Below are 118,237 nucleotides of genomic sequence, written 5' to 3'. Positions count from 1 at the left end.
TATCCACAATATACTGTCACCAACTTTCATTCATGTGTGATTTACTTTCGCGATCCAAGTAAATTCTAAAGTTTATATCTACAAACATCTACATCATCTATATTGATTAATTTAATTTAATTGTTAAATTCGCGAATGTTAATCTTTGCAAACTTGTTGGTTTACAGTACACAATAGGAAGCAAGTTGATGTACCAGGTGATGAAGAACAGAAGGCATCTGAAAATTATAAGATAACTTTATTATGGTTATTATGATAAAGCTCTGATTGGAATGTATGTAAATGGGACTAAATAAGATTGGTGTCAAATCACGTCCTTCACAAGGCCACAGCTAACAATCAACATATATCATAAACACAATTTCTCTTGGACCTACATCATACCCAACATCTTTCTAGTCAACAGTGATGTTCAATTCTCTTTTGAGAGCAACGATTGTTCAGACTTTACCAGATCCATGAGACAAGCTCATCTGCTCCATATTTCAAGATATTATCCAAAACCTGATTTGAAGCTTTTACAACTTGATGTGAAACAATTCCAATCAATCATATTGCAAATTCTCGATAAAACTGACAGAAAGTTGAAGGTTTCTTTATGTTGGGTTTGACGTAAGCCAACAGTAGATCACTCCTGAAAGGTCCCATAATACCAAGTTGCTGTCCGTAGATGCATAAAAATGGTATATGCAATAGCTAACCTAAGGCACTAACATTATCAACAGGATAGTGGTATTAGTGGAACCAAACACAGGGAACCAAAATATATCCAGATTCCACAAGAACTACAGCATTTTCTTCATATGAATACAATTGGTGTTGTAAGTCTTCCATGTTTACTTTTGCATAGAGAATTTTGAATTAGGAGTTCACAAAGCCTCTGTCAGTCTTTCCAATTTCTGGATATATTTTCATTCCCGCCTAAATCTTAACAAGATCATACAGTAATTTCTCTTCTTATTTCTAAAGATCTTACAAATTATTTCTTTCAGTGATTTTCTAACCAATCATAAAATGGGGACTGAGTCCCCTACAAATGGCACAAAGATATTTATAGATTTACTGCAAAGGGTCAAATCAAACTTAATTAACATAGGCACAATCACCTGTTACCAAAACAAATTTTCACATTTTTTTATCGACGATAAAAAACGGCAAAACTTATTGCCTTGCACTCAACGGGTGCACAAAATATCACAGAGCACAAGTGTTGCCATAGCCCCCATGTGGGTTCGTAAGTATTAAAAGGGAGAAAGTAAACTCCTGAGAGAAATAAATATAAACTTGTATAACAGTACATAGATAGCTGCTACATTGACCCAATATTTTTGCAGTAAACAGTTTAAAAAATATAGGCAATAACAAGAGTGCAGTATTAAATATTGTGTAAATGAAACAAAAACACCAATAAGACTAGTTGTACACAATGAACAACAATGACAGAAACATGAATGTTTGTGCACTTTTCTGACAAAGTACTGGAATGTCGATATGGTAGGAAACACTCAAATGATATATTACTATTAACAACAATAGGTTTTTTTCCTGAAAACATCGCAAGGATATGTTTATAAATCAAAGCAAACATAAAATCAAATTCTGGATTAAAATGGAATGGATAAATCAAAACTAGCAAAATCTAAACTAAATCACAAAAATATTAAAATGCTATGATTAATAGTTTTTAGGTAGCTATCAGGAGAAAATCTAAGACAATGGTGGTGGTAGTGGGGGGAATAAACCTAAGGCTAAAGTGTAGTTGGAATCATCAAGCCTACCGTACATGTTGACCACAAATTCCCTCTTTTATCTTTTTTCCACAAGTAAATGACTATTTATAATTGTTCCTCTTTGTTTACAAAATAAATCTGCCATCAGTGGTAATTTAATAGTTTTTTGAACTAAACAAAGATTATATTTGTTAATAGTTATTCTTTTCTCCTGATACACCAGAACTATCAAAAACAATTGAGCTCATCAACACTATGAAATGAAAATCTACAAATCGGATATATATAGATATCAAACCAAATATAACATTAACTTTTAATAGTAGGATTTCTGATTAAAATGTCAATAATTAATAGGTTAATCTATACAGAATGCAAAAATAAACACAAGCTTATTAATGAAATTAAAAAAAAGCACTATAGATACTACCAATATAATTGTATTAAAATCAAGCTATACTTAAAACTAGATAAATAATCAAACCCACCACCAAATCATATCTATATATGGGAATTGTGCTGGTGACTTGTATTATATTTCAGCACTTGTATCCGATTCGACAGGTTTTTTTTTTACAGTTGAACCTATTCTGGGTGTACATAAATTACATCATTGTCCGACACACTAGGAAAAATATTCTGATAACTATTGATTTAAAACTGTTGATAAATGACTACTTGCCTACCAGATTTCCTCATTCATTCTTTACATGGCAAGAGATTTGCATTATAAAATCATCTGCAATTCTTTTCAACATTTATTTAAGCTTATCAAGCATGCAATTTCAACAGCATAATCATCAACTTTGTTACAAATAAGCAAACACTCCCGATTGAAATTGTTGTATGCAATTATATATTTTCAGTGATTTATTATTATCATTATTTCTAAAGATAAATTTTCTAAAATACTTTAACATGCAAATCTTATACTAAAATTTAAATAGACTAGTAAAACTTTGATTTTTTTATACATGCTCATCAATAATTAGTAACTACGAGCTAATTGAACAAAGTAAAAATCATTTATATGGTTAATTCTTCTACATTCTAAACGGTTCATATCAAAAGTCTACTTAACATTTCAAACTTCATTTTAACAATTTTGTACAGACTGCATTAGGCATTTTTATCATTTTACTAAATGATCACTATATAGACTTTCAACTTGCACTTTTTCATTTATTATTATTTGAACATTTTACTAAATGATCACTATATAGACTTTCAACTTGCACTTTTTCATTTATTATTATTTGAACGGAAAATGGCAAATGGCAACATTTATTATGCAGTTTTTAAGGGAAAAAAACATGTATATATTGACCAGAAAGTTCATGGCAAGAAATGTCATAAAAGTTGTTTTCATGAAGAGATAATTACTTCAGTATTAAAATACATGTATAAATTGATTTTGTTATTAAAACTTTGATTTAGAAGATAAATCATTATTAAAAAGAACTGTAAAACTTTACTTTTTCATAAAAATTTCAATAAGGAACAAGAACACTCTAAGTTATAGAAAGATACCTTCCAGAAATTGGAGTCTATTTTTGAATTTAAATATTCTAATATATGTAATTAAAACCTACCATCACTGATTTATCAAACAATCAAAACTTCAGTTTGTACTAGTACAAAATTTAACTATTGTTATGAAATGCAATTATCTATCAGAAAAAAACCCACTATAAAACCTTCTCTTATATAACAAGTTCAATAGTCTCACATATATTGTGATCAAACAATGAAACAGTAGTTTGAACAATGAACATTTCTGTTTTGGCACAGAAAAAAGTTTGTCAATCTGCAACGGTAATGATGAATGTTAACTTAAGATAACAACTGTAATTAACTTTTCTAAAATTACCATATTAATTTACGTTTCATGTGCTGAACAATTCCAGCTTCATATAGCATTTATGTGATATGACTTTTAATTATTTCTTCATTAAGAGTGTAAAACTGCTGTCTTAAAAAAGACCTAAAAACAACATTCAATCACTAAATAAATGTTCAAAAGAACAACTTTCTGCAGACACAGTTCGATTGCTTGCAAGCAAATTTGATTTTGCCTCAACAAGTAGTCAAACAAAACCAAAAATCTCTCTCACTTGTGTTTGTAAAAACAGTATATATAAAAAGAAAAATAAACTGTTGACTATTGAGCACCATTTGTCATGGAAATAAGCTATGCTCCATGTGTGAGTAGGATAGAGTGAAGAGCTATCAGACCTCAGCATATAACATAATGACAAATAATGGTAAGAACCTACAACTACCACAACCTGCCTCCAACACATCCACTCCCGACTAATTCTCATTCACCCCTTAAATTCCATAGTGGACTATTCCAGGCTTTGAACTAGAAGAATCTAAATGTCTTCAGGGGTTAATGGGTTAGTGATCGAGTTTCAATTTTTGAAAAAAATAACTTGTTCACCCCTGAAATTCTATACTGGACTATTCCAGGCTTTGAACTAGAAGAATCTAATCATCTTCAGGGGTGTATGGGTTAATCATTCCTCAGTTTTATGTTCAGCTAGAATTTGGTTTATTACTCAATGATATATGTACCTTTACATTTGCGTAAAATGTCTTGACAACTGAAATACTGCTGCATAAAAGGCACTTGATTAACATTTGCATGTTACAAAATTTTAATTTTCATTTGTAAAGTGGAAGTGTGGTAACAAATTTATGAATCTATGTTCTCAACTTTCTCGTTGTTAACTGAGTAAACTTAACTCGAATATGTCCGTCAGTGTATATAACAAACCCCAATATATATAGTATATATACATACATGTAAATAGTAACATCATATAACAGTTCAAAGTGAAAAATAAAAACACACATATATGAATATCACTGTTTCACATTCAATCACATGGCTGCATAGGGCGTGGCGGCTCCAAAGTCATAGGGAACTGCAAATAATCAAAGGAAAGAAAAATAGTCATAAGGAACTAAATAATCAAAAGAGAAATACATGTATAAATTAAGTTTTAATATTGTCTTCTAACCATTCATAAATAATCATGAAAAGAATGGGAAATAACAAATATTGATATAAAGAAAAAGTTTTGTATCACATGATTGTAAAATAAAGAAATTCGGTGTTAAATTGTTATGCTCTTAAAATTTATCAGAAATAGTGATCATATTTGTAACTTTAAAAGCTAATTAAGAATTGTAAAACAGTTTAAGATTACTAATTATAACGGATGTTAAAATCTGTTCTGTCAAATACATAGTGTTTCTGTACAGAATAAATTTACAAGCAGTTGTCCTCTAGAATGAGAATTACATCAATCACTGTTGTGAGTGCAAATTTTCAGTCTCTTGGTTATCCTAAGGCACCTGGTAATATCGGATGGAATAGCTAGCTCACCATCATCAGATGGTGGGCTGAAAATATAGGATGCACCTTTTGATTCTATGTGCCTTAGGATAGCCAAGAGGCCTAAAAATTGTGAAAAGACACAAGTCATATTGATATACTTTCAATATTTTGCCCATTCAAAATCTTCAAGTTGAGCTAACTAAATCATCAAAGATATTTCATATAGCAACAATTTAAAATTTTTAAAAGACTTCTTTAATAGATATTAATCCAAGAAGAAGTAATGAAATAAAGAAGAGATTAAATCTATGCAAAGAAAAATCAACAATTTCTATGCCTAACTAAAGCATTGAGTTGAGAGAAAAATCAAGATTCTGAGTCTTCTGAGTCAATGAATGAATATAGCAAATGAATGATTACAGAACAGAGTCAGTGACAACATTCCAGGTTTCAATACTTTACTTACATATAATAACAGTTATTGTTGGTACATGTTTTTGGTTGTTAATAGCGATATCAACTTTTTATTATTAATAAGTAATATTTGTAAAACTGGAATGTTCTGTAGTTCTGCTCTTGTGAAGATGAGAAGCAAATGAAAATTAAAATTAGTAAATCCTTGTGATTCAGTCTGAAGCATGGTTTTCTCCCCCCCCCCCCCCACCTCCCTTCCCCTCTTTTTTTCTGAGAGGAAGCAGCTGGATCGATTCAGCATGAAAATACATTTTAATAAAAGAATGCCATTTGAAAGTGAATTTCATCCCAATTTTATGGCCGAGTTCAGACTGAAAATTACGAGGAGGATCCAGTTCTGTACAAGCATGCAGTCTTACTCTGTGTTGGCAGTGGTGGAGGTGGCATCTTTCCGTGAGCTACCACGTATGAGGGTGGAGCACTGGTCACTACTGGCATGGAGGAGGCATAAGTGATAGCTGACGCACCGTTAGTCAGGGGATAAGAAGGTCCGATGGGTCGTCCCTGATACAGGTTGGGGACGAGATTGGCAACCTCAGAACCTGCATGGGAGGTGTGATAGAGAGCTAGTATAGCGGCACACACTGTTGTAGGTGGTATCAAACTTGTGCATGCTTTTAGGTAGTAGGTGTGTGTATGGAGGTAGTATAACCCCTAGCATTTGTTAAAAGTACTTTTACTCAAAAATTGTATCACTTCAAAATCAAAGTTTTCAAGAATTTGAAAGGCTAATGGATTTTAAGAAGAACAAGATAATAATGTCACTGTCAATATATTACCCTCATCAAGAAGAATACAAGAGACAGTACATCGAGTGGATCTGCTCAATTCTTTAATATCTTTATTATATGTAATGCCCCCCACCAGATGTCTACTGCTTCTCCTATCGACCATCAGACAGACATTTATTAAACTGATCTACAATCTAATATTATCATATAATAGTGATATCCTTTCTTTTTTTTCCTTCCTGGTTCAGATAATACCATAAATCTGTTATCAAATTGATCGAGCTTGCCAAGTTAAACACTGAAGTCATGATTTATTGCTTATCTTGACATGAAGAAGTTTTTCTCAAGAATTGATATAACTTCCTTTATTCAGTCTCACAGTTTGAAATGCTATCACCGACCTTTCAGCAAAAACATGCACAAACTTGAAAATTCATTTACAGAAATCTGTTAGCCTGTTTTTATGAAACAAAAATATTAGCAGTAGAATTAATACATAAGCAACTATATTAATTGCACTAAACCAAAGTTATCGGATTAGATTTGAAGAAGTTGAAATATTATAGATGCTTACAAAATCCGTAGGAAGATATTGGTAAATATTTAATTTTGCATCATTTCTTTTTCCATATTTTTAAACTGTTATTTTAGAACTAGAAATACACAAAGCTAAAGCTTGCATCACACCACACAAGATGAACTGGATGAATTATGAGATGAAGGATGACTTGATAATGACTTTACAGATCTATAAATAGCACTAAGATGAATACAGCACAATATCTCCAGTATCAACCTGTATCAGCTTAAATTTATCCAAACCATATTCGATCCAAGCGCCCAGGGCGGTTAAAAATGAAAAAGGAAGGGGCACTTAATAGGGTTAATCTTTCAGATAGTTGGCTAAAAATTGAGAAAGAGACACTTTAAATACTTTCAGTATGTATTTATGTCAATGTAAGTGAAATTCAGGCCTCAAAAATGAGGAGGGAATAGGGACAAGGGCGCTCATTGGGTCGAATACATGAATCATCATTAAGAAACATTTCCTCCTGTAGTTTTTTTTCTTTCACTCGCACTTTTTAACAAGCTATGCAAATTTAAACTGGAGATACCATGAAGTATTATTGCTATGGTTATACCTTCAATATTACGAACATCTCTTAATGCTTTTTAGGTATACACACACAAATATAAACTAGCCGCACTTTCTAAACATAAGTAATCTTGCCACACTTTAAGCAAAACCTTTTGGCAGAGGTTTAACCGATGCAAAGTTTACTTTTATCTGCTATCACACGTAGACTATATATATAGATAGTGAGGAGATTACAAATGAAGGGACCTTTCAGCACAGAGATCACTCCGGTCCAAGTCCAATCAGTATAGATAGAAACTAACCTTCAAAAGGCATCCCTAGCTGTGACATAACAAACTCGGCAGCAAAATTCTTTGCTTCTTCCACATTTCTGCAGAGTTTTGTTGGTTGAAAAGGAGTCGCACCAATAGCTGGAATGGTGACCTAAAATAACAAACACAAACAAGTTAGTCTAGACCTACAAGTTGATGAAACGCTTAACAGTGTAAGGAAGGAATCTGACAATACAGGGGTTTCGAGATCCCAAAAGGACATTGGTAAAGTACAATTTACCGTCGATTAGTCCCACCATCTGGTGACTGTGACGTCATCTGTTGATGTGAATTTTGTGATGTCATAATTAGCTGAAGGTGGGACTAACTTACGTTAAATTGTACTTTACCCACATCATTTTGGGATCTTAGTAATTTAATATTGTTCATTATGGAATGCTGTCAATGCACAATTTGCTGAATGAAATTCTTATTTGTTAAAGAGAAAAAAATCACTTTCGCAACTTTTACTAAGCAAACTGGATAATTAGTGTGAGCCCAGCCATCATATTGGCGATAGCCCCCTTTATTTAAACCTGTGTTTAGCAATTTTCTGCTGACAATGATCTCTGAATCCCCCTCCATCCCCATGTTCAACGATCTCCTCTGAATCCCCCTCCACATACATGTACGATGATCTCCTCTGAATCCCCCTCCACCCCCATGTACAACTATCTCCTCTGAATCCCCCTCCACCCCCATGTACAACTATCTCCTCTTAATCCCCCTCCACCCCCATGTTCAATTATCTCATCTGAATCCCCCTCCATCCCCATGTACAGCGATCTCATGTTCAACTGTCTATACAAACATTATGACTTTATCAAATACTGTACATGTATTTCTTTATATCTGTCATCAATGTCTGTTCTAGATTACAGCTTTTAACAGTTTCTAATATGGATGCTTCAAAGGGGATCCCTCCCTAAACATCACACTGTGAAAATGAAACTTATTGACCACTTTCTCTCAACATTGTCATTATGTACAGAAATTCGGTATCAGGATGAGTACAAGACAAAGCGTTATGAACTAGAAACAAGCTAATCCATGCAGCCACATGTAGGTGCATGCTGGTGAATACTGGGACTAGTGACCAGGTCTGTACAGATAACAAGCAATGTGTGGTAGGGTATCGACAGACAAGTACTGATATCAAGCCTCCACATTCCAGGTGTGTAAAACAGGTAAAAGGCAAGGTGTGTTGATCTTACAAGATAAGTGTCCTAGTTTCTCTACCCTTTAGTATGATATAGCAAAACACAGTACAGTAACCCAAATAATCAGGTGTCCAACAACTCAAGTATACACTTCAAAACAGATTTGTAGGCATTCCATTATCTTAAACTCTATTTTTGAGGTGGCTAGCGATATTTTTGGTATAAAAAGTAATTAAGGCCTTGAAACAGAGTCAATTTCACAAGTGGTTCAACCAAAGACATATACCTTCCTCTCTTTATAGATTTATAAATGATACATGGTGTTTACAAGATACTATCCAATATATAACATTTTTCTAATTGGCTAAATAACTACAATCTTAGCAAAATTATCAATTTATATAATGAAGGTAATTGGTACATTTTTACACAGAAACACTTACTATTAAAGAAATAGTAAATAATTTCAGGTATCTGTATATAATATCAAACTCATGATGAGGCCATTGGCTATAAAACAGATATGGTGATCCAAATTTTCACCAGATAACTTCCGAGTACACAGGAGTAAGTATATCTTGTTTCAAGGTTAAACTGCGGGGACAAGGTTTAACACAGCATCACACTGCTGACCTCAACTGATAACCTAATTCTTCCCCCGACAGGTAAGTCTTTCCCTGTCAGCTCTCTTCAGCTAATATGTAAATCCTCTTATCTCCAACAAGTCAGCAACTAATCTCTATCTGTGATAAAGATGCACCACTTCAAACACCATAGTCATGTACCCTTTTTATTTCTTACTCAAGTGCTAGTATTACTATCATGTCATATTGTCGATATCGACTACAAAATTCAAAGCTCAACAAAAGTCCTATAGGGCCTGTATTGCCCACATGAATATTGCAATGGTTTTGACAAAACGCTTAGCCCTTATTTTGAAGAATTGACTTATTTTCCCTATCAAAATGTTAGTTATAATCCAGTAGAAGCCAGATCACATTTGATGCAGCAATGGTTTCCCTTTATTCAACCTCTTTTCCATGCATTGGGCCATGTACCCTCCTGCCACAGACAGGATTTTGATTTAAAAGTGTTCAAACAAACAATAATAGCCTAGAAAATTTCATGTACAACTATATGTTAGTAGAGAAGTCACACATCTAAGGCGTATTAGCTATCCAAAATGAAAGTCTCTTTAAAGGTTCAAATCCATGTGCATTTATTTATTTATTCATTTATATATTTTTTAATTAAAATTTGATATTTCATACTTGAGATTTTCCACAGTATTGCCTCACTAAAGGACCAGCACCAAATCAACATACATGTTAACAAACTTTCAAAAATCAAAAAACATCTATAGTTTATAATAGAACTTATTATCTAAAGATGATTATCACACTGTAATTTAAAGCACTACTGCAAACAAGCTCAAACATTTTTGGTTGGTTTAACAGATACTGAACCTCTGGGCTCTCAATAAATCATTTACATTTTAGATATATAAGCACCTAACCTTATATAAAAACAGCTGCATGTCGGCGTTCATGGCAGAATGTAGCTGATATGTGGGAGTGCCCCATGCATTCTTCTGACAAATGTCCTCCAGCACCTGGAATAGTAACCATTTAACTATGCAAACCTTACGGCACAATGCTTCATTGGTGAAAAATCTGTAAAATTTAGTTAAAACATTTGGTTGTATCTTTTTTTTATCTTTTAGATTATTGGCATATATAAGCAAGGGCAATATGTTATGAAATGGTGCAAAACTTTAAAATATAGCTATTCAATATGCTTAAGAAATATAAAGTATTTGAACATATACAGTATATTTTACAGACATACATGTAGTTTTTATCAAAATTGTTAGAGATGGACTGATCAGTTCATTGTTATATTTAGTAATACATGTGACTGGGTGGAATGTGCTGATCAGTATATATGTATATTTGGCAGTGAGCTTGAGGTAGCAATATTATTCATTCCCTATTACTGCAAGGACACAGATATAAATAAACATATACCAGTCTCCCAAACACTTATTCAGCACACACATATTTGAGGTATGAAGGGAAAAGTGTCATTAAATGACCTTGTTGTGTAGTTGCTGATATGATACAGAGCAAATGCAACAACCAAATCAAATGTAAGACAAAGGTTCTACAATGAACAGATGTTATAAATACACAGTGTTGAAAATCACATGCTAAGAAGAATGTGCAATGCATAGAAAGTAGTACAAGAAATTCAATGTCCCAAAACCTCAACAAAAATACAAGTATAACAGACAAGCAATAACAAAACAATTTGGTTAGTTATCAATATCTTCCTATTTTGTTTGATTTCAACAAATTTTATTGACAAGATGTTATAGCCAAATTTCTTCCTATTTCATTGCATTTATATGTCATAAAATTGTTCTAAAACAGGACATTTTGTTAAATAAACAGGTAATAACAACAAATTTTGTGGCAAAACTACCACATGAAACATTAAAATAATCAGATCACTTTGCACCTTTCAACAGTGTAAATAGATACTACTAAATAGATGTCAAACACCCAGAGATTTATTTCCCATTCTAAAAGTAAAACTCATCATCAAAGACTAAATCAAAATTATTTGCTGATTTGTCTCTTAGATGTTATTTGTATATCTAAATCAAATAAGGTCACACCTTGTTAACTCATCATCTGAGTATTCAAATAACGTTTACAGTAAAATATTTAGACTTCAACTTTGATAATTAAAGTTCAAGTCAACAAGTATACTTAAAATATTTGGGTTGATATTTGTGCCATTGCCTCACTTGAGATTACAGAATAAATAAGAAATTACAGTACATAGTTTTGGCAGAAAACCTGAACCATAAATTAATAGTGTGGCTACTTCTAAAGTGCATACAGAGCTCTACAAGCAAATATTTCTGAAATATGATAATACCTGAACTGGTGTTTTGACAGTTTGAGGTTTAAGTGTGACAGGATTAGTAGGAGTCAGTTCCATGCCAGGCAAAATGTCGTAAAGACGTTCCTACGGATACGAGTGAAAAGTCAAGTCAATTGCAACAGAAAGGCTCCATGTTAGAAGTTCATCTACAAAAACTTCTATTTCATCTATGGAGTGTCAATGCAACTTAATGTTATAAAACTAACAACAAATTTCTGTTAGATAATTAAAGTTCATCAAAAAACGCATGCAAATTTTAAACAAAATCTAAGAAACAGAAAACCCAACATAAAACTTGTGCATTCAATCATCTTTGAACAACAATCATGTCCGAATTAAATTCAAATAGGAAATAATTCTAAAATAAGGTGTTTGGAAAGTATATGAATAATTTTATCATAAAAAGAGATAAATAACGTTTACTGCTTTTTCATATATCAAATCACAAATAAATTTTATTATAACTTCCAAAATGAGTTTTATTTTTTGAAGTCCTCTATATTTGTATATTGATATACTGTATTGTTCAAAGATGACACAATGCTAACTGACAGCAACAGAAATCAGGTGTTGTATAAACAAATGCTAAGGTGAACATGCAACAAACTCCTCACCTCTGTGGCATATCTCCTGTACGTTCCCCTGCCAATGAAGTTGTATCCCCCATGTGTACTGCCTCCTCGCATACCTGCTGATCCACGTCCACGACCCCGCAGAGCACCACGTATCCCCACAGCTGTGCGACCCTGGAACATCCCTCCTCTACAAGGAAACAAATCAAAGTTCACATGTTAATACTGTATTGTGTTTTCTCATGAATTATTTTTTATGAATTCCACAACTGCCATATATTATATAAGATATACCATGCAAATATACAGACTGGGACTTCAGAAATGACTCCAGAAGCATCTCCAGTAAATGGAGGATTTCCCCTGGTTCTAAAAATGAATGTGGAGTGTTTTCACTGGTTCTTACAATGACTGTTGAGTATTTTTATTGGTTCTAAGTTCTAACAATAACTGTGGAGTTTATGTGTGTCCAATTTGTCGTACCTTTGAGAAATATTGCTGTAACAACAATGAAAGATGGACAGGAATTTCCCAATTTTTCTTCAGAATTTACTTAATTGAACACTTTACAATTATGCTTACCTTCCTGAACCCATGGATCCAGAATAAGCTTGACCATACATTGCATTAGTTGAAGCAGCATCCCCAAAAACATTCAACTGTGCATACGCCTGCAAGGTAGAGCCAGCAGATACAAAATACATGAAAAAATCAATACACCATAAACTTATCTGTGATTTAAAGTAATCTTCAGTTGCATTTAACATGTTAAAATTTGGGGGGTAAACATGTTACACCCAGTTATAATACAGATAACATTGAATACACAATCTTTGTAAAACTTGAGACCTAACACAAAAGAATAATATCTCTTGATTAATGTCAGCTATACAAAATTTTCAGTAATTCTTATCATCTTATTCATCTGTTAATCTTAAACATTTCAAACAAAATAACTCTCAAAAAAATCCAACATCAAATAAATAAATTACATGGAACAAATTCAAATCAGGTCAAAACAAATCAAACCTACACAAGTGTTAGCATTTTTTGTTTACCAAGTGATTTATAATAATTTCTAGAGACATGAATAAACTACAGTATCTTGGATGTATTTCTAACAAAGCAGTTGATACATGAAGCATCATTTCATAAAGAGCATGTACAAGAATCCTCATATACCACTTAATAAATTTTATGTGATTGAAGACCTTTTAGTGGTCATTTTCTATCTTTTTTTGTGCAGAGATGAATGGTGAATTTCTCCTGAACACATGGATATCCAGTAGGTAGGAAGTCAGATTTCACTTGACAATTATAACTTTTTCTGTGCTTATCATATAAGACCTTTTAATCGTTTACACATGTACTTAAATAAGCTATAACTTGCTTCTATGGAATATTACTTACAGTGTCTGTTGTGTTCAATAAATATAGTATCTCACACATATATATATATATATTGCAGTAAAGATTATTTGATTACTGATGTTTATTTACCCATTTTTTTCAATAACATCACAAGTAAACAACCATCAACATATATTTGTAACAAAATTGAACTGTAAAATAAATCAAGAAACCAACAATTCAAACATATATTATGAAAGAATTAACCTGGTTAAGGTATTGCATTGAACAATCAGAGTCTTCATCCCCATCCTAATAAAGCAATAAGCATTTACAAAACAATTTTGAAGATAGGAAAGTGTGTTAAATGTCCTTGCATATTTGTTAGTTAGAGGACACAAATAATTAATTCAATATATTTTCATCATTCATTATTTACACCAACATTGACACAGAAGCAGTTTTAGTTCATTAAGGCTTCAGCATTCAGAATCTAAACAGATGAAACTAGCCTTAACATTTTAATGATTATTTAAATTCTGTACTTAGCCATCATTAAGGGTGTCATTACCTCTTGCATAGCAGTTTTCCCCCGAGCATACATTCGGTAGTCATTTTTGTCAACAGGTTTTGCTAGTACCACTTCAAGACAGGATCCTTCTAGAGTGCTCCCTGTCAAAAACACAAGCATATTCATGTTTTGTGATTGTGACCACAAATTATAGATTTATTGCTACCAATTTAAACTTTCGACCAAGTGCTGCTTCATAGGTTTAAACCTGTTTCACTGAGTATTTTAAAGTTAACTGAACAGGGCTTTTTCTCACTGCTTTGGGAAAATTATGAAATATGAAATAAAGCATAACAAATAAGATTTTTTATTTCAGTGTAGTTTATGTACTATTCTGAAGCCAATTCACAAATATTTAAAGCCTTTACCAACTAAGATCATGCAATATTTTTGGATAGTTTTCAAGAAATTTTGATTTTGGGAAATTTTATGCTTGACTTGGGAAAATTTAGAGGTTTTGCCATAGGGAATGGGGCTGAAAATCGGCCCCAAATCATGCTGAAAAAATATCCCTCTACTGTATAGTGTATGTTTACTATTCTCTCTGTCCTCTTAATTTCAAAGTTTATGGCTATGGGATAATAGGTTCTAACATCTAGTCAAGATATATTTTAAAAGATGAAATTATATACTATTAGACTATGAATTAGTCAACTTATGGTTTTTAAACGAGAGTAACGCAGCTTCAAAGCAAATCAACAACATAGATTGAGACCAATATTGCAAAACAAAAGATGCCATATATATACAATATATATATATATTTCTGCAGTTTTGTCAATCTGAAATTGGCTCCCAAATTATTTTCAAAGGTGACTTTGAAAAGTCGATATATGAAAGATGTCTGCAAACTTGAAGTCACTTATTTAAGAGAAAAATCTTGAAATAAAGAAATGTTGAATGTCAATAAAAGTATTGAGTGATACCAATTAAAATATATGAACATTAAATTTACCATTTGTTGCTTTTATGGCTTTCAATGCATCATTCCTATCTTTAAAATGTACAAATGCATAGTCCCGCATTTTCTTCACCCTCTCGATGCTGTTCTCATTCCCACATGCTTTAGAAAAATACTGTTGAATAGTTTCCTCTGTGGTGTTCAGCATCAGGTTCCTGACATACAGAATCCGCACCTAGAACGAGAGAAAGAATTAAATAAATGATCTTTTTCAAAACCTTTCCATTATTTGCCAAATACAGCTTTTGAAAATTATATTGATGCACAATTAATTGCTATATATACTATGGAATTTTGAAGTGTACTTGTATTTGTAATAAAATCAAAGATGCCATAAACAGCCAGGGACCAGGGTCAATTTGTGATGGGGTATTTAAAGTCTCTGTCATAATTGTGTCTACTTCACTGGATACAATGGCTCTGGCTCACTAGATATAGCCAGTAGCCTACTATATATATAGCTAGTGCCAATGGTAGGCCAATTACGGTAAACCTTCGGTTAGTTCGAACAAAATTAAATAAATATTGATGGACCAGTATATATTAGCGATAATTGATACTGTATTCCACCCAATTAGCACCCATGTCCCTATCAATTTCAATTGCCCGAGCATAAATAAAGACCAAAACTACACAAAACTGTATAGATTTACAATAATTTTGTGTTATTTGCAACTTTTAATTTTTTCTATTTTTAAACGCCCTGGGCGTTTGTTGGTAGAATACGGTAACCACAAATTTACACTGTAGTTGTCTGTACAACAATATAAGACAATATCAAGATATTTTTCTTAGTAGCTAGTCAACAAGGTTGTGTAAAAGATTAACAGTCAAACGGGTCTGACCTTTCTATATATAACGAAAAAGAGAAATGGTCTTTATAGCCAGATGGTCTTTATACACAGGTTAAATTGACGTGTTAAAATTAATAATTTGTTATCCTAAATAAAAGGTTTTTATAAGCAGGTGGTCTCTATAGAGAGGTGGGCCTTTTTACCTCATTTAGGGGCAAAAAAATGGTAAATTGGGAAGGGATTTCCTAGAAATAAATTGTATTTTTTGTAAATTTGGCTAAAATTTTAAATGATACCCAGTGGGCCCACTATCAGCCCCAAAAAATCCCTAGGAAAAGCTATCCAGAATTTTAAAGGTTTAAAAACAACCCTATCAAGACCATTTAGACATGAAATCTAGTGTGCTGCATTTTGTTGTAAACATACAAAATTGTGAATATTCAGGAAAATGAATGTAAAGTAAAGTTTTGTTGCACAGACTATCTATGTGTTAGACATGCACACAAGCATAGATTTCTCTGTTAGTGTTTCCAGTCTGTGACATTAATTTTTTTTGCTGCTATAGCTAGTCATTTGGACTATAGCTAGTAAACCCCAAAAATTTACTAGTCAGACTATAGCTATTATACAGCCGTTTTGCTTCAGCACTTCAAATTAAGTCATCGGTTTATTTTTTTTACCAAAATAACAGTCTGGATGCTTTCATGAACACAAATAGCCTCACAAAATGATGCATCTGGACTAAAATAATCGCATAAAGAATGCACTCATAAATGTGTTAAAACATGCATTTGACCACCGCTCTTATAAATGTAGTATTAAACCATTTTAATTGAATAGGGAGCCACTAGTCCAATCGGACTAGTTCATTACAATTGGCACTAGTCCGGCTATAAAATTACTAGTCATGTGCATCGGTCTAGTGTTAAAGTCACAGAATATATGTTTCTATTAAGGAAGTTAGTGTTTCTATAATGGAACAGTTTCAGTCTGTCTAGTTTTGGATCCTAATTACTTTTTCTTTTTCCACTTCTAAAAGATATACCTCTCAGCTACATCATAACATCTGATGACACTGAAACACTTCATAGATTTAAAGGGACAATTCACTCAGGCTAATTCTTTTACATAACCAAAAAGCAAATATGGCATAAATCAATTGTTCTACATTTCTTATGAAACATATAACATAACATATTGACAAATTCCACGTCATTGATTAGTTAATTGATACCGTTGTAATTACAAATCGTTGATCAATATGATTAAGCAAGTACAATATGTACGCTGTACCCATACCCTAGCCATGCACGTTAACAAATGAACTACATAACCACTGAGGAAGTGATAAATAATTTTTTAGGCAAGACAATTCACCTAATAAGGTAAACACACTGCTGTCAGAGCGATTTGAGCAGTCCTAGACAAAAGTTGCATTACTTTACGAGCAAGGGACAGGTTTCGGCATACAAGATGTTCGACCACCATGTGTAATGGCGGACAGCGAGCGAGTTTGAACATTTCACACGCATTTCACCACCATGGGCTTTTCTGGCATATCACAGTAAAACCGACTGATCTAATTTCTATAACAACTGGTATATGTACAAATTTTAATGTTCTCTTAGACTGAATTGTCCCTTTAATGAAGTACCATATTCGTCACTATTCGACCCAATAAGCATCCAAGGCTATTAAAAAATTGAAGTAAATCAGTAGGTGCTTAATAAAACCAAACTTGGACTAGTTTTTCATAAAATTACTCTACAAAGTAAGCCATAAATCAATATGCAAAAGATATCAGTTAGAAAACCAACAGTTTTTTGTGGACAAACTGAAAAAGAAAAATCAAAAGATCTCCATAATCATCTTGCTGCTGTGTCACATGTACAAACCTAAACTTTATATGTCGCATTTTCATTGTGTGTCACATGTACAAACCTAAACTTTATATGTCGCATTTTCATACTAAGTATTATGAATTTAAAAAAAAAAAACAGACCCTCGACACAGTACACCCTCTATACTTCAGGGGTTACTATCATTAAGTAATCAAATATTTTTTTTATATTAAAACATACAGCAACTCTTGACTGGCGATCAAAACCAAATGAATTTTAGTGATGAACAATCAGATTTAAATGGCAATCGATTAATAAGAATAATCTGAACACCATCAAGATATTTTTTGTTGTTTTGTTTTTTGTTTTTGTTTTTTTTTTTTTTTGTCATTAGAGTGGCCTAATGTCCTGCGAAAATGAATGGCTAGATCTATCAAAATTAAAATAATATAAAATTGCAAAAATATTATCATGTGAAACAATCATTACAAATGATTCTTTTCGTTACAAAATCGTGTACATTTATGTTGCTTTTGAAAATGAATTAGGATGCAAATAAGACATCTGGTAAAACAATAAAATCTAGGCCTACTTTTTTGGTAAACTTTCATGACAAATATTTGCAAAATTAGAATTAATATGGCCAATCTTTTGGCGAGAAAATGCATTGCCTATATATATGAACTAACTTTTGACATTGTATCTTCATCCACATCTTGTTCTGGTTCGGCCCAGTCCACAGCTATCTGATTTCCCCAAAGCTGAATACGTCCTGGAATAAGCTTCCTGCGAGCCATTGCTGCCGCTCTGTGACTCTCGTACTCCACAAATGCAAATCCCCTATTTTTGGTTTTGTCCACAACACTTGGATAAACAATAACGTCAGTAACTCCCTCTGTCACCTTCTTCATCTCTTGAAGAATTTCGTCCCTACCTTTAGTTTTTGGAATCCCTCCGACAAACAACCTACAATTGTCAACCGAAATACACACACCTAGCAGACGACCCTTTCTTATTTCGAAGTTATTCATTTCCCGCACACATTTTTGTGCATCATTCCTGTTCGTGTACATAACAAATGCATAGCCTCTATTGCTTCCTGAAAAATCCATCATTAATCTCAACTCATATATTTTACCAATCTTCTCGAATACTGGTACAAGTTCATCCTCGTAACAATCGCGGGGAATTTTACCCACGAAAACTTCACATCCCCGCGAAGGCGATGGTCCTTCCCATTTTGGTGGAGGTCCATACTTTCTCTGTCCATTCTCCTGCATCATTGGATACCCCGTCTTCTCCATCAGTTTCAACAAGTTTGCCTCATTCGGGGCACCAACGACTCCTTGTTTCTCCTCCATGATGTGTCGTTAGTTTTACAGACCTATCGCGATCGCCATATGCTTTTAACAGATTATAGCAGACGGTCCTGTTATCTGACCAAGGTTGAAAGGTTGACAGCACATGCGCGCAAGGTACCCCGGTTTCTCACGTGCTAGATAACGGTACATAACCTTCCCTGTGGTTGGCTGAGAGTTTACACACGTGACAGCAAGTGATAGTCGGCAATGAGATCAAAGCAAACACTTACCTGTAGATTTATGATAGTTAGCTAAACTTAGTTTACGACTCAGTCTTATCGTTGTAGCGGGAGATACTCAGGTTTATGTTTTACCAAACACATTGTATTGATTTCTATTTTAATCAAGGATTTATAAATACGTCCCTAACTGATTTTAGTCGATAAAAAATATATATGATGTCACTTTTAGGCCTAGAACATGTGATTTTTGCTAATTAAATCGTAAACCTGTTAATAACTTTATACTGTTCGTTATTTATTCACACACTTATACGTTTTAATACTTTACAAGTACCATAACAGTTGGTATTAGTCAAAACAAACATTAAAAATGCAGTACATGTAGGCCTATGAAGTGCGAGATCATCATTGGTCTATATATTGGCCGATACTCCCCATACACTTTATTTGACTATTAGCACGCGCACATAAATTACCTTTACTATGGATTTATACAGCTTTGTTTATTCTCAAATAAAATGACTGATAGTAAATGGTCCTAAACGGCTAATAAAAATAGTATTATATGAGTAACACTGTGGATTGCATTCCATCCGTAGACTATGATAATACCATCCCAAAAGTTGACCCAGTTCGCACTGCTAATATTGACCGTGACGTTTAATCAACATGGGCGAGTTTTATATCCACGGGATAGATGGTAAAATTAGGCAGATCATTGTAACGTCCTTGGGTTGGGTTATCTCGTTTATTTATAAATGACACATCAGAACGAAACACAGACGACAATGTTGTATACAGAGCCAAAAGAAAACAAACATTTCTCCATTTTATTCGGCTAAAACCGTTTACTCCAAACAACTAAGTCAGACTTTCTGTTTGAAGTACACGAGCTTAATTGTATTTTTATCAGGTTATTTTCTGGGCCCACTGAGTCGCTGACACATCACAATTTCAGTCTTTGGTATTTCGTTTTACTGTTAAAAAAATCGTATTTCAATTTGAAGAAAATTATGAATTTAATAACTCTGCTAAAACACGAGAGATGGTAAAAATTGATAAAATAAAAAAAGATAAGTCGGATGTATCAGTATCAGCTATGTTTTCGGCGATCTAATTATCATGATCGAGGTTCGAACCCGAGACCTCCGAACACTAGCCGAATAGCGACTTTACCGATCAAGCAACATATGTACCTGGTAACCGATGTATTATTCTTACTTTTATTCCTGTATTTTTTTCGGATTAAAACTATTCTGGTCAGCCATATCGGCAGTAATTTGTTTAATGTCATTATTCGATGTCTGCATTCAAATTAAAGGCCCAGGGGCGTAGGAAGCGGGGGGGCAGGGGGGCAACTGCCCCCCCCCCCCCCCGTTCCCCAGGACGGGGGTGCAAACATGTCTTTTTGCCCCCCATTTTCGCCGACTGAAATGCTTATTTGAAAGAAAAAAGGGTCCTCCTACACATTTTTCGAACTTCATTCTAGAAAATTTTCCGCTGCGCGGCGCATTTCCTAAAACGTTTAAGCACATAATGTCAAACCTTAAATAGTGTAAATTCAATGCACACAAACTAGACTAAAAATGTCCATCAAGGGATTCTATGTGCTATTTAAAAAAATGTCTCTTAAAAGATCAATTTGTTTATTTGTCTTAGCGAGACAATTAATTCATTTTTTTATGTTACACAACAATGTGCCGATGGTGTGAAGCCGGTATATTCAGATCGAGTAGGGTTGCATAATGTTATGACGACACAATTATCATTTCTAAATGCAGGTAGCTTTAAATCGAAAAATTACCATGTTAAGAACGCTTTATAATCATTAAACGTTATCATAAAACTCATCTCAGCCATTCTAAATCGTAATTTTTTTCCCGGGGGAGACCTAAGGACCCCCTTAACACCATATTCTCACGCCTTTGGGCGCTCGCAAATTCATCGAAATGCATCGTAAAACTCATCTCAGCCATTCTAAATCGTAATTTTTTTTCCCGGGGGAGACCCCCGGACCCCCTTAACACCAAATTCTCACGCCTTTGGGCGCTCGCAAATTCATCAAAATGCATCGTAAAAATCATCTTAGCCATTCTAAATCGTATTTTTTTCCCGGGGGAGACCCCCGGACCCCCCAAACACCAAAATCTCCCGCTGTCGGGCGATCGCAAATTCATCAAAATACATAAAACTAATCCCGGGGGTCACCGTCAGACCCTAATAAAACACCAAAATCTCGCGCCTTCGACGCTCACACGCTAATTCGGCCAATTTGCGTATTCGTTAATTTCCTTTTAGCGACCCCACTGTCTATAAATGTGTACAAGGATTAAATTTAGTGATATATGAAAAATGAACATAAAGCATATATTATATGGTTGGGAGTTGAATTAATCTCCTCCTGTAGGTGTGGCGGGGGGGGGGGGGGTACAAAATATTGAGGACCTTTGCCCCCCCCCCCCCATGACGTTTCATCTTCCTACGCCACTGAGGCCTACTTCCTTTGCGAAAAAAAATTAAAGTTTCTTAAAAACAATGATTATATACGAACTGTATACAGTATCAAAGACCTATGGGGATTTATACACCGACCAAATGCAAGATACCCTGCGTAAACTATGCAAACAGTGAAGATTCATGTCGCTTCAACAGACGCGCAGTAATTAGGACGACGACGGGAAACACAAAACGACCCGCGTTATGGTAAATAGCATCTAATTCATTTAAATTAAAATTGTTGAGAATGTGAAAGTAAGTGAAGTACAATTATTGTATTAACGGTAAGTTTATAACTTTTATGACTCTATAAAAATATCAATTTCGTTTTACATTCATTTTTTAAATTAAAAGCCGTTTCGAAACGGTAGTGGCCCTTGAAGTGCTTTTATTCAAGTTTAAATGATCAATTTTGTCCCATTCCAACTACAGGGTTACGACGCGCAAAAAAAAAAAAAAAAAAAAGATCTACTTAAGTATTTTTAGTATCTTTTTTTTATCGGCCAATTCCCCTAAAACATTTAAAAATGGTCTGTGGGAACTCTGGCTGGTCCATAGTTAACTAAACTGTAATAATCTCAGATCCCTGTGATATAACTGTCCTATAGATCTCTGTGATATAAACTGTTACTAATTATCATATTCCTGTGCTATAAACTGTAACTGATTCTCAAATCCCTGTTATATAAACTGTTACTAATTATCATATTCCTGTGATATAAACTGTAACTGATTCTCAGATCCCTGTGATATAATTAACTGTAACTAATCTCAGATCCCTGAGGTATATATTACAGTACAGACACTTTACCTTTTAACATGTCCACAGACCATTTTTATAGGCGTCTTAGGGGTCAAAATGGAAAAATCGATAAAACTCATACTTAACATGATTACGACAGGATAATCCTTTCTCAATTAAAAAAAATAACTGGGATACTTAGAGAAGTCGATATGCGAAAGTTCTTTTGTAGTTTTCTCCTAGAAGTAGACTGAAGACTACTCTATAGTGCACGTTTAGCATGTACATGTGTAACAGGGTGCAGGATTTACAATAAATTTAATACCTGCCTCTGCCAGGGATCGAACTCGGGACCTCTGGATTACTAGTCCGACGCTCAACCGATCGAGCTAAAGAGAAGTTCTCTCTAGCCGAGCGATATCTTGCAGTTAGTATTGACCAGGGTTACACATGCGTTTTGCTCTGAGACATTTTTCCACTATCTCCGTATCAATACTGGCCCAGTACTAGTATTACGTGTACTGTAGAGAGAAAAAATGTCTATAGAGCCAAACGTCTGTGCATAGACAATTCTAATAACACCACGCAGTTACTCCTCTTTAAATATGCCAGCATACTTTATGCGTCAAAAAATATTCTGCGCACCAATATCCTACATGTGATAACATATCGACAGCAAGAGCGCCAAAAACTGAATACTTTCAACGCGCCGATTGTTTAAAAAAAAAACACAATTTACTTCCTCAGACAACTTCTCTTTGCCGAGAAGCTGCAAAGTTAGTAAGGTGTATTTCCAGATAATGTAATGTTAATCGTTAGTTAATTAAAATTACTAAGTTAGATAATTGAGATAGTTCTAGATCTAACGATTTTTTTTAAATTATTAATGTTTCGTAAATTCGTACTCTCAAGTAACAAGAGCTTCCAATCTCTCTTACATATGTTTCTTGCTACTTTGATTTCAAAAAAATAATTTACACAAATCTGGTAAATGAAGTAGGATTCTTGGAGGTACCTTATAATAAACACACGGGGAAAGATCTCGAATTATTTACAGTTTCCCGAAGTTTCATGAAAGTTAAAAAGTCACGTGTGACAATAGTTGATTTGAATAACGGTGTCCGAAAACTTTTCTATCGATGCTACACGAAATACACTATGCATAGTTGCATGCGAGACAAGCGTTTCTGTGACTTAACCTGGAGAATACAAACGTTTGCGTATCTTGATCCAATGGGCGTAAATCACTAACGTTATTATGAGTGTACACCAACGACCATGCTGGAAACTTCGGGAAACTGTAAATAATTCGAGATCTTTCCCCTGTGTGTTATTATCAGGTACCTCCAAGAATCCTACTTCATTTAGCAGATTTGTGTAAATTATTAACATCTTACGATCGGCCCGTGACAACCAGCACCATGAGCGCTAGCGGAGGAGGAGATGAGCGAGAGTCGAGAATCCCCCAAAACATGCAGGGATTGTTAAAGTTTTGTATCGAACAAGGAGCTACATGTGACAATCCCGAGGCGGTTGTCAGTCAGATTCCTCCTGAGGTAAACATGGCGATTTCATAAAGACATAGTTTCAGACATAGGTGTGGTAAAATAAAAGTAATGGAAATATTGAAATTATAATTAATTTCTCACAGTTGTAGCTCGAGATACATTGGCCCTCCAGACTAAGACATCATGACAGACAGTACTTCCATAACATGAGAGTCGACTGGTCAGCCGGTTTTTTTACCGGACGTTATTTTGCTGACTGTCGACGTAATGTTCCAAAAGTGTCTCGTCGTGCTATACCTCTAACATTGTTGGAGTAGACAGATAGATGTCAGGTGGAAAATTCTATCTGTCATAATGTCTAATCTGGTGTCAGTGCCAGAGTATTTAGGCCTACTTGGAGTTATGTAGTTACAGATAAAATTGTATAATGCATGACTGTAAAATACTCCCATAACATGAGAGTCGACTGTCAGTCAGCCTGTTTTTTTTTTGGACGTTGCTTTGCCGACTGTCGACTCTCATTTCCGAAGGCCTATTTCTTTGATGCATCTTTCGACGTCAAGACATGACGTAATGTTCCAAAAGTGTCTCATCGTGCTATACCTCTAACATTGTTGGGGTAGACTGTAAAACAGCTGTAAATAAGGGTATATCTACAGTTGGTAGTAGACTAAAGGTTACACCCTTGTGCACACGGAGTGCACACCATGTGTGCACAATGTGTAACCTTAAGTCTACTACCAACTGTACCATTCATATATTTAGAAAATTTGAACAAAGAACAGATCTAGGCATTCTCTTCAACAAGTTGTGAAGGACTGGAAGAAATTATAAAACAGTTTATTTAGTGAATTCAAGATTATTGAACAGTTTAAAGCTACTTTGAAAACTCCATCAATTGGAGAGAGTAGAGACCTTGATTTCAAATTCAGCCTTACTAGTTTCTAACTACTCCAACAATGTTAGAGGTATAGCATGACGAGACACTTTTGGAACATTACATCGTGTCTAACCTCTAACTTCCGATAGGCCATTTACCCGATGCTGAGGGTAACATTTTCAAAGTTTGGATTGTGACAATATAAAACATTTAAATCATATTCATAAAAGTCATCAATGTCAAATACCTACCTCTTTTTCATAGAATAACAAGTATTTTGACAAAATAAGCCGTAAAATCCATCTAAAACAAATATTTATATCTTCTAACATAAACTGTCATGACCCAGACAAAACTTAGCAATCCGGCCAGTAAATAGAAAAATCAAATTGCAAAGTCCCCAAAATGCTTTATCTGCCTTTACTTTTACTTGTATTCTGCCCGCTTGAATTCACGTTCCGTTTTTTTGTAGTAAACAGTAGTAGTAACTAGCCGCCATTTTTAAAACTTGGTCAAAATGTTATAGAAAGGATTCATCATATCTAATCCGCTAAAATACTATTTTATGAGGCCCAAAGTTATTGTTTTACTAGATAAATGGGATAATTAATACCTAAACTGTAAGTACACATTGATGTTATCTATGTTGGAGCTATAAATATTGATATTATTGCATTTTTCCTTCCGACTTCATCCGACGTCGGAAGCTGCATCAAAGAAATAGGCCTTCGGAAATGAGAGTCGACAGTCAGCAAAGTAACGTCCGATAAAAAAAAAAAACGGGTGACCAGTCAACTCTCATGTTATGGGAGTAGTTTCTAACCAGCTACATGTAAAATTAGTGTTGGTTCTCAATTGTAAAAGATGATCGATCAATTATGATTTTCCTAAAGACTATTCAAAGGTAATAGTCTATTGTTAAAATGGGAGATAACTTGTGTTTATATTATACTTATCTGAACCTTTATTATGTAATATATGTGCAAAACCACATTTCAAATATAGGAGAGTTTTCTGTAAATGGTAATCCTATTATAAAAGCGATAATTAGTAGGCTGTCCTAAAGTTGTCCTAAAGTTGTCCTAAAGTTGTCCTAAACCGGTCATCGATTGTAATTTTACAACTAATTCCCAACACTATGTAAAATTGCATTATATCTAATATAACTTTAAATTTTTTACATAAATTACAGAGACGGGAATGGTTGGAGACTGCGTTAAACAATATGACCACAAATCCTATCACCAGGATGAAAGACGGACTTGTAAAATTGAATGAGGCTGATGAAGACAATGAAAATGAAAATTTGGTTGACGAGAAAATTGCAGTCCTTGAAGAATTGCTGGAATGGTGTGAAAATATTGATTTAGCAATTGGTAAGTTGAATATTGTAAGTAATACCAGGTAAATTTGGAATTAACTCATTTACCCTGAAGACACATTTAGACTCTTCTAAATCAAAGACTAGACCAGACCATTATGACATTTTAGGGGAGGAGTTAAGTTCAAAAGTCGATTGTATCTGTGGTCCTGTCAATCTGATTAAAATTAGACTATCAATTCGGCTCCACTACAATACTCTATGTAACGCTCCAATACAAGGTCTAACAATGCCTCGCTCAGCATGACCCCTACTGTTAGCCAATCAATGTGTCGCCTACAAAATCTTTAGTATAGTTGATTCTACAGATAGTATGTCCTGAGATTCTAGGAGATGAATTACAAATTTTAATTAGATTGTGGTCATGTGGTCTGTAACCACCAGGGTGTTGGAAAAACTGCCAAGGTTGTCTTTAGTATATAGTGGTTCTGTAGTGATCATCAGGTTATAATTCTAATTATCATATCATTGAGAACCTGGTACATTTCTGTCCAGATAAACTTAGTATTAAAAAGAATATACAGATTTGTGGAGATTATTTTTTATATACTTTATATTGATACTTTACCAAAAGAAAATAACTTTTATTTGTTGTTAAATGTGATGGAAGATTTGAAAGACCACTTGAAATTAAGAAGGACCACCAGAAAGACAAACATTGTTTACTATTGTACTTTTGTTAATTCATGTTCAATAATTTCTTTTGCCAGATTTTCACAAGATCGGAGGTTATGAAGTACTGGCCAAGCAGTTTGATAACAGCGAGGCAGAAATTAGATGGAATTCCCTGGAACTCCTTGGTATTCTGGTTCAGAATAATCCTTACTGCCAGGAGGCAGCTTTGAAACACGAGTTACTTCCCCTGGTACTGCGAATCATAGATAATGACAACAATGCTACTGTCAGAACAAAAGCACTTTACGCCATTTCATGTAAGTCCATTTCAAAGCATATTACACAGACTTATCTGCCCTTGCATGCATGTGAAATGCTGTATCTTTTAAAGAAAACAATTTAGTTTCTGCCTGCAATCTAATTATCTCGAAGGATACTTATACCTGCAAGAGCAGGTAACTTTGTAAATACCTGTGTAATATAACATGTCAGACAGCACAAGGAAAAGGGGAAAGTGGTTTTTATAGCCAAGTGGTCTTTATACACAGGTTGAATTGTATTAAAATGACCATTTGGGAAAGTGGTCTTAATAAACAGGTGGTCTTTATACAGAGGTGGTCACTAAAGCAGATTCCACTGTATATAAATTAAAACATCCTGTTACAACATTTTTTTCCTGTTTCATAGGTTTATGCAGAGATGTTCCTAGTGCCCAGAAGGTGTTTGTGGAGAACGACGGATTCTCTGTGGTTATGAGAGCCATGCAGTCGGATGTAGAAAAACTTAAGATCAAAGCGGCATTCATGCTGACTAGCCTGTGTAATGAGAACCCAGAGTACAAAGGTCAGTACAATGTATTACAGAGTTCAAAGGTCAGTACATTGTATTACAGAGTTCAAAGTTCAGTACATTATATCACAGAGTTCAAAGGTCAGTACATTATATCAGAGTTCAAAGGTCGGTTATATCACATCGTTCAGAGGTCATTAAATTACACCACAAAGTTCAAATGTCAGTACATTATATCAGAGGTCATTAAATTACACCACAAAGTTCAAATGTCAGTACATTATATCACAGAGTTCAAGGGTCATTACATTAAATCACAAGAGTACAAAGGCCAGGACATATAGAACGAGTTTGATCATAGCTATAGTGACCATAGTGAAACATAAATTGCATGTTGTGTGCATGTGCATAGAAACCATAAATTGTAATACACATGTCTTATCGAATAGAGCTCAACCACCAATTTTCGTTAGTCTTTCCATGGTTACAAAAAGAAAAATATTTTCATTAAGTGTAAGATAGAATGCGAATAACCAGAAAGAACATCGGACTCTTGTATTATGTTTCATTTCATTATTACTTATAGAAATCAGATCACCTCAAAACAAACATAGTCAAAATTAGTTGCCATTAAATTTTGCATATTTGAAAGGTTTGTGGCATCCTTTTTGAACACATATTTTATGTAACTTTTGTTTTCTTTCCTGTAGATGTTATGTGTGATATTGGAATGATGTTTTCTTTCTTTCAGACGTTATGTGTGATATTGGAATGATCGACCAACTAGTAGGACATCTACAGGGGGAACATGGCAGCTTCCATGAACACCTCATGTCAGCTCTGCTAACGATTGTCCGGGACAACCCAAGGGCATGCCAAGAATGTCATCGGCATGAACTTAACCTCATCACTACGCTAAATGATAGAATACAATTTCTGAAAGGAAAAGATGAGTTTCAGGTAAGAATGAAGATATAATATTTTCTACTTGCATAGAGCTTGTAGGGTATAGCTCCAACTATCATATTTGACACATTAAGCCCTCATATTTGAATCATTAAGCCCTTATATTTGACACATGAAGCCCAACTCCTCATTTTTTAGGCATTAAGTTTACTTATGCCTTTTATTTATATCTTAATTCAATTCATACCTAAATGTTATTTCTTCTTTTATTTGTTTTGTCATGCAAAGATTTTATTCATTCATTCACCCCTGAAAATTCACAATGAACTTTTCCAACATTTGAATCGGAAGAGTTCAAATGTGTCTTCAGGGGTGAATGAGTTAAGAATGTAAATTTACTTTCTTAAGCACTCCTCAATATTCACAATTGGTTAAGTTACTTATTGGGTTGAATATAATTCATAAAAAATAATGATAAACAATATGAGGAATTTAACCACAAAGAAGACATTCTAATCAACATAATTTGATTTTGTTTCAGGAGGAGCTAGAATATGCCACAGAACTGCTAGCATTACTACAAGACCAGGACACTTCAGATGTGGCAAGATGATCACATCACATACCAAATCAGGCGTAAATCCCGACCACTAGACAGATATATTGTCACGCTTGAGGTGGCCAAGTCACACCCCAGTGACTTCAGACTGTAACATGTAGCTGTACTGCTTTGGTTGTCCATTCACTACATATGGCATATATAATGATTAATACCATATTTTGCGTTAATAGTGACGCTCATATACAGTGCACACAAACTATACTCAGTATATAATAGTTGTGCTTTCTGTGTTCATCAACTTTTGATGGCTATTTTGAAATTCCATTTCGGAATTCTCAGTTAATTCTTGCATATGCTTGTTCTTGATTGGACAGTGTTTGACTGCATCGAATACAATGCAACTTTATGGACACAGCAATGTTTACACTCTGTACAAGATAGATACGTTCAGCAGCAGCTCTCTGTAGGGACATCATCCTCGATACCCGAGGGGTTACTATCACTGTCGTTATATCCACTCCTGGAATATTTCATAATAAACCTGAAGGCTCTGTGTGTGACAACAGATAAGTAGGTAGTTTGGTCCTTTGATGTACATGGAAACAATGAATATCATAAACATTGTGGTTGTCTGTGTGGCTTTGAAGGTGAGTGTCACTCTCTCTGTAGTCTTTAAAGGAAGTCTGCACAGGCATGTGATCAGTCAGTTTTTTCTCCTGAACTGCCTTCAGTTTTACTATAAAATATTCCATGGATGGATATAACGACAGTGATAATAACCCCTGAAATATTGAGGGTGCTATTTAAACTGCAGAAATCTTAAAAATGGTTAAAAAAGGATGATAATACTCTTAAAGGGGAGCATTTTGATGAACTTTTACAATTTCTGCCATTATAAGAAATTGCGCAAAATATGGAGAAAAATGTTTTTTTTTGCCTTAATGATGCAGTAAGCATGTGGTTGTTTTTTAGCAAATTTTTTGCCATAAACATTTACATCAGAGTTTGCTAGCTTGAAGTATGTGACTTTTAAAGGTTTGCAACCACAATTGTTTTGATTTTACGGTACATGATTTTGTTTACAAATTTGATATGTTAATAAGCAATTTGTTTACTTGTTACATTGATTACACCAATGTGTTCAGTTAGAAAGGTTTTAATGCGACATATAGAACAATATTTATTAAATACAATTGTCTCTGGGTTTATCGTTGTATGTATTTATTTTTTGCACTACACAACCTTGCCACATTGTACTCATTCACCCCTGAAGATGCACTTAGAACCTTCTAAATCAAAGACTAGACCAGTCCATTTTGAGATTTCAGTGATGAATGAGTTAAAGTCTGAGTTATGAGACCATACTACACATTGCTCATATGGTTCTGTTTCTTTGTGATGTCACTATCACAGGGACTTGATACAAATTTCCTACAAAATGTCAAGATATATATATATATGTATGTATGACAGTGCATATTTATTGACAGATGATATGAAATTCATACCAAGCCCCTGCGGTCACAATTGTATACATGAAATATATAAAGTTTTTTGAATGACAACGATTTCCTTATAAGGCCAAAAAAAAATGTGTCTGTTTAGGGTTACCCGACTGACCCTATTTTTTTCCTCTTTTCTACGAATTTTTTTTTTTGAAAGTCGGGATTTCGATCTCAGACTCCGGTTCAAGTCATTACTTAAAGGGACAATTCAGTATAAGAGAACATGAAAATTTGTACGTATATCGAAAAAAAAACAGTTCTAATGGAAATTAGATCAGTCGGTTTTACTGTGATATGCCAGAAAAGCCCATGGTGGTGAAATACGTGTGAAATGTTCAAACTCGCTCGCTGTCCGCCATTACACATTGTGTTCGAACATATTGTATGCCGAACCCTGTCCCTTGCTCGTAGAGTAATGCAACTTTACTCTAGAACTGCTCATACATCCTCGATAATCCAGGGCTTCCGATCACTTACGATCTCTACACCCCTGGACTATCTCATAGTAAAACTGGAGGCAACAGAATAGAACAGGTAATTTAGTCATTTGATGTACATCAAAAGAGCCGTATAACGGTACACTGTGGTTGACTGTGTGGCTTAGATGTTAGGCGTCGCTCTCTCTGAAGTCTTCAAAGGAAATCTTTGCTAGCCTGTGATTGGTCAAATGTTTTCCGCTGAGCTGCCTTCAATTTCACTATGAGATAGTCCAGGGGTGTAGAGATCGTAAGTGATCGGAAGCCCTGGAGTATTGAGGATGCTGCTCATATTGCTCTGACAGTTGTGTGTTTACCTTATTAGGTGAATTTTTTTGCCTAAAAATCATTGTATCACCTCGTCAGTGGTTATGTAGTTCATTTGTTCAACGTGCGTGACTTTGACTCGGGTATGGGTACAGCGTGAATGTTGTACCTGCTTTATCGTATCGATCAACGATTTGTAATAACAACGGTCTCAATTAAAATACTAAACAATGACGTGGTATTTGTCAATATTTTATGTTACATGTTTCATAAGAAATGTAGACCAATACATTTATGTCATATTTTGCTACTTGGTTATGTAAAAGAATTAGCCTGAGTGAATTGTCTCTTTAAGAGTGAAAGACACTAAATAAGAAAACAAATCCCTACCTACCATCCCTACTTTTTTTGCCAATGTAACCCTAAACAGACATAATTTTTGGGGCCTAAATACAATGGTAAACAAGAGGTCAATAGGCCTTATAAAACAATCATTCAAGTTCTATTTGACCTTCAACAAAGTAAGGTCGTTTAGGTGAACAAACATGATACACTGCCTCTTTATCATATGAAAGCTACATGTGTGATCGGGTTACTGGGACTCTTAATTCATCCCTGATAACACATTTGAACTATTCTAATTCAAAGACTGGGAGAGTTCATTATAAATTTTTAGGGGTCAATGAGTTCAGGGAAAATGTGTTTAAAGATTGGACCCAATTTGACCTCTCACTTTGAATGAAGGTCAAGGTCATTCATTTAAACAAACTTTGGAGCCCTACATCCACCATGCTACAAGCTGAATATAAGAGTCTGGGTCTCAAACTTCGAAAGAAGACGCATTTAAAAATGTTTAGCCTATTTGGTCTTGTAACTTTGAATGAAGGTCAAGGTCCTTCAGACCAATGACGTAGGTGATATATAGATACTTGTTGGGACCTTTCATGAAGGTCAAGGTCATTTAAATGAACATATTTGTCAGTTCTTTATCTCAACACGTTATAGACCCAACATTAAATTTCTTGGCCATAAAGGTATTTGAAAGTAATTTTTCGTAACGCCGGACAAAAGACGATCGCAAAATGGATGCATCATAATTGGTTGACTGTGTTGCTTTGTAGATGGTCGTTACTTTCCCTTTAATCTTCAAGTTATATCTCTGTAGGCCTGGGATTGCTCAGTGTTTTCTCCTGGAATGCCTCTAGTTTTAATTTGAGATAGTCCAGGGGTGGATATCACGGCAGTGAAAGTAACCCCTGGAATATCGAGGATGTGGTCGGCTATGGATATGGAGATTTGAAGAACCAAAGATCTTTACCAAGAACCATTAGATTTCCCTACATAAGATATGAACAGGGGAGTCGGAACTTATCTACACGTACAGACCGTACCGTTTCTTAACTTCTTGAAGATTGTTAAACGGTACCATATTCTCAACCCAACAGAGATTTTATTGGCATAATAACCCTAGCTAGCCGTCTGAACCACTTGGACATATAACACAGGGACTTGGCACGAATTTCCAACCAAATGTAAATATATATCATGTATGTATACATTGACCGTTGGTTGGATATTCGTGACAAGCCCCCATGATGTATATATTGGTGACACATGAGCTATAAATACATAAATCTGATTCTATTGCACGATTCAGTGAATAATCATCACTTACACCACACTTAATTCAGTAAATCTAGACGTAATGAGAAATGGACAAGGATTATAAGATGTCGGAGTTATAATTAATGCTTGTGCCAGACCTTTCTCCGACGCATAATTACAAAGTACAATATTATATGTATATCCGGGGAGGTTATTTCATTAAAGGCGCGTGGTCCATGTTAGTAAAACGTTTCTAGATGATATACCTTTTTTTATAAACCATTATTCTATCCGTACACCATTAACTTTAGTAATTTTAGGGTCGCAAATAAATTGTATCTGCAAAAGAAATTTCTGGGGGAAAATGTGTTCATAGAACATACTATTTAGTCTGTAGCTCTTTAAGCCATCGTATAACTCGTTAGACTTTAATTGCTAGTTCATAGACAACCATACGTGAACCATGTGGACTCTGCGTTCCCTCTTATTTGGAGTTCTATTCGTCCAGATCGTGATATCGGCAAGTAAGTTAAATGTTTTTTAAACAAATCAATTAAATTTTCAGTTAAATATCATTTGTTAGAAAAACAAAAACAACCCCTCTTTGATGAACGGATTGCCGGTATGATATGTAAATATAGGTGATGTGCTACACTGTCATGCATCACAGAGGAGTAGACAAAACTTGTTCCTATGTCTTTATTCCGTTACTTATTTGATTACCTGTCTACTGATTTATCCTGATTGCTTATTCGATATCATGACTACTTAGTACTTATTCGATATCATGACTACTTAGTACTTATTCGATATCATGACTACTAAGTACTTATTCGATATCATGACTACTTAGTACTTATTCGATATCATGACTACTTAGTACTTATTCGATATCATGACTACTTAGTACTTATTCGATATCATGACTACTAAGTACTTATTCGATATCATGACTACTTAGTACTTATTCGATATCATGACTACTTAGTACTTATTCCATTTCCCGATTCTTGACTACTTATTTGACATCCGATTACTTATTCGATGGCATGACTACTTATTCGATTTCCTGACTACTTATTCAATTCCAGACTACATATTCAATTCCTGACTAACTACTTATTCAATTCCTGACTACTTATTCGATATCCTGACTACTTCTTTGATTTCCTGATGACTTATGAGATATCATGAATACTTATTCCATTTCCAATTAATTAAAGATGCTCCACCGCCGACATACTATAAATGACATTCATAATTTGAACAATAACTGATGTTTAATCGTGTATCTATATGTCTAGTTAACACAAAATATAATATAAAATAATTTAGTTTGCCTTTGGTGCATGCGCAATCAGTACATCATTCCATATAGGATATTGTGCAACGTAATTTTTTCGGGATGCAATTAATTATGTTCGATATTTTAAACTTGAAGTAAAATAAGAAGCTCAACTTTTCAACGATGGTAATGGTGTAAAGTAAGTAACTTTTGTAGCTGAAAAAAATAACAAATCGTCTGCTGCTGTTTTTGATAGTGAAAAAATACCATTTGTCAGCGGTGGAGCATCTTTAAGCATGCCAATGGTCTGTTTAACCTTTAAATTCCATATTAAGTGATCGTTATACTTCTACATTATACAATTCTCCGACTACTAATTTGATTCTTTGACTACTTATTCGATTCTTTGACTACTTATTCGATTTCGATTTCCTGACTATTTATTCGATTTCCTTACTATTTATTCGATTCCCTTATTACTCATTTTATTCGAATTCCTTATTAATACCATAAATGATTCAAAATCATTTATTAAGCATTTGCATAACTACTTGTACAATTCCCTAATAACTTATGCAATTCCCTACATAACTACTTATTCGATTCCCAATTACACGTACTTATGAACGTAATAAGTATAAATGCATAATCAAGCAAATTAATTGTAATGGTCTATTTAATTTTAAGATCTCAATTAAAGATGCTCCACCGCTGACAAATGGCATTTTTTCACTATTTAAAACAGGAGCAGACGATTTAGAATTTTTCTTCAGTTACAAAAGTTAGGGAATAATTAAATGCATCCCGAAAAAAATTCGTGTAACTATATCCTATATGAAATGAAGTACTGATTGCGCATGCACCAAAGGCAAAATAAATTATTTATATCATTTTTTGTGTTTAATTAGACATATATATACACGATTAAACACCAATTACTGTTCAAATAATGAACATCATTTATGCTCTGTCGGCGGTGGAGCATCTTCAAGTGATCATTACTGAAAACAAAACATGTTGGGGTTTTTCGATATACATTGTTTTACAAATTTTGTTTTACTTCAAATATCACCACAAAGTTCGAGTTGATATGCAATATTCCGACGCGCTCACAGGCACGTGAATCGACATTCTAATGGGCACGTGAGAACGTGTTAACCACGTGCCCATGTGACCCCATGTCCCGGAGTTACTTGTCCGGTGTACCCTTATATAATGTACGTGTAAACCCTATAGGATATTGATGCTTTCTAAGTGTAGTAGCTTGTACTGGACATATTTTGGGATTTAGCTGACAATATTACTTCAATTAAACCTTGTCAGGTGAGTGGAGTATTTATTTTTAGTAAGGTAATATGTTATTTGTAACATCGGGGCAGGGGTATCCGAGGACATTTATATCTAGAATGACGCACGTGCCAGTTCGTGTGCTTTATAGCAGACTGGACACATGTTTATCTGTCGCTATTATAGCGATATATAACTATAATAGCTATTTATAGCTATACAAAACTGACGAAAAACAACATTTCTGGACATAAAAAATGCTTCCGCTCACAACCGACGCCTGAAACTTGCAATGGTTGTTATAACGATCATTCAAGCATATTGAAAGCAATTTTGATCAGGTATAATTAAGCTTTAATCAAAATTATTGCTTTATTGTTTCGAAAGAAAAGTGATTTGAAAGTGTTCAAATGATCCTTATAAACAGTCCATGTAAGTTTCATGCGTCGGTATTTTTTTTTTCATTTTTTCTTTTTTTTTTTTTGCGCGTCGTAAACCTGTGTCCCGTATATGCAGGATTCTGTCAAATGAAAACTGATTAAATTGTTTTTTAAACATTGTTATTAAAAAAGGGTGTCATAATTTTCACATGGCATCATCACTAATACAACTTTCCACATTATTACTCAAATTGTCACTTTATTACAAAGTGAGATAACAGAATTCAATAGTTCATACACAAAAACATAAAGTATTCAATCAGTTTTATGGCTATCTGAAAATTATGACGCCCTTTTCTTACACAAGTTTTTAAAACAACTTTACCCATTTTCATTTCACAGAATCCTGCAATTGCGTAACAAAATTGTCACTCAAATACAGGACTGTTACTTAAATGCAGGACTATCCTGCATATACGGGAGTGTCCCCAACCTGTTGCATATGTTCCTAATGACGATACGCATTAGGGCATTAAGAGAAAAATCTGTATTCAAGCACACGTTAGAAAATTTTCACAATTATTTTGAAAAAGTGTTCCAATTTGGGTAGCGTCACGGGTATATCAGCCTGTGTAAAGCATAGTGGTATTTGACTGTTTGATACCCATATTTGAACCTGTAGCATTCAATGCTGAAGGTTGAAATATGGGAATACCGTTTTAAGAAAAAAAAAAACTTTAAATTTTAAGGACATTTTCACAAATCTGTTTGTTTTGCCCCAAATACTGCGCTTGAAATTTTTTTTCTCAAAACTTATCTTCGTTTATGTTCAGTGTTCATAAACTATATAATAGAGTATTAGATGATTGAAATGCCTTCCTCATTGCCATATTTACATGATAAAATTTACCATCGCCATTTGGATGACAAGGTAAAAAAGGACTATATGTATGATTTTGTAATGTCGAACCTCCTATAAACGCTAGTAAACATAGTGGCATGGTTATTTGATGACAGAAATATGTACGGAACCACGTGGAATTGTTTAATTGAAATGTACATATTTTGCATATTTTGCCAAAATTTGCAAGCAACACAACAATCTACGAGTCAACAACAGTACCTTAAGATAAGCATAAACACGTTTTTTCAGCTTATTTATGTTCAAATATACCTACAAAATGATACATGTGAATACACAATATCATTATTAAAACATCAATGAACCGTTATAGTTGGTACATATTACCGACTACTGATCAGAACTTCGACTAGTGATACCGTTAAAAGGAAGGTCGGCGTCAAATTTCGAAAAGATGGTCAGTTACGGGTGTGGTATAGGATAACAAAGTACTGGTTTGGGAGCTTTGTTTCGAGTGACAACCTAGGCTGGCCAGGAATGTCACTCTTGGTCTTGGAGCAAATGTTAATTTCTGTCAATTGATGGCAATCGCTATATTTAGGATGAGTTGTGTTGAAATGAGGTATAAGAACATTATTGTTTTAAAATAAACCATTTCATAACTTTCACGGACATTTTGGATCAGTATTAGGATATCTTGTTTTATATTGTATATTTAAAAATCATGTACTGTGTGTTTGTAAGTCTGAATCGTTCAACCTCGTTCTATTAAGCAAAATTCCATTCCAATATCATTGTAACGTTCACGTTACGTTAGGAAACCAAACCTGTTTTTATCGAAATTCATTGTTTTACAAAAGTTGTTTTTCGCAAATACCACAACAAATTTCGAGTCGTGCATTCTGTGTGACATGAACATCAACAAAAACAAGAATAGAACGGGTCTAAACTTTTATTTCTCAGCTCGTGATATAATACATGCAAATGAATTGCCACCCGATTCTTGTATTATAGAAGAGCTTTATAGGTAAACTGCTCAAGGGAGGATGGTGGGCGAGATGTTACCAGAAAAATAAAATCAGTCGTTACTATACCCAAATCGTATATCACATTTAAATGAGCAATTTAAATATGCAAATGAATATTATCCGTCATTTCCATTAATCGGTCAAAAATGATAGTAAATACATTAAAAGCGTTCTTCTCTCAAATTGTCCTTGTATATATAATCTTGAGATAAAAGTAGAAATTCGCGTTGATACTGACCGGACAGTTAATGGAACATTGACGTGTACATGTACTATCTAAATAAAGATATATCATGAATAGTATTTTGCTGCTGAATGCAGCAGGTTCAAATATGGCTAGCATTATAAGTCATATATACATATATGTGGTATCGGGTTTAATGGGATTTTTTGTTTGTTTTAAACTACGTGTAATGTGATCAGAACTTCAAAGAACATGTTCTAGTTTACTAGATATCAGTTTAAGGCATAAGCGTCTGCTGAAACTAATGCTATTTTGTATGACTTTATATCACTTCCTATGTATCTTTGAACATATTAAGTTGATAAAAACTGTGTATGTATCAGGCATAATCATTTCTGTTGACTGGTAAAGTGTTGTGTTGCTTGTACATTTTGACACAATAAGGACAAAAATGTACATTTCTATTGAATAAGTCCACAAGGCTCCGTACATATTTCTGTCACCAAATAACCATGTCACTATATTCACTAGTATATATAGTAGATACACGGAGAGCTTCTTTGATGGAATTCGACTTTACAAAAGTTTACACATTGAGTCCTGTTTGACATCATCATGCAAATAGCGATTGTATGTTATATCAGGCAAATATGACATATATTGGGGCGTTCTAATTGATGTCAATGTATATATCCAATGTTATGATGCCATCTGAACATAATGGGAATACTGTTTTAAGAAAAAATTGTTAAATTGAGGAGTTTAAATGGCATTTACATAAATCTGTTTGTTTTGCCCCAAATACTGCGCTTGAACTTTTTTTTTCAAAACTTATCTTCGTTTATGTTCAGTGTTCATAAACTATATAATAGAGTATTAGATGATTGAAATGCCTTCCTCATTGCCATATTTACATGATAAAATTTACCATCGCCATTTGGATGACAAGGTAAAAAAAGGACTATATGTATGATTTTGTAATGTCGAACCTCCTATAAACGCTAGTAAACATAGTGGCATGGTTATTTGATGACAGAAATATGTACGGAACCACGTGGAATTGTTTAATTGAAATGTACATTTTTTGCATATTTTGCCAAAATTTGCAAGCAACACAACAATCTACGAGTCAACAACAGTACCTTAAGATAAGCATAAACACGTTTTTTCAGCTTATTTATGTTCAAATATACCTACAAAATGATACATGTGAATACACAATATCATTATCAAAACATCAATGAACCGTTATAGTTGGTACATATTACCGACTACTGATCAGAACTTCGACTAGTGATACCGTTAAAAGGAAGGTCGGCGTCAAATTTCGAAAAGATGGTCAGTTACGGGTGTGGTATAGGATAACAAAGTACTGGTTTGGGAGCTTTGTTTCGAGTGACAACCTAGGCTGGCCAGGAATGTCACTCTTGGTCTTGGAGCAAATGTTAATTTCTGTCAATTGATGGCAATTGCTATATTTAGGATGAGTTGTGTTGAAATGAGGTGTAAGAACATTATTGTTTTAAAATAAACCATTTCATAACTTTCACCGAAATTTTGGATCAGTATTAGGATATCTTGTTTTATATTGTATATTTAAAAATCATGTACTATGTGTTTGTAAGTCTGAATCGTTCAACCTCGTTCTATTAAGCAAAATTCCATTCCAATATCATTGTAACGTTCACGTTACGTTAGGAAACCAAACCTGTTTTTATCGAAATACATTGTTTTACAAATTTTGTTTTTCGCAAATACCACAACAAATTTCGAGACATGTATTCTGTGTGACATGCACATCAACATAACAAGAATAGAACGGGTCTAAACTTTTCTCAGCTCGTGATATAATACATGCAAATGAATTGCCACCCGATTCTTGTATTATAGAAGAGCTTTATAGGTAAACTGCTCAAGGGAGGATGGTGGGCGAGATGTTACCAGAAAAATAAAATCAGTCGTTACTATACCCAAATCGTATATCACATTTAAATGAGCAATTTAAATATGCAAATGAATATTATCCGTCATTTCCATTAATCGGTCAAAAATGATAGTAAATACATTAAAAGCGTTCTTCTCTCAAATTGTCCTTGTATATATAATCTTGAGATAAAAGTAGAAAATTCGCGTTGATACTGACCGGACAGTTAATGGAACATTGACGTGTACATGTACTATCTAAATAAAGATATATCATGAATAGTATTTTGCTGCTGAATGCAGCAGGTTCAAATATGGCTAGCATTATAAGTCATATATACATATATGTGGTATCGGGTTTAATGGGATTTTTTGTTTGTTTTAAACTACGTGTAATGTGATCAGAACTTCAAAGAACATGTTCTAGTTTACTAGATATCAGTTTAAGGCATAAGCGTCTGCTGAAACTAATGCTATTTTGTATGACTTTATATCACTTCCTATGTATCTTTGAACATATTAAGTTGATAAAAACTGTGTATGTATCAGGCATAATCTTAGGTATTTCTGTTGACTGGTAAAGTGTTGTGTTGCTTGTACATTTTGACACAATAAGGACAAAAATGTACATTTCTATTGAATAAGTCCACAAGGCTCCGTACATATTTCTGTCACCAAATAACCATGTCACTATATTCACTAGTATATATAGTAGATACACGGAGAGCTTCTTTGATGGAATTCGACTTTACAAAAGTTTACACATTGAGTCCTGTTTGACATCATCATGCAAATAGCGATTGTATGTTATATCAGGCAAATATGACATATATTGGGGCGTTCTAATTGATGTCAATGTATATATCCAATGTTATGATGCCATCTGAACATAATGGGAATACTGTTTTAAGAAAAAATTGTTAAATTGAGGAGTTTAAATGGCATTTACATAAATCTGTTTGTTTTGCCCCAAATACTGCGCTTGAACTTTTTTTTTCAAAACTTATCTTCGTTTATGTTCAGTGTTCCTAAACTATATAATAGAGTATTAGATGATTGAAATGCCTTCCTCATTGCCATATTTACATGATAAAATTTACCATCGCCATTTGGATGACAAGGTAAAAAAGGACTATATGTATGATTTTGTAATGTCGAACCTCCTATAAACGCTAGTAAACATAGTGGCATGGTTATTTGATGACAGAAATATGTACGGAACCACGTGGAATTGTTTAATTGAAATGTACATTTTTTGCATATTTTGCCAAAATTTGCAAGCAACACAACAATCTACGAGTCAACAACAGTACCTTAAGATAAGCATAAACACGTTTTTTCAGCTTATTTATGTTCAAATATACCTACAAAATGATACATGTGAATACACAATATCATTATCAAAACATCAATGAACCGTTATAGTTGGTACATATTACCGACTACTGATCAGAACTTCGACTAGTGATACCGTTAAAAGGAAGGTCGGCGTCAAATTTCGAAAAGATGGTCAGTTACGGGTGTGGTATAGGATAACAAAGTACTGGTTTGGGAGCTTTGTTTCGAGTGACAACCTAGGCTGGCCAGGAATGTCACTCTTGGTCTTGGAGCAAATGTTAATTTCTGTCAATTGATGGCAATCGCTATATTTAGGATGAGTTGTGTTGAAATGAGGTGTAAGAACATTATTGTTTTAAAATAAACCATTTCATAACTTTCACCGAAATTTTGGATCAGTATTAGGATATCTTGTTTTATATTGTATATTTAAAAATCATGTACTGTGTGTTTGTAAGTCTGAATCGTTCAACCTCGTTCTATTAAGCAAAATTCCATTCCAATATCATTGTAACGTTCACGTTACGTTAGGAAACCAAACCTGTTTTTATCGAAATACATTGTTTTACAAATTTTGTTTTTCGCAAATACCACAACAAATTTCGAGACATGTATTCTGTGTGACATGCACATCAACAAAAACAAGAATAGAACGGGTCTAAACTTTTATTTCTCAGCTCGTGATATAATACATGCAAATGAATTGCCACCCGATTCTTGTATTATAGAAGAGCTTTATAGGTAAACTGCTCAAGGGAGGATGGTGGGCGAGATGTTACCAGAAAAATAAAATCAGTCGTTACTATACCCAAATCGTATATCACATTTAAATGAGCAATTTAAATATGCAAATGAATATTATCCGTCATTTCCATTAATCGGTCAAAAATGATAGTAAATACATTAAAAACGCTCTTTTCTCAAATTGTTCTTGTATATATAATATTGAGATAGAAGTAGAAATTCGTGTGGATACTGACCGGACAATTAATGGAACATTGACGAGTACATGTAATATCTAAATAAAGTTATATCAGGAATAGTAGTTTGCTGCTGAATGTAGCAGGTTCAAATATGGCTACCATTCCAAGTCTCCTCAATAAAAGAGGAAGGTAAGGTAATACCTTGCTTTATATATACATATATGTGGTATCGGGTTTAATGGGATTTTGTTTTGTTTTAAACTACGTGTAATGTGATCAGAACTTCAAAGAACATGTTCTAGTTTACTAGATATCAGTTTAAGGCATAAGCGTCTGCTGAAACTAATGCTATTTTGTATGACTTTATATCACTTCCTATGTATCTTTGAACATATTAAGTTGATAAAAACTGTGTATGTATCAGGCATAATCTTAGGTATTTCTGTTGACTGGTATAGTGTTGCGTTGCTTGTACATTTTGACAAAATAAGGACAAAAATGTACATTTCTATTGAATAAGTCCACAAGGCTCCGTACATATTTCTGTCACCAAATAACCATGTCACTATATTCACTAGTATATATAGTAGATACACGGAGAGCTTCTTTGATGGAATTCGACTTTTACAAAAGTTTACACATTGAGTCCTGTTTGACATCATCATGCGAATAGCGATTGTATGTTATATCAGGCAAATATGACATATATTGAGGCGTTCTAATTGATGCCAATGTATATATACAATGTTATGATGCCATCTGAACATAATGGGAATACTGTTTTAAGAAAAAAATTGTTAAATTGAGGAGTTTAAATGGCATTTACATAAATCTGTTTGTTTTGCCCCAAATACTGCGCTTGAACTTTTTTTTTCAAAACTTATCTTCGTTTATGTTCAGTGTTCCTAAACTATATAATAGAGTATTAGATGATTGAAATGCCTTCCTCATTGCCATATTTACATGATAAAATTTACCATCGCCATTTTGATGACAAGGTAAAAAAGGACTATGTGTATGATTTTGTAATGTCGAACCTCCTATAAACGCTAGTAAACATAGTGGCATGGTTATTTGATGACAGAAATATGTACGGAACCACGTGGAATTGTTTAATTGAAATGTACATTTTTTGCATATTTTGCCAAAATTTGCAAGCAACACAACAATCTACGAGTCAACAACAGTACCTTAAGATAAGCATAAACACGTTTTTTCAGCTTATTTATGTTCAAATATACCTACAAAATGATACATGTGAATACACAATATCATTATCAAAACATCAATGAACCGTTATAGTTGGTACATATTACCGACCACTGATCAGAACTTCGACTAGTGATACCGTTAAAAGGAAGGTCGGCGTCAAATTTCGAAAAGATGGTCAGTTACGGGTGTGGTATAGGATAACAAAGTACTGGTTTGGGAGCTTTGTTTCGAGTGACAACCTAGGCTGGCCAGGAATGTCACTCTTGGTCTTGGAGCAAATGTTAATTTCTGTCAATTGATGGCAATTGCTATATTTAGGATGAGTTGTGTTGAAATGAGGTGTAAGAACATTATTGTTTTAAAATAAACCATTTCATAACTTTCACCGAAATTTTGGATCAGTATTAGGATATCTTGTTTTATATTGTATATTTAAAAATCATGTACTGTGTGTTTGTAAGTCTGAATCGTTCAACCTCGTTCTATTAAGCAAAATTCCATTCCAATATCATTGTAACGTTCACGTTACGTTAGGAAACCAAACCTGTTTTTATCGAAATACATTGTTTTACAAATTTTGTTTTTCGCAAATACCACAACAAATTTCGAGACATGTATTCTGTGTGACATGCACATCAACATAACAAGGATAGAACGGGTCTAAACTTTTATTTCTCAGCTCGTGATATAATACATGCAAATGAATTGCCACCCAATTCTTGTATTATAGAAGAGCTTTATATGTAAACTGCTCAAGGGAGGATGGTGGGCGAGATGTTACCAGAAAAATAAAATCAGTCGTTACTATATACCCAAATTGTATATCACATTTAAATGAGCAATTTAAATATGCAAATGAATATTATCCGTCATTTCCATTAATCGGTCAAAAATGATAGTAAATACATTAAAAGCGTTCTTCTCTCAAATTGTCCTTGTATATATAATCTTGAGATAAAAGTAGAAATTCGCGTTGATACTGACCGGACAGTTAATGGAACATTGACGTGTACATGTACTATCTAAATAAAGATATATCACGAATAGTATTTTGCTGCTGAATGCAGCAGGTTCAAATATGGCTAGCATTATAAGTCATATATACATATATGTGGTATCGGGTTTAATGGGATTTTTTGTTTGTTTTAAACTACGTGTAATGTGATCAGAACTTCAAAGAACATGTTCTAGTTTACTAGATATCAGTTTAAGGCATAAGCGTCTGCTGAAACTAATGCTATTTTGTATGACTTTATATCACTTCCTATGTATCTTTGAACATATTAAGTTGATAAAAACTGTGTATGTATCAGGCATAATCATTTCTGTTGACTGGTAAAGTGTTGTGTTGCTTGTACATTTTGACACAATAAGGACAAAAATGTACATTTCTATTGAATAAGTCCACAAGGCTCCGTACATATTTCTGTCACCAAATAACCATGTCACTATATTCACTAGTATATATAGTAGATACACGGAGAGCTTCTTTGATGGAATTCGACTTTACAAAAGTTTACACATTGAGTCCTGTTTGACATCATCATGCAAATAGCGATTGTATGTTATATCAGGCAAATATGACATATATTGGGGCGTTCTTAATTGATGTCAATGTATATATCCAATGTTATGATGCCATCTGAACATAATGGGAATACTGTTTTAAGAAAAAATTGTTAAATTGAGGAGTTTAAATGGCATTTACATAAATCTGTTTGTTTTGCCCCAAATACTGCGCTTGAACTTTTTTTTTCAAAACTTATCTTCGTTTATGTTCAGTGTTCATAAACTATATAATAGAGTATTAGATGATTGAAATGCCTTCCTCATTGCCATATTTACATGATAAAATTTACCATCGCCATTTGGATGACAAGGTAAAAAAGGACTATATGTATGATTTTGTAATGTCGAACCTCCTATAAACGCTAGTAAACATAGTGGCATGGTTATTTGATGACAGAAATATGTACGGAACCACGTGGAATTGTTTAATTGAAATGTACATTTTTTGCATATTTTGCCAAAATTTGCAAGCAACACAACAATCTACGAGTCAACAACAGTACCTTGAGATATGCATAAACACGTTTTTTCAGCTTATTTATGTTCAAATATACCTACAAAATGATACATGTGAATACACAATATCATTATCAAAACATCAATGAACCGTTATAGTTGGTACATATTACCGACTACTGATCAGAACTTCGGCTAGTGATACCGTTAAAAGGAAGGTCGGCGTCAAATTTCGAAAAGATGGTCAGTTACGGGTGTGGTATAGGATAACAAAGTACTGGTTTGGGAGCTTTGTTTCGAGTGACAACCTAGGCTGGCCAGGAATGTCACTCTTGGTCTTAGAGCAAATGTTAATTTCTGTCAATTGATGGCAATCGCTATATTTAGGATGAGTTGTGTTGAAATGAGGTATAAGAACATTATTGTTTTAAAATAAACCATTTCATAACTTTCACGGACATTTTGGATCAGTATTAGGATATCTTGTTTTATATTGTATATTTAAAAATTATGTACTGTGTGTTTGTAAGTCTGAATCGTTCAACCTCGTTCTATTAAGCAAAATTCCATTCCAATATCATTGTAACGTTCACGTTACGTTAGGAAACCAAACCTGTTTTTTATCGAAATTCATTGTTTTACAAAAGTTGTTTTTCGCAAATACCACAACAAATTTCGAGTCGTGTATTCTGTGTGACATGAACATCAACAAAAACAAGAATAGAACGGGTCTAAACTTTTATTTCTCAGCTCGTGATATAATACATGCAAATGAATTGCCACCCGATTCTTGTATTATAGAAGAGCTTTATAGGTAAACTGCTCAAGGGAGGATGGTGGGCGAGATGTTACCAGAAAAATAAAATCAGTCGTTACTATACCCAAATCGTATATCACATTTAAATGAGCAATTTAAATATGCAAATGAATATTATCCGTCATTTCCATTAATCGGTCAAAAATGATAGTAAATACATTAAAAACGCTCTTTTCTCAAATTGTCCTTGTATATATAATATTGAGATAGAAGTAGAAATTCGTGTGGATACTGACCGGACAGTTAATGGAACATTGACGTGTACATGTACTATCTAAATAAAGATATATATATATATCAGGAATAGTATTTTGCTGCTGAATGCAGCAGGTTCAAATATGGCTAGCATTATAAGTCATATATACATATATGTGGTATCGGGTTTAATGGGGTTTTTTGTTTGTTTTAAAACTACGTGTAATGTGATCAGAACTTCAAAGAACATGTTCTAGTTTACTAGATATCAGTTTAAGGCATAAGCGTCTGCTGAAAACTAATGCTATTTTGTATGACTTTATATCACTTCCTATGTATCTTTGAACATATTAAGTTGATAAAAACTGTGTATGTATCAGGCATAATCATTTCTGTTGACTGGTAAAGTGTTGTGTTGCTTGTACATTTTGACACAATAAGGACAAAAATGTACATTTCTATTGAATAAGTCCACAAGGCTCCGTACATATTTCTGTCACCAAATAACCATGTCACTATATTCACTAGTATATATAGTAGATACACGGAGAGCTTCTTTGATGGAATTCGACTTTACAAAAGTTTACACATTGAGTCCTGTTTGACATCATCATGCAAATAGCGATTGTATGTTATATCAGGCAAATATGACATATATTGGGGCGTTCTAATTGATGTCAATGTATATATCCAATGTTATGATGCCATCTGAACATAATGGGAATACTGTTTTAAGAAAAAATTGTTAAATTGAGGAGTTTAAATGGCATTTACATAAATCTGTTTGCTTTGCCCCAAATACTGCGCTTGAACTTTTTTTTTCAAAACTTATCTTCGTTTATGTTCAGTGTTCCTATACTATATAACAGAGTATTATTTGATTGAAATGCCTTCCTATTTGCCATATTTTGATGATAAAATTTACCATCGCCATTTGGATGACAAGGTAAAAAAGGACTATATGTATGATTTTGTAATGTCGAACCTCCTATAAACGCTAGTAAACATAGTGGCATGGTTATTTGATGACAGAAATATGTACGGAACCACGTGGAATTGTTTAATTGAAATGTACATTTTTTGCATATTTTGCCAAAATTTGCAAGCAACACAACAATCTACGAGTCAACAACAGTACCTAAAGATAAGCATAAACACGTTTTTTCAGCTTATTTATGTTCAAATATACCTACAAAATGATACATGTGAATACACAATATCATTATTAAAACATCAATGAACCGTTATAGTTGGTACATATTACCGACTACTGATCAGAACTTCGGCTAGTGATACCGTTAAAAGGAAGGTCGGCGTCAAATTTCGAAAAGATGGTCAGTTACGGGTGTGGTATAGGATAACAAAGTACTGGTTTGGGAGCTTTGTTTCGAGTGACAACCTAGGCTGGCCAGGAATGTCACTCTTGGTCTTGGAGCAAATGTTAATTGCTGTCAATTGATGGCAATCGCTATATTTAGGATGAGTTGTGTTGAAACGAGGTATAAGAACATTATTGTTTTAAAATAAACCATTTCATAACTTTCACGGACATTTTGGATCAGTATTAGGATATCTTGTTTTATATTGTATATTTAAAAATTATGTACTGTGTGTTTGTAAGTCTGAATCGTTCAACCTCGTTCTATTAAGCAAAATTCCATTCCAATATCATTGTAACGTTCACGTTACGTTAGGAAACCAAACCTGTTTTTATCGAAATTCATTGTTTTACAAAAGTTATTTTACGCAAATACCACAACAAATTTCGAGTCGTGCATTCTGTATGACATGAACATCAACAAAAACAAGAATAGAACGGGTCTAAACTTTTATTTCTCAGCTCGTGATATAATACATGCAAATGAATTGCCACCCGATTCTTGTATTATAGAAGAGCTTTATAGGTAAACTGCTCAAGGGAGGATGGTGGGCGAGATGTTACCAGAAAAATAAAATCAGTCGTTACTATACCCAAATTGTATATCGCATTTAAATTAGCAATTTAAATATGCATGTGGATATTATCCGTCATTTCCATAAATCGGTCAAAAATGATAGTAAATACATTAAAAACGCTCTTTTCTCAAATTGTTCTTGTATATATAATATTGAGATAGAAGTAGAAATTCGTGTGGATACTGACCGGACAGTTAATGGAACATTGACGAGTACATGTAATATCTAAATAAAGTTATATCAGGAATAGTATTTTGCTGCTGAATGCAGCAGGTTCAAAATATGGCTAGCATTATAAGTCATATATACATATATGTGGTATCGGGTTTAATGGGATTTTTTGTTTGTTTTAAACTACGTGTAATGTGATCAGAACTTCAAAGAACATGTTCTAGTTTACTAGATATCAGTTTAAGGCATAAGCGTCTGCTGAAACTAATGCTATTTTGTATGACTTTATATCACTTCCTATGTATCTTTGAACATATTAAGTTGATAAAAACTGTGTATGTATCAGGCCTAATCTTAGGTATTTCTGTTGACTGGTAAAGTGTTGTGTTGCTTGTGTTATAAGTAAAAAAGAACAATGTCCATGTGATGGTTATATCGCATTTAAATTAGCAGTTTAAATATGCATGTGGATATTATCCGTCATTTCCATAAATCGGTCAAAAATGATAGTAAATACATTAAAAACGCTCTTTTCTCTAAATTGTTCTTGTAAATTCGTGTGGATACTGACCGGACAGTTAATGGAACATTGACGAGTACATGTAATATCTATATAAAGTTATATGAGGAATAGTAGTTTGCTGCTGAATGTAGCAGGTTCAAATATGACTACCATTCCAAGTCTCCTCAATAAAAGAGGAAGGTAAGGTAATACCTTGCTTTATATATACATATATGTGGTATCGGGTTTAATGGGATTTTGTTTTGTTTTAAACTACGTGTAATGTGATCAGAACTTAAAAGAATATTTTCTAGTTTACTAGATATCAGTTTAAGGCATAAGCGTCTGCTGAAACTAATGCTATTTTGTATGAATTTATACCACTTCCTATATCTTTGAACATATTAATTTGAAAAAAGTGTGTGTGTGTCAGGCCTAATCTTAGGTATTTTTGTTGAGTGGTAGAGTGTTGTGTTGCTTGTGTTATAAGTAAAAAAGAACAATGTCCATGTGATGGTTTCCATATACATAAAAAGAAAACACAACTATAAAAACAGTTTTTCCTCCCTAACGCTTTCTCAGCTCATGCCGGTCTTCAGGGGTTTATATATATATATATACTGTCGGTTAGAAATTGATGCCAGGTCCCTGTGGTTGAAGCCAAGTCTTTGTATTGTTTATTGCATGGATTCGTCTGTAAAATGTTGAATGATTTGATTTTTACACGGTAATCATTTTCAGGACCATGTTCAAGAAGCAGCCCTACAGCATGCTGTATCGACGGATACCCCTACACCAATAAAGGGGGAAAGATAGTGTCTTGTGGCCGCCGAACCTACGGTCAAACGTCATCATGTCCTGAAGGCTACTCATGTGTAACGAGCGAAAACAACAGGTGGTCAGTTTGTTGTCCTAAAAGACCAGTGACTCTAGGTATGTACTGAAAGATGTAGGAATACTTGAGTGGAAAAAGGGTGCAGCACAACAATTAGGGTTCAGTTTTTTTGTGTTAGGGCTTAATAACATGTCATATGCAATCTGAACAAAATAAAAAAAAAGTGATCATAGGATGTAATCATCTGAACCAAGTACGTCTTCTCAAGATCCACATTCAGTACTTAACATCAATCTCAGGCTACCATAATGAAAGTTTTGAGCAAAATCGTTGAAATTTTTAGTAATGAAATAGTACAAATACTTAACTAGGTCACGATGACCTACTTCTTCAATTTTTAATCGGTTTTCTGAAATGAAATTCACAAACTCATGATTTGCAGGCAAAACCTACAATTAATATCATTTCTAGTCTAATATTTATCTAATTAAGAATTAAACAATGGAAACATAAATTTTCACCTTTTGACATTTTACCTCTGAAATTGCCATGAGCACAGAAACACATTAAAAATCTGATGTTCTGAAAAGAACACAATTCTTTTTAATTCTTTTATTTCCTTATACAAAACGTAGCTGCGGTACCCTATGGTATCTTCATGGAAAATTTTTCGCTTATCACTGAACGGCCGTAAAAATCCTTAAAATGATAGCTTTTTTAGTACAATTACATTTTACAGTTTGTTGATTTTTCAGAATCATGTTCCAGTTTCAGCAGCGAACCGTGCTGTCGTCATGGCGACCCTTACACCAACGAACTTGGTGAACAAGTTTTCTGTGGTCGAGGCGCCACCCAACCTGCCTGTCCAGTAGGATATTCTTGTTCTACCCACGCGGCTGACAGATGGGCGGTGTGTTGTCCTCCAGGTATCTGTATTAAAACTTCAGCAGGAATAGCAATCTGAAAATGTGTTTTTTCAAAGCTAAACCGGAGAATGGGTGTCACCAAATACCGTAAACCACTTTTTTTTCGCATGCGATTTACTTCCGCGATGAAGGAAAATAATCCACGAAAGTTTATCTATACGAATTAATAACATATACCTATGTTGTAATATATTTCCATTTTGTCTTTAAAGGCCCACTACCTTTCCAAAACGGCATTTAATTTTTAAAATAGGAATGTAAAACGAGATCGATAATTTTGTAGAGTCGCAAAAGTTATTAACTTACCTACTACACTTATCATAATCTTCTAAAAAAATTAATTAAAAGAAATAAAATGTTAATTTTCATAACGCGGGTCGTCTTGTGTTTCCCGCCGTCGTCCTAAATACCGCGCGGTAGTTGACTATCACTGCGCCAAACGGCAAAAACAGCGAAACGAATCTCCACAGTTATCATATATTACGCAGGAAATCTTGCATATGTTTGGTGTTGTAACCTCATCTAAGGCAATCGATTTACACGTTTAAATCCACGGAAGTAAATCTTCTCGAATTTGTTTTGGAATGAAAATCGGAAAATCAACAGCCACGAAGGAAAGGAAGCAAAAACGCTCTCTCATATTCTCCTTATGTATTTGTGTGTGTGTGTTTTTTTGTTTTTTTGTTGTTGTTTTTTTAATTTTAGTAAAAACATATATTCGTGTTAATATTGCCGTTCGCTCACCATATAGGTCGGTTTGGAATAATAGGTATTAAGATTTCGATTACTAAAACAGAGACTCCCATTGTATTACAAAAACAACATACATTCTCGAAACTCCAGGGGTTACTTTCGCTGTCGTTATATTCACTTCTGGACTATTTCATAGTAAAACTGAAGGCAGTTAAGTAATCTTCAAAGTAACAAACTCAACCACAATGCACCGTTATTCGACTGTTTTGATGTACACCAAATTACCAAATTAACTGTTCATTTGTCGTCGAAGACAGAGCCTTCAGTTTTGATATGACGTAGTCCACGGGTGGTGATAGTAACCACTAAAATCGGATGACGTTCCTCAGGATTGTGCGTCCTTGATTTTGACTTCGAAATTAGCACCCTTTTAAAAAATATTCTAAATGCTTCTGACTATCTTGTCAGTTTAGTATTAACTGTATTAACAGTAAACTTTTCGAATCACAAGTGGAACGTCTAGGTTTTATCATTTTGATTTATCAAGAGTTACTTCCCTTGGTTTCACTCCGTCAGTACGAGTACTGTCGGAGTGAAATGAAAAGAGGTAACTCTGAAAAATCAAAATAGGCAAGATAACAAAATGTCGTATTTAGTACATGATCCATATCGGTTGTGCTGATTTCAGAGCCATGTCCCGCCATGAGTGACACTCCATGCTGTGACAATGGCGATCCTTACACCAACGAACTTGGAGAACAAGTTTTCTGCGGTCGAGGCGCCCCCCAACCTGCCTGTCCAATTGGCTACTCCTGTTCTATCGACCCGGCTGACAGATGGGCTGTGTGTTGTCTTCCGAAGGCAGCGAAACCAGGTATTCAAATTTTTCAGTAGGTGAAAAATAAAAGTTGAAACGTGCGGATTGGTGTAGAGACATTTTTATTGATACCATCGGTATGTGTATGTATGTGACATATAACGAATATACGTACCCGGCCTACTATACCTATCGGTATATGATTTGCTTTGACTGAATAAAGTCCTAGCGTATTACCTTATCGCTACATTTGTGGTTTTTTTAAATCCGGCAAACTATGACATGTGACCGATTGATTTTGGTAATGTCGCACTGACGACCACAATGTGCCAAATGAAGAGCGACAGTGCGACAATGCGCCATGCCACAAACACACTGTCGCTCTTCGCAAGTCGCACTGGACTGTGGCAAGGCGGGGTCATCAATGTGAATGTTTGTCGATATATTTACCGCTTCCTTCCTGATATGTTTTCAGCATACGTAGCGCCCCCAAGCGGGTACACGGGTTTAAGACTACAGACAGCTTGTTTACATGTTGATCCCGCATGCGCACAAATGAGCTACAAGAGGATAGAGGGAGTATGGTACAGAGCGTGTGACATACAGAGACCCGGATGTTCGTCAGTAACGAAGTAATCTTTGTGGTGGAAAATGATTTAACCGCATAAATGATTGTATATCAAATAAAATAATATTCTGCTTTTAATTAGTTAAAAATGTTGTTTTATGTATTTTGTAAAATGGTTTCTAACTTTTTAAAATATCTGAAAGGCACTGTAGGGAAACACGTGACCATAAATGTGTGTTTTCCGTGAAACAAATATTGCATAATCATACGTAACATTCCGCTTTTTGTTGATGTATTTAATTCCGAGCACTCCCTGTTGCCAATATCGATAGTATATGTATCTTCCTTTTGCCCGACTTTGCCGTAACAGAAACAATTACAGAAATCACTTGTAATAATTCTTCACATTGTTAAAATTCGCCCGATAAAGATTAATTTCGAGTCACGTCATGGATACTATCACAAGGAGATTTTTTTTTTACCAACAGTATATGTATATATTGTAGTAATGTATCTAGGTACCATAATATACACACACACACACATATATATATACTGTTGGTAAAACATCGTTCCAGATCCCTATGAACACATCCACAAAGAGTGACATTGATGGGTCGTAAAAAGTTAAGGCAGCGTTCGGTGTCATTGGTAGAATATTCCAGGGAGTTAGTTAGCATTATAAAATGGTTCCAAAGACACAATAAGTCTAGCAAGCATCCACTCAACCCATTACATACAGGAGAGGCCGTCCTTACATAATCTTCGCTTAATCATACAATCAACGTCTTGGTAGCCTTTTTCCAGTCAATGGTTAATATATATATTATGGACCTTTGCTGAGGTCAATATGGTGTTATCAAGCCCTGGTAGAATTAACTAAAGAAAATAAGTACCTTAACAAACTATCTAGTTTGGTAGGAATACTTTAGGTACTACAGCTAAAGTATTCCTACCAGCTCTTAGAAACAAATGCTGAGAACGAAGTTCCCTACAGGTTTACTGGCAGGCGACAAATTCTCGTCAAATACCAAATCTCGCCATCGCATGTGTGTATTTGTATGCTTACACACGAATTTTCATAATTAAAAGTCATATTCTGATAGAAGACACTACCATACAGGTTTCCACAAAATTTTGCTTGAAAATTCGTGTGTAATCATATAAATACACATGCGATGGCGAGAATTGGTACTTGGCTAGATTTGGTCGCTGACCAGTTATGCTTAATTGTATTTTGCATCCAAATTCTTAGTACAAATTATCCTGCCGTTCTAACTTTCTATCTGTATTACTATGGGGGCGGGAGGGGGGGGATATGAATATTCATAAATTCATATGTAAAATAGTCATGTAAGACAGAAGCGACAGACGAAAGACGATGGCAATCCGTCATCCTGACCTAAAATCTGAAAGCGATGCACGTAATAACCTGATGGCAATGGTTATGTACAACATTGTCTTGTTGATGAGGTATAAATTAGTTTGTTTGTAAAAATGCAAATTTATGGATGATAAGAAACTGACGGCAAAGAAAATAGCGATACATTATGTGTTTTAAACATCAAAAATACACCTTTGAAAATCTACCGGTTGCCTTATGAGCATCCTCGATACTCCAGGGGTTCCGATCACTTAAACAATTGAGGAAAGATTGACAGGATATTACAATGGATATACCCTGAAATGACACGTACATTTCAGTTACATTATCAAGGTTGTGTAATAAATAACATCACAAGGTTAATAAATAGTCATTACCACTCATAAACAATGTCACCAGGTTAATATGTGCATCTCATTAACTGTGTGCATACCAACCTCAGCTGTTTATACACCTAAACAATGACGTCACGATTTGTTGTCAGCTCAAACATGTTTCACCGAAAGAAAGAGACTATAAATTCACTGCATCACACGTAAACACTAAAAAATGATATTTATTCAAAAGTTTAGTGCAGTTCTATAAAATGACATTGTAAGCAATCACAACTGTACCACAGTTTACGCGTGTTACGATCGCACCGCTTTATTGTTTGTAATAACAAAACAAAAGGTGATTACGGAAAATACATGATTTTTTTTCCATATTCAAAAACTACTTCATCATAGTTTGAAATCACGTTTATTTTGCAACTTATATTTTTTTCATTTAAGTAATGGGGTTGCCTGGTCCTGTGTTGTTGCGTAAACTGAAAGTCAGAATATTGTTTTTAGATTGAATAAAACAGGATACTTGGGCTGTATTACACGTGAACTTTGCTTTATCAACACGTTTAAACTCCACTACGCAAACCATCGGTTGATTAACTTGGGTTTGGGTAACCGACTATGACGTTTCTGCTAAAAACACTAGATGTTGTTTTGAGAAATGAAATCGACATTGATTTCAATGGCATTGTGTGTGTGTGTTTTTGTGTGTGTTTTTTTAATTATTATTATAAGTTTTATAATTCTAAAGCTTATAATATCCTAATAATGTAATAAGGACTTTAGTGTAATTTAATGCTACCTACTGACGGAGTCAACTGCAGATTAGTATCAAAGACACCGTCTGCGCTATATACATCACTGATGGAAAAGTATGAAAACAAACAGAAAATTTATAATTTCTGGATAGGTGAAATAATTACCAGTAAACAATGTTAACAAGTACGGAAGCCGTCTGGCGCCACATCAAAATATATATTTATTGTGTTCCCTCACAATGTTATTGTGAGGCCATACAATATTTATTGTGAGGGAACACAATGTTTTTGTGAGGGAACACAATGTTATTGTGAGGCCACACAATATTTATTGTGAGGGAACACAATGTTATTGTGAGGCCACACAATGATTATTGTGAGGGAACACAATCTTATTGTGAGGCCACACAATAGTTATTGTGAGGGAACACAATATAATTGTGAGGTTCCCTAACATTAATATTGTGTTCCCTCACAGTAATCATTGTGTGGCCTCACAATAATATTGTGTGGCCTCACAATAAGATTGTGTTCCCTCACAATAAGATTGTGTTCCCTCACAATAACATTGTGTGGCCTCACAATCATATTGTGTTTCCCTCACAATAAGATTGTGTGTTCCCTCACAATAACATTGTGTTCCCTCACAATAATATTGTGTGGCCTCACAATAAGATTGTGTTCCCTCACAATAAGATTGTGTTCCCTCACAATAACATTGTGTGGCCTCACAATCATATTGTGTGTGTTCCCTCACAATCATATTGTGTTCCCTCACAATAAGATTGTGTTCCCTCACAATAACATTGTGTTCCCTCACAATAATATTGTGTGGCCTCACAATAATTATTGTGTGGCCTCACAATCATATTGTGTTCCCTCACAATCATATTGTGTGGCCTCACAATAATTATTATGTTCCCTCACAATAACATTGTGTGGCCTCACAATAAGATTGTATTCCCTCACAATAACATTGTGTTGCCTCACAATAATATTGTGTTCCCTCACAATGATTATTGTGTGGCCTCACAATAAGATTGTGTTCCCTCACAATAGTATTGTGTGGCCTCACAATGTTATTGTGAGGGAACACAATAAATATATTTTTGGGTGTGGCGCCAGACGGCTTCCGTAAACAAGAACTGTTTGTGATGCGATATGTATTTGCATAAGATTTTGGATTAGATTGTTTGGATCATCAAAAGCAAAATAAAAAAAAAAATAAAAAAATGAAACATATAGCACTGATGTTGTATACAACGTAGCACTGCAATAATATATTAACCGTAATGAAAACATGCAATGGATAATACACGAACTAAATATATCATTATTTGGATACCAGCAACACGCGTGTAAATTAATATGAATGTTAATATTATCTGATATAAAAAGATAAAATTGATATAAAAATTTCAAAACATAAAGCACATGCATTTTGTAGACAAACACCTATCATAGGTTATATATGTTTTCCAAACCCCTAAAAAGAAGAAAATATATATTTTACAGATGAAAAGAAGAATATTGATTTTAAACACATCTTTATTGTCAAAAACTGTTGTCAAAAGGGATTGGACGCATTTTTCCCAACTTAGAGACGCCCTCTTCCTAAAGTAGAGTATGAAGACATTGACTTTCATAATTAAACAATGTAATTTATGAATATTTTTTTAAGGAAATGCAAAACATATCGACGAGACGGTACAAAGACGAGAGTGGAACTAGAACTATAGTTTGAAGGTTGCTTAAAACATGACAAAGACAACAACTATTACCCATATTTAACACAATAACTTTAAAATTACCAATTTGCAAAACATTCCCACACGATGGAACAGTATGGCCACAGCTTACAATATCCTGAGGGGGTTCTACATTCTTTTCAATCCTCTTCTCGATACAATACACAAAGACCTGGCACGAAAATTTTTTTACCAACAGAATACATGTATAATATATATGTATGTACACTGTTGGTTAAAAAAAATCGTGCCAGGTCCCTGTGATAACAGTATACTGCAAACCAACTTTCGTTCGCGGCTCCTAGATTTCACGATTTCCATTTCAAAACATTTTCGCGGAGATTTTTCTAAGTTTCGCGATACCTGATGGCATTGGTAATGTACAACGTTGTCTTGTTGATGATGTGTAAATTAGTTTGTGAAAATGCAAATTTATGAACGATAAGAAACTGAAGACAATGAAAACAGCGATACATTATTTATTTAAAACATCAAAAATATACTTTTGAAAATCTACCGGTTGCACTATAAGTTACAATGGAGGAAAGATTGACAGGTTTCCATAGCAATATAATTTAATGGATATGCTCTGAAATGACACGTACATTTCAGTTACATTATCAAGGTTGTGTAATAAATAATAGCACAAGGTTAATAAATAGTCAATAACACTCATAAACAATGTTACCAGGTTAATATGTGCATCTCATTAAACTATGTGCATACCAACCTCAGCTGTTTATACACCTAAACAATGACGTCACGATTTGTTGTCAGCTCAAACATGTTTCGCCGAAAGAACGAGACTGTAAATTCACTGCATCACACGTAAACACTAAAAAAATGATATTTATTCCAAATTTCAGTGCAGGTCTATAAAATGACATTGTAAGCAGTCACAACTGTACCACAGTTTTCGCGTGTTGCGATCGTAATAAAAAAAATATTACGAAAAAAAACCCGGATTTTTTTTCAATATTCAAAAACTACTTCATCATAGTTTAAAATCACGTTGATTTTGCAATATATATTTTTTCATATAAATAATGGGCTTACCTGATCCTGTGTTGCGTAAACTGAAAGTCAGAATATTGTTTTTAGATTGAATAAAACAGGATGTTTCGGCTGTATTACACGTGAACTTTGCTTTATCAACACGTTGAATCTACGTAGACCGTCGGCTGATCAACATGGGTAACCGACTATGACGTTTTAGATAAGAAAACTAGACGTTGTTTTGAGAAATGAACTGGACATTGATTTTAATGGCATTATGTGTGTGATTTTTTTTATTTATTGTTATACGTTTTATAATTCTAAAGCTGATAATATCCTAATAATGTAACAAGAACTTAGTGTAACGCTAACTACTAATGGAATCAACTACAGAGTAGTATCAAAGACATCCTTTGTAATATCTATTTCATTGATGGAAAAGGTATGAAAACAAATTGCAAATTTTTGGATTAGTGAAATAATTACCAGTAGATAATGTCAACAGAAACTGTTTGTGATACTATATGTATTTTGGAACATAAAGAATTATTGTAAAAGAAAAAAAAATAGCATAGACTGATGGTGTTAAAGTATACTATATAACGAAATATAACGAAAACATGAAATGGATAATGCACGAACCAAACATATCCTGATTTGGATACTAGCAACACGCGTGTAAACTGATATGAATATAATATATTATCTGATATTAAAAGATAAAATTGATATGAGAATTTCACAACATCGAAAATTATATAAAGCGTATGCATGTTTGTGGACAAATACCTATCATATTACCTAGGTAATATAAGAGTTTTCCATCCAAACCCCGAACTCCTAAAAAGAAGAAAATGCTGATTTTGCAGCTGAAAAGTACAGTATTGATTTTAAATGTTTCTTTATTATTAATGAATACATGTAGTTGGCAATAGGGTTTGAACACAATTTGTTTCCATTTGTTCGTACTAAGATATCGTTCAAATTTACTACGATTTTTTAATGAAATCTACAACTGACAAAATCATTTTTAAACTGGAATAAAATGTCAAATAAAAAAGAAACGTGGTATTTAAATCTAGCTATACTAAAAAGCACTTTAAAACCCCCACGTACAAGATTAAATTTGTTATAATCTTCTAGCGCATCATGCTCTATTACTATCTTTACAGAAATCTACTTGCAGATGATATTTTATTGTTGTTTAAATGATTACGAGTCCATAGGTCATCATTTTTATATATGTATATGCATCGTCGAGCTGCAATGATCAGTGACGTTAAAGGCCACGGTACGATGACAAACAAACTAATCTCTCAGAAATAATAAATGAACTGAAGAACACAATTTTTATGATGGATTTGCAAGCACGAAAGAACGACGCTTCAGTAACTTTTGTATAATTGAAAATTGCAAATTTAATTAACTTCTTTGTAAATTCAATAGTATAGCAAACGCATTAATGGTCAGAAATTACATTTATACCAGGAATCTTGTTTCAGTTTCATTCACCAAATTAAGAAATTAAACTCCATTACCTTTCCGAAACGGCTTTTAATTTTTGAAAGGGGAATGTAAAACGAGATCGATAATTTTGTATAGTCGCAAAAGTAATTAACTTACCGTTAATACTACACGTATCATCACCTTCTGAACAATTTGATTTAAATAAATAAAACGTTAATTTTCATAACGCGGGTCGTCTTATGTTTCCCGCCGTCGTCCTAAATACCGCCTGGTAGTTGACTATCACTGCGCCAGACGGCAAAACTGCGAAATGACTCTCAGCTGTTGTCATATATTACGCAGGAAATCTTGCATGTGCTTGGTGTTGTAACCTCATCTTAGGCCATCGATATGTATTTTCTGATGTTACTGATGTTTTTAATAAACCTTTATATTTTGCTGCGGAAAGGTAGTGGGCCTTTAAACTCCATTAGTTTGGATTCTTCTGTAATGCTTTTGACCATTTTGATGCAAATTTTCACTAAAAATGGCCCGGGTTTATTAGAAAAATAAGAATAATTGGTTTTATTGCTGAAAACCTCAGTTTATTTGATAAAGTTATGAATTCTATATCTCCTATTGAAGGTATGAACATGATATGTACACATTCTTTATATGTTAAGGGAAATTACAGGGAGAAAATCTTGTTTATTCAAAAATCCTGAAAATCCGAAGTCATTAGTACATATCTTTAAGCAACCCTGGAAGAAAACTGGTGACATATGATTTATGAGCTTATTGTGATCAGTGTTTGCCTAAAAATAAAATATTTAAAAAAAATGAAATTCAGAAGGGACGGTCTACCTTAAATACATGTTATTCATTAATGGAGAAAGTGAGTACCACAACCGGGGTGTGGCTTATATAGTACAATAGTACCGGACAGAGGGATGACTACAACTTCCTCTCGTGAGCCATGCGGGGGCTATGTCTGGGCAGCATGACAGCTAGGAATCCGGGTTAGACATAGTTAATAGGACATGTAGACCTACAATTCATCGGCAGAAAAGGTGACAATGGGTTTAATTAGGACACAAGCACTGAGGAGCGATGGGAATAAAGAACAATGAATTTATCAGAAACAATTTTCTTTTTTCAAATATACTATGTTATTTATGTTAAAGATGATCCACCGCTGACAAATGGTATTTTGTCTCTATCAAAAACAGGAGCAGACAAATTAGTATTAGTATTTGTCTTCTGTTACAAAAGTTACTTACTTTACGCCATTACCACCATTAAAAAGTTTGAGCTTCTAATTTTACTTAAAGATAAAAGTATTAAATAACCCCATGGCACTATGTTCTATATGGAATGAAGTACTGATTGCGCATGCACACAGGAAGCAAAATCAATTATTTGATATCATTTTTGTGTTAGTTAGACATATGTATACACGATCAAACAACAATTATTGTTCAAATGATGAGTATCGTTTATGCTCTATCGGCGGTGGATCATCTTTAAATGAAAACAAGACGATTTTATGCTTTAGATGTTATAAATACCACAGAAAATTTACAAATTTATGAATAGGGTGAATCAGAACCTGTATAACGTAAAGGCTAAGGAAGTCCAATACAGTCCAACATAAATAAACCAATAAAACACCCTTATCAATTTTTTTGGAAGGACAAAATCTAGACGAATGAAAAATCGGGAAAAGTACAGAATAAACTTTGCCGTTCTTTTTTGTGTTACACAATAAGAGTTCATAGAGCTATGGACGATTTATAACATTATTGGCATTTATTAAACATTATCTTTTAAAACATTATAAACATCACAAGTTAAAAGTATTTCGTTTTATCGAGAGATAACTATTTTATTTTAGCTGAGCTAATTTCCTGCTAACTCGTAAACATTCCCGTCACTATAGAATTGGTTTTACTCTAATTAGCTATGGAGATATATATAAGATATTCTCGCTATTAAACTATGGGTTTTGACTATCACAGTCGAATAGAAGAAATAGTAAAGGATATTTAAGTTTGTACTCATTCTCGCTATTTATAACGTAAGCATTTAAAAAATAGTACATTCTGCACATCATGTAATGTAATACTAATAGGTTCGTGAGGGATATTGACAAAAAAAACCTTCCGATGTAATTAGAGTAAGAAATATTCATAGCAGGTGGTGACTGGTGTAGGAGGTCCCGGGAGTGGAAATATTTCTATAACTTTATGAATAATTAACATAGTCCAAATATCTACTAACCACCAAATGACCAGTGTGACGTAGTAATCGAGGTCAAACGGGTTCAAGCTACTCCTCAACAAACTAGACTTGATCGAATTTTACCAAAATTATCAAAATAAAAACAAATCAACATCCTTGAGTCAATAAAGCCGATTTTCCATTACGACATTAATTATTATTGATATTTGTGTTTATGCAACAACAACTGCACATCACAATATTTACAAGCAACAGTGTTTACACCGTGATCGACCTGGCTTGCTGACATACTTACTGACGTGTGCGATGACCTTTGACCTTGATGCCTGACTGACAGACAGACTGAATCACCTCCACCAACGCAGACGACATCAGACAGGTGAGAAGGACACGCATGACTGACCTCATTATCACATTACTAAGACAATAGTATATAAATAAGACAGAAGCCGACTGTCGGCACAACATTTCACCAGCAGCAGTCGTAGCTTACAGATCTTCAAACAACAACCATGGCCTGTGGTAAACTTCTCCTAGCTTCATTGATGGTCTTCGTTCTCATCTGCAATTCAGTTGATGGTAAGTAACATACATTTTACATTGCTTTTATTCTTTACCTCATTGATGATGCTTAGCCCCTTTTGACAATATTTACTAAAAGTGCTGAATTTATAAAGATATTTAAAATATTCAAATGATACTTGTATTTTTCATGGAGGACAAATGCATCGTCTGTATAATTATTTATGTAGACTATTTATTGTTTGTTTGATATTGCCTTTTTGACATTTTCGGTCATATGCATATATTTTTTTTATTTTAATTTTAATTATCATTTACGTTTTTCCAACTTTATTTTTGCGAATATATATTCTATTTGAAGTATTGAAGTAAAATGATAATTCTAATTAATGAATGGAGAATTAATATAGTTTTGATGATAATTCAGCGATCGCTGTTTGTAAAAAATCATTTTAACATGTGAAATCCACTAGTGTTGAAATTATACATGAAAACGGCTGCAATCCATAATTCGAAAATATATTATTATATGATGTTTACGTAATAAACATGTAAAACTGTCATGGCTAATATTAATAGATTGTATGATCGTGAAAAATTCATGAGGGTAACTTACCATTACAGGTTACCCGTACTTGGTACTCCAGGACCCCTACCTGATGCGCGGATGTCCCCTGATTGACGATTGTCCGGGAGATTACATTCCCTCCAGGTGCAGACGATATGAAATCATCGCATTGGATGATGGTACACTCTGCCGAGACTGTCCATATAGTATATGTGATGATGATACAGAATAAATCATCTTTACGAACACCTATCAAGGTAAGAATTTGTCACTATATCGTACCAAGAGTCCCATTTAAAACTGTTTACACTTTTATTTCAATATACAACGTATCACTATTGGCCCAACTTGAACACATGTTCGTTTCATTCCACCCTTTTCATTCCATTAGATTCCTTTTAGAACCTCAAATTGAATAAACGAACTTTTTCATTCGCTTCCAATGCAAAAGCTTCTTTTTGGAACCTCAAATTGAATACTTTTTTTCTTTTATTCCTTTTCATTCCCAACTCAATTCCTTTCATTCCATCCTATACCATTTTAGCATTTTTATTTACCCCCAAAGCTAATTTCTTTGATTATATCCTTCCACATTTCTTGTTGTTATTATGCTCCACTGTGATTCAAATGCATCGCTATTAACTCTATCCTGGTTTTTGAACACAATTTAATACTGTGTATTTTTATTTTGTAGAATGGATCCCGAACTCACATTACTGTGAGTCCCACGTCGCCGAAATTCTGGAATAGTCACACAAGGATCGAAGAATTCCATAAACTAGTCACAACTGTATGTTTACTTCTACAAAAAAAAACTGTCATTGATGTTGAACGTCTTTGAATTTCGATTGGTAGTGCGTCCATAAAAGTTTATATAACAATAGTTTCTGCAATGATTAACGTGATGCAGAATTCCGCCATCTTGTGATGCTGGTCATCAACATGTGATGCAGGACATCATTAACTATATATTTTAAAACATTTTTTTTATACTTTTTGTGTGTATTGCTGGACATTACATTGATGCTTTTATATATTTCTATAATACTTTGCAATAAAATTGTTTATCAAGAACGTATATTTCAGGCTTATTTATGTGTTGTATCTTTCAACATCAACCCAATTTCGATTGAGACTCCTGTCAAGCGTTCACTCTATATACGTATTAATACATCTATCTACTGTGTAGTTGCTAATATTCGCGGGATTTTAACTTCACCGAATTCGCGAAATTTGATGCATCGCATTTACTAAAATCAGTTTTAGATATAGCTTGTCGTATGAATGATATTTCAAAAGCTACAAAGATTATTCACGAAAATAAACCCTTGCGAATAAGTTCCTAACATTAAATCGTGAAAATTTGAACCCACGAAATTTAACAAATATACAGTATACCCTGATGTTATTGCATGGGCAATCAACATGGCTGATATAACGTAGTAATGTACATAATCAAGCATAAACATCTTGTTTTTGTGATCAAAAGCACTTTATATTCAAATCATCAATATAACAAGCATATTGGCAATTTTTACACAAATCGTTCAATAACGTTTCATTTTCAGTATTGATACTTTAAAAGAAATATACATAAACGAGATTGTTGATCAAAATGACTCTAGGCCTATTTGAGTGTTTAGCTATCAAGGGCAATACAACCATCAGTGATGATCTTAAAATAACCAAAAGCATTCCAATGTACATTGCATAGTGATCACTAGACTGCGATCACACATTCGATGACGTCACTTCAGTGACACCCTTTTCCTCCTCTTCTCAAACTTCATCTTGTCTTCACAGATCTTCTTCTGTTCTCAGACCTCCTTGTTCTGTTCTCAGACCTCCTTGTTCTGTTCTCAGACCTCCTTGTTCTGTTCTCAGACCTCATTCTTCTGTTCTCCAATCCTTCTTCTGTTCTCAGACTCCTTCTTTCTCAGACCTCCTTCTGTTCTCAGACCTCCTTCTGTTCTCAGACCTCCTTTCTGTTCTCAGACCCTCCTTGTTCTGTTCTCAGATCTCCTTCTTCTGTTCTCAGATCTCCTTCTTCTGTTCTCAGACCTCTTCTTCTGTTCTCAGACCTCCTTCTTCTGTTCTCAGACCTCCTTCTGTTCTCAGACCTCCTTCTTCTGTTCTCAGATCTCTTTCTTCTGTTCTCAGACCTCCTTCTTCTGTTCTCAGACCTCCTTCTTCTGTTCTCAGATCTCCTTCTTCTGTTCTCAGACCTCCTTCTTCTGTTCTCAGACCTCCTTCTTCTGTTCTCAATACAACCTCCTTCTGTTCTCAGACCTCCTTCTTTTGTTCTCAGACCTCCTTCACTCTCAGACCTCCTTCTGTTCTCAGACCTCCTTCTGTTCTCAGACCTCCTTCTGTTCTCAGATCTCCTTCTTCTGTTCTCAGACCTCCTTCTTCTGTTCTCAGACCTCCTTCTGTTCTCAGACCTCCTTCTTCTGTTCTCAGACCTCCTTCTGTTCTCAGACCTCCTTCTTCTGTTCTCAGACCTCTTTCTTCTGTTCTCAGACCTCCTTCTGTTCTCAGACCTCCTTCTGTTCTCAGACCTCCTTCTGTTCTCAGACCTTCTTCTGTTCTCAGACCTCCTTCTGTTCTCAGACCTCCTTCTGTTCTCAGACCTCCTTCTGTTCTCAGACCTCCTTCTGATCTCAGACCTTTTTCTGCTCTCCTCCTCCTCCTCCCTATCTTCTCTCCTTCTACTCTCAAACCACTCATACCTCCTGCTCTTTTCAAATGTCATCCTTCCCTCTCCTCTTCCTCCTCCTCCTCCTCATCCTCCACCTCCACCTCCTGTTGACATGCTTTTTGATCTGTAATGGAAACAAAACATTTAGTTAGACGTTTTAATGAACGTCGCCGAAATCGTCATCATCATCTTCATCATCATCATCATCATCTACTTCAGTAACAACAATGACAAAGACGACAACGACGACAGCAGTACCGTGGATTCCACTTATTGTCATTGAATACATAAAATCATTATCGTCGCTATTGTCCTCATCCAAAACATAAAATCATCGTAATCATGATTATCATTATCATAATAGACTTCCGCGCCACGCCCATGCCTACCTATCGAGGGAGTGGGTACCAGTAGTTGATTTGCCGCTGTATACACACAGGAAAGAGGACCAGATGTTTCTCCTCGAAATATTGGCAGAATTTCCTCTGCCAGTAGATATCATCCTGGGGTAACTCCTTTGTCAGAATAACTGACAGTTCCAGGCCATAGCTGAACATCTGCATGGCGTTGGATCGCCTAGCGAAGTTATCTTCCTCCCTTTTGTGGGGCACGGAGGGTTTCCACAAAGATCTTCGTTTTACTTGGCAAGGGACAGTACCGCAATGTCGGCATTGGGAAGGACCTGCACAAGTGTATGATGTATAATATGATATTATTTGTTTTTAAGATCCCGATTGTATAGTATTTGTTCTATTTTACTGCGTTACTTTCGCCATTAGAACTGTTAGAATATATGGAACAGTCTTCCTGAAAAAGTTGGCAACGGCTTTATTCGGAATATATCTCACTGAGCGGAGTGAATTTGAATAATCTACAAGACTTTGCGAGAAGCACTAAACATTCGATATTTTGCTCAAATGTCTAGAATCGTAGTATCGTATATGAGTTTGTCAAAGATGAGTCTATCAAGTTATACGGATATCTCAATCCCCGTGAAGGATTTTTGCTGCACGGTTAGTACTTGGCAAGCTTCGTGTGGGATAACTACAAACTTTCATGCACTCGGTAGAACAATGCAATAAGGATTTATTCAATGAAAACACCAATCAAATCAGATTATTACTTACGGTTTCTCCATTCTTTGAAAGTGGAAGCCATCACCGTATATCTCTTGTAGACATTGTTCCCAATAGACGCTGCTTGTCCTAACAGCAGGGTCACCAGAATGCTTAGGAGGGTACAGAATACTTCATTTCCAACTCGCTAAAAAGACACATACAAAATAGATATACAGCGCCTTATTTGATAAACAAAAGTCAACAAAAACAACATTCATCGTTAAAATATCAACGAACGATCTGTAACCGTTTTAGTATTGAACTGCATTCAGTGCCAACTGGACAGCGTCAAATTCAATATGAAAACTGAAGCGCACGTGCATTTCTTCTTTATAAATAAGTTTAAAATAAATAAGACTAAAATTGCAATTTCTTGATAACAGCAATACGATATTCACCCATACGATATCCAATCGAGTTGGACAGATCCTTGGAACTTCTCCAGCCATGAAATGGAGGAACATTCTTTGGGCAAATCTTGGTTCTGGCTCCACGCTGTCAAAATATTCATATGAAAGATATACCGATTTAACTCAGAATTACAACTGACCACGTTATTCAAAGAGTAAGAGATGGGACTGAATAAGAAGAGGCGAATAATGACAGAATAAGGAAAGAAGAATAAGGATAGGAAAATAAGGAGAAGAAGGCAGGGTTAGGGGTTAATGTAGACCTTTTCTCTTTTCCTGAATCAACTAAAGATAAAAATAGAATAATGACTGTGATAGCTGCTGCTGCTGATGATGATGATAATGGTACAATGATTACGATGAGGGTAGTGCATCCTCGATATTCCAGGGGTTCCTATCACTTACGATCTCTACACCCTATAGAGATCGTAAGTGATCGGAACCCCTGGAGTATCGAGGATGAGGGTGGTGATGTTGTTGTCGTTGTTGTGAAGAAGTGGAGAATGGTGATGAAGAAGAAGATGTCGTTGATGATGATTAATTAATGATGATAATGATGGTACAGATGGAGAAGCTCTATCTAGCGTCGATTATCTTAAACATACAGCATAACCTGAGAAGAGCCTGTATTTCGACAAACAATTGTAGATGCATAATATTAAGGAAGATATGAAGAAACAAAAATACATTAGATAACGGTGACGCAGTATTAATAAGGCAGTTAAATTTAGAACTACATGTATCATATATCACAGCTAGCGCGTGTATAATTTATTATAAACAAAGTAAAAACAGTAAAGAAACATGAACATTTTTACAAGATATACTGGGACCCTACCAGTAGTCGCGAAGGAACAGTAGTCGTGATTCGGAAAAAAAATTGTTCGCATCTCATGAAACATATTGTTTCCCAACAACACCATCGTGAAGTATTCGTCAGCAGTTCCTAACATTCGGAAATCTAGACGCACAGTAGAATAGTCACGACTACTGGTTGGGTCCCAGTAAACTAAAACATTATATACATGCAGTAAAAAACCACTTCAAGTGAACAATAAAATATAAATGATAGATAGGTGGTAAGCGATAGTCCACCCTAGAAACAGGACAGGACTGGAACAGCTGACGACGACGACGATGATGATGATGACGATGGTACATACTTACCACATGAGGCCTCTGTAGACAGCTGGTCCCTGGTGCAGTACTGTCAGCACCACCACAAGTATCAAGAAAACTTGATATTCATTGTGGTAATCAGGAATTCAAACGAAAATCGAAAACTTTGGGGAGAGGCTAACCATCTCCGCCTTTACAGATTGCTAAGCAGCTTAGCAACAAGTTGATGACGTCACAATAGGTTGTGATTTCATGACGTCATCTTATTGTCTGCTTCTGCTTAGAACTGCCATTTGGGTATCCCCAGTCGACGTTCCGACTATTTTGATACCTTGGGTGAGTGCGCAAATTTAGTGCCGTGAAAATTTAAAATCTTAATGAGAATAATTGAAGAAAAACAATGTATTAAATAAATGAATAAATAATTATCCACAATTAGAATACACTACTTGCAGAAAAAAGAAAAGAAAATAGCCACATAGAAATAATAGAGTTAAAAACATAGATGACGTATAGAAATAATAGAGTTAAAAACATAGATGACGTATACAGTTTAGACGATGAGAGAGAGTCTTCGTCAGTCCAGGAAGTTTTCACTTCTTACAATAGAATTTGATATTTAATGTCACGTGATAATGTAATCTAAACTTTCCGGTAACTGTGTACATATATGTTTTATATTGTAGCTTTTATTTCACAAAGAAACTTTATACTTTATAGATACATGTGCATGCAAACGATATGCATTTTTATGGCAAATTTTCGATTTTCCGATATCGGAAATTCTAATCTCGATTTGGGGAATTCTATTTCCCGATATCAGAAATTCTATTTACGATACCGGAAATTGGATTTCCCATATCGAAAATTCTACTTCTGATATCGGAAATTCAAGTAATTCTACCATGCAAATAACGAGAGAGAGAATTTCTGATATCGGGAATTCAATTTCTGTTATCAGGAATTACTAAGATTTTCCGATATCGGGAATAGAATTCCCCATATCGGAAATGGAATTTCTGATATCGTTAATAGAATTTTTCATATCAGAATTAGAATTTCTGATATTGAAAATTGTTTTCTAATTCCTGATTTCAAAAATAGAATTTGTGATAACGGAATTAGGGTTTTCGATATCGGAAATTCAAAAATTTAATTCCTATATCGGAAATTTCAACCCCGATAACGGAAATTTTAATTCTGATATCGGAATCAATAGAATAAAAAGTAATTTGGCTTGCCATATATTTTCAATGAGATTTACATAGTAATTTGTATGCTCATATATGAGCAATAGATGGACATTGTGGATATGGGGAATAAGTGGGCATCGTGGATATGGGGAATAGTTGGGCATTGTGGATATGGGGAATAGATGGGCATTGTGGATATGGGGAATAGGTGGGCATTGTGGATATGGGGAATAGGTGGCATTGTGGATATGGGGAATAGGTGGGCATTGTGGATATGGGGAATAGGTGAGCATTGTGGATATGGGGAATAGGTGGCATTGTGGATAGGGAATAGGTGGCATTGGGATAGGGAATAGGTGAGCATTGTGGATATGGGGAATAGGTGAGCATTGTGGATATGGGGAATAGGTGGGCATCGTGGATACAGGGAATAGGTGAGCATTGTGGATATGGGGAATAGATGGGCATTGTGGATAAAGGGAATAGGTGGGCATTGTGGAAACATGGAATAGGTGAGCATTGTAGATACAGGGAATAGGTGAGCATCTTGGATACGGGGAATATTCATTGGATCCATATGATTTAAGAATAATTTCCATTGAATATGATTTAAGAATAATTTCCATTGAATCATATTTTTTATACCCATGAAAAACTTTATGGTTCCTTAGCAGATTTGCGTATAATCCCAGAAATATTGATAATATCAATCTTTTTCGCGTATTGCACACCATTGTACATGTATGTATAAACGCAGTAGTGAAATCAGTCCACTGCTTGATTGCATGATGTTTTTCCAAATCAATACGCAACGTCAATTTTTCTATTGTGACGTCATGATAACTTCAGGTTTTTGTTTCACTCTCTGATTTTATTTTCAAAGTGGTATGAAAAAAAAACAGAGTGGGCCAATCAGAAAGCCACATTTAGTGTGAAAACAAGGAAAGATTAAATATTAGTTGGTGAGCTAAATAACACAAACAATAGTTCTTGTGGAATGTGATATTTTATTGACAATGGTTTAACAAGAATTAACATTAATCAATTATAACTTGTCAGGACTAACGTCTCATGTAGATTTATCACAGTGAACCTCACAACATATTTAATACAAGGTGGCAAAACAATGGTATATATCTATTATAAAAGTACATGTCATGAATAATTCTGCCTTGGACGGATCATCAGAAGCTGTGAGACACCAGCCAATGAAAAGAAACAAATCATGACAATTATTTTTTTTTCTTTTCGTTTTTTTTTTTTTTTTTTTTACAATTTTTTTTTATCCATTTAGGATCGGTCATGTAAAACAATATTTTTTTTGTTTCTTTGATGAAACAAGGTGAAACCAATGCATAAAAAAAAAAAAAAAAAAAAAAAAATCTTGCACATTTTATAATATTTGTCAAAATGTCATTCAAGAACAAAAAACGTGTGGAGTTACTTGGACCCCAGACGAGTTTAAAACCCTATATTCTATAACCAGGATTTTTTCCTATTTGAATTCATTAGATCGTTTGTTGGCATTTAAATATGATTTTTATAAAGCTAAACCAAAAACTTTACATCATCTGAAAGACAATTTTTGAGAGGTTTGAAATCCCAAATACTGTATTCACTGAACTGGAATCCTCTGATAATTCTGGCTGAGCTATTAAATTGACTGTATCAGAAAACATTCACACCTAATTATATAAGCAATACAGACATTTAAATACAGATATTGCAAGATTTGGCTCTCTATAGGGTTGAAACATTTTCCACAATGTTATAACGAATATATCTTATGTATTAAACATATATGGTATCTGAACCACTGATTTTGTCTGTAAAAACGCTGTCAAAAACAAAATGAAAAATAAAACCAGATAAAAATATCCGAAAGAGAAATGATATCTAGAAGTCTGATTCTGGACAGACAGAGAAAATATGAAAAATTCTTGACCAAAAAGACAAGAAAATGGAATAGAATGGAATGCTAACGTAACGTTATGGACGGAATTGAGATTTTTAAAATAAAATACTGAATGGAATACAACAGCTATGGAGAAATGTTAATTTAAATTCTGGACGGAATGTTAAATTAAAATTCTGGACGGAATTGGCTATTTATAGACAATTTTTTTTCCTTACCTCTATATCGATGTATCTAATTTTTTTTCTAATTTATGCAATATTCCTTTTTTGGCAGAGTGGATGATCTCCCAATTTTATTTTTTTTTTAAAATTAATTGGTATTAAAATTATAGAAAGGTTTCATTATTATGTTATAGGTGTGCATATTACAAAATACTGTGTGTAAGCATTTGTGATGCTCAAACAAGTGGAAAATCACCCAAAATACAAATACTTTTCTACATGCATACTTTGAGAATAACAAATACCAGTTTAAAACAAAATGAAAAAAAAATTATCTCAAGTCTTAAAAATTCACACTCTATCAAACTGAACTCTACATCAATGTTTTTCCTCTTTGCACATTACAGAGTTACCTCCCTTGGGGGTAGGTTTTCACTGTGACGTCATCATTCTGCGAGTAAAATTCATATTGCTTTCTATGAAAAATATGATGTTTCGCTCAAAAAACGATGTCACAATCAATACCTACCAAGGGCAGGTTACTCTCAGTGATACGCAAAGATGGCATATGTCAATTTACGTAAACACCCCTGAACAAATAATTGAAATGAATTATGAATTTTCCGAGGTGAATGATAATGAAGAAATGATGGAACGTCATCTAGATTTATACAGCAATGAAACAAATTCATCATTCAATGACAATAATATGTTATTTATAAATTAATTCATCAACACAGCACAAAAAAAATAAATGTATATATATATAACAATCTCTTGTTAATGTCTAATTTTTAAACTCTACATTGCACTTAATTGCTATTTGTGACTCGACATACAAAAGATATGTATTCATTAAACATATATTTATAAATCACAGGGTCTTAAAACAAATCCCAAGGTAATGAACCTCAGGTTATTATGTGTTAGAAATGGATGCCAAATCCCTGTGCTTAATCTACAGTCTTAACATTGAATTTATAGCATAATAGTTTAGAAATTTACTTCATTTTTTTTCCCATTTGATTGATCTTGTTTCCAAATAGGATTTGATCCCTTCCCTGTTTTAATGTTAAAAATAAAAATTTAACAAATGAAAATTAAAAAATTGTCAATTTAAAATTTTGTGACTATCCGAAATTCGGTGATATCCGATATTCCGTGATTATCTGATATTTTGTGATTACCCGATATTCAGTGATATCCGATATTCGGTGATTATCCAATATTCCGTGATTATCCAACCTTCTGTGATTACCTGATATTTGGTGATTATCTGATATTTGGTGATTATCTGATATTCAGTAATTACTCAATATTCAGTGATTACCTGATATTCATTTATTATAAGATGTTTGTGTATTGCAACAATAGCGGCAGTTGATGCTAGTGAGAACATGGTAACTGCTTGTGGGAATATGGTAACTAAACATTTATTTGTGGTTATTATTTTTTGACAGTATTGTAGTGATCAAGTTGCAAATTGCACTTTCTGCAAATTGTTTTTGATGGTACTGTTAATCTGCCAGTATTCCTTATGTTAATACTGACTAGCAGGTAAATTTTCCAGGTATGGGTTGTTTAAGGTTGATTTCCCTATATTCATGGTTTTCCCGAAATCCATAAAAAATCACCAGAAAAATATTTTGAATTTCGCTACTGTTATGCAAAAGTGCTAATATTGCATTAATGTACTGGAAATTTGAAAAATCACAAGAGTATGTTCCATTTCATGAAAACATGAAATATGCGCTCCACGAATTTAAAACGCTAATACAGTACATATTGTATATTCAAATTGGATTCTTCACTAATCTATGGTGGCACCAAGAGAACAAACATTTACAATAAAGTCAAATTTTTTCGTTAACATTATAAGCAGGGTACGTGTTAAATGTTGAGATGGACTGCTTGATCCCATTACCATAAGTTATATGATTGTGATGGATAATAGAGTCAAAATGTCGTTATGGATGATTGTAATTTAAGGTACAGATGCATCATCCGTTTCTGTCATGGATGAATTGTTTTTCAACTGCAGGGTTTAAAATGTGATATTCAAAATAATATTAAAACTACAACAAAATTAACACTCAAATCATTATCATTCTGTATCTTAACAACATGTGCAGACTTATAAGATGGTGTATATTACAAATAAAAATGTGTTTTAGAAAATTTAACAATTAAATGATCAGACTCTGATTTCTCGAAACGAAAGTGTAGACTTATGTCAAAACTTGAGTTTTTCTCCTTATGTAAGTATTATCAAAATTTATGACTATTTCAGTTTTTGACTCAAGTTTGTTTCGAGAAATCGGGGCCTGGTCTCTGAAAAGTATTTTCAGACACTTTTACATATAATATGTAAAATTTTACCCTTTACATTTTAAAATCATTGTCTTCACAACTTTGTACATGTAACATTTATTTTTGTCCTGCTCCAGTGACCTGTTGTATTTGTGCCTGCACTGCCTGTTCTAAACAATACCATATGTATATCAAACACAACTAGAGGCATTTTAGTAGAGTGAAAAGTGAAGTTATGTCACTGTTTAAAAGATTTGGTATCCCTAGAGTAGAGAAATCTGTACAAATATAAATTTGTCTACAATGTATTTGTAAAGATATCAGTTCTACACATCATGTTGTGACGAAGAAGAAATTGATTCTAATCATTACTTATCATCTTGCAGTTTCACACTACATTAAGTTCTACAGATGAAAACAAAAACACAACAACTACAAACTTTTGTGGTAACAAACATTATGCCATCATCCAACAGTCACTGCTGTTGTATCCACTGTGTGTGGAATGTAACATCACTGACATTTCTCCCGAGGTCAGCTTATCTTATCATTATAACAATTACGAAAACATTCTGTATAACATAAAATGTCTGTGGATACATTTACCCCCAACTTCCCTCGTCATGTGTATTCAATACGATACTCTCCCTGAAACAGTTTCATGTACTGAATACCCTTGCCTAGAGAAGTTGATTTTCCCCAAAGATAGGGTTTTTATAATTGTAGTTCACTAGAAACCATGACAACAACCAAATTTCTACCCAACAGACATCGCATGTTATACAGCATAACAGTTAAGACATTTTATAAAATATAAAAATGAATAGTTACTTGTACATGAATCTATAGACAGGCCATCAGTCCCTGGTATATTAAAAACATCACTAAAATTTGGCTTGATTATTTCTGTATCGACTCGTCTTGGTGTCTGATTTTAAGTTTCAAACTAGGGGGAGATAATCTAGTGTCAACATCTTAGGGTCTGATGGCCAGTCTAAGGGAGATAATCTAGTATTATCTATTTCATAGATGATTTTTAAAATCTCCATATCCTTAAAATTCCTGATAGGTAATTATGTATTTTTCATACTCTTTGTTATCACAAACTCCAATAATTATGATAAACTTAATTAATGTGATTCCAATGTTATTATTGCAAAATTTCTCACTTAAGTATAAACGTTTATATTACGAAGTCAGATCACTAACATTCTGATTTTTATGAATTTTGCTAACTCAAATTCTGATTTTTATTCTGAATTAAGTTTACATGTAATAAATTATGATTTTTTCTGAATTAAGTTTACATGTAATATTATGAATTTTGCTAACTCAAATTCTGATTTTTATTCTGAATTAAGTTTACATGTAATATTATGAATTTTGCTAACTCAAATTCTGATTTTTATTCTGAATTAAGTTTACATGTAATATTATGAATTTTGCTAACTCAAATTCTGATTTTTGTTCTGACCTAAGTTCAAGTGTTATCATTAAAACTTTTCAAACTCAAAGTATTCTTGCCCGATATCTATTTTCATGGCATCTTCTGAACACAAACTCTCTCTTGAAATTCATGTAAAAGGTATAATCTTAAGTGTCTTATTTTGTTGTTTTAATTTCTGAAAATTTGACAACAAAGCTTGCTTAAACATGCTGTCTGATTCAACGACAGCCTGTGGCTAGCATTAAATATTAAGATTGCATCAACACCCTGATAAAATATAGACACAAGTTCCCTCAATGTGCTGGAATGGACAATTACAAGAACGTCATATATCAGACCATATTTAATCCGTCTTTGCATTCTACAAAGTTACCTCCCTTGTAGTTGGTTTTCAATCAGACTTCATTATTTTGTGAGCTGATTTCGTTTCATCTGAAAAGTATGACGTTATGGTTGCAAACACATGACGTCACAATTAATACCTAAGACAAGGACAGATAACTCTTTAATATGCAAATACAGAATAAACATACAGTCAACAGTCAAATCTGTCTTTAAAGACCATCCAATGGACCAAGGGAAAATTATCTTTATAGTCGTATAAATGTAGTTTTCATTGCCCATTTGGATCCCTTATAAAGCGGTCTTTTTTAGTACGTGGTCTTTATAATGAGGTGATCTTTAAGGCAGGTTTTACTGTTTATATATATACGTAGTAATTATATTACTTTATTAATTAATTTTCTAACAAAAATCATCAAATCAATACCTTGTTTATACCCTCCTCACATAATTTATAGAATAAATTTTCTAAAAGTAATGTGTACTTATTTGAATTTAAATTTTAAAAGGTATATAATTTTCTTGTTCAAATGTAAATGTGACATTTGATTGTCCATTCAAACTAATTCCTGTCCAATGATTGAGAACTTGTGCTGTATGACGTCATCAGTATGGTTTGTTTTTCTTCTTCTTTGTTTTCCCTAACGAACCAACAGATGGCAGGGCCTCCAGACGCGTGGGGCGACGAACCATGGTATCTTCCTGCATTAACTGTCCGTGGACTGCAGCTGCGCGCAATCCGCTACTCATACCGTCGTCATGGCTACCGAACCCATTGGATGATGGGAAATTGTTTGGAGACCTCTGTTTCAGCGTATCTTTAATCTCAGACATATCTGTAAGAAAAAACAGCCAATAGAAGCAAATGTATAATCTAAAGCCAAACTAGGCCTTTTTCTGACCAGAAGAGAATGTACAAAAACAATTAACATCAAATCTAGCCTTGCTAACCATTTCAAAGCATCACTATTTTATTCAGTTTTGTTTCGCGAATTTCATGATCAATTTAATTTCGTGAAAGTTTATCTCCGCAAATTAGTATTTTCCACAATGCTTGGACAATTATATTCAGGAGTATTTTCAATCAATTTTAAACCCTGATGCTTAATCTCTGCCAAACCTGCTTTGAAACAGTAATCATGACATTTAGAAGCCACCAAGGCAGGTTGGATTACAGTAATAGTAGGTGACTAGCAGAAGCCATATTTTCACAAAGTTCTCAGATTTGTGAACTTTTGTTTGCCGTTGCTGCAGCATCTATGACACTTAGTGACTTGCTGCCGGGTGGACATATTCTTTTCTCAACTATTGCAGTAACACCTATGACACTTACTGACTTGCTGTCGGGTAGACATATTCTTTTCTCAACTATTGCAGTAACACCTATGACACTTACTGACTTGCTGTCGGGTAGACATATTCTTTTCCCAACTATTGCAGTAACACCTATGACACTTACTGACTTGCTGTCGGGTAGACATATTCTTTTCTCAACCATTGCAGTAACACCTATGACATTTACTGACTTGCTGTCGGGTAGACATATTCTTTTCTCAACCATTGCAGTAACACCTATGACACTTACTGACTTGCTGAAAGGGTAGACATATTCTTTTCTTAACCATTGCAGTAACACCTATGACACTTACTGACTTGCTGTCGGGTAGACATATTCTTTTCTTAACCATTGCAGTAACACCTATGACATTTACTGACTTGCTGCCGGGTAGACATATTATTTTCTCAACTATTGCAGTAACACCTATGACACTTACTGACTTGCTGTCGGGTAGACATATTCTTTTCTCAACTATTGCAGTAACACCTATGACACTTACTAACTTGCTGAAAGGGTAGACATATTCTTTTCTCAACCATTGCAGTAACACCTATGACACTTACTGACTTGCTGCCGGGTAGACATATTCTTTTCTCAACCATTACAGTAACACCTATGACACTTACTGACTTGCTGTCGGGTAGACATATTCTTTTCTCAACCATTACAGTAACACCTACGATACTTACTGACTTTGCTGACGGGTTCAGCTCCATTAGTTTGAAGCAGTTGGTTTGCTCTCTTTGTTTGGAAATATTTTGATGACTTGTCATCTTTGTACATAATTTTCTGCAATAAAACAAACAAATTATATAGTTTACAGTCTCTCCTTCACAACTTTTAACATCAAGGACCAAAAAGCATCACCTTAATTGCATTACAGGGCTTTTGAGATCCCAAAAGCATGTGAATAAAGTACGATTTACCATTGATTAATCCCACCATACATATGACATAAAAAATCACTTTTTAAGATGACATTACAAACATCTGAAGGTGGGAAAAAATTGACGTTAAATTGTACATTACCATTATCATTTTTGGATTTCGAAACCACTATATTGGTATTTGCCTTAACCATTTTTTACCTACTTTTTGATGTAACACTGTTGCACTGCATACCATAAACATGGCTTTTAGATATACTTCTTAATAAGACAGTTAAACACAGTACTGGTTCCAACACATCATAATAATGGTTTATAATACATATGGAACATCACAACCTTGGTTTTGGAATATAGGATCATCTGGATTACTGGACACACTGCTCAATATATTACCTCTTTGTAACGATCTTCCTCTTGGTCGTACACGCTAGCGTTGATGTCTCCATTGACGTAGGAAGGACGGTTGCGAGACTTAGGGTCCATTCTTGAGCCTGGCATCACTCCCTCTGTATAGAATCAAATAAATATGTTTAACTTTTTCACCCCTGATGAGCTATTTAAACTCTTCAAATTCAAAGGATGGAATAGTTCATTATGAACTTTCAGGGGTGATTGAGTTAAATGTATCATGATAGGGTTCATGCTGGATACAGTACAGTACTTATTTTATTTCATAAATGATTGGAAATGTATTAGTTTAGCATGACAATGACGACAATAAACAAATATATGATATTTATTTAGATTATAATGTATTTGCAGAAGTTGTTTTCAAAATATATTAATGATGTGTCAATATAAGTGTGATGTATTGAAAGCAGTAATGTTTGATAATGTCTAAAAGTCTGACAAAATTCTTTAGTCCATCCACCCCTAAAGACACATTTAGACTCTTCTTGTTACAATACTGAAGCAGTCCATTAAGAAATTTAAGGGATGAATACATGAGTTAATATAATTCTCATATAAAAGTAGAACCATAAGTCCTTTACAAATGTATAGATGCAATATTATAAATGTATCATATTTGCCGTAATTAGCGCCCAGGGTGCTTAAAAAATTATTACAAAAAGGGGCGCATAAGTTGTGGAAAGAAAACTTCTAAAGAAGTCAGCCATATTACTCCATACTCATGGCACATTAATCTGTCACAGTTAACATGCATATGCCTTCTTTTCTTTGAGATGCATTATCAAATTGTTATCCACATGTAAAGTGACTCACAAGTTCATGTAGTAAGAGATACAATGCTGTTTAATACATATTTCACAGCAAATAAGACTCCCCACCCAGGAGCAAATAAGACTCCCCACCCAGGAGAAAATAAAGGTCGAAAGTGATGGGGGTCTTATTTGCAGACAACCCCCTTGTCAACATTGATCTAGGAAGTCACCATCTTGGATATGTTGTAACAGTTGTAAATCAGACAGGTACTAGAAATAAGGTAACTCCAACTTCTTTTCCAGAGGAGGGGAGGGGCACTAATTATGGCAAACACGGTACATGGAAAATCTCATGATTAAAATGCAGTTATAGAAACATTTGGTCTGGTTAAATGACAATAATTGACTTGTTTGGTGTTAGTATAAGGATGTAATAGCTAAAGTGATGTCAGTTATTCTAAAATCCAAAACTGAAATTGATTTCAATGATAAAAAATAAAATGAAGAACAAAATCATGAGTGTAGTTAGATGATTAATTGATGTTAAATAAAAATAAATGTAACATGCAATAAAACGATAAATAAACAAAATGAAAAACAAAATGTAACAACATGCAGATGAGTTTTACAAAATTACACTAGATAAAATAATGATTCCTTTACCACATATTTCACAAATATTAAGTCACTTCCCCCCCCCCCCTTTTTTTTAAAATTTATGTATGTTTATAACAAAAATGGGAAAAAATGATTATAATGATTGAGGCCACAAATCTGTACAAACCTTTGTGTTGGAATAATTTCAAATTGAGAATGAATGAATTTTCCCTTGGTGATAATGATGAAATATGAGTATGCCAGATTTCAATGATATTAGCTCAAGTTCTATTGATTCTGAACATAATGGGGAGTTATCTCCCCTATAGATAAATTGTAACATTAATTTTACATTGTATTTCTAATAGATAACAATATTTTTGTTTAAGAGAATTACGAAAACATTACCAATCTACTCTTAGAATAAATTGTAATATTATTTATGATAGAGTTATCTCCCCCTAAATAAATTGTAATGTTATTTCTTATCATTGTCTTTTTAAATAAATTGTAATGTTATTTCTGATCATTGTCTTTTTTAGAATAGATTTAGAGTTATCTCCCCTAGAATAAATAGTATGTTATTTCTAATAGAGTTATCTCACCTTAGAATAAATTGTAATGTAATTTCTGGTAGTTATCGCCCCTAAGTATAAATTGTATAACTATTTCTGATAGAGTTATCTCCCCTTACAATAAATTGTATTTTTTTTCTGATTGAGTTTCTCCACTAAGAATAAATTGCTATGTTATTTCTGATAGAGAACTATCTCAGTGTATAAGAACAAATATTATGATTTTAATAAATAGCTTAATAACAATTCACTAAAGCTGGCAACGTAGAATTATGAAAAATAGCTTATATAGCTATTGAACATTATACAGTAGTAACATACATGTACCATGTGTAGCAAGCTCATAAACATGATAGTATATTGACTCATTCACCCCTGAAGACACATTTGGGCTCTTCTTAATCAAAGACAAGACCAGTCCATTATAACACTTCAGGGTTGAATGAGTTAAAGAGTTTGAATGGCACTGCTGAACTAGGAGTTTATACTGGGTAGTTTTATAAGTAGAAGAGCATAATGCTTGGGAAGAAGTATACCACACAGGTACTTGAGAAGCAAAACAGGAAGACTGCTTTGAGAATGGACATTAAGGAAAGGCTACCACCTAGTAGATTGATTTTGTAGGTAGCAAGTTACCAAAATAAATTCAATATCAGACACTGATGACAAAGAGCTGTGTTGTAAAACATTTTCATTATATCTAATTAATATCTGAACATTAAGCATCATGAATAATGAATATTTCTTTATTGTAAACTGAAAGATTTCATAATTGGAACAAGCTTTAAAAGTAAGAGAAAAGTAAAAGCCTATATTTAGAATTAATCGGCAAAGCCAGAAAATTATTCCTTTAAGTAGGCTCAAAGCATAGATATTTTTGCTGGTTACTCAAAATCAGAAACCCTTGTGTGCCATTAATACCTTCTATAGAATGGTATATGGATTTTTTTCTGAATCTAAATTTCTGGAGTATCCCTTTTGTTTTTAAGGCTATAATGTTTCAGCCAATGCTATAGTTGACCAGAGTAAAGACAGAACAGAGAAAATTAGCAAACCCCGTTAAAAAGACTCAATCTTCAGACTTGAAAAGAAGTTAAGGAGCAAGATCAATTCGGTTATCCAGAAGTGGAATGGTCAAGGGATCGTTGTTAACAATTATATTACACTATAGAAATCTTGATGTATAACAGAAATACCCAACAATATCATAACTGGGTAGGAGGACTGGATGAGAAACTGTCATTGCATCCCCACCTCCTCTCTGCAATTCATGACAGAACCTAAATATACTAATTTAACTCGGATAAGTTTTCTCTTTCATAATAAAGCTATTTATTTACATATTGCAGAATTATCTGCCCTTGTGCATAAGTATCGATTGTGACATCATAAGTTTTCTAGTGTAATGTCATACTTTTTAGAGAAAATGGTGTAAGTTCTGCTAAAAAAATATGACGTCACAATGGATACCTAGCTGCAAGGGAGGTAACTCTGTAAGTTGCAAAGGGGTGATAAATAAGTTCAGTCTTTACATGTCTATATCAAGGGAGAGTTCTTTGAAAGCATTTTCTGTTGTATAAGAAATAGATTTTCAAGCCAAAGCTCAAAGAATATTTCAAAACAAACTGTCAAAGTATCATACATGTATTCATACTAAAAGCAGTTGAGATACGGTAGATAGATGACAGGGCCTCATTTCTTATATATCAGTAAAGGTCATAGCCCCAATTTATCATTTGAGTTGGTAATGATTCTTCGATCCAAAACTTAAATGTCAGTTGATATTTACTATCTAAAAACTAAATCGATCAGTTTTTAACATAATTACCAATTTAAAGCACCATTAACTCACAAGATCTGATATCTTAATTAGTTCCATTGTTAGAAAGAGTGTAGTAATTAACACAATCAACTGATCACCACATGGTATCTATAGCCATGTCTTATGCTTACACATGTACTCGCATACGCACCCGTAACCACTTGCTGCGTACCTGCACACACATGTACCTACATGCCTTGTGCTCCCCTACGCACATGTATCCACTTGCCTTGTGCTCCAATACGCACATGTACCCACATGTCTTAGCTCACATACACAAGAGCATGTACTCACATCCGTTGTGCTCGCACACGCATATGTATAACCACAAGAACATGTACCCACAATTCCCTCATGCTTGCATACGCACATTCAATGTCAAAGTAAAGTACACAATGCAAAACACAAAGTTACATGATGGCTTGATTGACAGCTGGTGAACCGTCAATTGTACAACAATTAAATCTATAGAAATACAGTACAGTACTCCATCATTCTCTCTCATACATATTTACCAATATTCCCTCATTAAAGTGTTTGACATGTTAAAACGTAGTCAATAAAAGGGAGATAATTCACTAAGGCATGCCCGTTGTTAATATACTACCACCACTTAGCTACAACAACCATTTGTATCTGTCCCCGTCAGGAGTCACAAAGAGAGCCCCTAGGGAGCCAGTAAACCCAATATAGCCCTGTTACTTACCTGAAGGGGGTCCATTAAGAGAATTTTTTCCTGCATAATCATAAATTTGTATTTATTGCTTAAGAACTTTTTTCTTCCAATATCATCTAGGCAAATAAACTGTGTATATGATTGTAAAATTGATTAACTCTCGGATGTTATTTACCTGCTAAGGGATTACCAAACCCTGGACATCCAAGCTTTTATGGAAGTCTGATGTATAACAAGTTACTATAGTATTTACAGCGTTACAAATACAAGAAGTAGTAAAAGTAAAAGGTGATGAAAATGAAACAAAAACTGTCTCAAAAAAAAAAAAAAAAATTTGTGAAATAAAAATAACCAAGAAACAACTTTAACAAAAGGTCAAATGAATGTGACCTAACCTGCTTGCTGGGTCCTAATTCAATCATAAATCAACTTTTTGCATAATAATAGTATCAACTCATTCAACCCTGAAGACACATTTAGACTCTTCTAAATCAAAGAATAGACCAGTCCATTATGAAATTTCAGGGGTGAGTGAGTTAAGGATGGTCCGTTTTCCTTTTTTTCTTTTTGAAAATATGGCATTGTATTCAAGTGAGCTAAAGGCTACTTTTAATGACATTTGAGATAGTCCATTTGAAGATAAAAATTCAATTACTTTTCTTCTGATACAATTCATTGAATCATGCTGATCTTAAGTGTCTGACCGGCAAAAACAAACAAAGAACTATAACATAGTGAGTGTATGGCTTGGACAAAAGTTCAAAGGTCAGGACACAAATTCTTAAGGTGATCAATAAAGCTTTTCCAAATTCATTAAATTAAATGACCCCTGGAAATTCATAATAAATTCTTCTAGCTATTAGAAGAGTTCAAATATGTCTTGGGGGGTTGATGAGTTAAGGCTGTGATTGTTTGGAAATGCAGTTTGTAAAGCCAACTGGGCTCAGTTTCAGGAACATTTACAGAATTCCTGAACAAGATTTTTGCCTTAACTTCTGTAATGCTTTCTACTATGGACAAGTTTAAGTTAAGGAATTCTTAGTTATGGAATGGTTGTTAAATTGGGTCCTTAACTTAAAGGAATCCCTTAACTTATTCTCCATAGAAAAGCATTACTGAAAATAAGGCTCCTTAACTTCAGATGTTTTCATTAAGTTATATAATGCTTTCCTATAGGAAATGTTAAGTTAAGGAATTCTTTAAAGTTAAGGAATGTTGATGAAACTGGGCCCAGTTGTTGTAAAATTAATGAAAAGTCAAACATGTTTTGAATTTGAGTCCTGTGACTGTACTTTTGTCGTAACCACACAATCTACAAATCAAAGTGCTGATTGTGCTACCTTTGCTTGTCCCCATCTCAGGGCTTGTACACAGACTGGTCTCTAAACACACACCAATACATCATACTAACAATTCTCTATTGATTTACAATAGATTCATATCATGTATGTTTTAAATGAAGTAGTTCTGTTCATACAAGTGAAATTACAAAACCTTTTGGAAAACAAGTAGTTTTTTGGGAAAAAATTAGGACATTTTTTTTATAAACTGCAATTACTTAAAGAGTTTGTTGAAACATTTTTAAGATTAAATCTCAAAAAACACCTTTGGGAATTTTAGATAACATTTCGAAGGATTTCATATTTGACTTAAAATTTTGGGACCACAGCCATGTTACACTAGCAATCTCAATTCAGCAGCTGGATTTATTATGTGAAAGACACAAACTTGGTCAAGTAAAATGCATCTTTGATACTCCAGGGGTTACTATCATTGTCATTGTATCCATCCCTGGACTATCTCAGAGTAAACTGCCTTACTGATCAATCACTGCCAGTACTGTTATTAGATTCTTTTGATGTAAATCAAAGGACCAAATAAACTGCTCATCCATTGTCACAGACTGAGCCTTCAGTTTTTACAAAGTCCAGGGGTGGATATTACAACAGTGACAGTAACCCCTGGAATATTGAGGATGAGTAAAATGTAAAGGCAGATTCAGGTCAACTCTACCAATAAATGTAACCCAAGTTTTATTTTTTATTTCATTTTAAATGTTTGATTGAATAATTTTGAAAATATCCATGGTTCAGCTATAATCCCTATAACATTATATACTAACCTGCGACAGGAAGTGCTGTTGTTTGGATTAGCAATCGTGGCAGCAGCCATTTTTGTTCCTCTTCGTCCCACTTACACTCCATCTTTATCCTATCGAGGTTGCTATAGTTACAATCCCGTCGTAGACAGGGGTGCACCTTATCCAACAGGGCTTGGCAGAGCTGTAGCTCTTTCTGTTGTTTGCGGATTGTGTCCAAGTAGTCGATCCGCTCAAACTGAAACTCCGACTGTAAGTCAATGACCTCGCGTTCCAGGCCTTCCACCTAAAGAGTGAAAAGGATCATTTGATTCATCATAACTTGAGTAGTTATAGGAGTATACTTTATTTAAATAACCTAATTTAAAAAATGATATTTGGTAGTATAATGTTTTAGATGTTTTTTGTTCAGTTTGTTCTACAATGATGCCTTTGTTGATTTAATCATGTACTTTAAATTATTCTGTCTTTGCACGTTACAGAGTAACCTCCCTTGCTAGAAGGTATCCACTGTTACGTGATATTTTGTGAGCAAAATTCCCTTTTTTTTCCACTGAAAAACGTTACATTCGCGCAAATACATGATGTCACAATCAATATACCTACCCACAAGGGTAGATAACTCTGTAATATGCAGAATACAGTTAAGCAATACCAACCCTTTCTTTTTCTTTCTTCAGTAGCTCAGTTTTGGCCTTGACCTCGTCTTGTACATTGTCGTAAATTTCCAACATGATGTAGTCGTCATCCATGTTAACAATGGCCTCTGTAATATCAAACCGACAATATGTAATTCTCACCATTACACAAGGTGTCCAATAAATAAATAATAAGTATATAAAGGACAAAATTGACAATATTATGAAAAGTTCACCAAGAATTTGTGAAATAAAATGTAATGAAAAATGTATGTGTCAGAAATGCAATGGTATTGTACTCCTTTTTAATGTCCGTTCTGACTTGATATATGGAGCTCACCTGCTAGTTTCTGTTTTCGCTCATCAGCAAACTTCATACGCTTCTTGCGCCTGTTCTTCACTTCTGTGTTGTTCTTGTTCTCACCGCCAACCATCTGCATCTCAAGTTCCTGGATCCTGTCGTAAACCCAGAGTTCATTTTGATTTAATGGTTGACATTCTCACAACATTGATTGTGCCATGAGTTAAGAGTAATATGAGGACCTTTACTAAAGAGAGAGTATAAATTCTGACTCTTTAGAATGACAGAATAAACTTAGAATCATAACTCCACGATTAGGATAAATCTGGTGACCAGATGGACTATGACCTTGAAGGCTGGACAAACCCTTGACCTTTTGAAGAATAAGCCCTAATGGTAGAGACAAAATGAAATTGATTTCCACTTAAACTGTGACCTTAAAGACAGGACAAATCCTTGACCTTCTAACTCCGACGCTACAGTCTAAATAAAATTTCCAGTTAAACTGTGACATTGTATGAAGGATAAACCTTTGATACGTGACAAGCCCTGACCCTGTAGACTGACCTTTTCAGAGCCTCCTCCTGTTGTAATTTGAGGTTTTCCTGCATGTTAGACTGGGTTGGAGAAGAACTTGGAGCAACCATTCCTTCCTGCTCTCCAGGCCTACCTCCTTTTGTCATACCCCCACTCTGACTGGCCTGAATGACCTGTCCTTCCTGGCCAGGTATCACTTGTCCCTCGACCATCTCTCCATTTTCTGACGGATACTGTTGTTGAGGCTGGATAGACAGACAAGCAAAATAAACAAATACAGCCCAAAATATTTTACTAGAGAGCAATTGGACCATAGTGAATTGGAGTTAAGGTATTCAACCAAATGCCCAGGGCACTTAGAAATTCAAACTTTTTTTGGAAGAGTTGAAGTTATATAAATGTTGCCTCTGCTATCCCATTAATTTAACAATTAAGCTTTACATCTTGTTATGCTCATAACATCGTCATTGTATTCCAAATTACATTCAATTAAGAGCTTTGAACATATGAATCATGACGCAAAATGTGTCTTAAAAGAAAGAAAGCATATACATGTTTTGCTATGATAGATTAATGTGATACAAGTATAGATTGAGTTAAAATAAAGAGTTTTTTCACTCACAACTTACGTTTTTGGTTCCCTAATAAGCGCCCCCTTTGTTACAATTTTTTAAGCGGCTGGGGCACTAATTACTCCTAATGTGGAATATACATATACTTACAGGGACACTGCCTTTGATGGAATACGGTATAAATACTTACAGGGACACTGCCTTTGATGGAATACGGTATATATACTTACAGGGACACTGCCTTTGATGGAATACGGTATAAATACTTACAGGGACACTGCCTTTGATGGAATACGGTATATATACTTACAGGGACACTGCCTTTGATGGAATACGGTATAAATACTTACAGGGACACTGCCTTTGATGGAATACGGTATATATACTTACAGGGACACTGCTTTTCATAGGAATACGGTATAATATACTTACAGGGACACTGCCTTTGATGGAATACGGTATAAATACTTACAGGGACACTGCCTTTGATGGAATACATAAATACTTACAGGGACACTGCCTTTGATGGAATACGGTATATATACTTACAGGGACACTGCCTTTGATGGAATACGGTATATATACTTACAGGGACACTGCCTTTGATGGAATACGGTATATATACTTACAGGACACTGCCTTTGATGGAATACGGTATATATACTACAGGGACACTGCCTTTGATGGAATACGGTATATATACTTACAGGGACACTGCCTTGATGGAATACAGTATAAATACTTACAGGGACACTGCCTTTGATGGAATACGGTATATATACTTACAGGGACACTGCCTTTGATGGAATACGGTATATATACTTACAGGACACTTTGATGGAATACGGTATATATATTACAGGGACACTACCTTTGATGGAATACGTGGTACTATATTACTTACAGGGACACTGCCTTTGATGACCACTTTTGCTCAGGTCTCCACTGCTCTTGGTGCCTGTAATGGTTATCATATATCAGTGTCATTCGGCAATACTTCAGAGAATACATCTGTAGTCAATAAAATGTCGCTGAATTCTGAAGGCCAAAAATGGATTTTAATCTTTCAGTTTTAGATGAGCAACAAGTTTGATAATTTTGTTAAGTTCTTAAAGTTTACTGTAAATTAATATACTTATCATCATTTCCAGAACTATTTTTAATAAATTATTATTAATTGCTATGATGAGGTAGTATTAAATTTAGAAGTTGACTATTATTTATCAACTAAATTCTGTATTTGCATATTTCTGAGTTATCTGCCCTTGCGGGTATTGATTGTGACATCATGAGTTTGCAAGCGTAACTTCATACTTTTTGGAGAAAACGATGTGAATTGCGCTCACAAATTAATGACATAACAATCGATAACTACCCACAAGGGAGCTAACTCTATAATATGCAAAGACGGAATTACTTCAGGCCATCAATATAGATTTTCTGATGTAATTATTGCCATCAATGAACTGTAAGTTTTTTGTTTCTGAGACATTGTGGCCATTTAACTGCTGCACTCAATCAAAAAAAAAAAATCTATAAATTTACTAATTTAAAATACTTCTTTATTTTCCATGGAACACCTACTTGATCAATTACAGATTACTAGTTATAATGACCTAACGATGAACAATATAAAAATTCGTAGAAAATGAACTGCTGTCTGTGTATTATACAACCAACTATTGGGGATTGTTTTATTTATTTTTTTAAGCAAAATAGTAAAACAGATAATATTATCTGAAACAATGAAAACTTTAACAAACAATTTTAACAAAAAGCATGCAAAACTATTTAACGATTGAACAATTTTGTCTTTTTTATGTCCTTTTAATAATTCTTTTGTTGGTAATAATCTAGGTTATAGATTCAATAGATATAGTTTTCCCAGTTATTGAGAAAATTCATGTTAACTCATTCAACCCTGAAGACACAATTAGACTCTTCTAAATCAAAGACTAGACCAGACCATTATGAAATTTCAGGGGTGAATGAGTTAAAACAGGGAGGACGAGAGGTGTCTATATCTCTCATCCCTTTATTATTGGAGAAGGAGGAGACAACTTTTGTCGTTGTTTTGATATTAAAGCTTTAGCTCTGATAAACTAACTAGCAGTCACTGTATGACAAACAAATGCCACTAGAACTACACTAGTACAGCCAGCGTATACATTTATACAGGAATAATATACACTTAGGCTAAAAATCTTCTACATATTTCCAGTAGATAATTTCATGCCATGCACTATAAAATATGTACTATGCATAAAAATCATACATGAGCATTACTTTGTCTGCGTTTCTGAAATACCAGAATATTTTAAAACAAAATTATTAAAGTTTCATATAAATTTCTTTATACATTTGATGCATGAAAATGACTGAAAATGTTTTCAACTGTTAATGTCACATTCCTCTTATTATCACATTTTGTCTGAGAAATGGAGCATGACATAAGAGAATTCCATTGTATATCAAAATTGGACATCAGTTAATTGATGAAAAACAACATGGAAATGTAACAGATTCAAGGAAAAAAGACATAGAATAGAATAAGATTATTATCAGAATTGCATATCAGAGTTAAAGAGTTATGAACAATATACATGTATACCATAGCTGTAGTAATTTTGGGGACATGAGTCGTGCTGTGGGAGTGATCATTATAAGATGGACAACCACTTTCATAACCTAGAATTGGGACTCTTCAACAGAGAATCATAGTAGTATAGCCATATACCAAGTTCTGAACAATAAAGTCTAAAGAGAATGAGAGAAATAAATCTACAACAACAAAGCCACACTCTTAAACCCAAAAACATGCACCAAAATTTTCCTCCATTTAGAGACTTGCACTGACAGGAATTTTGAGCAATGACAGAGTTACATAGGAGTATCTGAGATTAAGCTCATTCTCCCCTGAAGACACATTTAGGCTCTCCTAAATCAAAGACTAGACCAGTCCATTATGAAATTTCAGAGGTGAATAAATAAAGATGTATCCATTGAGTGAAGATGATACCAAGTAGATAGTGAATTTCTTCAGGAAGCTGTCAGGTTACACAGAGATAGAGACTAATTAGTAGACAGGAGATTGAGAATATTGAATCACGGAAACAAGAAGACCTTGAATGTAGAAAACGCTGACCTTCATTATAGATAATTGACATTACAGACACCCCTTACAATATCCTACCTGGGCCGACTGGCATGGCACTTCCCATCACCGAGCTAGGTCGGTCCTGTTGGTCTTCTCCATACACATCATCTTCTTCACCCTGTGTTTGGTCGAATTCTTCCTCGTTCATTCCCTCAAGTTCCCCTTCATACTGTTCCTCTCCTTCTAGTTCAGGGGCACCGCTCTGAGCAGATGTACCCGGTTGCGGTCCGCTGCCATTTTTCTGAGAGGATTTTTGGGAGGATGCTTTTTTAGATTTTGGGCCGCGTGGGGTGCCTGTTGCTTTCCCAGCTACTGCTGCACCTGCAACTGCTGCACCGGCAACAGCTGCACCAGCGGCACGGCGGTCTTTACCTTCCGCACCTTCAATGCCGTTGTCGTTTTCCTCAACTGTCCAAGGTCAAACACATGTATTTTCAATCAAACATACAATTACTTATATCAATTTTAGTTCATTTTGACACACTAAAGTAATTAAACAAGTATTCCAATATTGCAACAAAAATGTTATTACATGTTTAAGCATCTAGCAGAAAAAAATGTTTGTAATAAATATCATTCACAAATTCAAAATCTACATACAATGTACTATAAAATTTTGAGTTAAGCACTAGCATTGGAGTGCAAGTAATAAGTAAAGGGAAGTAACTTATAACATCTCTTAATCCAGTATTTAAATCTTCTGATACATGTTGTCCGACTTCTCAGCCATTCAAAAGATAATTATTATAAAATAATGGACAAGGAGTTAGTAAAAAACATATCGTCTGTTAATATCTCCACAAGGGTGCTTCAGACAAAGACACCGGGTGCATCAGGACAAAACTGTAAGAAATTTGTCAGAAGAGAAATATATATTTGTACATTTGTGACAGACTACTTTCACAAAATTGAGTTGTCATTGTTAAAAATTCAATCTTTATCATAAATAATGTGAGTAAATATTTTATCAAATGAAAACCGGTCATATGACAACTACACAGTGTTCATTGCTAAAATGATTTCTTCAGCTTACTAAAAATACCTATAAACTTCTGTGCTTACGGAAATTGTGACAACTTTTTCAGAAACAGAATATGGATATATGACTATCATTCAGAAGAGAAGGCTTTTAAAGATGCTCCACCGCCGACAGACTATAAATGATACTCATCATTTGAACAACAATTGGTGTTTAATCGTGTATATATATGTCTGATTAACACAAACAATAATATAAAATAATTTATTTTGCTTTTGGTGCATGCGCAGTCAGAACTTCATTCTATATAGAACATTGTGGCATGGAATTTTTTCGGGATGCAATTAATTATTTCTAGTATTTTTATCTTAAAGTAAGATTAGAATCTCAAACTTTTCAATGGTGGTAATGTTGTAAAGTAAGTAACTTTTGTAACTGAAGAAAAATACCAAATCGTCTGCTGCTGTTTTTGATAGTGAAAAAATAACATTTGTCAGCGGTGGAGCATCTTTAAAGGAATTATTTCCATTTCAAAATATTTGATAATTTTAACTTTAATTAGCTGGTCAGGAGTAAAATTTGGTGTTCAGAAAGTAGGTAGTTAACACACATCAAGAAAAAATGATCACTCAATGACAAGAAGGGTATATATACATCTAGTGCCAATGAAAATACAAGTACAGGATGAAAAAGGAAAATTAATATCAACCCCATCAGACAAACACCTCCAAGTTTTACTTATTACTTTAACATCTAATACTGGTCAAATTGGTACTTTATAACCCGCATCAGGGAACAATTGGTTTCAACAGTGATGTTTACCTCTTTACCTAACATTATATCTTCTAATTCATGAAATAATTCTAAAAACATGATTTACACTTATTATTAATTATAATTTACAATTTATTATTATAAAAATTTCTGGTTGCCTATGATTTGATACGTATTAACTATAAAAACAGATTTGAAATTTAAAACTACTGAACTTTTATAAAACAAAAATTCCATTTTGTTATGTGTATAAAAGTGAAATCTCTGTATCCTAAATATCATTACATCTTTAATTTTCTGGGTGAGTATTTAGTCATCAAAAATCTCTGTATCTTATATAACATTAAATCACTTTCCTCAGTATTTAGTCACCAAAAATCTCTGTACCCTAAATAACATTAAATCACTTTCCTCAGTATTTAGTCATCAAAAATCTCTGTACCCTAAATAACATTAAATCACTTTCCTCAGTATTTAGTCATCAAAAATCTCTGTACCCTAAATAACATTAAATCACTTTCCTCAGTATTTAGTCATCAAAAATCTCTGTACCCTAAATAACATTACATCACTTTCCTCAGTATTTAGTCATCAAAAATCTCTGTACCCTAAATAACATTAAATTACTTTCCTCAGTATTTAGTCATCAAAAATCTCTGTACCCTAAATAACATTACATCACTTTCCTCAGTATTTAGTCATCAAAAATCTCTGTACCCTAAATAACATTACATCACTTTCCTCAGTATTTAGTCACCAAAAATCTCTGTACCCTAAATAACATTATATCACTTTCCTCAGTATTTAGTCATCAAAAATCTCTGTACCCTAAATAACATTACATCACTTTCCTCAGTATTTAGTCATCAAAAATCTCTGTACCCTAAATAACATTAAATCACTTTCCTCAGTATTTAGTCACCAAAAATCTCTGTAACCCTAAATAACATTAAATTACTTTCCTCAGTATTTAGTCACCAAAAATCTCTGTACCCTAAATAACATTACATCACTTTCCTCAGTATTTAGTCACAAAAATCTCTGTACCCTAAATAACATTAAATCACTTTCCTCAGTATTTAGTCATCAAAAATCTCTGTACCCTAAATAACATTAAATCACTTTCCTCAGTATTTAGTCATCAAAAATCTCTGTATCTTATATAACATTACATAACTTTTCTCAGTATTTAGTCACCAAAAACATGAAAACAAATCACCTGTGTAGAGCAAAACTTTTAGTTACGCCAAACGCAAGCACTCAAAATCTTGCACAGGAAAATTCGGACAAGAAACAGCAATTTCAGGAAAAGACAATCTCAAGAAGCAGAAATTGGTGAAAGCAAAGCCGCAGAAATGTTGAGCGGATTGCCAGAAGGTGCCTGGTAGGTCAGTGCGCATCACTCGGTATATGTGTGGACGCAGCAGATCAAAACAAAGATGGCTGACTGGTGAGAAGTCAAAGATCGCACTCGCACTTACCCGCCGACCCCTGGGCCTGTTGGCCCCCCGCCGTGGCCTCTTGCCACGTAGCCTCATTGCCTTCCTCATTGATTTTTAGTACTGAACATGGAGAAAATTAAACACCTTATCAACAGTGTCATCAAAGAGAATCATGGCAAAGCGCGAGATCTAGAAGAGGGATGCTTTATCATCATTTAACTCTTAAAAATACTTTTTTCCAATGACACAATAATAAAAAAATAATAATTATAAAGAGATTTATCAAATTGTATATAAATCATGATCTAAAAGAGGATTGCTGTTATAAAACTATTAAAAAATACTTGTTTCCCCTTTAGGACACAAAAGAAAAACTTGTTATTTCATAAATAAATTTCTGAAATAGCAAATGAATTATGAATTGCACACGAGAATTTATGTGATTTTTAAAATCACTTTTATGCTATATTGATTGATAAAATTGTTCACAATCAGGTTCAAAGACACTAATTTCTTTCATTAGGTAGTTTTGTTAAATTTAAAATCACTTTTATGCTATATTGATTGATAAAATCGTTCACAATCAGGTTCAAAGACACTAATTTCTTTCATTAGGTAGTTTTTGTTAAATTTGAACAAAAAGAGATAAAGATTGCTGTACAATATTATATGGCTGACAATCTTTAAAGTTCAGTTAAGTTGCTTAGTATTGTTCATATAGCAAAGAACTTCAATCGACAAAGACATATACAAAATGCAGCAATATCTGGAGGACAGGGCCAAACAAAAATCATGTCAAGGTACTGTACATTTCAGCTATACCTTTGGAAAAAAAAATACTGTAACTAAAGAGAATGTTATGCAATCACATTGGTATTAAAAATGTACTCTTAGGTCCATGTGATGGAGCACTGGTCGCTGTAAGAACCCTGCATAGGTATATAGTAACCTATCTGGTACTTTTTGTTTAGAGATACTCAGAAAAAAATGGCATCAAAAGGTGTTAGTGTACAGAAATATGGCAGCAGAATTATTACATGTACATTAACAAATTATTACTCATTTTGAATCCATAATAAATTTAGTTCATGTTCAAATGAAATTAACATAGACTGCATGTGAAGCATATTTCAACACTGCTGTTATATCTATCTTAGAGCCTGGCCTGTTAGTTTTTAACAAATTACTACTGGTATAAAATTAATTTATCATCTTATCTCTTATAAAGCTTATCTTAATTATTTTTTTCTAATGAGAAGATAAGCTCTTAAACTCATATTATACTTCATGTATACCAAAACCTATTTTATCTTTGTATGTTCCAGAGTTACTTCCCTTGCAGGAAGGTATCGATTGTCACGTCATTGTTTTCTGAGTGAAATTCACATCATTTTTTCCGAAAAGTATGACATTACACTCACAAACACATTGTGTCATAATCAATACCTATCAACAAGGGCAGATAACTCTGTACTATATAAATACAGAATAGCAATATGGATATATGTGGTGCGTATCTATCTTTTCTGTCTCTCATAAATTATATACATGATAAGGATATATAGTACACAATGTGCATGTTACCTATCTCTGATTATACTCGTTCACACAACCCTTGTGTCAAAAATCGGTGTCAATTAGCAAAAGTTTTACTCAGAACATCTGAGATATAAAGTTCAGTGATATTTAGGCTTATTTAGATACTGAAGCTTTGGCAAGTATAGAACAAGAAACAGCATCGTGAAGGAAAAACAACACTGAAAAGTGCAACCACAGAAAAGAGCTTTGTATCATTACAATCCCTCAATTCCAAAAGAGAACAGAGGCACTGAAATATTAGGTTTTGACACAACTTACCAGTATATGGTTAACTCATTCAACCCTGAAAGTTCATAATGGACTATTCCAGTCTTTGATCTGGAATAGTTCAAATACATCTTGAGGGGTAAATGAATTGATAGCATACATCAAATTTGTGACAAGATGGTTTAACTCAGACTCCGTTAAGTGCTCTTCTCATTTTTTTAATAAATGTAATAACAACTTGTACTAAGAGTAATTCAATTGGGTCAAATAAAATGATAATTTAAAAATTTATTATCATCTTAGACTTTGTTCTTACATGTGGTTGATTCTAGTCAGTGTGCGGTGAGCGTGCCCAGGTGCAGTCAGGTGTGAAAATGTAATAATGTATAGCGGGTAAATTTCGCAGGGGTTATATTTCGCTATAATTGCGGTTTTCCTCAAATCCGTGAATTGACAAATCAGCAGTGAAATATTTTGAATTTCACTATTGTTATGCAAAAAAGCTAATAATGCATATAGAAGAATCAGTTTACCGCGAAAAGCGTAGAAATCTCACGAATAACGAAACTGCGAAATATGACCTCTGTGACTTTAAAGCACTATACAGTATACAGACACCTCTTCCTTTATCATATGGTAATCATATACAGAATGTACAATTTAAATTTAATGATGTGACTTTTGATTTTAATAAATAAAGTAGAAGTAACTGAAATTAAGTTTAGAGACTTTAAGCTTAGTTTCAATATTACCTTAATTGATAATTAAATTACATATCTATTTATTTTCCAATTATTATTTTCTTTTTTATTGCTGCTATGTTGTTCTTTGATTTTTAAAAGAAATCATTTGAATGTTTGTCACAGAAACAGTGTTACAGAGAAGCTTGACATACCTTGGTGAGAGCACAACACATGCAAACAGTGCACGGATCCACACAATATAAAACGCACACAAAAGCTTGAGAGATTTCCAGGATATCAAAATGTCTTTATATTTATAATGAGATTATTGTCAAAGACTTAATATTTCAAATTTGCTTCAAACTCAAAAATTTGGGTTGTATTTTATTTGTACACAAAAAGCTTGGGTTACAAGAAAAGAAATAGCCGAATAATCAGAATCGGAACATTGGGTAATTTAATTTTTTAACTGTAAAATTCAAGAAACTTTTGTGCATGTTAATCAAGTAAAGGACATAAAGTATAATAAACAAAATCATCAATCTACAAGGAATAAATATCTATATATTGTAGGTTTCAAGATCCTGAAACGACATGGTAAAGTACAATTTACCATTGATAAGTCCCGCCAGCTGCTAGTGATTAAGAGGTCACCAAATTCACATTAAAATACATATATGACATCACTATTACAGGAAGGTGGGGCCAATCGAAGGTGAATCATACTTTACTCACGACGTTTTGGGATCTCAAAATCGCCGTATCCTTTCCTAATAAGACAGTGAAATCTGTCTCTAAGTTTTAGTAAAAACATAAACACGGCTCAAATTCCATCTTTGCATATTACAGAGTGCGGGTAGGTATCCATTGTGACGTCATTGTTTTGTAAGCGAAACTCGCGTTGTATTCGCTCAAAATGGTGTTATGTTCGCAAACACATGACTACACAATTGTACCTACCCACAAGGGCAGATAACATGTAATATGCAAAGACGGATTAAGATACACTTGATGATTGATAGTTTCGTATCATACTTTGTCCTTTATCATTCAATAGAAACAATTGTTAGGTTGATATCTATTGGAACCCATAGCAACAAACACATGCAATGCAGGTAGGTGGTCTTGGATAGGGTAAAATTGATGATTGGCACTCACTAGCTCCTCCCTTGACTCCGCCTCCCTCCTCTCCGCTCCATTCTATCTCCCCCAGGACTACACATCACCAACACAAAATCATCAGACCAAATCACATTTACATATTACCCGCCTACATTTGAGTGACAGGCAGACTGACCAATCACGTCATATTAATTGACAATACATTCTGTTCCTATCACTGACTTGTCTGAGGCTCATATTTTGATCTAGCAGATATTGACTTTCTGACAGTTTTGGAATCTTTCAAATTTTGAAGATGCTTTAATTCAGAATTTCTCAAATTCTGAAATGTTTCAATTCGTAGATAGATAATTTCTTATCATTAATGTATGCAAAATGAAAAAGCAAGAACCTCAAGATTTGCAAAACATTTTAAGTGGAAAATTGAAGTCTTTTTTCGTGTTCTTTTATAAATTTTTTCAAATGTTCGCAGACCTTCAATATCAGTACAGAATGTATTAGACAATTATGTTAAGCAGACCTTTGTCTCCGACTCCGTCTGAATTTGAATACATTATATAATCTACCTACTAACAGAGGTTAAAATTATAGCATTCATGACGTAAATGATACATAAGCAAAATCATATTTATTTTCATGTGAAAAATTGAAAATTAACTTAATTTCACTGATTAGAAAAGATATGAGGCCTAGGGACCGTAACTCTTGGCCTGAAAAGTCATCAGACGAAATTTATTTTACAAAGAATGAAAAGACAAATTACAGGATTTCATAGCAATATCAATTTTTTTTTTTTGATTTTCCCCTTCAGTGATGTTTCACATCAATTCTGCTTGTAATCAATGCAAGCGTTCAATAGTTTAGAAATCAAATCTTGTAATACAGTACATGTATATAATTGTGCTTATGTAGTGAATTATTGAGAAAATTAAAGACACAATTCATGACAAAAAATACAGCTCGTCAAAATTATTGTAAAAATAGCCATGCATATATTACTGAACAAATAACGTTATTTTGATCTAGTACTACCAATTTGTCACCATTCACCAAACATCTACCCGGTAAATTAAAACCATCAAGCATCTAATTAACCAATTAACAACACACAACAGAAACCTATTAAAGACTTAACAGTGTGTGTGTGTAAGTGTGCACCATTTGATGTGTCAAATTTTAAATTTAATAAAAAAGTTTCATGATTTTTTTTCAAAGACTGCTATAGATTTAGTAAAGCATGCAGTTAAATAAATGAAACTTCAACAGCTACTGTTTATTTTTTTTTAAATCAAAGATAAAAGATTAAACAAACAAAAAAGTATGAAAATAAAATTTTAAATATTTTAGTTCATCTTTTGTGCAGGTGTTTATAAATTTCTAAACAATACAAATTTATAATAATGATACAGAATGTGACATTTTTATTAAAGATAGATTGTCCTCTGAAAAAGTGAATGTGGTTAGTAATTCTCAATATAATAACTAAGAAACATACTGTTGATCCTAATTCTACCGATTACATAGCTAATTAATGTTACACATGGCTTCTGAACTATAAATAGCCCATGCAACTATTGGTTATTGGCAATTTCTATTGATGTAACTCTGAATACTGATACATTGTAATGTTTTGATTTCTCTAAAATGTCTTCATTTGAAAAAAAATTCAAAAGTGAAAGTCTTTTTGAAGGATGACATTACTATATTTGAAGGTATCTGATGTCTGTTAGGTTAATTAGAATTCAATGTGCTTTCCTTAGAACATAATTCTTATATATGCACATATGCATTCCTTCATTTTGTTTAACATAAGATTAGAACATTAAATTCATTATTTACATAATTTATACACAAACATATACTATGTTAAGTAGATCTATAAAGGCAGAAAAAAAAAAAACACTTTATGTAAACAAGACAAATTGCCAGAAATCAGAACATTTTGAGTCAGTATAAGATTTTATAATCTATAACTAGCATATAATTGAAAAGAAAAAAAAAATTGACTAACTATTCAACCTGATATTTTAATATGTTACCATAGCAACCAACCTGCAGCAGTAGGCGGCAATCCCTTGAGCTGGCCGTCGACAGATGAGAGTTTACTGTCGTAATATTCGCGTAGCTTGACGAGATTTTGTTCCGCCTTTGCTTTGCTCACTTTCTCTTTTTCAAATTCCTGCTGCATCTCCTGCATCTTTGCATCATATTCCTTTAAAGTGGAAAAAAAAACAACAGAAATGAATAAACCAGAATACTGACAAGTTAGGAAGAGCTTTACTAAACTGGAACTGTCACCAGAGTGGCAGACTAATACCCTCGCTGCACAAATTTAGTGAAAACTATATAGTTTACTCAAGTCCCCTTTATGTCAGAGTTCTGTGTTCCAAATTTTATCAAAATCTGTCAAGTAGTTTAGGAGGAGATTGCCGGACAAATTTGTATCTACAGACAGACGGACAAGCCAATTCCAGTATTAGCCCACCTTAATTTCGTTGCGGGGGGTATAATGAATGCACAACCCATCCCAGATCAGACTATCGCAAGAAAGTCGCTATCAACATGCAGCATAATGTATCATTTACTGTAGGTACAAAACTAATTTTTTCCTCATCTTTAGAATCCAAAATTACTTTGAGTAGCCATTTTGAATCCAATTTGCCCAAAATATTACACAGTAGGAGAGCTAATGATCAAATTTTGGAAATCAGATATTGAAACAAAATGCATATATGTAGACTTTCATTTGATGCTATTTCTGTTATTGATGTTCCCAGACACAGTGCGACATCCCATTATCCTTCCGCGTCACAACAATAGACAAAATCAATACGGAAACATAAACAAACCACAAAAAAATTCCTTCTAGCTTTGTCGATATTGGAAGTTTTCCATGTGAATGCCGTGCTAATGATATACATACATGTATATTGCCGATAATCACTCACGATATATGGCATTGATGTTATTTGATTTAGACTGACCTTACAGCTAAGGTAAAGCCCCACGAATGTTGTTATTTCCAGGTGATATAGTGTTTTTGGGAGGGCGGTGGTATGTTAGTTTGATGCTTCGCCCTTGTGATAGTGGGTTGTGGGAGCTGTAGGATGTTAGTGTTGCTTCTCCTTATGAGAGTAATGTCTTGGGAGGCGTGTGGTATGTTAGGGGTTGGGTATCCCGTTGTGATAGTATATTGGTGGGGAGCTGGGTGATGTATTAATGTTTTGCGGATCCCTTGTGGGAGTGGGGTATGTGGCGATGGCTGGTAGTATGTTAGTGTTGTGTCTCCTTGTGTAATGTATGTTTTGGGGAGCGGTGGGTATGTTAGTGGATGCATCTCCTTGGAGAGTGGTGTTTGGTGGAGGCTGTAGGATGTTATGTTGCATCTCCTTATGATAGTATTTATTTTGGAGGCGGTGGTATGTAAGTTTTTGTGTATCCTTGTGATAGAATGTTTTGGAGGCTGTGGTGTGTATAGGGGTGGCGTAGCCTTGGGAGAGTGTGTGATGGAGGCTGTGGTAGGTTAGGGTTGTATCTCCGTGTGATTGTGGTGGTTTTGGGAGACTGGCAGTATGTAGTGTGGCCTTCTCCTTGGGTATGTGTTGGTTTTGGGAGACCTGTGGGGATGTAAGGGTTGTATCTCCTTGTGGATAGTGTGTTTTGGTAGGCTGTAGTATGTTAGTGTTGTGTATCCTTGTGATAGTATGTTTTGGGAGGCTGTGGTGTGTAAGTGCTGTGTATCCTTGTGATAGTATGTTTTGGGAGGCTGTGGTGTGTAAGTGTTGTGTATCCTTGTGATAGTGTGTTACGGAGGCTGTGGTATGTTAGTGTTGTATCACCTTGTGATAGTATGTTTTGGGAGGCTGCAGTATGTTAGTGTTGCATCTCCTTGTGATAGTATGTTTTGGGAGACTGTAGTATGTTAATGTTGTAATTTCCTTGTGATAGTGTGTTTTTGGTAGGCTGTAGTATGTTAGTGTTGTGTCTCCTTGTGAAAGTATGTTTTGGGAGGCTGTGGTATGTTAGTGATGCATCTCCTTGTGATAGTGTGTTTTGGGAGGCTGTGGTATGAAAGTGTTGTGTGTCTCCTTGTGATAGTATGTTTTGGGAGGCTGCAGTATGTTAGTGTTGCATCTCCTTGTGATAGTATGTTTTATGAGGCTGTAGTATGTTAATGTTGTATTCCCTTGTGATAGTGTGTTTTTGGAGGCTGTGGTATGTTTGTGTTGAATTTCCTTGTGATAGTATGTTTTGGGAGGCTGTGGTGTGTAAGTGTTGTGTATCCTTGTGATAGTGTGTTACGGAGGCTGTGGTATGTTTGTGTTGCATCACCTTGTGCTAGTATGTTTTGGGAGGCTGTGGGTATGTAAGTGTTGTGTATCCTTGTGATAGTATGTTTTGGGAGGCTGTGGTATGTAAGTGTTGTGTATCCTTGTGGATAGTATGTGTTTTGGGAGGCTGTAGTATATCAGTGTTGTGTATCCTTGTGATAGTATGTTTTGGGAGGCTGTGGTATGTTAGTGTTGCATCTCCTTGTGATAGTATGTTTTGGGAGGCTGTGGTTTTTAAGTGTTGTGTATCCTTGTGATAGTATGTTATGGAGGCTGTAGTAGGTTAGTGTTGTATCACCTTGTGATAGTGTGTTTTTGGGAGACTGTAGTATGTTAGTGTTGCATCTCCTTGTGATAGTATGTTTTGGGAGACTGTAGTATGTTAATGTTGTATTTCCTTGTGATAGTGTGTTTTGGTAGGCTGTAGTATGTTAGTGTTATGTCTCCTTGTGAAAGTATGTTTTTAGGAGGCTGTGGTATGTTAGTGTTGCATCTCCTTGTGATAGTGTGTTTTGGGAGGCTGTGGTATGTAAGTGTTGTGTCCCCTTGTAATAGTATGTTTTTGGGGCTGTGGTATGTAAGTGTTGTGTCTCCTTGTGATAGTATGTTTTGGGAGGCTGCAGTATGTTAGTGATGCATCTCCTTGTGATAGTGTATTTTTTGGAGGCTGTGGTATGTTAATGTTGTATCTCCTTGTGATAGTGTGTTTTGGGAGGCTGTGGTATGTAAGTGTTGTGTCTCCTTGTGATAGTATGTTTTGGGAGGCTGCAGTATGTTAGTGTTGCATCTCCTTGTGATAGTATGTTTTGGGAGGCTGCAGTATGTTAGTGTTGTATCTCCTTGTGATAGTGTTTTTCGGGAGGCTGTGGTATGTTATTGTCGTGTCTCCTTGTGACAGCGTGTTTTGGGAGGGTGTGGTATATTCGTGTTGTATCTCCTTTTGATAGTGAGTTTTAGGAGGCTTTGGTATATTCGTGTTGTATCTCCTTGTGATAGTGTGTTTTGGGAGGCTATGGTATGTTAGTATTGTCTTCTTGTGGTAGTGTGTTTTGAAAGACTGCCATACGTTAGTGTTGTATCTCCTTGTGATAGTGTATTGGGAGACTGCGGTATATTAGTGTTGTATCTCCTTGTGATAGTGTGTTTTGGGAGGCTGTGATATGTAAGTGTTGTATCTCCTTGTAATAGTGTATTTTGAGAGACTGCCATACGTTTAGTGTTGTATCTCCTTGTAATAGTTGATTTCTTGTTCTTTTCATAGTGTTTTCTCACTGAAGTATGCCGTCAGAAAAAGCACAAAAACCTTGCCCAGTCCACATCATACCTGGGGGACAACGGGCAAAACCAGGTCGTCCCTCTAAAGTATAGTAGCGAGTTAAAGGTTTGATTGCACATTTCCCCCTCATGTGGTCTTTTTATTTTGCATTATACGTTCAGATCATTACACGATTGTATGATTTATAATCGAATTAGAACGTCGCGTCCATGTCACAAGCTGGGTCCGGAGTTTTTCACCCCTCATCCTCGCCCCTACACCGCTTCACGCCCCAGCCACTACCTAAAAATTAGTGTGTTGTTTTCAAGTATCACTGGGAGGATGGCCTGATATTATAGATGCATCAGGGAATACAATGAAGTGATTGATGTTTTCCCAGCCTCAAATGCGTCTTCCCCATTATCCGTCCGCGCCACAAACATTTAGACTGAGATCACTATATAAACATACACAAACCACAAATAGATTTCCTTCTAGCTTTGTCGATATTGGAAGCTTTCCATGTGAATGCTGTGCTAATGATATACATACATGTATATTGCCGTAATCAATCACGATATATGGCATTGATGTTATTTGATTTAGACTGACCTTACAGCTAAGGTAAAGCCCCACGTCCCCCTCCTATTCCTAGTTTCAATGTGGCGGGTGTAGCGAGTGCGCGTTTTGGGAGGCTGTAGTATGTTAGTGTTGCATCTCCTTGTGATAGTATGTTTGGGAGGCTTTGGTATGTTAGTGCTGTATCTCCTTTTGATAGTGAGTTTTAGGAGGCTGTAGTATGTTAGTGTTGCATCTCCTTGTGATAGTGTGTTTCGAGAGGCTGTGGTATGTTAGTGTTGTATCTCCTTGTGATAGTGTGTTTTGGGAGGCTGCAGTATGTTAGTGTTGCATCTCCTTGTGATAGTATGTTTTGGGAGGCTGCAGTATGTTAGTGTTGTATCTCCTTGTGATAGTGTTTTTCGGGAGGCTGTGGTATGTTATTGTCGTGTCTCCTTGTGACAGCGTGTTTTGGGAGGGTGTGGTATATTCGTGTTGTATCTCCTTTTGATAGTGAGTTTTAGGAGGCTTTGGTATATTCGTGTTGCATCTCCTTGTGATAGTGTGTTTTGGGAGGCTGTGATATGTTAGTGTTGTATCTCCTTGTGATAGTGTGTTTTGGGAGGCTATGGTATGTTAGTATTGTCTTCTTGTGGTAGTGTGTTTTGAAAGACTGCCATACGTTAGTGTTGTATCTCCTTGTGATAGTGTGTTTTTTTGGAAGACTGCGGTATGTTAGTGTTGTATCTCCTTGTAATAGTGTGTTTTTTGAGAACTGTGGGTATGTTAGTGTTGTATCTCCTTGTGATAGTGTGTTTTGGGAGACTGCGGTATGCTAGTGTTGTATCTCCTTGTGATAGTGTGTTTTGGGAGGCTGCGATATGTTAGTGTTGTATCTCCTTGTAATAGTGTGTTTTGAGAGACTGCCATACGTTAGTGTTGTATCTCCTTGTAATAGTTGATTTCTTGTTCTTTTCATAGTGTTTTCTCACTGAAGTATGCCGTCAGAAAAGCACACCTTGTCCAATCACATCATACTGACAACGGACAAACCAGTCGTCCCTCTTCCTTTATCCCAAGCGCTAAGCAGGATCTGAAACTACCATTTTATCGACTATTATGTGTCCATGCCAGGGGTGAAGACTATAGTAGTAGCAAGTTAAAGGGTTGATGCACATTTCCCTCTTGTGGTCTGTCTATATGCATTATACGATCAGTCATTTCAAGATTGTGTATTTTAAATCCAAATAAGTACATCGCGTCCATGGCACCAGCTTACCGAATTGTTCACGACCTCCTCACCTCCCCCCCTAACCCCTACCCCTGCTCCACATTCTAAAATATTGTTCTTCTCAAGAGTATCACTAGAAGGATGCTGATATATAGATGCAGTTAATGAATACATTGAAGTTATTGATGATTCCCGACAGCATGCGACATCCCAATTATACTTTCCGCGTCACAACAACTAGGACAATAATCATATAAAAACATACACAAACCATACGATAGAGTCACTTCTAGCTTTGATCGATATGGGAGTTTTTCTTGTGATGCCGTGCTTATGATATCATACAAAGTATATTTTGCCGGTAATCACTCGACGATATATGGCATGGATGTTATTTATTTAGACTGACCTTACAGCTTAAGGTAAAGCCCCACGTCCCCCTCCCATCCCAAGTTTCAATGTGGCGGGTGTAGCGAGTGCGCGTTTTGGGAGGCTGTAGTATGTTAGTGTTGTATCTCCTTGTGATAGTATGTTTTGGGAGGCTGTGGTATGTTAGTGTTGCATCTCCTTGTGATAGTATGTTTTGGGAGGCTGTAGTATGTTAGTGTTGCATCTCCTTGTGATAGTGTGTTTTGGGAGGCTGTGGTATGTTAGTGTTGTGTCTCCTTGTGATAGTATGTTTTGGGAGGCTGTGGTATGTTAGTGTTGTGTCTCCTTGTGATAGTGTGTTTTGGGAGGCTGTGGTATGTTAGTGTTGTGTCTCCTTGTGATAGTATGTTTTGGGAGGCTGTGGTATGTTAGTGTTGTGTCTCCTTGTGATAGTGTGTTTTGGGAGGCTGTGGTATGTTAGTGTTGCATCTCCTTGTGATAGTATGTTTTGGGAGGCTGTGGTATGTAAGTGTTGTATCTCCTTGTGATAGTGTGTTTTGGGAGACTGTGGTATGTTAGTGTTGTATCTCCTTGTGATAGTGTGTTTTGGGAGGCTGTGGTATGTTATTGTCGTGTCTCCTTGTGACAGCGTGTTTTGGGAGGATGTGGTATATTCGTGTTGTATCTCCTTTTGATAGTGAGTTTTAGGAGGCTTTGGTATATTCGTGTTGTATCTCCTTGTGATAGTGTGTTTTGGGAGGCTATGGTATGTTAGTATTGTCTTCTTGTGGTAGTGTGTTTTGGGAGACTGCGGTATATTAGTGTTGTATCTCCTTGTGATAGTGTGTTTTGGGAGGCTGTGATATGTTAGTGTTGTATCTCCTTGTAATAGTGTATTTTGAGAGACTGCCATACGTTAGTGTTGTATCTCCTTGTAATAGTTGATTTCTTGTGTTGTATCTCCTTGTAATAGTGTGTTTTGAGAGACTGCCATACGTTAGTGTTGTATCTCCTTGTAATAGTGTGTTTTGAGAGACTGCCATACGTTAGTGTTGTATCTCCTTATAATAGTGTGTTTTGAGAGACTGCCATACGTTAGTGTTGTATCTCCTTGTAATAGTGTGTTTTGAGAGACTGCCATACGTTAGTGTTGTATCTCCTCTGTAGTTGATTTCTTGTTCTTTTCATAGTGCTATCTCACTGAAGTATGCCGTCAAAAAAGCACACATTGTCAAGTCACATCATACTGAGTGTCTGACAACGGGCAAACCAGTCGTCCCTCTCCCTTTATGCCAAGCGCTTAGCAAGATCAGAAACTCCCATTTCTATAGACTTGTATGTGTCCATGCCAAGGAATGAAGACTATAGTAGTAGCGAGTTATAGGTTTGATACACATTTCCCTCTTGTGGTCTGTGTATTTGCATTATACGATCAGTCATTTCAAGATTGTGTATTTATATCTAATTAGTACTTCGCAACATGGCACAAGCTTACCGAATTTTCAACCCTCTCCTTCCTCCCCATTTACCCTGCCTCCACTACTAAAATATTATTATTAACTTCAAGTATCACTGGAGGATTTTGCTGATATAGGGGAATACAAAAAGTTATTGAGATTGTACACAAGTGCGAATCCCAGTATTATCCTTCAGCGTCCACCAACAATTAAACTAGTCAATATATTAAACATACACAATCCATAGATTTTCCTTCTAGCATTGTCCGGACATTGGGAGTGTTTCCATAGTGAATGCGGCGTCCTATTGTCTTTTACATAACATGTATATTTGCCGGTAATCACATTACGAAAAATTGCATTGATGTTATTTGATTTAGACTGACCTTTACAGCTACGGTTAAAGCCCACACGTCACCCCTCCAATACTAGTTTCCCCAATGTGGCAGGTGGTTGTAGCGAGTGCGCGATGTTGGGAGGCTGTGGTGATGTTAGTGTTGTATCTCCTTGTGATATGTGTTTTGGGAGGCTGTGTATGTTAGTGTTGTATCTCCTTGTGATAGTGTGTTTTAGGAGGCTGTGGTATGTTAGTGTTGTGTCTCCTTGTGATAATATGTTTTGGGAGGCTGTGGTATGTTAGTGTTGTATCTCCTTGTGATAGTGTGTTTTAGGAGGCCCATAGTATGTAAGTGTTGCATCTCCTTGTGATAGTATGTTTTGGGAGGCTGTGATATGTAAGTGTTGTATCTTATTGTGATAGTGTGTTTTGGGAGAATGTGGTATGTTAATGTTGTATCTCCTTGTGAAAGTTTGTTTTGGGAGGCTGTGGTATGTTATTGTCGTGTCTCCTTGTGACAGCGTGTTTTGGGAGGGTGTGGTATATTCGTGTTGTATCTCCTTTTGATAGTGATGTTTTGGGAGGCTGCAGTATGTTAGTGTTGCATCTCCTTGTGATAGTGTATTTTTTGGAGGCTGTGGTATGTTAATGTTGTATCTCCTTGTGATAGTGTGTTTTGAAAGAGGCCATGGTATGTAAGTGTTGTGTCTCCTTTTGATAGTGTATTTTTGGGAGGCTGCAGTATGTTAGTGTTGCATCTCCTTGTGTAGTATGTTTTGGGAGGCTGCATACGTTAGTGTTGTATCTCCTTGTAATAGTGTGTTTTGAGAGACTGCCATACGTTAGTGTTGTATCTCCTTGTAATAGTGTGTTTTGAGAGACTGCCATACGTTAGTGTTGTATCTCCTTGTAATAGTGTGTTTTGGGAGACTGCCATGGTATGTTAGTATTGTATTCCTTGTAATAGTGTGTTTTGAAAGACTGCCATACGTTAGTGTTGTATCTCCTTGTTATAGTGTGTTTTGAGAGACTGCGGTATACGTTAGTGTTGTATCTCCTCTGTGATAGTTGTTTCTGTGTTCTTTGTCATTAGTGCTATCTCACTGAAGTATGCCGTCAAAAAAGCTGCACATTGTCAAGTCACATCATACTGAGTGTCTGACAACGGGCAAACCAGTCGATTTCTTGTCCTTTTATGCCAAGCGCTGAAGTAGCAAGTCAGAAACTCCCTTTCCCATAGTCACATGTATGTGTCCACGGCAAACCATGAAGACTAAAGTAGTAGCGAGTTATAGGTTTGATACACATTTCCCTCTTGTGGTCTGTGTATTTGCATTATATGATCAGTCATTTCAAGATTGTGTATTTATATCTAATTAGTACTTCGCGTCATGGCACAAGCTTGTCGAATTTTCACCCCTTCCTCCCCCCTACCTCCACCTCCACTACTAAAATATTGTTATTACAAGTATCACTGGAGGATGCTGATATATAGAAGATGTAGGGAATACAAAGTTATTGATGTTCCCAGACACAGTGCGACATCCCATTATACTTCCGCGTCACAACAATAGACAAAATCAATATATAAACATACACAAACCACAAATAGATTTCCTTCTAGCTTTGTCGATATTGGAAGTTTTCCAGGGGAATGCCGTGCTAATGATATACATACATGTATATTGCCGATAATCACTCATGATATATGGCATTGATGTTATTTGATTTAGACTGACCTTACAGCTAAAACCATTAAAGCCCCTCGTCCCCTCCCATCCCTAGTTTCAATGTGGCGGGTGTAGCGAGTGCGCGTTTTGGGATTCTGTGGTAGGTTAGTGTTGTATCTCTCTCTTTCACTCATTATATCTCCCACTCACTATCTCCCTCTCTCACACAATATATCTCGCTTACTTTCTCTCTCACACTATCTCCCTCTCTCGCTATATCTCACTCACTATATCTCGCTTACTATCTATCACTCACTATCCCTCTCTCTCGCTATCTCTCTCACTCACTATCTCTCCCACCCACTATCTCTCACACTAAGTATTTATTAGTCGTTCAGATATACGATAAGGCCAATATTAGTTGAAGGGAGCTATGTTTACACTTTGGTACTCTTCGCACCTGTGTTTAAATTTAAAGATACCCGTCCATTCAAACCCTTCAGAATATATAATTAATTTTATCGATGTTGCAAAATATTTATATTTTTTATATAAATCCATAAGTTATTATCCTAATCTATGTTTTATCTATTTTAATGGAAAGTAGACAAGTACATTTGACACATTAAAAAATAATTTGATGTATGATTAATACTGTACAACATCGAAATTTAGATTTATTTCATTTTATATTCTGTAAAATACATGGGAGGTTACTCTGATCTATACATGTTATGAGTTTGTTTTACCAGGCAGGTAGACTAATTATCTGATTAACAGTTAATCCATCACCGGTACTTCTATAATGTACTTACACAATGTATAACTATAAATATCGTCACTGACGGGCACAGTTGAGTACACACATGTAAGATATTGTGTACATGTAACATGGCTGTAAAATGGCTGGTACTATATTTTCTTCCTTATCAAGCCATAAAATTCCGAAATAAAAAATTACAAACCGATGTGGTGCGTTTCCAGGTTTCCTTTCCCTTTTGATGGAATAAACATTTCCAGTTTCGTTTACTCATATAAGATTGTGGTTTGTGTTTGTCACGATATTCTCCTCTATGAAGCATATTTAGTACATGAAATTGTGAAAAGTTTTTCTCTATAACTAATGCACTGATTTTAATGCACTGATTTTGCCTTCACTATAAGTGTAAAACATACCGATCACAGTGCACGCTGGCTGCATGTAGATTGTCTTAAATATAACGCATAGCAATCACAAGGAATAGTAACAATATCGATATGGTTTCAAGTCTGGTCATTCTACTGCGCATCAAATTATTAAATGTCATGATTTATGTTGAAATCTAGAAGAAAAAATGTCAACAACTTTTTCTGTTTTCTGTGATATTTCTAAAGCGGTCGATCGGAGGGCGCAAGGGAATGAATGTTAAAATTGCAAATTATGGTATTGTTGGAAAACTTCAAAATTGATTATTTGAAAAAAAAAATTGTCTGTAATCGCCGACAAGTTTTTGTGAGAAATAGTACATCTTCTGTAAAAACGTTATACATCCTGGCGTTCCACAAGGGTCAGTTTTATGTCCATTACTATTTATTCTGTATCTGATAATCTTCAAATTCTTTCAAAATATGATATAAGGTAGGGGTACAGGAAAATGGTACATGGTAGGGGTTACAGCGTATAGGTTACAGCTATGCATAAGCTACATTGTACCATAGACTTGTTGATATACATACATTCATACATACATACATACATACATACATACATACATACATACATACATACATACATACATACATACATACATACATACATACATACATACATACATACATACATACATACATACATACATACATACATGCATACATGCATACATACATACATAGTCCGTACATACACCCTCACATACACTCACCCTCACATACATACATACATACATACATACATACATACATACATACATACATACATACATACATACATACATACATACATACATACATACATACATACATACATACATACATACATACATACATACATACATACATACATACATACATACATACATACATACATACATACATACATACATACATACATACATACATACATACATACATACATACATACATACATACATACATACATACATACATACATACATACATACATACATACATACATACATACATACATACATACATACATACATACATACATACATACATACATACATACATACATACATACATACATACATACATACATACATACATACATACATACATACATACATACATACATACAAATGCATATTACATATTGATATAATTTGCATAGCTGATACCGTGTTTTATTCTCATTTTCTCATCACGGTGATTACTTTTCTTTTGATTTTTAATACTCTATATCACATATCAATGACAATGTTGTATTACATATTTTCTAAAATTACCCTGCCTGAAGCATGCCTGTTATATATAGTTACAGACCAAACATCTGACATAATATTATCTAATATGATATAATATTTAATTTGAGGTGTTTACGAGTTACGTCAAACTGAAATGTGTTAATTTATTTCACAATTTCCTTTAGCATGCATGCCTGCTAAAAACAAGAGTCCACTGCACATAGTGCATATAGCAGGCTACACATGACATAATTATACAAAGTTTATTACAAAATTTTCCTTAAGATGCAGGCCTGTTAACAAAAGTCCACTGCACATAGTGCATGTAGCAGGCTACACTTGTGACATACTTATTCAAATATCCATTACTAGGGTATACTATCACAAATTTGGGAAACAATATCAATAGTTACTACTGTTTTCTGTTTAGAATTGCAAAAAAGCCAGAACTCATTTTTAAGTTGCTTCCTCAATTGTATTTTTGTAATTTCTGTGTTTGGAAGTCTGTTATTGTGTTTAATGTCATTTCTGCATTTCCATATTGTCCACTTCATGATACAAATAAAAGTGTTTATTAATAAAGCAAGTCTACTTTTACCAGGATAACCAAGAATAACAATTTCTTCTTTATCTAGTGTTCCTGAAATATATTCAGGTACAACGTTTTTCATTATGGTATCCATATAATCCAAAATAAGTTTCGTATAAGCACAACTGAAGAATAAATGTTGTATATATTCGTTTTCGACTTTGCAGAAATGACATTTTCCATCTGAGTTACCGAATTTCATTATCTTCTTTTCTGTATATATAAGTTGGTGGATACATTTCCATTGAAATTCTTTAATCTTAAGACATGTTAATATATTAAAACAATTTAACCAGATATCTTTCCATTGAAATTGTATTTGATAAAGGTTCTCCCATTTCATTTCAACATCGGGTCTATTATTCCCGTTAAGTTTCATGCTTACTGATTTGAGTTTTAAATTTTTATATTCGATTATTTTATTATATCGATCAATGATATTCAATTCAGAATCCACAAAAATATTAGATTTTTCCTCATTTAAGATATCTTCCTCGCGTAATATTCGTTTATATTTCATTGGTATTGCAGACTTCAATCTTGATAACTCTGAAATGCAGTTTCTTTTATCTCTTAGTTTTCCATAAATATCTTGATCACTTTTGAACTGTTTCTGTGTGGAATCCCATACATCACCTATCGTATGTATTCCACTGCTTGAAAAGGAGTTAAAGAAAAGCGGTGGTTTTCTATTAAAGACAATCATATGATTGCCAAATAATTCTCGATTCAAAAGTTCCTGAATGTTTCTTGCATCATTAACTCTTAAAAGTGTTGACCATGCTGATAACAAGTTTTTGTAAAATTTAGAAATACGACTAAAGTTTAGCGAATTAGTGTCTGAGCATTTACACAGAAAGAAATTGCTTCCAAACTTACTGTCTAATGATTGCAGCCAGTACTGACCAATTGCATTCCATGAAGTAATGGGAGTTTTAATGATTTTATATAACAATTTTATTTGTTTACTCAATGTGAAAAAACTAACATCCATAACATCCATGCCTCCAATACACTTTGGAGAACGCATCACCTTTCTAGGAACCATATCCTTCCCATTCCACAAAAAATTCCAAATTAGTGTGTTTAATTCCTTCAAATATTTATCAGGTATTCCACGAGCGTCTAATTCGTGGCCAATCTTAGATATAATAAGTGAATTAATAATAACATTTTTACCGAAGATAGACAGGTTTCTCGCTTTCCAAACGTGCATACAACTATTAATCTTATTTATTTTGTCTCTCCATATTGTGTCGTTATCTATTTCATGCCCATGATGAATACCTAGTGTTTTGATGTTCGATCGTGTCCAATTGATTGCTGTAAATCTAGGTAGATTATTTTTCCATCTTCCAAGATATATTCCAGTAGTTTTTTGTAGATTTACTTTTGAGCCTGATGCTTTTTCATAATGTCCTAAAATTTTAAACGATTCCGTAATTGACTTTTCATCTCTAAGAAACAATTGCGTATCATCAGCAAACATGTTAATTTTTGTTTCAATTTGACCTGGAAGTTTTAAGCCGTTTATACTATTGCTTTTGCGAATTGAACATGCCAAAGGTTCTGCTTGAATAATGTACAAAATTGGTGCGATTGGACAGCCCTGCCTTGCAGATCTTGAAATGCCAAAATATTCCGAGATAAAACCATTTGTCTTAATACATGTCTTCGCATCCACTAACAACATTTGTACCCAACCCCGTAAATTTATTCCAAAATTAAACCGCTCGAGACATTTGTCTATCCATCCCCATTCAACCCTATCGAACAGACCCCTCTTCATTCTCTAAATCAGTATATTCAAATACATCCTGTATCAATCTATTCGCGTCGGCAATGTTTCTTCCAGGAACGAAACCTTTTTGATCCGGATGTATGATATCTGGAAGAACTTTCTTTATTCTGTTGGCCAATGTTTTTGCAATTATCTTATAGTCAACGTTTAGCATCGTTAGTGGTCGCCAATTTTTAATATCTTCACGCTCGCCTTTTTTTGTACAATAACGTTAGTATTCCTTTTGTTTGTGATGTTGATAACTTATTAGTATTACATATTTCATAAACTAGTTCAATAAATTCTTTTTTAATTATGTGCCAGTAAATCTGATAAAATTCTGAAACAATCCCATCTTCACCCGGGGATTTATTCTTTTTCATTTCACTGATACTCTTAAATATTTCATCTTCGCTCATCTCTTTATCCATACATGTTCTTTGATCATCTGAAATTTTGTTCTCTAGATTAACTAAAAGAATATCCGCAGCATCTCTGTCCCATCCTTCCGATGTAAAGAGTTGCTTATAAAATTTAATCTGTTCTCTTTGGATAGAATTTATGTCATTTTTATAATCTCCTTCTGCGGTTTTAATTTTATGCCAAAGCTTTTCTTTAGCACGCTGTTTTTCTAGGTTAAAAAAATATTTTGTTGATCTTTCATGCTCTTCGAACTCCTGCACTCTCGCTCTTACTCTCAACCCTGTTGCTTTATTACTGTAATGCTCTCTCAGAATGTTAGTTAGCATGTTGATTTTTTCATTATCTGGGTTAGTCTTTGTTAATGCATCCAGTTCTTTTTCGATTTCATCAATGTACCTGTCGGTCTTATTCAGGCACTTTGCAACAGATATTGTTATTTCTTTAATCTTAATTTTTGCTATGTCCCACCAGTCTTTCAAATTATCATATTTGTTCTTTTCTGTAACCCAATGAGTCCAAAAGGCTTGAAATGTATTTTTGAACATATCGTTTTTTATTGTATTAACATTCATTTTCCACGTCCCTGGACCAATTGTCACCTTATCTGTATTGATTTTTAATGTAATCATATTATGGTCGCTATGAACACATGATGTAATATCTGTTTTGGCTATATCATTTTCAATGTCTTTGGTAACAAGGAACATGTCTATTCTTGATTTTGAAATTCCTCTTTTGAATGTGTATTCCGATTTTCTAGGGTTACGAAGTCTCCAAATATCCACAAGTTGAAATGAATCAATTAAAAATTTTAGACATGATGTTGTGGAGTCATCTGCATTTTTATGTGGGTATCTATCTATTTGATTGTTTAGCGTACAATTAAAATCACCAGCATATATATAACTATTATCAAATAGGTGATTGTTAATAATTTTTCTTATGAATTGGTATCGTTCAGAGTTATTATTAGGTGCATACAGGTTTACTATATTGCATATATTTCTTTCGTCATTTTTTAAAATACATGTTAATAACCTTGTGTGTGTGTGTGTGTGTGTGTGTGTGTGTGTGTGTGTGTGTGTGTGTGTGTGTGTGTGTGTGTTAGTGTGTGTGTGTGTGTGTGTGTGTGTGTGTGTGTGTGTGTGTGTGTGTGTGTGTGTGTGTGTGTGTGTGTGTGTGTGTGTGTGTGTGTGTGTGTGTGTGTGTGTGTGTGTACGGCATGTATGTATGTGTGTATGTATGTATGTGTGCATGTATGTAGTATGTATGTATGTATGTATGTATGTATGTATGTATGTATGTATGTATGTATGTACAGTATATAAGTGTGTACTGTATGCATTAGTTAAAAATGTATATTGTATATTGTGTTGAAGTAGAATAGATAAAATTCAGTTTAAAAAAAAAAGAAAATTTGCTGTCAGCTGGTTGTTAGTTGATTCTCTGCTGCTCTGAGTGAAAAAAAAAAAGCTACATTGTACCATAGACTTGTTGATATTAGGTTATCTCCCCCTAGTTTGAGGATCGGACATGTAAAAGAGACAAAAATAACCAAGCCAAATCGTAGAGATTTTTTTATTAATTCAAGAGACTGGTGGCCAGACTAGCTACTATCATAATAATTTATGTCATGTTTACTTTCTCTCTAACTTTCAGACGACTTTAGATGCCTTTTTATGTATTTCAAACTAAACATCCCACGACTTGCCTTATTCCATTCATGGGAAATATCTATGGGACAATCGAGAAATTTCATACACACCTATACCTTGTATAAAAACCTCGTTGTACTCGGGTCAACAGGTAAAACGCACACAGGTAAATCTTTATTCACTAGAGAGTTTTATCAAATGCAAGATTGTGAAATTAAAGTGAAGGAAAGTTTCCAGCCAGAGGCCTTTATTTGCAGGTGCGTTAGTGTTTGCATAGTATATCCTGATTTTATAATATTGTAGACGTATATAGTTACATTACAGGGCACTCCCGGGAACGTCCCGGGGGTCAGGGGTGAGAAACAAGAATATCTCCCACACTCATTGACAAATTCGTGACATTAACTCATGCATTTTTATCTATATGTTGATAAATGTCGATCCAGATTTTGATCCAAAACTCTAACGATAGATTACGATGCCTTGAAATACTTTATAGTATGTAAAAATACAATGAAAGATATTTCTAATATCTCAGATCAAGTTTATTTATAACTATCTTAAGTCAGCATCTTCTAACTACAGTGTACAAAGAAAGATATTCACAACAAACAACCAATACAATATGAAAGGTGGTAAAATTATATAATTTTAACAAGAACATCGAATACCAGTCAAAACATTTCAGTGACGGACATTATAAAATCGGAGCCAACGCAATAATTTCCAAATTGAAGAATGTCGGAAGTTTCCTCGGAGAGATGTTTGTGATTGCAATTTAATGCATCTTGTACATATTGAATGTCCGTATGACAAGCAATAAAACAAAAATATTTGGGAAGACACGTTGTCATTAGAGTCTTAAAGATCTTTGCTTTATAATATTGAAACGATTTACTCAATGTATATTATATATATAGCAGCAATCAGAAAATGTCGGTAAAAAGCTTGGCAATCTTGGGAAATTAAAGTCGAAGATTTCCGGTTAATTACCCGAATTGTTGCAATTTGCAAGTAAACAATGACGTGTATAAAATAAAAGTACATATCCTGAAAAACATTGGTTTAATTCCGAACATAAAATGAAAAGTTGCTGTGTTGTATCCAAAATTCACAGGGGTTACTATCACTGACGTTATATCCACGTCACTGAAAGTAACCCCTGGAGTATCGAGGATAAACGAAGATGGGTTCAGATGATTCGACATATCACAACAAGCACTCCGCCTCTGGGTCGCAAGTTCGAATCCCATGCGAGGCAGTTGCCCGATACTGAACGCTGGTCGGTGATTTTTTTTTTCGGGTTATCCGGCTTTCCTCCGCCATCTTAACCTAACACATCCTTAAATGAATGGCTTTTAATAATACGACGTTACTTGTAAACTAATCAAACACAGTTAAACTAACACGTGACTTCGGCAACAAATCAAAACCGCAGAAAAGTAATGTCATTAACAGCTATGACGTATGGATCCTTATCAAACCATAAAATGAATTTGCTTATTTCAATATCGTAAATTTTAATGTTCAGTAATTGGATTAGTAGGGCAATATATAATGTGTTTTATATCCTGTTCAAATTTGTGTCCTGGTGTGACTTTTTGAAATTGTATAATAGCGGAAATTAACTTTACACTCAATGTGATTTATTTTATAGTGCCATTAAAATTATTTTAAGTTTTAACTCTTTCAAAACACCTTCACAGAAAACTAATACATAATCATTTTAAAATTGTGTAATAATATTGTGATAATTTGACGTGCATAGTTAGAGTATTTGATTAATGCCGAAGTGACGTGGAATGTTATCTTAATGCTTCAAAGCCGCAAGCCTGCGCTGATAAGATAACTCGTCCGGTTTTTCTTAAAACGGGAAGTGCATAATATAGACAAACGGATTAGAATTTCCCGGTAAGTGGCCAAGCCTTATTTAAAGATTAATGTTGCTTGATAAAGAGTCCTGGAGGGGTACAGGTTCATATTTAGACAAGGTTCTGAGACCACCGATCCCAATATGTGCAAATCTCTTGTGTGATAAACAGACTCTCGACAGTTTTCGATGCTCGTAAACTTTTGATTGTTAAATATCTATTTACATCCGTAAGTGTAAACACATGTAAAGTCATTGCGTCATGCAACTTCTCAGAATTTTTTGCCGGATATAACAATAGAAACACAACAAAAACAAAAGAAACTTCACCGGCATGTGTATTTTTGTATACACTGCGTGTATTCATAAACAATATTAATTGCTTTTGTTGAGTATTGTAATTGACTCTATTTTCACACGTTTTACTTTCATAATAAAAACTGTATACTTTAACCATCCTCGACATTTAAAAATATATTCTAGTCGTTATATCTTTTTATAAATTAATGAGAGTGATAGTCACCCCTGAAGTATAGCGGATGTACTTTAACACGAATATGAACGAATGAATGAATTGGAGAGTTTTATGTGCCGTAACGTAATCGTTATGTATCAATTAACCAAAAATATCATGTTAAAATATTGAAACACATAAATATTGATATTTATCTTCTACATATTAAGAGGAAACCAGACCCAGCGTACTCGCATGCAACTCAACTCGCGCAGTTGTGTGGGTAACCCGAAACCCAATCAGATTGAAATACAGACTCCGTTCAACATCTCTTATCACACGTAATATTAATGCTAATTAGAATCTATAATTTAAACAGAATGACCGAAACCTGTCACACAAATTAATATACTACAGCTGTGTATATATATAAGACATATACAGCATACATAACACTGTATGCATGTATTATATGATTATATTTATGTATATATATGTTATTTATGTATATGCAAGCTGTACCACGTTTACTTTGGTTCAACCGGGGTTCAGTTACTCATATCGTGACATCATTTTCCTGATAGATTAAAACACGTAGGAATGTTAATGTTTTATTTAATGTTATCACAATACTGTACATTTGTATAAGCGGTGAATAAACAGCCGTCACGCATCGCCAGTTTGAGAAAATTTTCGGCACGCTAGAATTTATATATTATAAGTTTGAATTTCTATCTAAATAAGGGTCGCGAGATTGAACAATGTCGCGGTATTTTGTTAATATAAAGATTTAACGGGCTATTTATAGCGCACTATTTATAGCTAAGCATATATATATTATGTATCTGTGTAGACATGTATAAGTTTCATTTTCATTACTTGTGTG

General features: G+C 34.4%; 5 protein-coding genes, 1 long non-coding RNA gene and 1 pseudogene across 9 annotated transcripts; 3 read left to right on the top strand and 4 right to left on the bottom strand.

Annotated features, from left to right (window-relative positions):
• Nucleotides 1–219: 219 nt before the first annotated feature.
• On the bottom strand, nt 220–19,346 carry LOC138330372 (APOBEC1 complementation factor-like). Of its 4 annotated transcripts, XM_069277950.1 has the most exons (11): nt 18,582–19,346; nt 15,252–15,432; nt 14,297–14,397; nt 13,993–14,037; nt 12,958–13,046; nt 12,418–12,565; nt 11,798–11,887; nt 10,368–10,463; nt 7,683–7,803; nt 5,910–6,092; nt 220–4,660 (listed from the first exon to the last, which is right to left on the bottom strand). In XM_069277950.1, exons 1-11 carry the CDS (start codon nt 19,251–19,253, stop codon nt 4,617–4,619), a joined length of 1,770 nt encoding a protein of 589 aa, XP_069134051.1. In that variant the 5' UTR covers nt 19,254–19,346; the 3' UTR covers nt 220–4,616. The 4 variants fall into 4 exon arrangements, with proteins under 4 accessions (XP_069134051.1, XP_069134054.1, XP_069134053.1 ...); XM_069277953.1 differs by lacking the exon at nt 5,910–6,092; XM_069277952.1 differs by lacking the exon at nt 11,798–11,887.
• Nucleotides 19,347–23,941: 4,595 nt separating this feature from the next.
• Nucleotides 23,942–30,518, top strand: LOC138330371 (hsp70-binding protein 1-like). The gene is made up of 6 exons (XM_069277949.1): nt 23,942–24,229; nt 26,254–26,437; nt 27,153–27,374; nt 27,745–27,900; nt 28,598–28,806; nt 29,294–30,518. The coding sequence occupies exons 1-6, from the start codon at nt 24,095–24,097 to the stop codon at nt 29,363–29,365; spliced, it is 978 nt and encodes a 325-aa protein (XP_069134050.1). The 5' UTR covers nt 23,942–24,094; the 3' UTR covers nt 29,366–30,518.
• Nucleotides 30,519–33,559: 3,041 nt separating this feature from the next.
• Nucleotides 33,560–53,232, top strand: LOC138329008 (progranulin-like). Its single transcript, XM_069275707.1, has 5 exons — nt 33,560–33,691; nt 49,997–50,188; nt 50,846–51,016; nt 52,398–52,583; nt 53,002–53,232. The coding sequence occupies exons 1-5, from the start codon at nt 33,631–33,633 to the stop codon at nt 53,160–53,162; spliced, it is 771 nt and encodes a 256-aa protein (XP_069131808.1). The 5' UTR covers nt 33,560–33,630; the 3' UTR covers nt 53,163–53,232.
• A 9,108-nt stretch (nt 53,233–62,340) lies between these two features.
• LOC138329007 (uncharacterized) lies at nt 62,341–64,161 on the top strand. The gene is made up of 3 exons (XR_011209390.1): nt 62,341–62,572; nt 63,140–63,340; nt 63,778–64,161. It is a non-coding gene; the product is annotated as an uncharacterized lncRNA (long non-coding RNA).
• Nucleotides 64,162–65,138: 977 nt separating this feature from the next.
• Nucleotides 65,139–65,810, bottom strand: LOC138329906 (circumsporozoite protein-like). Its single transcript, XM_069277190.1, has 2 exons — nt 65,429–65,810; nt 65,139–65,338 (listed from the first exon to the last, which is right to left on the bottom strand). Exons 1-2 carry the CDS (start codon nt 65,808–65,810, stop codon nt 65,139–65,141), a joined length of 582 nt encoding a protein of 193 aa, XP_069133291.1.
• Nucleotides 65,811–66,155: 345 nt separating this feature from the next.
• Nucleotides 66,156–68,721, bottom strand: LOC138329006 (uncharacterized). Its single transcript, XM_069275706.1, has 4 exons — nt 68,477–68,721; nt 67,298–67,394; nt 66,909–67,044; nt 66,156–66,463 (listed from the first exon to the last, which is right to left on the bottom strand). Exons 1-4 carry the CDS (start codon nt 68,479–68,481, stop codon nt 66,171–66,173), a joined length of 531 nt encoding a protein of 176 aa, XP_069131807.1. The 5' UTR covers nt 68,482–68,721; the 3' UTR covers nt 66,156–66,170.
• A 6,591-nt stretch (nt 68,722–75,312) lies between these two features.
• On the bottom strand, nt 75,313–99,245 carry LOC138330370 (kinesin-like protein KIF17; annotated as a pseudogene).
• Between the last annotated feature and the right edge of the window lie 18,992 nt (nt 99,246–118,237).

The sequence above is a fragment of the Argopecten irradians genome, chromosome 8 (assembly GCF_041381155.1).
Source record: "Argopecten irradians isolate NY chromosome 8, Ai_NY, whole genome shotgun sequence".
NCBI classification, from domain to species: domain Eukaryota; kingdom Metazoa; phylum Mollusca; class Bivalvia; order Pectinida; family Pectinidae; genus Argopecten; species Argopecten irradians.
The sequence above is the reverse complement of the archived record's forward strand: the minus strand, read 5'-3'. Positions and strand labels throughout refer to the sequence as shown.

Bases quoted from the DNA above. Each gene is read 5' to 3' on its own strand.
- LOC138330372 (XM_069277950.1), bottom strand. From the start codon at position 19,253: ATGGAGGAGAAACAAGGAGTCGTTGGTGCCCCGAATGAGGCAAACTTG. The intron at 13,047-13,992 runs GTTAATTCTTTC...TCTACCTTGCAG, and splicing joins CAATGCAATACCTTAACCAG to GCGTATGCACAGTTGAATGT. The intron at 6,093-7,682 runs GTTAGTTTCTAT...CCTCCCATGCAG, and splicing joins GCTAGGGATGCCTTTTGAAG to GTTCTGAGGTTGCCAATCTC.
- LOC138330371 (XM_069277949.1), top strand. From the start codon at position 24,095: ATGAGCGCTAGCGGAGGAGGAGATGAGCGAGAGTCGAGAATCCCCCAA. The intron at 24,230-26,253 runs GTAAACATGGCG...CATAAATTACAG, and splicing joins TCAGTCAGATTCCTCCTGAG to AGACGGGAATGGTTGGAGAC. The intron at 27,375-27,744 runs GTAAGTCCATTT...CCTGTTTCATAG, and splicing joins AGCACTTTACGCCATTTCAT to GTTTATGCAGAGATGTTCCT.
- LOC138329008 (XM_069275707.1), top strand. From the start codon at position 33,631: ATGTGGACTCTGCGTTCCCTCTTATTTGGAGTTCTATTCGTCCAGATC. The intron at 33,692-49,996 runs GTAAGTTAAATG...AATCATTTTCAG, and splicing joins CCAGATCGTGATATCGGCAA to GACCATGTTCAAGAAGCAGC. The intron at 51,017-52,397 runs GTATCTGTATTA...TGCTGATTTCAG, and splicing joins GGCGGTGTGTTGTCCTCCAG to AGCCATGTCCCGCCATGAGT.
- LOC138329906 (XM_069277190.1), bottom strand. From the start codon at position 65,810: ATGAGTGGTTTGAGAGTAGAAGGAGAGAAGATAGGGAGGAGGAGGAGG. The intron at 65,339-65,428 runs GTCTGAGAACAG...TATTGAGAACAG, and splicing joins AGGTCTGAGAACAGAAGGAG to AAGAAGGAGGTCTGAGAACA.
- LOC138329006 (XM_069275706.1), bottom strand. The intron at 67,045-67,297 runs GTGAATATCGTA...GTGTCTTTTTAG, and splicing joins CTCGATTGGATATCGTATGG to CGAGTTGGAAATGAAGTATT. The intron at 66,464-66,908 runs GTAAGTAATAAT...ACACTTGTGCAG, and splicing joins TTTCAAAGAATGGAGAAACC to GTCCTTCCCAATGCCGACAT.